The sequence below is a fragment of the Alligator mississippiensis genome, chromosome 2 (genome assembly GCF_030867095.1).
Source record: "Alligator mississippiensis isolate rAllMis1 chromosome 2, rAllMis1, whole genome shotgun sequence".
Taxonomy (NCBI): Eukaryota; Metazoa; Chordata; order Crocodylia; family Alligatoridae; genus Alligator; species Alligator mississippiensis.
This window is the reverse complement of record NC_081825.1, coordinates 130,262,458-130,406,636: the sequence shown is the minus strand read 5'-3', so window position 1 is coordinate 130,406,636 and position 144,179 is coordinate 130,262,458. Positions and strand designations below refer to the sequence as shown.

The following is a 144,179-nucleotide window of genomic DNA, read 5'->3' as shown; positions in this document are numbered from 1 at the left end:
ACCTGGTCAGATGACCATGAATGCTCATACACCTGGGCCAAGGGCTTCACGATGACTCCTGCCAGATCCCTCATCACCCTTGGGTGGAGGGCATCTGGACCTGCAGATTTAAAAATGTCCAGCCCTTCCAGAAGATCCCTAACTACATCTGCGCTGATGCAAGGCCTGACAGAGCTATCTCCAAGATTGTCCCTACCTCTGGCAGGAGGGATGCCCAGTCCCTGTTCAAGAAAACAGAGGCAAAGAAACTGTTAAAAATATTGGCTCTCTCATCTGGCGTAGCCACAAGGTTTCCATTTGAGTCCTGCAGGGGCCCTACATTGCCTAGTGCTCTCTTCTTGCTTCTGATGTACTTGAAAAAAGACTTTTTGTTGTCCTTAATCCTGGATGCTAGCCTGAGTTCCATCTCTGCCTTTGCCTTCCTAATAGCCCTCCTACGCTCACGGGCTGAGGAGGAGTACTCCTCCTTGGTGATAGCTTCCCCCTTCCACTGGTTGTACATCCCCCTTTTAGTCCTTAGGCATTCTTGAATGCCCTTGCTGAGCTAAGGGGGTTTCTAAGCACTCTTACCCTCCTTGCTTCTCTCAGGGACTGTTACCCTTTGGGCCTGGAGGATCGCCCCCTTAAGGTACGACCTTCCCTCATGGACTCCCATCTCCTCTACCTTCTGGGCCCTCAGTGCCTCCTCCACTAATCTCTGAAGCTCACTGAAGTTGGCCCTTCTGAAGTCAAGGCCTTTAGTCTTGCTATAAGCCCTTGACACCCTGCACTGAATAGTGCATTCCAGCAGGTGATGATCGCTATTGTTCATGTGGTCAAGGACCTACAGTCCCCTCACCAGGTCATCCCCAGTGGCCAGGACCAGGTCCAGCAAGGTGTTACCCCTAGTGGGGCTGTGCACCTCCTAGATAAGGTGAAGGTCCTGTAATACAGCCAGGAACCTACGCGAGCGGTCAGACCTGGCTGTCTGCTCCTCCCAGCAAATGTCTGGGTAGTTTAGGTCACCCATGACAAGGACATCCCTTGACCTAACCGCTTCTATAAGCTCCCGGTTCAGCTCTTCCCTCTGGTTGGGTGGTCTGTAGTAGACACCCACCGTAAGGTCCCTTTCACTGTGCCCCCCTTGTAGTTTGACCCACAGTGTCTCCGCCTGACCCTCCTCTAACCTGAAGCTAATCCTTGATGATGTGAGTTGCTCTTTGACATAGAGTGCGATGCCCCCCCCCGCATCCTTTCCTCTCTGTCCTGTCCCTTCTATATAGGGTGTATCCCCGAATGCCCACTGCCCAGTCATGGGTAGGGTCCCACCAGGTTTCTGTGAGCCCTACTAAGTCTGGATTCTTACTCGCAATCAGGAGGCACAGTTCCTCCTGCTTGCTCCCCATACTACAAGCATTGGTGTAGAGGCACTTGAGGCCTCCTGAGGGTGCATGTGCCACCCCGCTACTCCCAGGACTGTTGTGGCCCCCTACTCCCAGGACGTTGTTGCTTACCTGGGTGTCCCTTTCTCTTGTCACCCTGCATGCTGATGAAGCATCCTCTCCACTTGGAGTGGCCCCTTCCCCTGGCGAAGCTAGTTTAAAGCCAGCTATATAAGATAAGCCAACCTAGAAGAAAAAAAAATGTTTTTTGAGTTGGTGAAGGAAGTCAATGGCTGACTTCCTTCAATTCACCAGCCTTTCCCCACCTCCATTTCCTTTCTACCTCCCATTTCATTACCCATCCCCATCCCATTAACTTTCTGTTTCCTAGCTTCAGGTTCCCACCTCTCCCCCCAGCCCATCTCTCTCAATTCTACCTAGGGAGAGAAACTGATAATAAAAGCTAGTACCTTTGGTGCAATTTTGGTTATTTTAAAAGCATATACTTATGTCCTGTTCCTCCTCTAATGACAGGATGAATAAAACAGCAAGAAATATTCACATTGTGCTCAGCCCAAACGTTCTAGATCAATGGTTCTCAGCCTTGGGCCTTGTTACACATTAATTTTAGGTGGTTCTTGGAGCTCTTATTCCCAGGATTGCCCACATATTAACACCTAAAACTAGTTTTAAGTACAGTTTAGCCAGTTTACAGTTACACCACTCCAGGGAAGGTTTATCTCTGATCTGCATTACCCAGCTCATGTTCCATTAATGTGTGGCCACTCCCCACAGATGAGCCATCCATGTTACAGTCCCCCAGCATACCAGGATGCAGTGTCCCCTACCCTACCCTCCTGGCCTGTGTGGATAAACTTTCCACCCCCTGAACTCTACTGCCTTGGGGACAGTTATGGCACCAACCCAACCACCCTCCCAGCCCTGGGAATGTGACTATGACCTCCCTACCCCCAGGGGTGCAACCCCATGCAAAGAGCCTGAAGACCACGTGCCAGCTAGCCGGGTCACAGGGCATGGATATATCCAGGAATGGAGGTCCAGGGTGGGGAGGGGAAAGACAAGGTAGGGGGACAGATCGGGTCTCCATGAGCTGTGGCTTCCTTCCCAAGGCCGGGGCAATAGCTTTCCTCAAAGCACCTTTCCTCACCTCTCCCACCTCCCAGCGATTCTGGGAAACACAACTAACAACCTCCACATCCCAATCCTAAATCCCAATTTATTAAAACATGAGACCTTCTTTAACTCACTTCCTCTTTATTTCTTTTTAAATTCTTTTTTTTAAACTTTTTAATTTATGCTTCAGTGGCTGACTTCCTTCATTTCACCACCCTTCCCCCACCTCCATTTCCTTTCCATCTCCCATTTCATTACCCATCCCCATCCCATTAACTTTCTGTTTCCTAGCTTCATGTTCCCGCCTCTCCCCCAGCCCATCTCTCTCACCCCCACACCTAGATCAGGGATAGAAACCTGCCCTGGCTTACCAGGCCTGTAGCAGCATCTCAACTGTAGCTCCCAGTCAGGCCTCTACTCATCAAGGCTAGGGACAGACTTTCAAAAATCCTTAATTGATTCAATTTTTGCAGGTTAGTCTAACTTGGCTAGGTTAAATTAGTTTTGTAACCAGACAGACATCCCAGAAATGTAGGCACATGCCTGCAGTGGCTCAGGCTAGAAGCCGAGGAGCACTAGAGTAGCCCTCCCTTCCTTCCACAGCATGGAGCTAAGTGGGGTGTGACCAGGCTCCAGCAGAAGCTCTGATTAATCCATCAGGGAACTGATAAGTGTGTTTATCACCCCTAACTCAGTGTTTATCACCTATTTAAGGGAACAACAGAGGGACATTACCAGGTACCTCTTGATTCTGTCTGTTGATTCTATCTGTCAGTTCAGCATGAACTGTAGCCAGCATGTGGTCTGCTAGCTAATGCACAGGCACCTCCTCAGCAAGGCAGAGAGAAGGGAGGAATGAATTCTTAGCAGGGGGTGGTGAGGGGAAGGAGGGGGAGCTGCAGCCAGAGAGCACAGCCAAGTGAAGCTTTGCCTCATGCTTCCTACAGTGCCAGATTGGGAAGGTGTGCCTCCTGATAACAGAAGTTGTGGAGCAGTTTTACCCATGGTGGCAGGACCCCAGGGCAGAAGCTACAACCACCAGGTAGAACTGCCCCACATACCTCCATTTTCAGAAAGCACATTGGAACCAAACCAGGAAGAGCTACAGAAGAATTGGCATACTGGCCTGGGATGCAGGCAGCTATGTCTTTCTCCTGTTGCTGCTTCTTGGTTTGGTTCCAACATGAAAAAGAGGGCAGCTTCACCCTGCAGCAGTGGTAGCAGGAGAAGTGCCAGCATCACAACACCATTGGCAGGTTGTTATTGCACTGTGGGGGTGCCACAGCACCGTAGTTGAGAACCACAGCTCAAGATTCTTTCTAGAGCCACTTGCTTGGCTTGTCCATGTTGCATGTGGAACTTTCTTCTATTTCTATTGTGCTTCCTTCTCTCTCTCTCCCCCCACCTCTATTCAAAATATATTTGTACCCTGTTGAGACCAAGTACTATATAGTAAAAAATGTTGGTATGTGCTTAACAGCTTATATGATTTCATCCTATTTGCACAAAATGTCATGGCAGTTATATGTTAGTAGAGAATGGTCAAGTCATGTATGCTATTTTAAATATATAAATTTTGCTGTATCAAGATGTATGTCAACTGTATTTAATTCTGAAAGATTGGACATCTAGACACAACATTCTCTATTCCACTGTAGCATTGATAATTGTATGACTAAAACAAAGGAGTGTAACTACTTTATCAATTTATTTATTGAAAATTCACTACATCATGAATATTACTTGTATCCTGGAACATATGTTGTTATGAGAGACTTGATAAAGAACAGGCTACCTAATCAGTAAATTAAAGATACTTATTTATAAATGTCAAGTGTTTCAGTTAGTAAATCCACACTGAAAAACATAATGTAATTACCATTTCATAAGAGCAATTGCTTGCACAAACCAAAAAAAGCATGTCGTAGTCTAGAGCTTAACCTGCAAAGTACATTAACTATAAACACTGAATTTAAGGATTATTTTTTACATACACAAACATTAAGTGCTTTTTCTAAGGCATTTTAGAAGAAGATTGAAGATATCAGATAATTAAAGAAAAGAAGGGCTGAAAGGGACCTCAAAAGGTCAAGTCCAGCCCCAGATCAAGGCAGGATCATCCCTGACTGACCCATCCCAGCCAAGAGTCTATCTAACCTCATCTTGAAAACTTTCAAGGATGAAGATTTCACAATTTTTCTAGGCAGCCTGTTTCAATGCTTGTATACCCTCAGAGCCCTGCCATACATTTAGATTAAAACTGGATAGAAACTACCTATAGAATTATTATATATTTGCAATCACTAATCGTGTAGCTGGTTAGCTCTTTTTATAGCTGGAGAGTCATTTTTGTGGTGTGATAATTGTTTGAAAGTGTGGCTGGTCTAAATTTCTTGCATGATTAACCAGTTAATTGTGTGATAATTACTTTGCACTTGTGGTGGGTCTTTCTTTGCGTGCATGGCTGGTGTAAATTAATTGCATGACTAATCAGTTAATTATGCAGTACTTGTAATGTGTACCAGAGCCCTCATAGTCAGATTTTTTCTAAAGTTCTATCTAATCTCTAATTTATATATTCCCTGCTCTAGTTTGAAGCCAACATCTTAGTTAATTTGGGTTACATGGTTTCCATGCATAAGAGGAAGTCCTGTATGTCTGGCTTCTTTATTTATATGAACAAATGACTACTAGTATGCGCACATTCTTAAACATGATCATGCAGGTTAGTGCAAAATTTTTGTAGCCAATATTTAGGAAATATGTCTGGAAAAAAGGCCCCTTTTCCCAGAAGTGAACGAAGACATATTGAGTAATACTGGTGCAAATATTTTGTATGAGTGAATGGGCTATGGTGGGAGACCAGGAAATTGTTTAATATATACCAACTTGTGCATCAATTCTGAGTTTGGTCTATTATGTTTAAAGATTTAGCAAGAAGTGAAGTTAATTCCGTATGAAGTCAAACACATTTTGTAACAAACTGATAGTTTCATTGAATTGTTTCTATGCAAAGTGAGTTTCTCGTCAGTACTGAAACTTCTATTTATTACTATAAAACCTTGTATGAAGGTTTTATAGTGGTATGTAATACTACTCCCTGCAGTATTTACTGTGCACAGTGTTTTATCTTAGATCATTTAAAACACAAATGTTGCATAATTTGCTTAAATTTCAGTTAATCAAAGCAATCTACTCAAAGAGATCATGTTGTTCCTGTCAAGCAGATGATTAAATGTGTGTAATTTAAAAGTTTTAGGCTCTTATGCTGCTTTACTCTTTCCTTTTAATTATCTTTAAACAACATATAGGGTATAATTTCTTTTTTTAAATTGTGAGTTAAACTATATAATCTATACTTATCAAGAATTCAGCATAATCATCAAATATCTATTTAAGAGTATAGATTAAAAACAAAGTATATTAGATTAACAGAAATATATATTATGAAGTAAGATAACTACTGTCTGTATCACTTCTTCTCTTTCCTGCAACCATGTATGCAATTTTTGTGCAGTAACTAATGAGAGTTTATGATGTAACAAAGTTATCACTTCTTCACCATGTCCCTAAAACACCCAACAGAACAGATCTGACCCATGGAGTCATATCTTCTGACCCGGGAAGCTCTTAGGGGGTCCAGAAATTTGTTGGGGGAGTAGAAATGGCAGTGTCATTGCCATTGCCATTCCTCTGCCACCAAACTTCCAGACCCATGGTGTGGGTGTGTGGACCACAAAACGTGGACCCACATAGCAAGTCACACTACTCAGCTAGATCTGGTAGGTGGGTAGAGTGGGGCCAGACTGGGACACTGCAGGGCTGGGTCCAGTAGGCAGGCAGCATGTGGCCAGACTGGTGTGGCTGACAGTGTCAGTGCGGGGCCAGATCAGGGTGGCATGCGACTGGATCAGGGCAGTGAGGGGCCAGATGGGGGTGGTAGGTGGCATGTGGATGGATTGGAGTGGGGCAAAATGTGGCCCATGGACTAACCCCATGCAGGATCCAGCCCAGACACTGACCCAGTATCACTTATCCAGCCCATGGGTCCAGAATACTGGGTGCCACTGCCCTAAAATAACCTTTTTTGTATCTATTTATCATGATAAATCTGTTAATTTTAAATCCTTCAGCTCTGTTGATGGTTCATAATTGAATGTACATAGAAACTGTTCTTTCAAGTCATAAAGTAACTGGCAAAAGAATGGACTTAAGAGTACAGATTATTCATTCAAGTCATAAAGTCAAGCCATCACTGGAGTCAATAGGAGTCTTCCAGTTCACACCAGCTGAAGATCTGATCCATAAGCGCCTGACAGATGTTAATTTAAATGTGCAATGGCATCTAATCCAGCAGTGCCAGGGCTGTTAGAGCCTTCCTGTGGTCCCTGGAGCTGTCATCAGGAGCTCAGGAATGCCCTGGGCAGTCCCAACCAGTCAGTGATCAGTTAATTGGGAGGGTCTCAGGGTTTGAGACCTGGGGCAGTCCCTGCCGCCCATTCAGTTTAAGGCACAGTGTAAACTAGCTGCAAAGTTACTATACACATTTTCTGTATTAACTTGGTAGCAGGCTTCCTGTTTTATTGCACCATTAATCCCCTGAATGCGTGGCCAGTTTACACTTTATCATGCAATTAACTAATCGCATCTTAAGTGCAACATCTGCCTCGGGCCATAGTTCTACTTATTGTGCTGCTGTTTCTACTTAATATATGGAGTGAGGAAATAGAACACCAAAAACTTGCTGTGTGAATTGGGGCAATTTTTTTACTTCTTTCTACTTCAGTATCTGAGTCTATAAAATAGCATTGATGGCATTTATGTATTTTACAAAGGTGTCAAGACTTTGATTATATTTCTATGAGTTGTTACCCTTAAATTACCTAGTGTTACATTGGAATATAGGCATGAGCTGCTACATAATCCATTTTACATTTGAACAATAGATTCAGTTGGCCATGTCTGTGGAAGGCACTTTCTCATGAAAACTGTGCTTCTTGTTAAATTACATCTGAAGCACAGATCACTTCTCCATTGGCCTATGAGCTTGCCTTATATCACAGCATAGAGATCATAAATAATCTTTCTCCTCAGTATTCCAGATAGTTCAGCAATATATATACTTCCCTCATCTGTTGCTGTATTAGAGGGCATTTGCAAATTTAGAACCCAAGAGCCTCTATAGGATTTGGTCCAATCAGATAAAATATTATTCACTGTTACCAAGGCTGAGAGCAAGCCCCAGTTGAACTTATTTTAGCTTTCTCTCATATCATTAGAGGTTTCCAATTCAAAATCTCTGAATTAATATTATTTATGGAGTATTTAAACTAATATCATTTTCTGTTTTGGGATATAGAACTTTGGGGATTGAACGTTTTACTTGTTATTGCTCATTCCAGTATATGTGAGTTTCTCCCCTCCCTCCCAGCTAAATCCCAAAGTTCTTGAAATAATAGTTTTCATTTGCAAATACTTATATCTGTAGCCCTGATCTCTCTTTCCTCATCAGAAGTAAAATAATTACATTTCAGAACAGGTGAACCATGTGACCCTTGCCATATTGCCCTACCAGTTCTGCTTGACTTTACTTCAAAAAATCTAAAAGTTGAACACAATTATGAACAATTGAGCTAGCTGACATGATACTGGCCATCATTTTGTGGACAGCAGAGAGTAGTGGTTCTCACTTCTTTAGACTCAAGGCACCCCTCATTAGACTCATGGAACCCCTTCAAAATGCCAGCCCTTAACTTTCACTTATTTTTTTGACTATGGGAAAAGAATGAAGCATTTCTTCTGTTGCAAATAATTCAGGAAGACCACAACAGGTCAGAACATTTTTGACGCTATGAATTCCTATTTGAAATCTTTGAATTTCTCTCTTATGAATCATTGTGCAGGTGTTTGTACATCTAACAGTGCTAATTCTGAGTGGCACCCCCAGCAGCCTTAAGAGAACCTTACAGAACCCCAGGATGCTGCATCACCCTGGTTGAGAATCACTGGTATAGATGAAAACAAGGTTTGTCCATTCTTTTGCCAGTTATTTTTTATTAAAACCTACAATGACCGAGATTTGATCATAAGCCACTGAGAATATTGAATATCACTTGTTCTTCTCTACACTGTTTTCAAAATAATAGTATATCTGCTAACAACTAGTTTACCTCCCCAGAGGGGTGTTCATTCTATCTTGATATTTTTGTAGTGAAGACAACACTTGCAGGAATGAGTTTATTCTCTGCTCAATTATTGGCTTCTTTATTTCTCTAAGGATGGGGTCATGATTGACCACAAGATGAACATGAGTCACCAATATGATGCCACAGCTGGCAGAGTGAACAAAACTCTGGCTTGCATCTGCCAATGCATCTCAAGCAAGACCCAGGATGTCATCCTCCCACTGTACTTGTTATGCACACAGGGCGTACAGTGTGAATTAAAAATAAGCAGGAATCTTATCAGGGGATAAGGCACAACACTGCATTTATTGGAGCATAAAACATAAAACATGCAACATGAAAAGAATAAAGAACAGTAAGGTTATCTGCTTCACTCATTCCCATTCATACTTATTAATTAATTAATTCATTCATTCATACAAAAGAAACATGTACATACACATAGATAGTTAGACAGTCCTGAAAAGGTTAAGGTGTTACCAAGTTCTAAAGTTGCTCAGATCAGTCTAGTGGCCAGCCAGACGAACCATGAGGGATGGAGTCAGGTCTTGTTAGACATGCTAAAACTCCTTCTTGCCAGTGGAAAGACCCAAAGCCTTGTCTTTGTATTCATTCTTTATAGTGATAGCTGTCCATACAAGCCTATGGATTCCACTGAGTCAGATGTGAAGGTCATCCTCCTTGTCCTGTTGGCAGGCTGGAAGTGGTAGGACATGATCTTCTGGCATTGTGGTCTGCAATCTTCAGGGGGATCTTGCCTGCAGTCTTCAACTGTCAGGGTGAAGTATGATCTAGTATTTGGTAATCCTTAACTGCTGACTCGACGTCGCTGCAGCCTTTAACCATTAAAACACCTGCTGCAAGAGGGCTATCTTCCTTCATGTAGTCACATACATACATCGTTCACTCTTTCTTTACCTTTTTCCATACTGTAAACCTTACACAAGCATTTTCCTTATACTAAATTTAAGTTCTAGAATCATGAGACTAATAGATCAAATATATTATGCTAAGCAAAAGGAAATTTTAAATAGATGGTTAATTCCAGAACACTAATAATGCCTGATCAAAATATTAGAAAAAGTAAATCATAACAAGATTAACTTTAGCTTAATGGTTAAATATTTCATTATATAAAAAGAAAAATAACAATATAGGCAATCAAAGCAATTATAGTTACTGCAATACTACATACTCGGTCTTGGTGAGGCTGTAGCTGGAGTACTGCATCCAATTCTGGGCTTCATAATTCAGGAAGGATGTGGAGAAGCTTGAAAGAGTCCACAGGAAAGCCATGCACATGATCAGAGGGCAAGAGAACAGGCTTTATGAAGACAGGCTAAGAGCCATGGGACTTTTCAGCCTGGAAAAGCGCAGGCTCAGGGGCGACCTGGTGGCAGCCTATAAGTACATAACGGATGTGCATCAGGATATGGGGGAATGTTTGTTCACCAGAGCATCCCCATGACAAGGTCCAGTGGTCACAAACTCCTTCAAGACCATTTTAGGCTGAACATAAGGAAAAACTTCTTTACTGTCCGAGCCCCCAAGGCCTGGAACAGACTCCCCCCAGAGGTGGTGAAAGCTCCTGATCTGGACACTTTTAAGAAACATTTGAATGCTCATCTTGCTGGGATCCTTTGACCCTAACTGATTTTCTGGCCCTTGGGCAGGGGGCTGGACCAGATGATCTTAAGAGGTCCCTTCCATCCCTAATGTCTATGAAATCTATGAAACTGGTGACAACTTGGGTGGTGATTGACTGATTTATATGGATATATGTCCATTGGCATATACACTAAGAACATCCATCTATTTTATTAAAGTCACTACCAATTTTTTATATTTATTAAGCTAAAAGGAAGTATGATAGGTATGCTAGGCATGTAGAGCAGCTATATAAATAACAGTGGGCATGTCTACATGTGCATTAACGTGCCATAATTATAGCACATTCAGTTTTAGTACCTGTATTAACAGGTACTAAGTTAATGTGCTGTAATCAGTGTTACTGTACAGTAGCACTGGAGCGCGACTTTTAGGTGACACTAATATGCAATAGATTAATTCTAATTGACAGCTTTCACCGTGATGCGCTAATGTGCACTAGAATTAGTCTACTGTGCTTTTAGCGTCTCATGTAGACATGCCTAGTGTATAACAAATAAGTAAATTTAGCAAAGTACATTCTCTTGTGACTGTTGATATTTTAACACTTTTTTTCTTGACAACAACACTCTGGAATCATTTTCATTTAACTGAAAAAAATAATTTTAAAAAAGGCTTAATTTTTCAGTTGCCAAAATGAAAATGGCTTTAAATTGATATCTGAAGCAGAAGAAAACCCATAGAGTGGACAACTAGTTGTTATAAGGTATAGAAAGGGGTAAAGCTTACCACTGTTCATTGTTGGTTTGTATTTTCAGAATCCAGATGAAAACTCTTAAACAAGTTAGAAGGAAAACATGGACAATAGGGTTTAATACTGAAATACCATGGATGTTCCATTGGTACTTGGAATAGGCTGTGGACATGCCTATGACACTGATCAATTTTACCTTTTTTTGTAATGGAGGAAAGTCTGGAGCCAGTAATACATCTGAAAAATATTGATAGTACCTCGTATTGATAGTACCTCGCTTAGGATGTTTGAGAATACAAAGGTCTGCATAATATAATTATCTAGAGCTTGGTTTCTATACACCAGTGGATAGCCATAAAAGCTTAAGAAGAAATAAAAAAAAGATGTACTCCTACATTGGATCAGAAGCCCTGGGATGGAAATATCTCATTCAAAAGGAATGAATGATATTTCAGATAGCATTAAATATTTTACATAATTGTTATTGCTAACAGGACAAAGCATATTTCCAGAAATGCAGGTATACTTGTCTTTTATTTTCTTTTTTTTTTCCTTTTTTTTTTAAACTAAATTCAGTCAGTACTCCCCACTTTAGATACCTTATTTCCAAATTTCTTGATCCTAGCCAGGGATGCCAAAAGGTCTACAATTCAAGCATAATCTCTTGCCCACTGTCACACCAAACATTAATCAAGTAGTATGTAATAAACGAGGGGAAAAACCCTCCCAAGCTGCATATATGAGAGGAAAAGAAAACATTTTCTGGTTCATACCATGTTCGGTCATGCAATGCAAAAAGCACAAATCAAAAACCAAGGATGAACTTGGTTAATGTAAGGAAATACACTAAAACTTGGACAATGCAATGTGCTCAGACAAGCCTCGGAAATATAATTTTAGGTTGATTTTACAGTATGCAGATTAACAGAGAAAAATATGACTAGAGTTGGATAGAGATCTTTCCACTGTAATGTTGCCATGCTGTTTAATCCTTTTTATTTAAACAGTGAATGCATTTCACATCACGGCATAATAAATTTATGTTACTATGGAAGCACAAAATAATGTTGTTTCAGTTGTCCTAGGAAACACAGAAACAGTGCTTGATATTGTCACACCATAGCTCAGGACTGATAATCATAGTCCTTTCTATCCTGCAAAGAGTCCTTCTAACTTGAGCATTTGCCCTCCTATCCCTACGTTAGGTGTAGTAGGAGAGAATTATTTATTATGATCTTCATGCATTTTGGTGCCACTCAACATGAGCTAGACTGGGGTGACCAACCTGCAATGCACATGCCACACAGGAAACCTCTGATAATGACTCAGGTCAGCTCATGGAGGCTGTAAGGACAAGGGATGTGGTTGTCATGGGTGACCTAAACTACCCAGACATCTGCAGGGAGGATCAGTCAGCCAGGTCTAAACACTCATGTAGGTTTTTAGCCTGCATATAGGACCTCCACCTAACCCAGGAGGTACATGATTCCACCAGAGGAAATGCCTTGCTGGACTTGGTCCTTGCAACAGGTGATGACCTGGTGAGGGATGTGCGGGTGCTTGACTACCTAGGTGTTAGTGACCATTGTCAGCTGGAATTTACTATCCGGCCCAGGGTGGTTAAAGCAAGCAGTAAGGCAAAAGTCCTTGACTTCAGGAGGGATGACTTCAATGAGCTAAGGAAATTAGTAGGAGAGACATTGGGGACTCTGAGATGGGAGTCCAGGATGGGTGGTTGTTCCTTAAGGAGGTGATCCTCTGAACTCAGAGGGAGTAAGTCCCAACAGGAACCAAAGGGGGCAAGAGTGCTAAAAAGCCCCCTTGGCTCAGTAAAGGCATCCAGGAGGGCCTGAGGGCAAAAAAGTTGGCATACAATCAGTGGAAGCAAGGGGCTATCACCAAGGAGGATTACACCTCCGTTGCTCATGATTGCAGGTAGGTGGTTAGGAAGGCCAAGGCAGAGACCGGACTAGGGCTGGCGACCAGAATTAAGGATAACAAAAGGTCCTTTTTCAAATACATAGGGAGTAAGAAGAAGGCACCAGGTAATGTGCAGCCCCTACAGGACAGGCTTGGCAATCTGCTGATTGCAGCAAAGGAAAACTGATCTCTTCAACGAGTTCTTTGCCTCCATATTTCTGAGCAGGGAAGCAGGACAACTCCCCCAACTATGATTACAGACAGGCTCAGGGGACATGATGCCATGCCTAGGGTCAGGGACAATCTTGTAAGGGAATTTTTGGAGGGGCTGGACATGTTTAAATCAGTAGGTCTGGATGCTCTTCATCTGTGGGTACTGAGGGAATTGGTGGAGGTCATAGCAGGGCCCCTGGCATGACTGTAGGAGTGATCTTTGTGCTCTGGCCAGGTCCCAGAGGACTGGAAAAGGACCAATGTGTTCCTCATTTACAGGAAGGGGAAAAAGGAGGACCTGGGTAACTATAGGCCAGTTAGTCTCACTTCGGTCTTTGGGAAGACCTTTGAGAAAATTATCAAGGAGCACATCTGCGGGGGCCCAGCATGGGAGGTAATGCTCAAGGGCAACCAACATGGGTTCATTGCAAGCAGATCCTCCCTGACTAACCTTGTTTCCTTTTATGACCAGGTCACAAAGTCTTTCGATATGGGCACTGAGGTGGATGTCATCTACCTGGACTTCAAGAAGGCCTTTGACACTGTTTCTCACCCCATTCTCATTAAAAAGCTAGGTGACTGTGGCATTGATGCTTACACAGTCAGATGGGTGGCAAATTGGCTTAATGGTTACACCCAGAGAGTGGTGGTGGACAGGTCATTTTTGACTTGGAGGGATGTGGGCAGTGGAGTTCCCCAGGGCTTGGACCTCGGGCCTGTGCTATTCAACATCTTTATCAGTGACTTGGAGGTGGGCGTGGAAAGCATGCTGTCCAAATTCGCTGATGACACAAAGATATGGAGAGAAGTGGACACACTGGAGGGGAGGGACAGAATCCAACTAGATCTAGACAAGTTACAGATGTGAGCAGATGAGAATAGAATGGAATTCAATGCAGACAAGTGCAAGGTACTACGTCCAGTTCTGGGTGCTGCACTTCAAGAGAGATGTGGCTAACTTTGAGAAGGTCCAGAAGGTGGCCACTCTCATGGTCAGGGGGCAGCAGGCCAGGCCCTATGAAGATAGACTAATGGGCCTGAATCTATTCAGCCTCCATAAGAGAAGATTGAGAGGGGATCTGGTGGCTGTCTATAAACTCACCAGGGGGACCAACGGACAATAGGTGAAGCTCTGTTCCCCAGGCACCACCTGGGATAACAAGGAATAATGGCCACAAATTGATTGAGAGCAGGTTCAGGCTTGATATCAGGAGGCGTTACTTTATGGTTAGGGCTGCCAGGCTCTGGAATGGGCTCCCAAGGGAGGTGGTGCTCTCCCCTACCTTGGGGGTCTTCAAGAGGTGTTTGGATAGATATATGGCTGGGGTATTTTTTTCCCAGCGTTCGTTCCTGCCAAGGGCAGGAGGTTGGACTTGATGATCTGTTCAGGTCCCTTCTGACCCTAGAAACTATGAAACTATGACATTCTTATTAACAGGTGAAGGAAATACGGACTAAATGAAAGTGCTTTAAGGTAGACACATAACTGGTTGAATCATCCTGCTCAATGACCAGCCATCAATGGCTCAATGTCTATTTGGGATGATGTATCAAGCGGGGGGTTCCCAGGTGCCTGTCCAGAGTCCAGTATTGTTTAATGTAGATGCTTGCCTATAGTAAGGGAGGAAAGAAAACTATAGGGCTTCCTGTGGGCCATAACCCCTGACATATGTTCCTGCGGGGACCCAAGATGTACTCCCACTCAAACATAAGGTGGGGCCGCCCTCTGTCTATCGATGCTGGCCTATAGTTAGCCATTAATGATGTAGATGATGGGATTAAATACACACTTAGCAAATTTCTCGATAACACCAAGTTGGGTGGAGTTACAGACACTCTAGACAGTAGGGCTAGGATCCAAAATGACTTGAATAGACTGGAAAAATGGTCCACAATCAGTGAGATCAAATTTAGCGAGGACAAGTGTAAAGTCCTGCACTTGAGACTGAGTAAGTACTTGCCTAAATGCAGACTGGGAGTTTAGTAACTTGCATGCTGCACTGCAGAGAAGAACCTGGAGGTTATAGTGTACCATTGATTTTCAGCCTTATTAGACTTGTGGCCCCCTGGGTAGACTTAAGGTCCCCCTCATAAAATGCCAGCTATTCATTTTCACTTGTTTCTTGTTTGCATACCTAACAGTACTAAAACCATGTGGCAGTCCACACCACCCCTGAAAGGATCTCATGGCACCGTGGGTGCCAGATCACCTTGGTTGAGAATCACTGCAGTACACCATAAACTGAATACAAGCCAACCATGTGTTCATCTTGCAAAATATAGCCAACTGTATATTGGGCTGTATTAACAAGAGTGTCACTTGTGAAACAAGGGAAGTCATTTTTCTGCTGTATTCAGCACTGGTAAGGCCTTATCAGTGTCTAGTTTTGGGCCCCACGCTCGTAGATGGATGTGGGTAGATTGGTAAGAGGCCAACAGAGATCAACAACGATTATTAGAGGCCTGGAAAGTGTGGATTATATGGAAAAGTTGAAAAAGCTAAAGTTATTTAGTTTGGAGAAGAGAAGACTGAGGGGGGATTTGATAACAACCTTCAAATACCAGAAGGGCAATTATAGAGAGGATAGAGATGAGCTTTTTTTCTGTGGCCAAAGGGATCAAGACTAGGAGCAATGGACTTAAGATACAGCAGAGTAAGTCTAGGTTGGAGATTAAGTGGCGCTTTCTGAGTATGAGGGTGGTCAAGCATTGGTACACACTAACTAGAGAACTTGTGGTATCTCTGTCTTTGGAAATTTTCAAGAGCAGTTTGGACAGATACTTGGCTGGGACGGTTTAGTTAGAGGTAATTCTGCCTTGAGCAGGGGCCTGGACTAGATGAATTTGTGAAGTCCCTTCTAGTCCTAAATACATAGGATGCTGTTTGTCTGAGCTGTGTGTCTACATTATGATCCTATGTGTTTGGAATGTGGCAGACTGGGGAGGAGGCCAGGCAGCATAGTGGTAAATAGAGCAGGATGCAGAAAGCAGAACAGCAGATCATCAGCAGGGTTACTAACCCAATAATTTTTTTTTCACTGACAGTCTTCAAACTTTTTCCTGACAGCCAACAATTTTAACTGACAGATATTTTTAATGTCAGTTAAAAATATAAAATTAAGTTGGAGGTCGGCAACCAAGCGTGACTGCAGCAGTGGTTTTGTACCTCACCAGAGGAGTCCTCTCATCACCCCCAGACCCTGACATCACCAACTGTACCTCACATCAGGCTGCCACCCAAGCCTGATCCCAGGCTGACCCCCCAGTCTCCCATCCTGCCATAGACTCTTACCTGCAGGTATGTGACAGCCAGAACTCTCAGTGGCAGCAGCACATAGCTCAAGTGAGGGAGGAAAGAAAACTATAGGGCTTCCTGTGGGCCATAACCCCTGACATACATCCCTGCAGGGAACCAAGCTGCACTCCCACTCAAACATAAGGTGGTGCCGCCCTCTGTCTATCGATGCTTGCATTCCATCTCCTTGCAACATGATTACAGATCTTTAAACAATGGTGTGCACTGTTTCTGGGGTTTTTAATTGACTGCCTTTTTTAATGGAATTTATGAGCAGAAGGTTTTAATGTCTTTTTTCATGGATTGCCCATAAAGTCATGGGCAGTTAGCAATCCTGATCAGCAGGAAGTACAGGGTAGGGGCAGAAAGCAGAGCAGTGAATCAGGCAAAGGTAGGGGATTCAGGGAGGGTAGAAGGCCTAAATTTGTGGCATGCGTGCCAAAAAGTTTGGCCCCCACTGGGCTAGGCACTCTACATATTTTCATTATACAATCTCTACCCTGGGGAGTTTTCACTCTGGCACCAATCTAGCAAATCAATTTAGTGGGTTACTTCACTTTAAACTCATGAGAAGTGCCACTTAAATTAGTAGGATTACTCATGTGCTTAAAGTTAACTATGTGCTTAAATGACTTCAAGACAGTGGCCTGAAGTAAAGGAATGCTGCTGTCAATTCAAAATGTAGATTTGTGAATTTGCTTGAGATAGTTTGTCAGTATCAGCAGAATTTTATAAATGGGAAAAAAGTATGTACCAGCTTTCTGTGATCCTCTCCCTCTCAACAACTCAATCATTGGAGAAGTTTTTATCATTGTAAAAGGGAGAAATAGAAGGAGGAGACCCCACCAGGTAGCAGCACATTGTGGAACTGACTGCCAGACACTGCTGGAGTGTGTGTGTTTCCACAGCTAGGGAAGTTTTCTTCTGGGAGTAGAAGGGAATGCTTGGTTGTTGTCCTGCTTGTGCTGTTTTGTGAAAAGGAAAAAATTCTAGCTAACATTATTGTTATGTTATTTTGTTATTAATGAAGCCCCTGTGTAAATTCTAGCTTTTGGGCCACATGTGCAGTTCTTTATGAACGAAATGTTGATTTTCCCTATGTCTCTATAAAACCTATTTGCACAACATCTGTAGCCAAATGCTAATCATCTTTATTTTGTAAAGCATGTTTTCCAGATTAATTTTATAAACTAGTACCAAAATGTCACATACATAGACTGAATTGCATAATTAAATCAAAGCCCACCTACTGGTATGCATTAGGTTAGAGGATACAGTTGCTAAAAACTGCTTCCTCTCTTTGTCTCTCTCTCTCATTCTCAAATACACACAAGCACCTATGGCAAAATCACAAAACAATCATATTAATATATTTTTATCTAGATATGGACTAATGTACCTAGAAAAAACTGCTGATGATGTAGGTCCAAGTATAGGCCCAGTCCCCTAAGAATTCAAACCTTTACATCTTTAGCCCTTCTGGTGTGAGTAAGTAAATCAGTTTGGAATATCTTAAATCTGAATGCATTTTACTGATGATGTTGATCTAATTGCTCCCAGTATTTTCATTGGCTCCTCCATGTAACTGTTTACAAAATTACTGCTCTCTTAAGGTGAGCAAAGAGTGCATAATTTGGCAGAGGGTGGGAGTGAGGATGGGGCAGAGGGATGAATGCCTTTCTTCTAAAATAAATGGTTTCTTTTTCCATTCAGAAGCCATTTAGCATTTGCAATTATTACTTTAAGATTCCTGTCCCATCAAATTTCATAGATTTCATAGATTTCATAGACATTAGGGCTGGAAGGGACCTCGGAAGATCATCGAGTCCAGCCCCCTGCCCAAAGGGCACGAAGTCAGCCGGGTTCATAGGATCCCAGCAAGATGAGCATCCAGTTTGCTCTTGAAGTTGTTCAATGTGGGCGCTTGAACCACCTCCGGTGGCAGGCTGTTCCAGACCTTGGGGGCTCGGACAGTAAAGAAATTCTTCCTTATGTCCAGCCTGAAATGGTCTTGTAGTAGTTTACGACCATTCGACCTAGTCATCATCCCTTGGGGCGCTCTGGTGAACAAACGTTCCCCCAGATACTGGTGGTCACCCCTGATAAACTTATAGGTGGCCATCAGGTCACCCCTGAGCCTGCGCTTTTCCAGGCTAAAGAGCCCCAGGGCTCTCAGCCTGTCATCATAGGGTCTGCTTCCCTGACCTCTGATCATGCACGTGGCTCTTCTCTGGACTCTCTCAAGCTTCTCCACATCCTTTTTGAATTGTGGAGCCCAAAACTGGACGCAGTACTCCAGCTGTGGCCTCACTAAGGCCGAGTACAAGGGGAGAATGACGTCCCGGGATTTGCTTGAGAAGCATCTATGGATGCAAGCCAGCGTTTTGGTCGCTTTACTAGCCGCAGCATCACACTGCAGGCTCATGTTCATCTTGTGGTCAATGATGACCCCCAAGTCTCTTTCTTGCATAGCGTTGGCCAACATAGCACTGCCGAGCCTATAAGGATGCAGCGGGTTTTTCTTCCCAATGTGGAGAACTTTGCATTTATCAGCGTTGAACACCATCAGATTCTCGTCCACCCACTTGCTGAGCCTGTCCAGGTCAGCCTGGATCATCCGCCTGTCTTCTGGTGTGGATGCTTTTCCCCAAAGTTTGGTGTCATCAGCGAACTTGGCCAGTCCGCTTCTGACTCCAGTGTCCACATCATTAATGAAGATGTTGAACAGTATGGGTCCAAGGACAGAGCCTTGGGGGACCCCACTGGTCACAGGACACCATGATGAGTGACTTCCATCAATTACTACCCTCTGGGTCCGACCCTGGAGCCAGTTTTCCAGCCAGTGGATCGTGGAGGACCCAAGGCGACAATTGGCCAGTTTCTCTAAGAGGTGATTATGGGAAACCAGGTCAAAGGCTTTTTTGAAGTCAAGATATATGACATCAATCTCTTCTCCCTTGTCCAGGTGATAGGTCACCTGGTCGTAGAAGGAAATGAGATTGGTCAAGCAAGACCTACCCACAACAAACCCATGCTGGCTATCCCTTAAGATGTTGGCGTCGGCCAGTCCATTAAGGATGGCCTCTTTGATAAACTTTTCTAAGATCTTCCCCGGGATAGAAGTCAGGCTAATGGGCCTATAGTTAGCCGGATCCACTTTCCTCCCTTTCTTGAAGATAGGCACCACATTGGCCTTCTTCCAGTCTTCGGGCACTACACCAGAGCGCCAAGAGTTTTCAAATTTTTTATTTTGTTTCTTACACAGAGACAAGCAATGTGTCAGTTACCAGATGCAATATGTAGTAAACTAACTAGAGCACTTAACAGTATTAAAAAGTATTTTTTAGAAGGGAGATTTTAAATAAAAAAAGCCCCAGTATTTAAGGATTTTGTCATTGAGGTAAACTGGATGCCCACACAAAAATGGATTAAGCAGTTTTACAATCCATTAAAGTTTTTTTTTGTTTGATGGGGGAAGGGGCACAACTGTTGTCTAATTCTTCAGAGACCTCTCTGGTGTGGTGTAGTTGTCCATGGATTCAGCATTGGGTGTCAACAGCACACAGCACAGCACATCTGTATTTTCTGGCCTTGGTTACTTTATTTCATTACTATATCCATTTTTAGGGAAGAGAGAGAATGAATCTGCTCCTTATGGGAGGAAATCCAATTAAGCTCATGTGCTAAATGTAGTTGTTATGTGTTCGATGCACAACTTGACAACATTCATTAAAGACTGACTTCAGTTTATTTTCATAATAGATATATGTAGTTATGTTATTTCAGTAATATCTTTTAAGTAATATAGTCTGTTAATGATGAGCACTATTTGAAGAAAAGAATATGAGACATTCAATACATTGAAGTTCTAGATGCCACACACCTGTCTTCGTACCCATTTAAGAAAGGCTTGTTTCTGAAGTCAGTGGAGCTATACTATTAAAAAATCAGCATATGTTAAAATTAAGTCAAGTATTTAAAAGTAGTTTGCAATATGGGTTTACGGATTTATATTTATGTATGATTTCATCCAGGGTCCAAATTTCATTCACAGTGTATACATGATTATGTTTTAGGGTGTGCATCAAATCCCATTAAAGTTCATTAATATTTACATTGCCATATAGCTTTTGGTCATAACCTCAAAGAATACTCTCACACCTCTCTCCTAACGGTTTTTTTACCAGACCTGTCACACCTATCACGGTAGCATAGTTAGCAACTATTGTAGCAGTAGCTGCTCTTGTGCCCCTCCAACAAAGATGGTACCCATTGGCTGTCCTCACTTATGCTACTGTTTATCTCTCACTACTCTCTTTTTTTTCTTCAACTTCTCTGGCTTCTGACTTAGCTACTTCCTTGTGCCGCTTCCCATGTTTGGAACCACCTCCCATTTCTCAAGAGCAAAGAGACATTCTTTCCGTCTACAAATCTGTCTTTAAAACACATTTATTTTGTGCAATCTCTTTCAACATAGAGCTTTCTATCTACAGCTGTCTATCTACAGCTTGCACTTCTGCTTTTCTATACTTAGCGTGTATGGCTGTAAATTACATTACAAACTTTTAAGGCTGGAACCTCGTATCTAGTATATTAACAAATTGCTGCATATACCTGCTCCTATCATAATTTTTTCTCTGATTTTACACAACAAAATTTTAAGAGCCATTAGGAAAGAGTCGTGGTTAAAAAGGATATCTTTTCTTTAAAAAAAAAATTAGAGACATGAATTTTACTTTCTAAGGTAAGAGCACATCAAATGCAGTCAAAGGGATTTGCTGTTCTTAGGCATGGAAAAGAATCAAATGAAAGAGTTCTTATATAATCTATGAACTCCATAAATGCAGAATTGCAGTCAAGGGAATATAGAGACAGAGAGGAAGCTTGATTTGATAACTTCTAAATTATCTTTACTGTGTTGTATTTTCTTTCTGGACACTTGATTAACAAACCAATATTAAGTAATGTAACCATGGGGAGGTAACCAGGGTAGACCTGGGAGAGAGTACAGAAAGAGCAGCCTCTTTGTTGCTCATGTGGCTACTACCAGCCCGGCTGCAGCTGCCACCCCTGTGTACCCCTCCTGCTCAGGGTACAAAACTTACCAACTATGCCTCTGTTGATATTGACAAAGAATGGCCACAATGTTTGAGAGGCTAGAAGAAGGTATTTACTGTAAGACTTAGATAGGTATAAATTGATAAAAATTATGAACTGTCATACTAATAGCCTACGTGCATTTGAAGGATGTTGTTACCAAGGACGGAGAAGTCAGTTTTTGAGAATATGAAATTATATAATTGAAAATAACAATAGGCAACTGTTGACATTTTGGATCATGGTGTACACGTAAGAGGTCTAGTCAGGTGCCTGATGAATCTGCTTGTGGCTGACAAGCCCAATTTGAGAGTGACTAAGCTTGTTACAAGTTTCAGTTTCATGTGTTGTCTGAGTTGGAGTCCAGATTTACAGCATGCTGCTTCATTCATTCTGACTTGCTTCCACCCTCTGGATCAAAAATGCTTCATGTTGAGTTGCACCCCGTGCCAGATGTTCCCTCCAGATTGGACAAGATTCTGTGTGCTTCTCCCAGCTTTTTACATTGATATTGAACAATTTCATATCATTTTTGCATGCATTGTGGTATCACCATAAAGGACGACCCTGCTTCCTAGAACTATTTTAAATTTTGCTGTACAAAATGTTCTTGGGGATATGGTCTCATGCCATTCCCCTGACATGGCCGAGCCATTGCAACCTCCCCTGCTTGATAGTGGTTTCTAAGTGTGTCAATCCTGTGCGCTCCAGCAGCTCTGTGTTTGGCATTTTGTCTTCCCACTTTGTTTTCAGGATCTTACACAGATAGATTTCATAGACATTAGGGCTGGAAGGGACCTTGGAAGATCATCGAGTCCAGCCCCCTGCCCAAAGGGCAGGAAGTCAGCTGGGGTCATAGGATCCCAGAAAGATAGCATCCAGTTTGCTCTATGCTCAGATGTCTCAGGTGAAAGCTGTTCAGTCTCCGCATGTGCCTAGCATATGTAGTCCAAGTTTCTGAACCATGAAGCAGGAATAAAAACATGCAAGTCTCGTAGATTCGAATCTTTGCTTTAGTTGATAGTTTTTAGGGGTGTGTGAAGTGGGCTGTATTCAATTTGGATTCGGATTTGGTCCAATTCAGGGAACAGTGATTTGATTAGCTGATTTGGATCACTGTCCTGATTCAATTTGGCCAAATCTGAATCTGAAGATTTGATTCTGATTTGGCGAATCAGTGATTTGGCCATAGACACAGCTTTAAATGTTTTTTCTACATACCTTGAGGTACCAGGCATGGCTTGTGAATGCTGAGATGGTGGGGGGATGGAGTGTCCCACTGGAGTGTGGGGGACCCCAAATCAGGGCCGAATGTCCTCCAAATTGTATCAGAGACCGAAACTTCACACAGCCCTAATAGTTTTTTGTTATTTCATGCACCTTTCTGCAATAGCCTGAAATTCTTAGCTGCTTTTCCAATTCTGTTAGTCAGTTTAGTCTGAAAGTCAGGATTCCGGTTGATCATAGAACCAGAGTAGCAAAAGTTGTCAATGACACCTAGAGATTTACCTTCCGGACTGATGTCAGGCACTAGTTCCTTCACTCCTTGGTATGTGATAATGGCCTTCTTGTGACTAATTGAGAATTTGCAGCAAGGAGTCACTGGGAGCAAGCAAGACCACATCATCCACAAACAGGGAATCTCTCACAACCAGCTCTTACAGAATAACCTGAATAATATTAAGAAAAAGGATGTGTCAGGGAAAGCCCCCCACCCCCCCACTCCCAAGACTGATTAGCTGATGGGCCAGACTGCTAAATAAAGGGGCATTGCATTATGTGAAGCATTTAAATTTTGCTTAACAAGATATTAGTTATATACTGTAAAGAACAACTGAGGGATGAGATGACCTGTACAGTTAATTTCAATCTCAAAATTAATAATGCAGTTTTACTGAAGGAAGTGCATCAACAAGCAATTACTACACACAGGTTTTTTTCATACTTTTAATGGTTTAGTACGTTTGCCTGAACTGCAAGCTACCTGTTGTGCCTTGTCATTTCAATGTGTCACTTTGTCTGTGCCAGTGATGCCCACTATCTTTTGTCATATTATCTAATGGAAATCTCAGTTTGGGAGACAATACGAAAAATGGGGGTGTTAGCAAAGACCATAGCTGCCAGTGGAATAAAGACTTTAGTTTTTAACTGTATAACTATTGTTTATTTTCTAATGATTTTCTTCATAATTTTCAATTTATGTCTGAAATAATCTGATTTCTTTAATGAAACGATATGGGTGCCCCTTAGTGGTCAAATACTACCACTGAAATCTTTTTAACCAAAGGCTATGTAATTTAGCGTGGAAAATCTCTGCCTACTTATTTCAAAGACATATATTGTAAACCCTGTGGGTGAAATTCTGGTCCCATTAAAATCAATGGCAAAACTCCCATTGACTTCAATAGGGTAGAATTTCATCCACTGTTATTTTCCTCTTTTGTTTTCTCTTTCAAGTGGACCACTATGATTTAAATATTTAAACCAATACTCTAAGGTTAATAAAAGTATTTAAAGATCTCTGTTTAGTAAACAAGCTGAGTATCATACATAATGCTGAGCTTCCTTCTTATAACACTTAAAATGAGGGTAGTCTGAGCCTAGTTTCTTGATTACCAAAGTTTCAGTGTATCCACATCATACATAACCACACATCAATATTTTGTTTTGACTTCATGGGTGTTTTATTTCCTTGGTCACTTTACATGTTCTCTTTGCACTAATGGAAATGACTTGTCCCTGTTTGGTATCTCATTTTAGCTTTACAGTTTTCCATGACTTTTGTTGTTGTTGAGTTTTCAGTAAATTTGTGTCAGTGTTTCTCACCCTTTTAGACTCAAGGCACTCCTTAGAAAATGCCAGCTCTTAGCTTCCACTCATTTTTGACTGCAGAAAAATAATAAAGCAATTTTTTTGCTGCAAAGAACCTAGAAGACCACACTGGGTGCATCTACGTGTGCACTTGACTGTGGAACTGACAAATTAGCTCCTCAGTAAAGTGTCACCATCTACACACGTGCTCATATTAAGTTGCAGTAAACTAATTAACTCTGCTGTAGGTTAGTATCATCTGGGACAAATACACATGTAGACAGTGATGAGGGCTGGTTAAGGCATGAGGGTGCTAAAGTGTGGGGGAATGCCTACTGGCTAGCCCAACACGGTAACACCCTCACGCCCCAGACAGCCCCTCCAAATCACGTTGAGTGAGGGCAGAGCAGCCCCAGGCTGGCAGACTGACCCATGGGTTCCCTGCCAGCCTCAGGCTGCTCCACCCCACGCTGCAGTCCCAAGTGCATATGTAAATGCTGCACCCGGGAGCAATAAACTCCAGCACAAACTCCGGACGAGTTTATTGCGTCATTGTGATTGCATGCACAGACGCACCCAGTTAGTTCCAGAATGTTTTTGTCGCCATAGATTCCTATTTGAAATCTCTGCATTTGTTTTGTGAATCATGTGTAACTATTTAAACACCTAACAGTGGTAATATTGTGCAGTATTTTTGGCACCCTTAAAAGGTGTGCCATGGCACCCCAGTGTGCTGCAGCAGCCTGGTTGAAAATCACTGTTCTCTTTCTTTCACCTTTTTCAGATTAGAGGATGTCTTATATTAGTTGCCTTTTCTGTCTTTCTTTCCCATTTCCCCCCTTTTTCCTTTCTGTCTCCTTTCCTTCCATTGAATTTCACCATTTTATCTCTGCTCTTCCTTGTTTTCTTTCTTGGTTGTTCATTAATTTTTGGCACCCCTTGCCTTCCTTTACTCTATAGGTGTGGACAGACATAATGCTTAGAACATTCTAAATACACTTTAAACCCCAAGAGAATAGAAGTGCATACCATTTTAGATGGTTTGAACTTTCTGGAACATTTCAAAAGCACACTGGGAAAAATCAAGTACTATACTGAGCTGCTCCTTGAACCGGTTTAATGTTATGTGCAGACACAGAGCATTCCCTGCTTAGAGTCTGTTCAGCCACCCAGGCATCCCAAACTGCACCACTCCTCATCCCCCAAAACCAGACAGGGCAATCAGCCAGCTCTGGAATATAACCAGAACTCTACTGCCCAAAGATCTATTATCATAGAATCATATAAAATGAGGATTGGAAGGGACCTCAGGAGGTCATCTAGTCCAACCCCCTGCTCAAAGCAGGACCACCCCAACTAGATTATCCCAGCCAGGGCTTTGTCAAACTGGGCCTTAAAAACCTCCAAGGATGGCAATTCCACCAGCTCTTTAGGGAATTTGTTCCAGTGCTTCACCACCCTCCTAGTGAGAGTTTTTTTCCTAATATCCAACCTATTATCTACAGTCTGCAGGGGTGGGGAACCAGAAAACTTCTATGTCAGTTTCTCTTCCCTGGTAGGATCCCTGGGGAGGGGTCCCAAGCTCGTTTGGGGTGATAAGGGGTAGCCAGGTAGGGGGAGGATGGTTTTTGAAGCCCCCACCTTGTGGTGGGTGGGTGGCTGTGCCTGTAACAGTAAATCCCTGTCAGTTGCTCAGTGGTTGGGATGGAAACCAGACCTCTACACAATGGGCACTTAATAGAAAAGAAAGGCTGTCAGTTCCATGCTTAGTGGGTGTGGCTACACAAGACACTTAACTGGGTACTAGCATAATTTACTGAGAAGTAAACATGTGCATTTACTGTAAACCTCCCTAATCCTGCGTAAATTTGCTACCTGCAAATGCAAGTAGCAAATTTACTCAAGTTTAGTAATGGTGCAGTAGCGCTCATGTAGATGCCTGACTAAGAGCAAAATCTGCTCCGGGTCATGGTCAGCAGTCCACCAGGGGGTGGGAGATAGCTCCCTGCCCCTGTGAGCTGCCTGCTGCCAGGGTGGGCTCTGTCACAGGAGTACAGGAGGGGCAGGGAGCTACCTCCTACCCATCAGATAGCTCCAAGCCTCCTGCTCTGAGATCATGACTGGGGAGCAGGGGCTGGGAGATCCTTAAATCCCAGCACCAGTCCTGCAGTCATTGAGCTGGTGCTGGGAGCTCCCTGCTGGTGGGGGCTGAGGAGCCTGTTCCCTGCCCAGCTCCATAAGCACGGAGCTGGGAGAGGAACAGGGTGGGGAGCTTCTTCCCTGCTCAGCTCTGCACTCATGGACCTGGGTGAAAAGAAACCTCCCCGGCCTGTTTCCCTCCCCACCCCCGGCTCCATACTCACTAAACTGGGTGGGGAACAATCTCCCCAGCCTGTTCCCCACACCCCAGCTCTGCAATCACGGAGCTGAGTGCGGAACAAGCTGCCTAGCCTCTGCTGGGTGTGCAGAGTCAGGGCAGGGAACTGTCCTGGTCAGCCCAATTGGGTGATCGAGGCACAGGGCTTGGAAAGAGCTGCAGGGTGAGATAGGTCCCAGCCCCCTGCCCCAATCTGCCCATGTGGCAACTAACAGCAAGCTAGCTGCTAGCTACTCCACTGGCAGATCGGGGCAGGGGGCTGGGACCTGCCCCTTCCCTGCAGCTCTTTCCAAGTCCCCTGTCCCTGATTGGGGACCCAGGGCCAGGAGCTCCCTGCTGCCAGGTCAGGAGGACATTATCCCCACCTCAGCAGCAGGCAGCCCCCAAGGGCCAGCTGTCTGCTGGCCTGGTGCTCCCTACCAGCCCCTAGGCTAGCACCCAGGGGGAGCCTCAGGGCTGCAGGAAACTTGTTACAAAGAACATCATATCTGCTCCCTAATCCCTGCCTGTGTAGATGCCTGCCTGAAAGTGCTTACTCTAGAGTAGCTTGCCTCAGAGTAAATTTAGGGTGGATCAAATGCATGTGTAGACATGTGCAGTGTGAAATGAATTAGTCCATTAACTATTAATTATTCCTCACCCTCTGGGCTGCACTCTTGCAGTCAGCCCTGCTCTTTAGTTTGCACCCTGCACACATATCTCTATGTAATTGCTGGCAATGCAAGGTACATGAATGGTTGGAAAAGCCAAAGAGTTCTTGGAGGGGCCCAGAGCACCTATTCCCCTGGAAACCAAAAGCAGGGGTCCACACAGCCCTCCAGTACCTAGCCACCCCTCCACTCCAGCCCTCTGCTCAGATCTGCATCTTCCTCCTCCTCTAAATGAATCCTGGGGGAACTCTAGGTCAGAGTTGGACAATATCTGGCCCACAGCCCAATCCAGCCTACCAACTGACTGGATCTGGCCCTTGGCTGCCTCCATGGCAACCTACATGGGGCCAAGCCCCACACACGTCTGCCTGTGCCCGCCAGCTGGGGCCCAGACCCCTCCCTGTCCTCACCCTGGGCTGGCTTTTGGGACCTAGCACCCAGGCAGCTCCCCTCCCTACGTGTGCACATGGTCCCCCCGCTCCCCCCCACACACCCTGCAGGGCAGGGCATGCAGGGAGTGGATCGCAGCCAGATTCTACTGTAATGCAGGAGGATGTTTATGGGCCATATTCAACTGGTTTAAGTCTGTGTGGCTTCACAGACATAATTACGCCAGTTGAAGATCTGGTCCCATGTGCTCTCTTACAACAAGGGAAACGCATACTTGTACTAGGTAAGGACATAAATATGAGAGGATGCAACTACACTGGAGTGGAGATGTGTACACGTGTGTGTCTCTGTCTGTAAATATATTAGGTTCAAAGTATTTAAATCTTAACTGAGAGCACAATTCATAGCAGAAAGGGGAATCGCTGTAAATTTTATACAGAGGAAGACAGAGGGAGAAGTTAAAATAAAAGAACACATGTTATGATTTTGTGTATATAAAAGTAATCCTGTGTGATGGACGATCTGAGGATGGGAAGGAAGCTTTAGGAAAGGTCTGCTGCTGAGAGAATGTTAAATAAACAAATAGACCAAGACAACAGTATCTGAAGTCTGCTACTGACAGGAGAGCTATAGATTGGCTTGAAGTTTTCTCTTGCTGTCTTTATGTCTTTTGACTAGCTCAGGTCTTCTTCTATACAACCGAGAAACTGGGAGTTAGTAAGTTAAGTATTATCTCCCCTTAGGGAGAAGAAACTTGAGATAATCTGAAATGAAGAAGGGAAGGGCCCCAGTGAATTAACAGTGATGAGTTGAAGGCACAGTATCTACAGATGAGTTTAACAGTTGGGCTACTCAGCAGTACAGGCCTCATATTTATGGCAGTGCAGCTGGAGGCACAAGAGCTTGGGGACTTCATGGGTTTTACTAATGGAAGTTTGCACTGACAATAAATTGGCCTGGATCAAGCACTTGCCTTACAGCTAATAAGACTGTCATAGGGCTTACGTATTAGAATGACAACAGCCAAGCCTATTAATTGTAAAGGAAGTTCAGAATATGTTTAGAGCTTCATGGCACAAGTTTACCATCCCACCAATCTCAGGATACATTCCTCAAAAGCCATTTTGTGGCAACAGGTCACAGGTCTCTGAATCCCAATCAGCTTTGCTCAGCTTAATAGCCAGGAATGAGCTATTAACTTATCCTCATAACTAAAATTAATATGGGATAAGGATAAACAGGACACTGGGGGACTCATTATCTGTCTTCCAGATGCAGGGGGTGAAGAAAGTATGAGAGTAACTGTACATCTTAAAATATTCATATTCTGATGGCCACAATCCAGGCCCTGACTAATGATTTTGAAATGCTGAGGACAGAAGTTAAACAGGCATCTAGATCCAGGTCCACAAGGGAGCCCTTGATCAGTGTAGAGAGGGCCAAAAGCAAGGGGAGCTCTGAAACTTGAAACCAGGCCAAGAGCATAAAACCCCCTGGGTTTGTGGCTGTTGCAGGTAATAACAAAGGGACTGTGTCCATATGAGGGTAAAAGAGTCAGTCCAAGGAAGGATAAATCAAGAAACAAGAAGACTGAAAACATGAGATTGAATGGACTTACAGAAGAGTGTTCTACTACATGTTTTATTAATGACTTAGGAATAATGGATATGCATTGAGATTTGCTGATATAATCAGAAGCTTGGGTCTCTGCTGCATAGGAAGAATGATGTTCGGTGAAGTGAGAGCCCTGAAAAGCCATAAGTGAGTGCTAAGAAGTCTAATGGGTAAGAACACTTGGAAAACATTGCAAAATTTGGTAAACATGATTGGGAATTTTTTATTAAAAAAAAAAAAAACAATTGAAGGAAGATCCCCTTATTTCCAGAATATTACATACCTTGCGTCCTGGATAATTTTTGCTTATGCATCTTTCTTTAACTTCTACCCAGCTGCTGATGAATCAGAAAACTGAAGAGATCAGTCAAATTTCTGCTGCTCTTTGAATTTAGATCGTATACTTTAAGGATTATGTTATTATTTTAACTTATTTAGCAGACTCACTCTAACCACATTAGTAAAGAGTCTCTAACCCTTCATATAATTCTTGATTACGAAACAAAATGTGGGAAATTGGGGGAACTGGGAGTCTAGACTCTATCTTTTACTTCCCAGGTGGGCCAACAGCTACATATTGCAAATGTACTTTCTGAGTATCTGGGAGAAAGGCAAATCTAGTTCACCCACCAATTAAGGATTGTACTCTGTAGTTAGTAGAGCTTTGTCCAGTCCAGTTTTACAAGGCAGATTAGGTAGAAGATTTTCATCACTGGCATCATGAAACTGTTTTGCTTTTTAATAGATCTCAGCCAAGAGACTGCACTACCTACAGGAAGTCTAAACCGAGGTATCCCTGGGAAGGGAAGTTCCCATGCCTTTCTTCTTTCAAAAGTTCCCTGATTAATTAATTAGCTGTTAATGAATGTAGTTCCTGGGAGTCAACCAATATCAAGGACCAATCCTGCTAGGCACTGTACAGACATAGTAAAAGAGATTCCCTGGTTGAAGTGTATACAATCCAAATAGACAAGATAGAGGTTAGGAGAAAAGGAAAGTACATAGAAGCAGACCTATCAATGTGATGGTAGAAAATTAAATGCTGATTCTGCATTTTTGGGAGGGAAACAGGGAGGAACACAGAAAGACAAGGGAAGGGAAAGAGAGGGGGAGAAAAGGCAAGAGGAAAGGAAGGCAAGAGATTCAGATGTGGGCTGAGATTGAGGTGAAGTCTGGGAGTTGGGTGTGGGATCTAACAGCCAATCAGCACAGGGTACAGAAAGTCCAGTAGACTTTCTGTAGAAAGCATCAGTACCCATCAACTTCTCTGCCAGCTTCAACCTTTGGCTGTTGCCTTCCTGTGGTTTCTGTCCCAAAAGCCATGTGGCTGGAGGCAAAAAAGATATCACATGGGTCATAATTCCCCCAGAGAGAAGGCTAAGCTTCCTAGATCTGGATCCAGAGGAAGCTGCAAGGAACAAGGTAGGGAGCAGGGGAACGGAATTAAAGGGGGTAGCCACAGCTGGGTTTCCTTCTACATCTTCTCTTCCCAGTGTAGTACTCCCTACTTAAACTGTGCTGCCAGCCTGAATACTTTGCTTATAAAATATAGAAACACATTCATATTCCACCTGAACAAAGTGGCATAGAAAATTTATGAGCACAAGATGGTAAAGCTCTGTTAAAGGTGCATGATAAAAGCAATTTATCACATTGTTCGTCAATTAACATTATCTTTCCCTTAATGTATGGTGTTTTGTCACCTGATCTAAAGCCCACTGCAGGCAAGGCAAATACTAGGCAGGCTTTGCATCAGTCCATTTGTTTGTTGCTTTTCTTTTTTTTCCCTTCATCCCCTGCTGGCTGATTGCTTTTGAAAGCCAGAGCAATGTCAATGTGTCATTAACTTTGGCTTGTTTGTTTGTGTATTAATTTTACAAGCAATATTCTAAATTATTCTGATCTTAGCCATCCTAGTAGCCTCATAAGAAAAAAAAAGCATTTTTTAAATTAAATGAGTTGTCTCATTTACTAAGGCATTAGTTTGTCATCATTAAGACTGAAATGCAAAACATTGTTCTAGAAAATATTCCTGTCTTGATGATTACAGCTAATTATAGAGGTATCTCATTTAATGAAAATAGCTGCTCCATCACCATCTTTTTAATGAAATTGCATTCAAACACATTAAAAAGGGAGGGATGGTCTGTTTTGATTATAGGATACTTTGGGGCTAAGGCCTAGCCCTTACAATCTTACATACATTTTCTATTTGAATTGAATTTTGCCGAAGTTTTTATTTTAAAATGACCATGGAAGTGTGGTGTACATGGAATTTTCAACTGTATCCTGTAGAAGATGCCATGGATTTGTAGGCATCTCCTAGATACATTGAGTTATTTCCAAGAAGATGAAAACCATAAATACATTCCTTTCCTGGAAACCAAAAAAGAGTTTCAAAGAACTCTTTTTATTCTATTTGCTATCACCCACATTGCAGATTTCCCCCCCCCCCCCCCCTGCTAGATAAGGCTTCCTTCAAAATAAAACAGATCTCTGATCAAGAACCAGAATTTCTTGGAATCTCTTCTCTGATTTTTCCTACATCAGATACCCTTAAAAAGTCAGCAAACAGGTTTCTACTACAAGTCAAAACTGTTATACAGAAAATGATTACAATGATTCATGATCATATTGTTATACCCACAGTAAAGCAAATAGATATTTTGACTTTATAGAAGAAACTAGGAAAACATGTTAGGGAGTTAATGTTTAAAATCAGCTGAAGCTTTTTGAAAAGCAAAATGAAGAGCATCCTTGAAAATCTATTTTTTAAAAATGATTTGATTTATTAAGGAATTTTATAATGGAAAGGATAATAGAGATGAGGGAATGTTGGCAAAGTTGATTAAAAACAATAGGCAGCATAGTTATGGGCTACAGTAGTAGATAGACAAGCAGACAGACTTTTCCTGAAATGTTTGGCATAAATCAACCCTCCAAGGTAATGCTCTATGTTAGTACTCTTTGTGGGTGTCAAATGGAGACTGCTTTTGGAAATCATGCTCAGCTTATTTCATGTAGTTTAGCAATTTCCCAGGTTACAAGTTTTGTTTGTGCTTATTGCTATTTCTTCCACTGGAATATGAATAGTCCTAGTAAGCATATTAGTCAGTCTCTTCAGCCTGGCATGCAGGGCATGAAATGTGTGAGGTGTTTCAATATAAAAGGACCCAGTGTCAAACCTCTGGGGATTGTGAAGAAATCATATCATGAGCTAGATGATATTATAGCAGTCCCTTTGTCTGTCTGGAAACACACACATGCATTATTTCTAATAAACAGTGCAACAGCTCACTCTTCTCCACATATAAAAAGTCAACAGGTCTGCTGAACTGAATATCTCAGCTTATTCATCACTTCTCCTTGTGGAGTATGTTGTAGTGGCTATAAATGAAATCATTCTGTTTTTTCCCAGTGATAAATGTTGTGATCCTGAAAGCTTGCCTGAGGCTTTGATAAGCTTAGGAATCGGTCCTCTTCCATTCTTAGGTCAAGCACAGAGCAGCTTGCTTTCAGCTTCTTGGTATGCCTTACACAACTGTACCTTACCATTTTACTTGAGTTCAATCCTGTTCCTCTTGAAATCCATGGTAAAACTCTCACTGAACACACTGGGGTATGAATTCACCCATGAGTCCTCGGAGAGTCTACTTGTCAATAGGAAAATAATATGTTCTCTGTGGCTTATTTCCATCTTCAGCTTCATTTTGACAAAACAAAGATTGCAAGTTGAACCAAATTTGATCTGTGCTGGGAAATCTAGCATTCTGGGAAAGAAGCCAAGACCACCAAACTTAGTGTATGCAGAACATTTTACATCACATCATCAGAATAAGTTCCAGTCCCTTTGGTCAAGGCTGAGTTAGAACCAGGGTACTTCAGTGAAAGGTCACACTTAAAATTAATTTGCCAAGGCACCACGTTCCTTCTCTCTTCTTAGCAAATACCTCTGTCTCTACCTCTTTCACCGTTAGCTCCTTCACCTTGCTTAACAAACCTTTCCCATTCATTTGTAACAGACAATTGTTAATTCATAAACTAGTTCATATTCAATAGGTTGGTGTTAGGCTGCTCTTTTCTAAGCAATAGATTTAAAATGAGATTGAAAAGCATCTTGCACATATGAATGCATTGCATCATTTCTTTTAAATAAAATATTGACTGAAACATCCACCTACAACATATTCACCTATTTTGCATGTCTAGGAAATGCAATTTTAATTACTACATCGTTTTAGGAATTTTTTGTGATTTTGTTCCAAAGGCACATGGTTTCAGGGGAGAAGAATGGCAATTTAAAAGAGTTTCTGCAGTTAGCAGTCAATTGAAAAAGCAAAATATGCCTGTTTGTCTATAATTAAAACTGGTATTCAAGCAGCAGAACCTAAGCTTTCATTAAAAAAAATGTTTCTAGAGATTGTGGTGGTGAAGGTAACCTTGAAAATATAAATCTGTTGTCTCTCTAATCTTCATTAATTTTGAAACAATAGTTCTAACTAGAACTGGGTAGAATTTCCTGAATTTAAAGGGTTTTTTAAAATATTTTTGTCCAAAATTAATTAGGTGTTTAACAAAAAAAAAAAATCCTGAGAATTTGTAATGAAAAATATGGTTTTTTTCAATCAGAAGTAGAGCTTGTCAGAATCTTTCTGATAAACAAACAAGTCTATGATATTTTTCAAAATCAGAAAAGTAAAAATTTGAGAAGAATGCTGGTAAATATTTTTCCTGTGTTTTTGAGCAGCTCCAGCTCTGAGTGTACTTTAAACTACAGTATTTATCTCAGTGTTTCCATGGATGATAATTTAAATGTCAATACTGCTGACACAAGTATTTCACTGCTAATCACTTTAACAGCTAATGTGCTTGTCCCAAGTTACCAAACAGTCTCCCAGGTCTCCCAAGAGGCCAAAAGGTCCAAATGTCCCCTATACAGCTGTCAAAACCTCCTGCTGCTCTTCTCCTGCTATTTTTACAATGGACTTATGTGTTTTCAACAAATAGTTCTGTGGCACAATGAAAGCTTCTGTACATATGTGGGGTGAGGAATTGTAAAATAACTAGAATTCAGTGTCAACATGAATAACATTTGACATGTAGTGACTCTATTATTCATTTTCCTTTTAATTCAATGCATTCCCCATTTTTTATTCACCTGAAGACATCATAGAATGTTTGCTTTATTGCCCTAGACTGAAGGAGACACTTGGGGTTTACTAATGCAAAATTTAGATCCAGCTTACTGGAGAATACAAAAAAATAAAAAATAAAAAACAAACCCCAAAAAACCCCATAGGAATTGCCCTATTGGACAGGGTATTAAATCTGGCTAGGCCACTCTCATTTGGCATCAGTGCCCAACACCAGATGCTTCATAGGAAAGTACAAGAAAGCCAGCAAGAAAGATGTATGGATTAGTTTGGTTCATGTAACCTGAAAGAATTAAATATTGGCTGGAACTCTGAAGCATAAATTTTAACAACCTTTCCAAAATGTTTTTTTAGTATTGACTCTTATCCCTCTGGATATTTTGAATCTCAGCGTGATCAGCTATTGATTCCTTTTTTCCTGACTGGAAACCTGTGGTCACTTGCGGTCATATATATGTACATATGCATAGATATAGATAGATATAGATGTATGTATGCATATATATGTATATGTATGTGTGCTTATGTGTGTATGTATGTGTAGGTGTGCATCTATATGGGAAAAAGGGAAAGATACAACAATCAATATAAATGTGTAATAATAAAGTGTAGAAAATTGAGAAAGAAAGCTAAAAACCTCAGGGAAAGTCCTTGACTGATAGAGGTAAGGGTGATGGTACATGTTACTTTTAGACCATACTAAATCTGTGGAATGTTTGGGTAAAGTTATACATTACAGTTAAACTGTAGTAAGGGCTCTTACATGCGAGCATCTACCATTAAAGTTCAGTAACTTGTGCTAAGTGCCTTCTGAACATTGCAAATCACGCCATTTCACGTGAGGGTTAACTCTGGACCATGCAACCTAGTTTGCATTAGAGTAACTTTAGTCTGGTCCACAAAGATGAAAGGAACAACTTGCAGTCATCCATCATTCCAGGATGCACTGTTCCCAGTCCTGCCTGAAAGCAGGAATAAAACCTAGGTATCCTAACTCCTAGCCACATGCCTACTCAACAGCCCTCTAGTGGCAAGTCAGAGCTATCCAAGTACAAAACAGTATTAACCCTAACTTTCAACTGCTGACAGCACATTCTAATTTTAACAGTGCTTAACATGCCACGTACTTAGTATGGTGTAAGGGTAATGTGTAACTTCACCCTTAAGCAATGTTAAAGTTAAAACAGGCTGTGGGCAGTTGCACTTTAGGGACAGATAGTCAAAAATCCCAAGGCTGAATTGATTCAATCTGCTCAAGTTAGTCTTAACTGCATAGACTGAACTGATAAGCAAGTGAACAGATATTCACTATTGATGATTCTCGAAATGCAGCCACATGCCTGCAGTGGTCCAAGCCAGAAGCTGGGCGGGGGGGAAGCAGGGCATTAGACAAAACCTCCCTGCTCAGCTGGAGCAGACAGCTTGGGCCAAGGCTAGCCTACCTAGGACAGAAGTGTAATAAACTGATTTAAGCTAAATCAATTAAATCCAATACTACATCCATCCAGGTTTATCTTATACCCATTTCCGGCATTTTGAAAGCAGTTTATGTGCACTGAACTTCTGTTGTGTTACAGATTTAACCTGGTTTCTGATCACTTATATCAGTTTGTGTAATCTCTGTCCCTAGCCTAAGTATTAATGCCATGTCTTCTCTGCACAGCTGTGATTTGTCACTAGGTAGCACAACCCCAAGTTAACCCTCTCCTGAAGTGGTGTGATATTGATATGTTCAGAAGGCACTTAGCACAAATTAACAAACTTGAATGTGTGGACACCCTCATTTCAGTGCCATTAGTCTAAGCATAACATGTAATTTTACCCTTAGACAAGTAAGAAGGATTTTCTAAGTATATAAGGAATACAAAATCATACTTATAGCACTACGAGGTGAAGATAGTAAAATTAATAACATTTTATTAAAAGGCAGAAGTTTTCAGTAAATATTTCTGTTCTGTCTTTAAACTACACAATGATGAAGTTGTACAAGCTGGATGTAAACATGTGAATAACAAAGTAGTTTCTACATTAATCATAAAGGAGGACAATTTTGTGTATTCTGTATTTTGTATATGTATTGTTTATTGTGCTTTGTGTAAAAAATATCTACTGGGGTAAACATTTTAAATTAGCAACCCTACAAAACTTGCACCTAAGTGTTGTAAAAGAGTTGGCTGAGGAGATTTAAAAAAAAAAATTAGACTGTGCTGTCAGCAGTTGCAAGTTAGTTTTTTAAAATCTTGGAATAACAAGGAAATTCCAGAAGGCTGCCATAGTGCTAATGTCACATCAAAATCCAGATGGGCAAGTGGGTAGCTTCTGTATTTATAGGCCAATTAACCTCCTATCAGTGCCTAATGGGGGAAAACTGATATAAAACTTAAAGAGTTGACATATAGGAATGTGTTTCATAAAGTAACGGTAATTTTAAAATAAAAACATTTTGTGTACAGTGATCATTTACTGGACCACATCATTTCTTTACGTAGTCATAAAAGATGGGTTCATTCAACAATGCTGCCACTAATGTCCCCACTGCTGTGAAATTTCCCATTCATTGCACACTAAATGGTTTGATTTTAAAATTTCCATTACTTTCTGAAACAGCCTTGTATTAATGCTAGCCAACATGTTTTAGAGAAATGAGATCTTTTAAAACAAACCTGATTTCTTTCCTTAATGATGCTACAAATTTCACTGCTAGAAACAATGGTGTGGATGCAAATAACTTACTTTCATACAGGGGCGATGAGTAGGGGGCGCATGCGGGTGCAAATGTACCCCCTGAGTGTGGCGGTGCACCACCTGCAAAAAGGTGCTGCTGACAGTGTTGGTAACACCTGTGGGCAGTCGCCATTCACCACCCCGCTGCTGACACTGCCGGCGATGCCTGAGGGTGGTTGCCGACCCTTGGTTGGCATTCACCACCCTGCCACCGACAGTGTCACTGGTGGCTGTGGGAGCTCTCCGCTCACCACCACTGAGCTCCCACCACTGTACTTCTGCCACCACCAGTGCAGCTGTGCCCCCCCCCCCCCCAGCTGCTGGGGGCACATGCCGTTCATGCTTTCGTTAGATGTTTGACTCAGTATCACATGCCATTCTGATTAGAACATTGGTATTGTACAATGTCAATAAAACCCTTTTAAAATAGATTAACAGTGTAAACTTGTAGTAACAATGTAAACTTGTAGTTACAATGTAGTTACAACTACATTGAAGTAGTTATGGAGTGATGTTGGGGTTGCAGGGTGGGAGGTATTATCAATCAGCAGCATTTTATATAGGTTACTTCAGGGATTGGCATAGGCCAAACTTTATTCAACATTTTTAGCAGTGATCTTCAAGCAAATAAAAAGTGATGACATTTTTGAAAGACATACAGATTGGCAGAGCGCTACATAATGAGAGCAGAGCTGTCAGAAATCTGGGTTACTTCATAAACTGAGTCCTTTCAAACAGAATGAACTTGAATACCATCAATGGAAAGTTATATATCTATTGGCAAAGAACACATGCCGGAATGGAGCTATATCCTATGAAGCATTGGCTCTGGAAAGAATTTAGGGGTCATAAGTAACAAGCACCTGAACATTAGCTTCCAGTGTGATGACCTGGCCAAAAGGATTAATGCTGTCCTTGATTGCATAAACAAAGGGATAATAAGGAAGCATAAGGAGGTGATTTTACTGTGGTATGAAGCATGGGTGAAACCATTACTGGACACATGTAGTTGTAGTGCCCAGACTTTAAAAAAGATATTGAAAACTGGACAGAGTGCCAAAACAGTCACAGAAATAATTTTGAAGAGCAGAGAAAATATTCTTATAACTAGGAACATGCATAGTTCATTCCGCTTGGTTTAGCAGAAAACATTTGAAAATGACTTGACTGTATTGTATCCTGCTTTGACCCAGCCAGTCTCAGCTTTAAAAAGTTGTCTCAGCATTTTAATAGAATTTTTTAAATTTGGGATTTCATCCGGTGTTAAAATTTATACCCCAAGAAAACAGTACATACTTCCCCTGTATGGTACCAGCCACTGCTATAGCACAACAGGCCCTACCCGTCTGCGTGCACCATTTGCCAAACTGGAAATAGTATAGCTATGTTAGTGAGGTATTTTGTATGATCCAACAGGCTCCTATGCAGGGCAGAGCCTACTGGTAAACACATAATGTCAGAATAAAGGTGAATATATAACGCCAGAATAAATCAGTTGATATATTAGGGGACTGGAAGTTTATTTAATGTTAATTTTTTTATTTGATAAGTTGGATTTGTTCATAAACAAAGTTAAAAAAAAATCAGGTACAGGAAGGCAGTCAAGATTCTTTTGATTCATGAGGGAGCACATAGCACGCACATCTAAATGTAAAATTAATGCAGATAAATAAACTCCAGCAGAGTTTGCACTGGAGTTTATTGCTCCCAGGCATCATGTTTGCATGCACATCTGGGACTGCAGCATGTTGAGCCAGGGCAGCACAGCCCCAGTTGGCAGGGGGTTCTGGGGGTCAGCCTGCCAGCCCAGGGCTGCTCCAACCCAGCTCAACGTGCTGCGAAGGGACTGGCTGGGGCATGAGGGTGCTTTACCATGGGTCCAGCTGGCAGGCAGCCCCTGCACTGAAGCACTCTCATTCCCCAGCCAGCCCTATCAGCTGGCTGGGGCACGCTCCACATATGAGTTTGTAAATACCTCCACAGTAGGATAGCACTTGTGTCTGGCATTACTATCCTATGCCAGAAATAATAGTTTACTCCATCCTAATAGCATTGCATGCGTATATGGTTATGTTTTACTGTGGAGCTAATTAGTGGGGATCCTGGTTTTCTCTGATTTAAATGATCCAAAATTCTCTGATTACAACCCCCCCCCCCTCATTTTTCCATGATTAAAATAAAACGCCACTATATGTTATTTGGATTGATATAGCATTTTGTTTTAATCACAGAAAAATATGGATTTTGGGGGGAAGAGGTTTAAAGCAGAGAATTTTGGATTTTTTTATCAGAGAAAACCAGGATCCTTGCTAATTAGTCAACTGCAGTAAATGTCTCATGTAGATGTGCCCACAGCGTGGGCTCCCAAACTGGAAGCAGTGTAACTGTCCCAGTGTAGACCTGCACATTCACAAATGTTGATGCTGTACTGGGAGCATTTTGTTCCAGTTTAAGTTTCCATAATTTGTGTACCTTTAACTACAGTAGGAAATAGTGGCTCCATTGTCTCCTGGTGGCAAGACTGGATGTCTTTCCTGAAGAAATCCTTTATGCAAGGCATCAGCAAAATGCCTACTGTTGTGCTCAGTGCAGAGCTAACTGGGTGAACTGTAATAGCCTATTATACACAGGAGGTCAGACCAGATGCTTTAATAATTGCTTCTGACTTTACAGTTTTTAATTTCATTGAATGTCCTTCAGTGAAATGGGCAAGAGTGAAGAGACAGAGAGAAGAGAAGCTCCTGATCTACCTTCACTGCACCATTCAGCATAATTTCCTCATAACGCTTCTTAGTAACTCGTTTCCTGAAGAAAACAATTCCAGTCTTTTCAATCTCTCCCATTCAAGATATTTTTCCATGCCTCTAACAGTTCTCATGAGCTTGCTCTGAATTCTTAATTCTGCTTTATTTATTTTTTTCTTTGACATGAGGTAACCAGTGCTGCAGGTGGAGTCAGGAACTTTGAAAATACAGATTTGATTTTTAGAAGTGCTAAAATGCCAACAACCCTATTGGCTTCAGCAGAACTTGCTGCAGATCAGGCCCTATGTGTCCAAACCGTGTGTCTGTATCTATAAGCAAAGCTCTTTTAGACTGGCACCATGGACAAAATCCTGAACTTGATGAAATTAATAGATGTTTTACCCTGATTTCAATAGGGTCAGACTACCACTCTATAATACCTTGTATGTTTTTCTAAAACTACCTGAACTGCCAGTGCTAGATACTGACAACAACTAATCAACAACACTTCCTATCGTATTTTGTACAATATTTATGATTTGATTTCTCTATGATTTGACAGTTAGTTTGCAGATAAGCTATTCCTGAAAGGTGCCACAATCATTGGGAATGTCTAATAAAACAGAAGACAAAACAAGTGACTTGGGATGCAAAAATGTGGATTAAATTGGAACCCTTGCATGGAAACCTCTTTCCTGTGCTGTTTCCATGACAAGTAACATTATCATGATGACATTTGCATTCTCCAGCCCAGGACCTCAGTAAACCACAAGATTAACCAGATGTGAACTAACTTATTGACACAGTGAAAAATAGAAAAAATTACATACCTAAAGCAAGGGAAGATGACCATTATTAAAAGTAAGCAGAGAATTCTAACTGATTAACATCAACTAATAATTTATTAAATTCTTTGTGTAAAGAAAACATTCTTTTCCTTTCCTGTTTGCTTTTTCAAAGAACTTACTTCACTAGCAGTGTTAACAAAATCATTCCCAGCACAGAAGTTTTGCCACTACAGACTTTAAACTGGAGTAATTGCTTATTTGCAAACATTCATCTTCAAAAAAATGTTACCACATGCCTAAAAGGTGTGCCCCATTAGATGTAAATGATAAATGGTATGCGACAAGGCAGAATGCATACAGCTGATGTAGCATGTAGTTGTCAAGTGAAAACTTGTAATATTAGTGTTTACACTAGGGCTGAATTTTTACTCAGTGTGAAAACAATACAGGCTTCTGTTGCCAAATGATTGTATCTACTCAGTTATAACTGCATTAAGTCTTTGGGTAAAATTTGTGCTTTGTTTTACTTCCAGTTTCTGGAAGTGCACTATGAGCATATTATACAATACAGCAGCTAATCCTAACTGCATAACAATGCATTACTTTGACAGGTTTTAGTGACAGGGGAAGCTCAGGAGGTTTGAAAGTTGGAGTTTGATTTGGAAAAACACCCTGAAGTATGGCTGCTTCTCTGAAGTATCTGAATCTTCCTAGTACAAATTTTGAACTGGAAATCTCATGAAAACAGCCTCCCAAATGGGAATTAGTTTTCTAAGATTCTACTTCCTCTCAGGCTAGCAATACTGTGAGAACAGTATTTTGGCACTCCTACTTCCAACTATGCCAGAATTAAAAGTCCTGAGCTGTACAGGCATGAAAAATAATCTGACAGATCCATAGGTCAAGATTGTCTTTATGATATATGCTGTGGCCACTCAGGACTTCATGGCAACAGGGGGCCAAAACTCAGATATTCCTGCAACAGAGACACAATCTGCAGGAACATACATGCATAGCTACACTTTGGTCTCTACAAGCATGAAACTAATTTAAATTCTTAACTTCAATGACATTAAAGCAGAGATGAATTTGACTTGTCTTTTCAATCCCTTATTATGGGAGCACGCATCTTTATCCAGTTTAGAAGGTCCATTTTTTCTGTAGTAATGGTTTGCAATACTAAATTTTGAACAATTTTAACTTTTAAATTCTTTAAGCAAGTAGTTTTTAGACCAAGTACAGCACTGCCAATAATTAGCCCTATGCTGCACTCAAAATGATAATGTTTTTGAAGAAAGGCATTAGGGCGATATCTTTTATTAGACCAACTATGTAGTTGGGATAAAGTTAGATAAGCTTTTGAAGGCAAGGCATTCTTTGTTAGGCCTCTGATCACAGGAAGCCAAGAAGCATTTTATTAATACATCACAACAAACTGCTTGTTTGGGGGTTTTTTTCTCAATATCTCTATTCCTACAATAGCTAATACTGCTTAAATGTTTATATGTTTTAATTATTTAAAAAGCATAACTTCACTTGTTCACCTTCACTAAAAGAAGTATTCCTCTGCTTCGAGAAGCTGGCATGCAGCAAACCATTTCTAAATAATCAGGCAGCAAGCTGGTACCATATAAAGCAGACTTTATTCATAACAGACATTTGTAAATAAGTAATTGACATTTGTGCAATAACAATAGCAGCTCCAAAAATAACAAAAAACTGCCAGAACAAACAAGTATTCCGTGAGCTCGGTTTTAGGCTGCAGATCCATCAGAGTCAGTGACAGCAGCGGTACTCAAAATAATAGCTCTGGGATCAGAGGGAATTCTGCAGCACAGCAAAAACCTCCTGCTTTCTTCTCTTCCTTCCCTCTCAGCTATCTTTCAGTGGATGGAAGTAGACTGGGAATCCTAGGTCACCTGAGAGCTGTGGTCTTAGGTTACATGGCCCACGCTGGATTTCTGAAGGGTTTTGACAACAACCAAAATCTCTGAAAACACTAGAGTTTGGCTAAGGAGGGAAGGCATATATGGTACACATTGGCATGGAGCAAAGCCTATGTGGCAATTTTGCAGGGATGGAACTCTTTGTTTTTACAAATCCCATCCTAACGCTCATTGTGCCCTTTCTGTCCTACCAGCCCTTTTAGCTTTCCCTATGCCATGGAGGAGTGGAGGTAAGATTGGGTTATCACATTAGTAGCTCCCTTCCCCACTCTTCCCCCTAATCTTAGGATTTGGGGCAGGGAGTTTAAATTGTAAAGCCTACGTCTTCCATACCGCACACACTTGGTTAGCTCTTTGCTTCTCTCCTCCCTTCAGCCACTTGGTATGCCTTTCTTCTACTGTGCTGTCTTGAGTAGTGATACAGCACAGTGGTAGAGTACTGAGATGGGAAAGGGAAAATGAAAGGCAAGGCGCTGTTATTCAGTAGCATGGGGAACTGGCCTTTAATAGAAAGAAGGGAAAACTCTTGATGAAAAACCCAAGGTAGGTATGGAGACAGGCCACGTCATTTATCTGGAGGTGCTGTTTTTAGCAATGGACTTTTTAAATACAGTCTTGTATCCATCACTGTATTAAACTACAATAAAGAAGGTCCATCGACCGAACAGTTCTGCTAATCAGATCAGTACAATAGTTCACACTGGCATTTAAAATCCTGACATTTGCTTTTTGGCATTAACACACTCTGAATTAAACAGGACAGTTCATGTCTCTCTTGGAGCTTTTATTTCAGCCTGTCTGTCTGGAAACTTAGAAAGACAACACTGCTTCTCTTCAGCCTGCTCACCCTAGAAGGTTTTACCAGTAGAATTATTTTGATTAGAGGTGTGATTATTTAATTTCTTTATATTTTAATACAAAATAGTGTTAACAGTAAAGCCCTAGTATAGCTGAAATGATATCTGCCTGGAGTTATACCACCATAAAGATTTTAAGCAATATAACTGCATCCACAGTGGCCTGGAATGGGGTTGGGATTGTGCCATTTTACCTATACTGGGACACAACTGTGTACTATAGACAAGGTGCTTATATTCAGAAGATCTGTAAGCATCAAAGAGTATGTCTAAATGATGCCTATGGTAAGTTCCAGCTGGATGCCCCAGGAAGACACTACCCACCCAATTCAAAAGCTACTCTTCAAATCCTGAAATATACTACTGAGGCTCTCTCGAACATGCTTCTGTAGCCACTCTCAAGATCTGAGTCTCCAGGGTGCTTGAAAGCAGTTGGGATGACCCTGGTGTGTTTTCAATACTGTACTTCCGATTTGGAGGTGTGTGTGTGTGGCAGGGAGTGTCTGATAGTGTGCCAGCAAAAGTCTGCTGCCACTTCATTGCAGAGGTCTCCCCAGATCAGCCAACCTTTGGACATAGCTTGGAGTTTCTGTTTCATGAGTTTTTCCTGGTAATGAACTGAAACTTCTTCTATTGATGAAAAATGACTTTTTTTTTTTTTTTTTTGCTAGTAAATCTCCTTTTCCAGGTTTTCCTCAAAGAATATTGAATACCAGAAAGAAACAATTTTGTGGGCCATGCAGTTGTGATGAGGTACAAGGAAGGAAGGGAGAAAACAAAGAGGACTGAAAGGGTCAAAAGAAGCAAGACTAAAATCTAGTCATTATTTGTAGTGTGTGTGTGTGTGTGTGTGTGTGTGTGTGTTTGACTCTGTCAACTACTTCTGCTGCTTGACTACAGGATTAGTTTTATTTTCAAAGGTGCTGAGCAATCCAAATCCCCACTAAGGATAAGGGGAGGTGCAGGTGCTCACAACTTAAAATTAAGACAGGAATTTTTCTAAATAATAGAATGGTTAGGGCCTAAATAATGAACAACAAATAGCAAATGAGGATACCAAAACCACTTGGTTTTATACCATTATGATTGCATTCTACAAACTTTTATGTAAAAATTCATTCAAACAAATGCTTTCAAATGACAAATTCAAAAAGCTGTAGGCACGGTAGAAATGACTAGTTGCCCATAACTTGAAAAAAATGTTCACAGGTACTGCCTTTGATATACCAGCTCTGCATGGATTCCACCAAGACCAACATTTAGCAGATTATTAGTAAAACTTAAGTGGAAATATATTCCACTGCGTCATAGTTAGTGTTTCTTTATGTTAGGTACTTATCTTTCTTTTCACACTTTTGTAACTACATATCTGATAACCTGAATTTACGTGATGTAACTAATATTAGTGTGATGCACTTTGAGGACAATATAGCCTGGCTATTTATCATCTGCATTGTCTTGCTTCACAGGTCAATGTATACTGAGTGTCTGGTCTTTTGTTTTATTCTCAATTTGATATACATGTAGAAAAGTTACACAGTTCATATATAAATTAGTTTTATAGTAAATGACACCAAAGATATTTGAGAGACTAACTAGTATAAATTTCACCGAATGTAAAAATAAATATTCAATGAATTCAAAAGTAGAAGCCTGATGTTTATTTCATGATCAGCTAAATATGGGAGGTTTAGATCTGTGCATTAAAGTGAAAAGCAAAACTTTTATTGACTTAGGTATCAGACGATACAGAAAAAACTGTTTCCAAGTGTTATTATATTTAGAGGTTTGTTTCCAGCTGCTGGAATCAAGAGGTTGCATGAAAACTCCAGGTTTAATTTAAAAAAAAATGATGGCCTTACACCTTGTGCTTGCCAAAAAAGCTTGAAACCCTGAACCAAATGCACCTTAAAACTCAAAAACTAGAAGGCCAAAATCCTCAGACGTCTTACTTTAAAAGCTTTATTTTGATTTTTTTTTTAAATCAGCCTTATAATCTGTGGGAACCTAACTCATGATTTTCAAATATTCAGGGTTTGCAATGCTGAGCACGTGTCTCAATGCATCTCTCTTTAAAAAAACCTACTCTTAAACAGCCGGCAAGGAACATGGATAGAATATTTGGGGAAAAACCATGATATTTAATATACTTAATCTTATTATACATTTTTTTTCTAAATTACAAAGTCAATAGGCTGCAAATATATTCTGCTACAAAGCCTTATGTAAGAAATATTTCTATTAGAAAATACATCTTATTAAACATTTCCGGTAAATAAATTATTCCAAATAGTAAAATTGTGAGGGGTAAATGGAAACATGTAAAAACCAGCGCTGGCACCCAATACTACAATCACTTACTGACACTGAGTAATAACACTTATACATTCCAGTAGCCTCACCATAGTCATCAATAAGACTATTTTTGTGTATGCGATGCTTCAATCTAAGTAATGGTCAAAGAATTGTACCTCTATATTTTGAATCTAGGTCCAAATTATGTAATTTTCTGGCCTAATTTCTGTTTTCTCTTGCAGTGCAGAGAAGTAAATATATAAAATGTAGAACTAGTGGCAGTGAGAGCAGAATCAGACCTTCACTTTTGGGGGAATACAAGAATCTTTCTCTAGAGACAATTCCTTTAAGATCAATAAAAATATTGACTGGAAAATTTTAAAATATCCTAATAAATCAATTTTCTTAATCTGATATATGTTGGAGTTTAAGTCCTTATCAGCGGTACAGGAAGTGTAATTCAGATTTGATCTCTGGTAAAGGCCTTGTTACAAGTGCACTTGCAATGGTTGCCAATCACTGGAATGTTGTAATGTATTAAAGTGAATATATGTTAGGGTGGTGTCACAGGTTCACTTGCAACGGTTGCAAATCCTTGGAATACAGTGACCTACTAAAGTTAGTGCTGTTAGGAGATAGACCTTGCCTGAAAACGAACAACTTTGCAACATCAGGAGGGTACTTAATGTGCTCAATTGCTCAAAGTGCATCTGCCTGCATTTTAATGTCACTTAAAAAGTGTTAAATTGACACCACCCTGTGTCAGGAGTAAATGAACCACTATTTTTAAATTAACCACCAATGTAGAGATATAAAGGGGAGCAGAAAGGTACCTTAAAGATAGAAACAAATCCCAAAGTTGGTTTTATGATTCAACTACCTACTGGTGTACCCAAATTGAATGAAACATTAACAAAAGCAGAGAGACATTGCTTTACAAAATGTAGAAATAGACATTTCAGTAGGTTAATTATATAATCAGATTCTGAAATAGGAACCCCAATCTTTAGTTATGTTTACTTACATTATCGCTCTTGCAAATATATGAGTAACACAAGAGGAGGTGAAATGATTAAACATCAGAGGGTTGAGGATATCTTTTAGCTAGTTCATGAACACAGTAGAGAAGTCAGCAGATTCCTTTAGCCAACACAATCAGTATGATTCCTTTAGTTGTGCCAGTATTCAAACCCATAGCGTGCATTCGACCAGAATTTGTTCTTGTTTCAGTCTCAGTTGTTGTGTCAAATCCCATGATGGTTCTCAGCATGTCACGTGTCAATATACCTTTATGATGGAGAGCTGATGAAATACTTGCAAAAGCCAACTCTTTTTTGTTGTTGTTGCTTTTGCTGTCCATACAAAGGAAATCCATTCTAGCATCTCCAAACCAAAGATGAAACAGACTTATGATAAAAACTTATTTCTACTAGTATAGCATAAAAACTTTGACTTAGTAGCAATCCAGTCAAATAACAGCAGGTGCTGGAAAAATCTATTATCATTACAAAAATGTTTTTGCAATTCATTGCAACAGAGCTTGAAAAGCAAAGTTTGCTATAACTCTCCACACACAGATGCTTGTAACTTTCCAAAAAAAAAAAGATGGAAAAAAATGACCAGCTTTATGAATTTATCCATAATGTAAGAATTCTGGCAAGAAAAATAATATTTACTAAGACTAATGAGAAAATGAACTCATATTACTCTGGACTCGTCAAGTATATATATATGCTTTAAGTGTTCAGCCCAAAGTATGCTAGCAGTAAACCAAGACAAATACAAATGACTAATTATGGTAAATGAAGATGAACTGAATAAAGCATTTCAGTTTATATAGATAGGCATATATATATTAAACAAAACCCTGTTTAAATGCCTCTGATTAGAGGAACTGCCACTTCTTGTGCTGCCTTGAAATCCTACATGATGAGATTTTGCCATTTGCACAGGAGCCTGCAAAATCCAGCACTCTTGCCCTGTAGGAGTACTTTCCTTCTGTCAGAAGACAGCCCTGAACAGCAAGGTGTATGGACATTCACAGTAACTATTATTATCATCTCTTACAGCTGCAGCTTATCGCTATGATTTTAGTAGCCCATAATGAGTTGACAGACAAGTCTTTCTGTAAATCACTGGTTTCTGTTGGAATATGCATAAAATTTATTTAGCAGTCATTACCGTGGAGGACACTTACCCCATTCCTAACACTGAGTTGGTGTGTTAGGAACCCTTCAAAAGGCATGGGACCATGCAGCATTGCAAATGTCAATAATTTCCATTGTGCTTGTATAATAGCATTTCCCACAAACTGTCGTCATTATTTACACAAAAAAAGTTGCACAATGGAAAACTCCAGCTGCTATCACATTTACCACCAACTCAAAACAAGTGCAGTTTGGGGTGATTTCTATTCCTACCACAATTGTTACTTTAGCCATTCTGTTTTTATTTACAATCTTCATTTCCCACCAGGCTGTAATGCATTAAATACACAGATTCACAGTCTGTTAGTAATATTTTCCCAATCCTCGTTCAGATATTCTGACACACGTGAAGTCTTGATTTAGAAGAAGAGGTGGCATCTTTCCATACTTTGCAAGAGAGCCCTTTATCACAGTCACATCGCTGGAAAATCTCCAGGCTGTGGGAGCCCTTCTTGCGTTGCTTGGTGCATACCTCCCCCTGCTGTAACACAGGTTTGCAAATTTTGGTCCAGAAATGGCGAGCACAGCAGTGCCCCTCAATGCAGTCAGATGAGCGTAAGCAGGGGTCCCCTTCATGTCCTAAAAAACAACCAAGGTATTTCAGTGCCTGAGAAAAACTGAAAAACAGCTTCAGTGGAGTTTAGTTCAATGGCAACTAAGAAAGAAGGGATATGATGCTCATCTAGAGGTATTTGAAGGCCATAAAAATCAAGGCAAGGGAGGAATTACAATAGTTAGAAAAGTTCAAGGAGGTGATCAGTATGGCCTATTCTCATGTCTGAGAAGGAAGAAATCTCATTGAGCACTATGACCACAAAAGCATGCATTTCTGTTGCAAGACCATTAAAAGAAGTCAGACTGCCCACTTCCTCAGCTACAAACAAAATCTTACCTTTTAGGTGTGAAAGCTTAGACTGCGGCCTTCCCAGATTCTGCCATTCAAAGTCCTTGCTAGAATAATGGCCATTTTTCTTGTTGTGTGGCCCTTCCAGAGCAGGGATGTGAGGAGTTAGGATGCTTTCCGTAACTGGTATGCAAATACCTGTGAGAAGGAGAAAGAAAAGTCAGAGGCTTTAGAGATGGGGGTTTGCCTTAATGTAGCCTTCTCTGCATGTGGAAGATAGGGCTGAAATGCCCCATCCACCTGAGCATGTTGACGTGTTCCTGATTGGAAATTCTGCCTGTGAGGCAACTTTGTGCTCATCCCAGTGATTGCTCTCAGACCTGCTAGAGACAAATGACAAATCCTGGGGCTGAGTCTACAGCGGGGGTGGGCAATTATTTCAGCTGGAGGGACAATTAATGAGTTTTGGAGACCTGTCAAGGGCCACATCCATCTTTGTCTGTCTGTCTCTCTGTCTCTTACTGTCTGTCCATCTCCTCTTCTCTTCTCCTCTCCTTTCTCTGCCCCTTCTCTGTCTATCTTCACTCTGTCTTCTCTCTCTCTCTCTCTCCTCTCCTTTCCTTTTTCCATCTCTTTTTCTGTCTTCTCTTATCTCTCTCCTCTCTCTCTTCTCTTCTTTCTCTCTCCTCTGTCTCTTCTCTGTATCCCCTTCTCTCTCTCCCCTTTCTCTCTCTCTTCTCCCCCACCCTCTCTCCAGAACGTGGCTGAAGCTGTAGTTTGCCAGGAGCCCTGACGCTCAGCTGTGGACACAGACATGGACTTCCATATAGATCCACAGCTGAGTTTTGGGGCTCCTGGAAAACTACAATTTCAGCAAGGTTCTGGAGGGAGCGGGAGGTGGAAAAGGAGGGAAGGGTTGGGAGGGAGACTGAGAGAAAAGAAGAGATAGAGAGTGTAGCAGAAAGCCCCCTTTTCCTCTAATGTAGCAGAAAGCCCCCTTTTCCTCTTGCCTGCATTTGCTCTCCCCTCTTTGGATATGTTTCTCTTTTTCTACCTTTTCTTCCTTCCTCTCTCTTTCACTTTAAGATAAGGAATTGTATTTTAAAATTTGTATGTGTGCATTTTGTATCTCCCCTTGTAGTTTGGTATTTTTATCTATTTGTGTGCCATGGCATTTGTAGCTTATATTTTATACTCCTCACCTTTCAACTTTCAACTAAATGTGTTTTAGTAAGTTATACATTGTAACATTGTTAACAAAGGCAGGAATCAAACTGCTCTTCCCTGTATCAGGCTGGCCTCTGAAAGAATGAGTGAATCAGTGATTGAATGTGTAACATGGAAGCAGGCAGCAATTATCACCTGGAAGCTGAACTCAATAGAAGACTGTGTAACAACCGGGAAATCTCTATACCTCACTGATCAAGGGCTAGAAGCCCTGGCCTGACTTAATCAACACCAGAGACCAACTTTTGGGCTGAATATCTCCAGATCGACCACTCCCAGAGCCCTATTCTAAATTCATCAACGGACTCCCAAACCTGCACGTACATGCGGACAACCCCTGGGGCTGACAGATGCTGTCCAGTAGCCACCAAGGGGGGGGAAGTCCCACGAGGGTCAATGACCCCTGGATTGGGCAAACCAGAAAATTGGGGAGTCACCAAAGTCTGCCAGGGACAGATAAAAGGCAGTGAAAAGTGACCCTCAGTGGCGCTCTCTTGATCTCCAACTCGACCAGACCTGTCCAGCCAGAAGGACCAGCCGGCGACCCCCTTCTGGAAGATAACACCACACTGAAAGAAGCCTCAACGACAGACTCCAGTGCTTGTAGGATAGGTATACCTGACTCTGTAGCCTGCTACTGTGTGTGTGTATGTGTGTGCATGTGTGCATGTGTGTGTGTGGACCAGCCCCAAGGTTTATGATTACAGTGTTTCAATCTGCCTAATAAACTAGAATTTTAAGGATCCCGAGTTGGACATTTGTAGCCAACATTATTTGGTGGAGAACGCAGGTATTATTCTAGGATTATTAGCGGATTGGTAATTGGGGAGACTGTGTCTCCAGATAGAACCCACGTCCACGGAGGTGGGTGGGCAATAGTCACCCAAGGGGCTGGGCAAACTCAAGGAGGGTCTGGATTTAGTTGTCACCCAAGGGGGTGGATTAGGATTTAGACTCACCCAAGGGGGTGGGCAGACTCAAGGAGGGGTCTGGATTTAGTTGTCACCCAAGGGGGTGAGCATATCTCAAGGAAGGGATTTGGTTATAGAACTGCAGGGGCAGAGTTGGTTAGGAGCGTGAGGACTCAAGGAAACTGAGAGGCTTGAGGCATGTTGAGGAAAATGTCTTTGTTTAGGAAAAAAGCCCCTAAGGTTGGAGCAGGAGGCCAAGAAGATAAGTGGGCACGGAGGGAGGAAATTCCCCCTCTCCATAGGGAGATTCTGAAGGGTGGACCCAGCCCATGGAGGGAGGATGTGTGCATCCCAGGCTTTTCCATAGGGGACATTGAATCTCAATTTGAAAGATTTTGCCTTTGTGAAAAACCCTCAGTTCAAAGGCAACACAGTGCCTTGGTCTGGCTGCTGTGGCATGCTGTAAAAACAGCAGTTGAGGAAAAAGCTCAGCGAGCCTCTGAAATTGAGGAAAAGGAGGAGCTAATCCAAATTCTAAAAGATAGATGTATTCAGTTGGAAACTAGTAATCAGACTCTAAAGGGGTTGTCTCGAAATCTGGAAAATGAAAATGAGCAATTGAGAAAAATAAATCAAGACAGTGCCCAAAAATTGGAATTATTGGACCAAGAAAAGGCTAGCCGAGAAGCCTTGCAAAAATTGGTAAAAATAATGGCTAAAGACCAAGCTGAGAAGGGAGCCAAGGTCAACCATGGCCCCTGTCTAAATACCATTAACTGTTTAAAAAAGGAACTCCAGGAGCGCAGCCTGCAAGTAGCAGCTGTCATCCGGGGAGACCAAGCCAGGGATCCAGACATCCCCTTCAATCCAGGAGAGATTTGGGGTGGGGAGATATGGGGAGATCCAGAGGATGCAGGGGAGCCCTCTCCTGAAGACCCTAAGTCTGATCAGGAAAGGACCCTGGTGCCTGAGGTGAGCGCAATCACGCAGACCTCAGTCACTCGGGATGCTCAGGGAAAACCCACAGAAACCACACAGGTAACAGTCCCCCTCAGCGGAGCTGATCTAGCAGCCCTGGGCAAAACCCTGGGATCTGCTAACATTAGGAATTTGGGACAGTGGTTGCAGAAATCCCTGAATGTAGTGGAGTGTGAAACTCTGAGTGTCCGGGAATGGCACCGCTTACTAAGGGCTTGTGCCACCCCAGAGATTCAGGCAGCTATGAATCAGGAGGACAGCTTTGGGGGAGACAATATTCCCAGAGCATAGTGGGTTTGGGGATCAGTTTGGGAAGAAAGACATTTAAGGGACAGTTTGGGGCTAGCCACCAGACACCTGGGGAACCTGTTAGAGACTATGTGATCTGGTGTGTTATGCTGGGATTGTTGTCAGGGACGGTTCTGCCCCTAGACAAGGAGAACAAAAGGACTTCAGACATAAGAAGTATAGATTACCCTCCTGGGTTTTGGAAGGAGGTACAGGAGGGGATGCATCAGCCCGTAATTGGACTGATGGGGCCGCTCCGAGAGACTGGGAGATATGTGCTGGGAGAAGTCCTAGCCCGGGCTCAGTATGCAGAGAGGTTAATTGGACGTCAAGGGGGGGGGCGATTGCAGCCACCCAGTTCAAAGAAAAGCTTAATGACACACCAGATTATATGGTTACCTATTCTAATGAAAGTGCCTACCCCAAACCTGATAGGGGGGTTGGGGGTCCAAATTATTGCCCCAGCCCACACTGGGTTAACCCCAGGGTATCAAAGGAAAGAGAGGGGGAAAATGGGATTCGGTCAGCAGTTTGGAAGTTTTTAATGCAGCATGGGGAACCAAAAGGGAGATGGCATGGAAAGCTTGTAGCCGAGCTGCTTATCAGAATGGCAGAGCTGACTGGGGAAGGAGCAGCACCTCCCCTTTCTAACAGGGTAGCAGCCTCAGCCCCGGTCTCCGAAGAGCACTGATGGAGCCCCTGTAATGGGACCCCTGAGCAAAGCCCTGGCTCATGGGAGAAATTGGGGACCCTCATTTGGGATCCAGGAGGGAGACCCCAAATACCTGTTACGGTGGGAACTCAAGGGTATACCAGTGCACTCCTGAACACCGGAGCTGCACTAAATGTATATGGGAGGAAATGGGACCTAAATCAGGAAAATGGGTACATGTGTCCCAAGAAACTGTTTAAGGGGGCAAAATAGATCTAACCCTGAATCTAGCCTTGTTAATAGGATTCTTTGTGTCATGAGGAGAGCATCCCAGTAACCCAGCTTGAAGAAAAGAAAAAAAAAAAAAAAGAGCCACCAACCACCTAACCCTCGAGGAACAATCTCTTAACCCTGCCGGCCACCCTTCTTGGCTAGCAGGAAGGAACAGCTCTGAGCCGTTGGAAAATACGCATCAGAAGGGCTGATCAGTGCCCACCTCGATGTTGAGGCAGGAAAAGGCCAGAGAAGTCTTTGACTTGTGACGGCCACCCTCCTGTAGGTAACTGCTCCACTTTTTCACTATAAAAGAAAAGTACCCCCCAAAAAAAAAAATGGAAAATGCTGTGTGCACTGCCACTGCACATGTCAGCATTGCACTTTGTAAATATGAATAATCAGCCACTGCAAGGAGATTTCCTTGGCAGGTGTGTGTGTTTGATTTCTTTTGCAGAAACCACAGTATAGTCAAAGGTGACTGACAAACCATGAGGCCTCACTACTATCAGCAGCATCTTCCTCATCACAGCCATGGCAAAAATTGTCTTGTCTGTTTGTGTTGTCTTGTTATATGTTTTATGTTTGTTTGTTTGGTTCGTTTTAAGTTGTCAGTTTAAATAGATATGATATCATAAAGATATAATAAGGGTAATTGGTAATACCTCATCTAAAAATTGGACCTGTCTGTGGATCCCAGACCAGAACAATTCTGTCCGGTTGGACTGGAAAGTTGTTCTGATATTTGAAACAAGGGCAGCAATTCTCAAAAGGTTTTATATTCCACTTGGTTAGCAAAAGGATATTTATTAAGGGTCATGTGTACTTTGGTTTTTTGGGTTTTTTTGCTTTTGTTTTTTCTCTGTACTTCTCTTAAGGATTTAAATGCTATTTAGAATATCAGTATAATAAAATGTGTGTAAAAAAAAACAAAAAACTGCATTCAAAGTCATATTTTAATAAGCAAAGAGACAACTATACCATTATAACTGTTCAAATCAACCTCGTTATGTTATTTTCTCTCTCCCACCCTCCAAGGCTTTTCTCTGTCAATATCTTTTAACTGCCTAAGTTTTGTTTTAACTTCAAACCAGCTGAAGATGACACACCTCCTGTCTATATAGCTGAACAATGGTGTTCAAACAATATAGTGACATCACCCTTGTGTAAGGCCGATGTCAAGGGGGGGAATAATGTAGCAGAAAGCCCCCTTTTCCTCTAATGTAGCAGAAAGCCCCCTTTTCCTCTTGCCTGCATTTGCTCTCCCCTCTTTGGATATGTTTCTCTTTTTCTACCTTTTCTTCCTTCCTCTCTCTTTCACTTTAAGATAAGGAATTGTATTTTAAAATTTGTATGTGTGCATTTTGTATCTCCCCTTGTAGTTTGGTATTTTTATCTATTTGTGTGCCATGGCATTTGTAGCTTATATTTTATACTCCTCACCTTTCAACTTTCAACTAAATGTGTTTTAGTAAGTTATACATTGTAACATTGTTAACAAAGGCAGGAATCAAACTGCTCTTCCCTGTATCAGGCTGGCCTCTGAAAGAATGAGTGAATCAGTGATTGAATGTGTAACATGGAAGCAGGCAGCAATTATCACCTGGAAGCTGAACTCAATAGAAGACTGTGTAACAACCGGGAAATCTCTATACCTCACTGATCAAGGGCTAGAAGCCCTGGCCTGACTTAATCAACACCAGAGACCAACTTTTGGGCTGAATATCTCCAGATCGACCACTCCCAGAGCCCTATTCTAAATTCATCAATGGACTCCCAAACCTGCACGTACATGTGGACGACCCCTGGGGCTGACAGATGCTGTCCAGTAGCCACCGAGGGGGGGGAAGTCCCACGAGGGTCAATGACCCCTGGATTGGGCAAACCAGAAAACTGGGGAGTCACCAAAGTCTGCCAGGGACAGATAAAAGGCAGTGAAAAGTGACCCTCAGTGGCGCTCTCTTGATCTCCAACTCGACCAGACCTGTCCAGCCAGAAGGACCAGCCGGCGACCCCCTTCTGGAAGATAACACCACACTGAAAGAAGCCTCAACGACAGACTCCAGCGCTTGTAGGATAGGTATACCTGACTCTGTAGCCTGCTACTGTGTGTGTGTATGTGTGTGCATGTGTGCATGTGTGTGTGTGGACCAGCCCCAAGGTTTATGATTACAGTGTTTCAATCCGCCTAATAAACTAGAATTGTAAGGATCCCGAGTTGGACATTTGTAGCCAACAAGAGGGAGATGCCTGGCATGGCAGCAGCAGATCCTGCCTGGGTCCATGGCTGATGCTGCTGGAGCTTCCACTAAGAGGGGAAGGTGGCAGGTCAGCTGTGGATGTGCCTGCAGATTCTGTCTGGGCTCCTGCACCTGCCTACAGCATCCACAGCTGATACTGCTGCCACCACCCAGTGTGGCAGAAGCCCAAACCAAGTCCACAGATAGTGCCTGATGCTGTTGGGTGCGTGTTGTTTTCAAAAGACCAAGGAGTTAAACTTATAGAACAATAAAGCTTGTTTATGCAGACAGCCTTCTTAGCCTGCTGATCTACTGTTCCCTGTGTTTCCCTACCCCCCTTCCTGGGCAAATATAACAATTTATACATAACATTCTTAAAGGTATCCACACATCTTCCCCCTTTACATGTAACATATCCCCGTGTAATACTAACATTGGAAATTTAGTTCAACCCATTGTTAAAGCACATTTTAACAGGTCTCTATTAGTCTTTGTGTTGGCTTTTTAGCTCTAAATGATCTTCTCAGATTCTCTGCATTCTTAATCCTTATCGGTAGGGACCTACTGGATTCACTATGGAAGTAAGAGTATGCAGCAGCTCCTTTAATCTTGCATGTTCCCCTGTGCACACCTTGCCACTTGTCTCCCTCACCTTGCCGCTGATTCGTGAAGACCCCCACCACTCCCTCCTGATCAGCAGGGTAGCTAAAACCAGGGTTTTAAACATGACACCATATTTGCCTCCCTGCCAGTCAGCAGCAAACAGCAGGTCTGTCCAGGGCCTCTCAGCCAATCAGTGGCAGGAGGCAAAAATGGTGCCTTATTTAAAGCTGCAGTATTCACCTCCTCACTGATCATGAGCAAGCCGCAAGCATGGACCCTCCACCAATCAATGGTGGGAAGGGGTGTGTGAGAGAGCCTACAAAATTAAGGGAACCACAGTGCACCCCATTTCCACCATGAATTTTGTAGGTCCCTACTTATTGGTTCAGGTCTTGTTTGGTTTCCTTGTTCAAATGTGTCTACTTTGCCATTTTCAATCTCCCCGGTCATTTCTTGTTGCTTTGTTGTTAGCTCTGTTTCCTTTGGTGAATCTTGTAATGCAGCTTATTTTCTCCCCTTTATGAGCTACAAGTGTAGTCTATTCCTTCTTAACACCTGTCCTTCTGGTGTGACTACATTATAGGATCTTGGAGCTACTTGTTGGGAAACTAGTGCTTTTTTGTTTCCACATTTGTCCATGTGAAATAAGCACCATATCTTTGTTGTGCAGTTGTGGTAACTCCCTGAAACCTCTGTCATAATACCATTTTTGTTTGAGTTTGTTGAAATTTTTAAATGTTTTCACATCTTGCTTTCATTCTGCTGAGCATCATACACAAAATTTGGCAGCCTGATTTTGAGTTTCCTGTGAAACAGCATTTCTGCTGAGGACAATCAATGTTTCGTGAGTGTTGCCCTGTAATTTAAAAGTGACAGGTAAACATTGGTGTGTGAATCTGTAGCTTTTTTCAACATTTTCTTCACTATTTGTACTGCATTTTCCACCAGACCATTGGATTGTGGGTATTTAGGACTTGAAGTGTTGTGATGGAATCCATATTTATTTGCAAACTCTTTAAAATCAAGACAATTGCATTAAGACCCATTGTCTGTTCTCCTAATTTGTGGAATCCCATCTCTAGCAAAAAATGATTTGATGAGAGTTATGACATGAATTGCTGTTGTGCTTTTGAGCAATGAAATGTCATGGTAGTGAGAATAATAATCCAACTAAAACATATTTTTTCCTGCATGCATGAATAAGTCAATGCCTACTTGATACCATGGAACAACAGGCTCCTCCATTATCATCATGGACTCTTTTCTTTGCTTTGATCTGTACTTTTGGCACATTGTACAACCCTTTACAGCATCTTGTATGTCATTATTTATGTTGGGCCAATACAGAGCACCCCTTGCACTCCTTTTACATTTTTCAATGCCTAGATGCCTCTCATGTATTCTTTTTAACATGTCTTTCCTTAGCACTGCTGGAACAATAAGTCATGAGCATTTGAACAAAATGCCATCCAGTATTGACAGCTCTTCCTTAAACTGAAAGTAGGGGCTAGGTATATGTTTTCTAGGCCAACCAGCACAAATAGCTGCTATCACTTTTTGCAGTGTGGTGCCCTGAGTACTAGCTTCTGCAATTAGTGCCCACATTTTATCTGTGATAGAAATCACTTTTTAAATTAGATTAACATGTATTATGTCTGAGTCTGGAATTCTGTCATTTCTCATTGTGTCATATGCTCCAGATAACGTATCTGCCATAAATGTTCATCTGTAATAAATGTTTTATCTGCAATAGATGTTTTCCTGGTGTGTGTTGTATGTCTCGATCATACATTTGCAGTTGCAAGAAAAGGCTCTGTAATCTGGGTGGCATGTCTAATAACCTTTTCTTTGCTATAGTTACCAAAGTTTTGTGATCAATTTCAGCTATCACAAGCTTCCCATAGATGAATATATGAAATATCTTACAGCCATATACCACAGCTAAACTTTTTTTCTCAATTTTTGCATATAGGCACTCTGACTTAGAGAGTGCCCTAGTTACATGTGCTACTGGTCTCCAACTATCCCCCTGTTTTTGAAGCAAAGCTGCTCCATTACCTTCTTTAGAATTATCTGTTGATAATTTAATGGGTCTTTTAGGATCATGTTATTTTAGTACCGGAGCTCTCATTATTTTTTCCTTCATGTTCATGTTCCCATATCCACTGAGCATTCTTTTGTAGAAGTGATCTAAGGTGTTTGGTCTGCTCTGCTAATTTAGGTAGATATTTCCCTACAAAATTGATGATTTCTAGTAATCTTTGCATTCCTTCCTTATTTGTAGGTGGTGGCATGTTTGTAATGCCTTTAACCCTTGCAGGATCAATTTGTACCCCTTTCTCAGAAAGTTTTTCTCCCAGATATGTTATTTCTGTGACCCTGAATTTGCATTTTTATTTGATCAGTTTCAAACCTGCTCTTTGACTTCTTTCTAGTGCATTTCTTAGCCTCAAGTCATGTTCTTCCATCATATTTCCCCAAATTAATACATCATCAATATAAACCATAGTTCCATCAAAACTTTCAAAAACATGTTGCACCTTTCAGTGAAATACTTCAGATGCAAAATACGGTCCAAAAGGAAGCCTACAAAAGCAATACCTTCCAAAGGGTGTCTTGAAGGTACATAATCTAGTGCTATTCTTTTCTAGGGGAACTTGGCAAAACCCAGAAGAAGCATCCAGAGTGGAGAAATATTTAGCTCAGGGATGGGCAAAATGTGGCCCATGGGCCAGATCTAGCCCAACAGGCCATACTGTGTGGCCTGCAGGGCCCCTAAAAAGTTTAGAAAATTAATATGTAACTGTCCCTGGCTGCCTGTCAAAGATGAAAGGAGATGGGGCAGTAGGACCCAAGGGAAGCCATGGCAGAACCCAGCAGCAGCAAGGCCTGCCCAGCCATTCCCCCCCCCCCCCAACTGGAAGCCCCTGCCTAGCAGTGGGATGGCAGGAGAGTGGGGTGTGGGCTGGCAGGGGTCTATGGAGATGGGCTGGGCTGCCCTAGCTCTATAGAGTCCCTGATGGCTGGGACTCCACGCTCCTGCTATCCTGCTCTGTGCCCTGCCAGTGCTGGCCCCGGGACACCAGCATGGACCCTGTGCTCCCACGCAGCTGTCATTGTGCTCCTGCACACCTGCTCACTCCCAGTGCCCCCTGCCCCAGCCCCATGGTACAAGCTGGAACCAGCACATGCAGCCTGAACCCTGCATGCCCTGTGCTCACCCGTCTGAGCTGAGCAGAGACAGCATAGGACAAACTGCTGCTCAGCATGGGGAGAAAGTGGTCCCTCTCCCTCCTCCTCACTGGCACTTCCTGGTGCAGCCGCCTGAAGCCCATGCAGGGTTTCCCTACATCTCTACTGTGTCACTCCCACCTCTAGGCTGCCCTGCAGAGCAGCAGTGGCAATGCAGAGCAGATGCAGGGCAGCCCCATGCAGGCTCTGAGCAGCTGCACTAGGAAGTGCTGGCAACGGGAGGGGGGGGTGGTACTTTTCCCCCACACTGAGCAGCAGAGCAGCAGTTTCTCTCCTGTGCCACCACTGCTAAGCCTGGACCCCAGCACCAGCTCTGGGTTTACTGCTGCTCAGCATGGGGGAAAGTGGCCCCATGCCCTTGCCACCATGGGGCAGTTTTTGGTGCAGCTGCCCAGAGCCCACGCTGTGCTGAGCTGTCCTATGACTCCATCATTGCTGCCTCTTGACTGGACAGTGCCGCAGTGGTGACAGTGTGAAGCAGCTGCAGGGCAGCTCAAAGATGGGAGTGAAGGAGCCACAGGGCAGCCCAGTGCAGCGCAGGCTCTGGGCAGCCACACCAAAAACAGCCCAGTGGTGGTGAGGGGGAGGGACAGCTTTTCCCCACACCAAGCAGCAGTTTCTGTCCAGCTGCTGCTGCCACTGCTGCTGCCATTCAGCTTGGATGGGCAAGCCTTGAACCTTCCTGCAAACCCTCAAACCCCTCCTGCACACCCTTCTCCCCACACATCCCCACAAACCCCCCATACCCACCCACCCACATTCACACACACACACCCACAAACCCCACACCAACCCACCCATACCCCCTGACAGCCCTGCACACCCCACACAGTATCCCAGAGTAAGACTGCATTTTGAGCTATCATGCAATCACTTCTACATGTACAGCACAAATACACACAAGTCAGGACAAAAATACATATTTATAATTAAATGAAAATATATTATTATGGGTGTTTGATTTTTAGTATACAATTTGTTTTTTCCCCCCAGTTGAGATATCAAACCCTCTTTCCAAAAGGAGTACTTCTAGGGGCAAAGAGAGGGACTTCCTATGGCAAAGATCAGAGGTTAGGAGCGGGACTTCCAGTCCCAAGGTGGTGACCAGGGAGCGGGGCACCTGTCCAGAGGCAAGGCTAATTACGCAGCTCTCGAAAGCTTGCCAAAACTCGGTAAGCAATCCTCCACCCAAAATAATTGCCCACCCCTAATTTAGCTGCTGCCACATTGCCAAAAACCTCTTCCCTGGTGGAAATGGGAAAATGCTCCTTTTTGATGTACCTGTTCATTTGCTTAGGATCCATACACAATTTCAAGGATCCATCTTTTTTTCCTGTTATGATCAGTGAATGAACCCAAGCAGTTGGTTGTTCTACTTTTTCTATTATGCTCATGTTAACTAATCTATCTAATTCCTTTTTCAGTTTCTCCCTTAATACAAAGGAAAAATCTCTTGGAGCATGTATGTTCAGAGTTTTTGGTTCTCTTAATCCTATCTTGTACTCAGTTGACAGTTTCCCTATGCCTTGAAACACATCATAAAACTCTTCTTCTATGTTCTTACTTTCTAGTCCCTCAGTGGCATACATTCTCGTAATCAAACCTAGAGTTTTACACATTTGCAACCGAATAATTGGTACCAACTTTCCTGGGACTGTTACAAACTGAACTTTTACTATATTACCCATATGTCTAACATGCAGTGAACAAACACCCTTGGTTGCAATCATGTTCCCATTATATGCTCTAAGTTTCACTGTCTTATTCTCATAGTACACAGGTTTAGTTATCATTTTTTGAATAATGTATTCTGGAATTACATTGACATGTGCCCCTGTATCTAATTTAAAAGTTACCATTAGTTCATTGGTGTCTAGGGTGATTGTCCAACACTCGGAAGAATGAACTTCTTCTTGCATTGTGCCAATGAGGAATTCTTCCTCTTCCTCATTGCGTAGAGCATGCACCTGCTGTTCCTGATGTGATGTATCCTACTCCTTTCTGCAAACTCTTGTAAAGTGATTGAATCTTTTGCATTTGTTGCAGTGCTTACCAACTGCAGTGCATTGCATGGGTTTGTGCTAACCCCCACAGCATCTGCAGCTGACCATTGTTTCTTCAAGCAATTCTCTTTGGCCTCCACTTGCCTGCTTCATAGTGAAGTCCTCTTTTCTGTATCATTTGTATGTTGCCTTAGGTTTTTGCAGTCTTGTAATCCTGTCTAGTTCAACTTGTTCTGTTTTTTTTTCTCTAGCTTCTGCAGCCTGGCATTTGGTATCTCAGCCACTTGGCACATTCTAACTGCCTTTTCCAAATTAAGCTCAGGATCCTCCAGCAGTCTTTTCCTGAGGCTTGTATCCCTTACATCTAATACTATTTGGTCTCTGATCATGGACTCTTTTAGTTCTCCAAAGTTGCACATCTGGCTCAGCAGTCTGGGATCTTTGACAGACTCCTCTATTGTCTCTCATTCTTTCTGCTGTCTCATGTAGAAATTGTACCATTCAAAGGTTTCATTTTGTTTAGGTATACAATATTCCTCAAACTTTTTTACTACTGTGCCATAGCTTTTCTGTGCTGTTTCTGACAGTTGTAGGCTAGTATAAAGAGAGAAATCTTCTGTGCCTCCTATATTTAAAAAATAGCTACCTTGAATGAACCTTCCTTCTCTGTAACTCCACTGACTGTCATATATATGGTGAAGCTCTGCTTAAATTTCTTCCAGTTTTCTGCTGAATTGCTAGACAGCTTTAACTCCTCTGGAATTCTGAGATGCTCCATTTTTCTATCTTTCTCATACCCCACTCTTGGTACCATGTGTTGTTCTCAAAAGACCAAGGACTTAAAGGTGGGGGGGGGAAGGGGCCAGTGTTAGAGGGTGAAGCAGGGGTGAAGGGTCAGGCATGGGCATGGGCACAGGCATGGGGGGAAGGGGAAAAGGGGAAGTCTGCAGGTTCCTGCCCCTACCCTGCAATCTCTCCTATGTTCCCCCCCCAGCTTTGAACCCCCTCCCCTGGCAGAAAAGCCATTCCAGCCTGTACCAGGAAGCAGCTCAGCTCTGGTTTCAGCCCCAAGCCTAGGGTTAAAGCCAGAGCTGAGCTGTCACCTGCCCTGGGCTGATACTTAAATCCAAGATGAGGCTATTTTTCCTAATGCTGTTTGGGCAAAAAAACTAATCATGGATTTGAGTAAATACAGTAATTAAAGAAAATTCAGTCATTAAAAAAGTCATTAGGCACTTCCCTACTCTGTTTGATGCTAGAAGAGTGCAAACTATCTCAACAGTGTATTAATAAAGCAGTCATAAATCTGATCAATCTCATTTTACTCTAAAGGCCTGATGATATTGCTACATGGTTAGTTATGTATACAACCTCTATTTTTCACATGAAAGTACAATTTGAGCATGGAGTCACAATACTTATGCTTACAAATTAGACATGCCATTGCCTGTTCAATTTTAGGAATCAGCTCATGTACTTCTTATTAGGAGAGCTAAGCATGGAACATCTTAGTACAAAGGAAAAGGCATATGACTCAATCATACAAGTCCTGTCTGATTATATCAGTTTTTGAGAGATTTCTTACTGGCTTGCAGAAAAAATTAGTCACTCAAACAGAAATATTTCTTAGTTTCCATATATCCTTGATTCATGCTATTAAATGAGTCATTATTAAAGAAAAATAAGAATCATAGCTCAGGTACCATTATTACAGCGGTTCCCAGGGCAGCACATGCCATCTCTGTGGCAACGTTTCTTTTTCCTCCTGCAGATCAAACAGGCAGAAGTAGCTTGATGAGGACTATGGCAGTATCTCCCAACTTCACATTCTTTATCATTGGTGCAAGGGTAGACCTGGTCATGGAAGAAGGAGAATGGTAAAAATTAAGGTATCCATAGATTTCACACCACTTCAGAGACAGAGAAGGAAGAAAACCCAATGTGTAAGTATGACAGGGAAGGGAAATCATTTATCAGAGCTAAGGAGGGGTAGTGAGTGAAGGGCTGGAGTAGAGGTTTGCTTCTCTACAATTATTTGGAACTGGTATATGGGAAGCATGGCCAGATTTGTAAGATAGAGCAACCCTAAAGTTTTGTAATCTGCTCTTGGAGCTGTGGTGGTTTAAGAGCTCCCTGACTTTCCCACTCATTTCTGCATCAAACCTACCTTGGTGCAAGAGAAAATCTGACCTACTTTTTATACATACATTGGATCTTTGTTGTGTTCTGAGTTACTCATATGAATCAATATACTTTATATATAGTTAACTAATACACAAAAGTGCAGTAGTCCAAACTAAAGAGGGAACAGTTTTGTCTTTGCTGGAAACCCATCCAGATGTAGGTAAAGCTCCCAGAATGTCCTCTGTATTGTAAGGACATTATCCTTATGTAAAATCTGAGCTACATTGTAAAAGGACCTCTTCAATTTCATGGTTCCAAACTTGTGGTGAGTATATGGACAGGATGATCTTTCTCATAAGCTTGCTATCTTTATATTGACTATTCACCTCTTAGTACTAGTTTTTCCTTTGAATTTATATTACTCTCATTGATATCTACCAGTAAGATTCTTTGAAAGTAAACATCATCTGCACTCATTTTCACATGGATGCCTTCCTTTTATCTCACTGCCCTCCTTATAATATTCAGTCCTTAAATACTTCATCCCACACAATAAAATCTCCATTACCCTTAACAGTGAATGTTATATGGCATAAATGCTAGATTGAAAGGGGTCTCAAGGCTTATTTAGTCTAACCTTTAATACACATGCAGGATTCTTAAGCCATCCTAGACCGATACAGAAGCCTATACAACATCTTCTTGGCAACCTCCAATGCAAAGCAAAAAAAAAATGGATGTTTTCTTTAACTTCCTCTACCTCTTCTCTCTCTCTCTGCATAGCTATCCCACCTGCTACTAAGAAGGGTTCCTCATTGAGTAGTCCCTTATGCATCACAGCCATAATTATCTTTTAGTAGGACTTACTCTTTGACATCTTTTTATGTGGTAATAGCAGAAAATGGTTCTAAGGAGAGAAACAGAGTGGTTTCTTTTTTTCCAGAAAAAACATAATGCTTCAATGAGATCTACTTAATGACATCATCACATTCCAGGAACTCTGTTGACTCCCAGTAGGTTGTAATTATACATCATTGCTGTATCTGATTACTCCCCTTTAAATTAATTAAATTATTATTAAATTATCCTTTCTATTAAACTAGAAAATAGGTATTGTTGTTGCATGTTACATTAATTAACACAAGACTCTCTGTATGTGTACTTAAAATAGTATTAGAAGTTTAATTCAGTTTCTATTTTTATTTTTTGGGAGAGGTGTGGATTTGAGATATTAATATGCCTTTCAATGCTTGGACTTGGAAGGAAAAAATGTGAAACTATTGTTAAGATAGTTCCACCTTCTGAAGGGGTTTCTTTGAGGAGTGACTTCATGGTGCAGCTGTGTGGAGTGGCTGATGGCACAAAGGTATTTTAGAGGTACTCACTAAGTAATAAATGTTTACCATCAGATTCATCCTTAGCACAAATACTGTCTCCTGTTTCAGCCATTCTTCCTGTTACTATAAGTTGTGCAGTATCATTATGGTAGCACCTAACATAATTGGGATTGGGGCCCCATTGTACTGGGCCCAAACACAGGAAAGGAGATTTTATCCAGACACTTCCTGATTATAATGAGTTTGGATAATTCTAATGCTACTACTAGCAGAGACACAGATAAATATAAACCAGATGAACCAGGTTTTCTCAGAGAAAGCATTTTGGACCCTGAGCTATTTGCCAGCTCCCCATGACCATATTTTTTTACTACAGGCATGTGGTATACACCTGTGATTTGTTCACAAGAAGCCTGGTTGCAGTTTTCCTTTAATCCCTTGAATAACTTAAATAAATAAATAAAGTCCCTGCTCCTGCAGAGAACTGATAAACGTCCTACCATTCACATGTAACCTCAATTTCTGTTATTTAAAATCTGCTTGCTAAATCAACTGAGCTATACACATAGATGAGGGCATCTTACAGACATTACAATGATCAAATAAAGAGATTTTAGCCTCAAAATCCCCTGTGAAATCTAGCTAGGTTTGCTGTGACAAAATTTAGTCTTCGGATGGTTACTCAGTAGTTTATGGAAAATGACTGCTTACCATATCATCTATATAACACCCTACGCATCAATCACACCAGGAAAGCCCATGACTGAACATACATAATGCTCACTCCAGAAAGAGATAGTTATGCTGCTCAGAGGACATAGAGGGAGGTTTCAATAAAAAGGCTGGCCAGCTGCCCTTGTCTCTTTCTCTCTTGACCCCTCTTATGACCTTGTAAGTTATGCCTGCTTCCTGTAGCCAATACTTTGGTCTCTTGCAATATGTTGAGTTCTGCATTCTGTGATCCTGTCCACATCGGGGGGGCTGACCTTGTTTAGATGAACCAATCCAGGATTCAAATTTCCTGGCATTTTGAAGGAAAAATGAGACTTATTGGTTACAATAGTTTCTATTCATGTAACTGTCTTCTAATCAAGTGACTCCTTGACCCACCAAAGCCTGTTTCCCAATTAAATAAATAGCTCCCCACATAACCTGTATTAAAAAGGCCATTTTAATACAGCATATTAACATGCTGTAATAATCATGTGGCTTTTTTGATCAACTTAATTCACCCGCTGTTTTGATTCCTAATTCCTAGTAGCTGCCCCATAAATTGACACTGCTGTTTTGTGGGGAATGGAGGAGGTGCTTTGGTTGACTGGAATTTTTTTGTAATTTAAAGGTTGGTATGTATTCCATCAGGAATCAAGTTCAGCTCCTGCTAATTTCAATAGATTTGGCTCATGGTTTCTGAGCACTAGAACTGTAATTGCCCACAAGTCTTCTATGAGGATAGCAGAGAAAGATAGAAAGATCCTTTATGTCCACTGTCCTACTCAGGGACAAGGAAGAATCTATCCCTTGGTATTTACCTGCTTCAGTATCTGTAGACAGTTTTAATAATTGCTTAGTCTAGCTATAAACACTTTTAAAATTCCTCTCTAAATCAATCTCTCTATTAAGGAGTGTCATAATTCTGTTTGGCAAAACACCATGAAATGTAAGCACTCTTCAGTAGTTACTCCAGTCCCTTTGATCTACAGTTTCTCTAAAATGCCCTTGGGAACTAACAGATTTTCTTGTGAGATTTCTGTTTTGGTGCTCCTTGTTTCAGTTAACATGAAAACACCACTAACAGATGAAAAATGTACTCAAAAATGCATTTTCATTAAGAAATTAACAAAAATATTTGTATCTTAATAAGTTTTCACGTTTTGTTTGAATCAAGTTCCAAGCAAAATCTTTTATTTTTGTGTTTCTTTTTTTTGTTTCTTTAAAATAATGGAAAATACCGGGGGGGGGGGGGGGGGAGGGAGAGGGGGAGGAAAGAATACAGCCTCTACTTCAGCTTTCAGTTTCCTGGCTTTTGTTGATTTGTGTGAATTCATGACCTTAACAATTTTTATGGACAGAGGTTTGTCTTTATCATAACAATCTGCCTGTGGATCCTGGTTTTAAGTAAGCCAGCTGTTTTCCAGTGGTGTGTAAGCCCAGTGGGAATAATTTAACTTCTGAGCTACAGTTTTTTACCATGCTTTGATATATCCCACTCTCAGCAGTGCCTGAATCTGTTTAGGAATAAAGCTTTAAAATACCAAAATAAAACTGTAGAAAAATACTTGCTTTTACATAATAATAAATGAATGGATCTGCTGTAGTATCATGCAAGAGGCAAGTAATGTGGTGGGTGATGTCTTTTATTGAACCAACTGCATAGCAGGGATAGACTTAGACAAGTTTTTGAATGCAACATATTTCACTTCAGGTCTGAGGAAAAGGTTGGCACAGCAAAAGATTAAAAACAGTGGAAGATATAAAGATTGAACCTGATTTAAGCATTTAAATGTACTGAGTGTAACTAATATTTACAATATTGGTACCTGGGGCTAATTTACTGAGGGCCTTGTTACATCCAACACTGTGAGCTGCACAGATGTTGATGGGTGTCAGTGGTAGCTCATTTGGAGCAGTTGCACTTCAGGACAGAAGAGGCCTGGAGGACTGAAAGGCCCCTTGAACCTTGGGCTTTCCCTGCTCTGCTGTCTTGTGGCTTTCTACACTGTCTGTCCCAGGGAAGAAGGAAAGGAAGGGCTGGCCTGCCTTCCCAGCTGCTGTTCCTGCTCTTCTTTGGGCTGAGCCCAGCTAGAGAACAGCAGTAGCGGTGGCAGCCAGGCAAGCTGGTTAAACCCTTCCCTGACTGCTCTCCCAGGACAAACAGAATGGGCATCCACAAGTAAGCAGGGCAGGGGGCAGTGAGTGGGGTCTTGGGAAGGGTGGGGGGAGGGCAGTGGGCCCAATGTGGGCCAGCGAGGCAGGGGGATGGGTGAGGTGTTTGAACTAAGGTATAATGTAGAGTGTTAAGACAATCCAGATATCAAGAGCTCCAGGAGCCACCCAAAATTACCATGTCACAAGGCTCCATCTAATACCATCTAATGAACTAATAGTAAAGAGATGATCTGTCTTTATTAGCCCTTGTATGAGTGTGCAACAGGCAGGATTTCAGGAGCCATCCACCCTAGACAAGGTAAAGGCACTTGGGGAACTTGCACTTGGGGAACTGCAGAGACAATGTGATCCAGGCATCACAAGGGTATGAAGTAAACAAAATTTACATGGAAGAAGCCAGGCTATAATTCACTCTTCAAGCCATGCCCCCAGACTCCACCCAGCAGGAATGGCCAGTTGTAACACTCACTACAGTACATGTGGATAAACTTAACTGATGTTCTCAGTTCAGATCCGATACGGTGTGTGTATCTACACATGCATTAGTGCAGTATAGTTACAGTGCATTAAGATTAGTACCTGTAATAACAGGTATTAACTCAATCTTCAGTAACTGGCACTACTGCACAGTAGTGCTGTGGTGCACACCTTGTTAGTGATGCTAATGTGCAGTAGACTAATTCTATTGATCACTAGCATGGCTTTTGCCATCATGCGCTAATGGTCAGTAGAATTAGTCTACTGTGCATTTAGCATTTAGCATCTTGTGTCAATGCACCCAGCATGTTCATTAGGTCTAACAGAAATCTGATTTGTCAAAGTTGAATGTTTAAGTTGTACTGTTAAATCTACCAATAGCAACTTTGTTTTCACACTGTTTGCTGTCCCATGTCCTTCCCAAGGCAAGTGTGAACCTGTTGATAATAGAGACTATTAAATTTGGTACTTAGAAAACATTCTTCAAAGATTTATGTGGAATATCTGCACGGAATACAGCTTGATGAAGGCATAAATGATGGTGAATGAGCTTATTGTTGCTTTTGCTCCTGCTAAGTGCATTCAGACACACAGTTGTTCATCCACTGAGGAAGTCATGATCTGCACTCTGATATTTTGAAGTTGACTATAAGTCTACTCCCTTGAAGTGAATTATCAGCTGGGAATTATTTGTTCAGATCTAGATTCCTGTAGCAATAACCCCCTTAACTTTTCAACTTGTCACCTCTGAAGCTGTATGAAGAGTTCTAAAGCTGACAGTGTAGCAAACTCACATAGGACTAGGTTGTCCACAGGCTCCTCTACCTTATAACTAGGCACTGTACCTCACAGATTCCCTCTGAGTCACTGTTCATTCCCTACCCCAGAAAATTCCAAGATTCCTGTTCCTGGTACCAGATGAGTTCTGCTCATCAGTGTGCTGAGAGTTGGTGCGAAGTCTCCTCTTACTCCTCTCTTTCCCCACCGACTGTCTGCCCATCTTCTCTGCATAAGAAGAAAGTACACCAGCTGATAACTCCAGGCCGCCCTTGGAGGAGCATAAGGGAATTCTTACCTTTCCTTTATTCTCCACTTCATAGGCATGTAGCCAAAGCCACAGTGGGTGCATTTACATGTGTGCTTTACATTAGAGTAGGCTAATTAGCTCCACAATAAAGTGTCACTGTCTACACATGCAGCAGTATTAGGGTGCAGTGAAATAACTCTGCCATAAGTTAGTACTATTGGGGATAATACTATCTTACAGTGGAGTAATTAACTGTGCTAAAATGCACATGTAGCTGGTGGCTAAGTGGAGACCAGACGCCTTACTGCCACCTATCCATACAGCTCTGAAGGTTTTGCACCCTCATACCCCAAACAGCCTCTCCGCTGCCCGACACCACCACCCAGAGCCCAAGGCTGACCCCCTGCATCTCTTGCCAGTCCAGGCTCACTCCACCCTGGCTCAAATTGTGGCTGTCCCAGGTGCATGTGTAGACGCTGCTCCTGGGAACAGTTTACTGCAACTCAAACAGCTCTGAAGTTTATTGCTTCACCTTATTTTCATGTGTAGATGCACCCACTGTAACCCAACACTGACTACCAGCTTGGGCATGTCTACACATTACCCTATGTTGCTGTACAATGTGCTACAGCAAAGTAGTGATCACATGAATCTACATGTGACCAGCAGCTACTTCACCATAGCAGCATGCTCCCTCATTTTAGCGAGCTGCTATGGCAAAGTAGCAGCTAAAACTATGTGTGGTGCACATGGCACAGCATGGAAAGTTACTGTGCCATGCTTTAATGCTTCCAAAAGGAAGTTTCAATTTTACTTCCAAAAGAAAGTACTAAAGCACAGTGCAGTAACTTTCTGTACTGTGCGTGCACGGTTAGTTTGGGCTGCTATTTTGCTGTAGCACATTGTACAACAATGTAGAGTGACATGTAGACATGCCCAAGGTGCCAGTCAGTGTTGGGTTACAGTGGGTGCATCTACACATGAAATTAAGGTGAGGCAATAAATTTCAGAGTTGTTTGTGGAAGTACTTCCAAAAGGAAGTACTAAAGCATGGCACAGTAACAACATTGCTGTGTAGATATGCCCCTTCAGTAATCTCTCCCTCAATTAGTAACAAAGGCACCACGGGTGCCTATACACATCATGGGTTTTAGTCCTCATTAAATTAAATAGGTTTATAAAATGTAAACTTGTTTATTTTGAAGCGTTGCATCAGTTTTTGCGCACACTAGGTTTTACATGAATTAACCTCTGGAGTGTTGCATCTGTGTTTGCATGAATAAGGCTTTCAAACAAATTAAGCCCTGCCTCTGGCTGGCAATACAGGAGAGCAGAACAGTCCAGAACTGCCCCCCACCTCCCACCCACTGCCTGGGGCTCCCTACCCACCCCTTGCCTGTGCTCTATCATGCAGCTATGGAAACAGAGAGCCGGCAAACTGCACAAGAAAAAAAAACACCAGAAACAATTTGAAAGTGAAAGCCATTTCAAAGAGTGAACTACAAAAAGTCACAGCACCATCTGGTGGACAAACAGTCTCATTATACATCTTTGAGTGTCTTTGTGTTTGCACACAACATATCCATGGATGCGATGCTTTAATTCCCGGCAAGCCAAACTAAGCTATGTCTGAGGAGTTTTAGTTTAATGCATCAGAAAGACTCTTTTAGTTAAGCTTTGTTTAGTTTAATACACCAGAAAGTTTCTGGAAAACCCACTTGTGCAAACAGTCACACAGTTGCAGCACAAGAAAGGGCAAAAAATATAGTGTGTACAAAGGCCCCATATCTGCAGGCAAGCCTGTTTTAAGACAGGAGGGTTGTAGAGATGCTCCCTTTCCTCATCCTTCTACTTTTCAGACCCATGCTTTTTATCCTTTACTCTTAGCTGTTAACTGATTCATTTGTTAACAAATATGTGGGCATATGTGGACAGCACATTGCATGTACCATCTTGGCTGCTTTAAGGAAGAGAGAGAGAATGTAATCAACATATCATAATGAAAAAATCTGCTCTTTTCATAGCATTTAATGAAGTGGGCTACAACTCATGAAAGTTTGTGATACACACACACACACACACACACACACACACAAGCTTTCTCTACTAATTGAGGGAGAGATTGCTGAATATGGAATTTGATGGGTACCACAGAGTACCATAATGTTTAATGCTCCCTGCAACTTGTGCATAATCATCTTTTAAATAAGGTATTGTTATCTTAAAAGAAAGCTGTTAACACACTCCTGGCATGTTGGTTCTCAAGGGGCACATCAACATGGTGCCCTATGGTGATGTTGTTACTGCATCATGCTTTAGTATTTCCTTTTGGAAGTATTGTGCCATGTCTATGGTGAACAGTTAGTTTTAGCCACTACTTTGCTGGAGCAGTGCACTAAAATAGGGGAGCATGCCACTATGGCAAAGTAGCTGCCAGTCGCATGTAAATTCATATGATTGCTACATTGCCATAGTGTGTTGTACTGCGACTTAGCGAGATGTGTAGATGCACCCAAGCTGGCAGTCAGTGTTTGGTTACAGTGGGTGCATCTACACATGAAATTAAAGTGAAGCAATACACTTTGGAGCTGTCTGAGCTGGAGTAAACTGCTCCCAGGCACAGTGTCTACACATGTGCCTGGGACAGCAACAATTTGAGCCAGAGTGAAGCAGACCTGGGCTGGTAGGAGGTGCAGGGATCAGCCCTGGGCTCTTGATGTTGATGTTGGGTACTGGAGAGGCTGGTTGGGGCACTAGGGTGTGAAACCTGAAAACCTGTAAGGTTAAGTGGCAGTGACGAGTCTGGCCCCCCGCCTGGGGGGTGTGTGTGTGTGTGTGTGTGTGTGTTGTGTACACACACCCACAAACTTATATGTGCATGTTGTATACATACAAACAGACACACACACATAAGTGCATGTAAGTTTGTATGTGTTTGTGTATATACATACATAAATACACACACACACACACACACAGATAAGTGTATGTATATCTATAAAAAGTGTGTCATACATATAAGTATATATGTGTATATACATAGACACATACTTTGGTTAGTCTCTAAGGCAAACCTACCCTGTCTTCTACTTAACTTCACACTAGCATAGCTAAACTACATCTCAAATCTGTTCCTACAGATTGGGCATTTTTATCTCCCTTCTTTTTCATTTTTCTGCTTTAGATTTGTTCATTCCCTTGAATTTGTCTAAGATGGGTTGGAAAGGGATGATCCTGCCTTCAGACAGGGGGTTGGACTAGATGATCTAGGGAGGTCCCTTCCAGCCTTACTTCTCTATAATTCTATGATTCTATAATTAGGGTTGAATACAACCCCAAAAGACAACATGAATGAACTATGTGTGTGACTGCTGCAAGAGCCCAAGCCTTTTGTAACTTAGTGAGTTAGATTGCTGTTTAGGCTCAAATCTTCTATCTGGGCTAGTTCAAACTTCATTCAAACTGTGTTCTAATATTCCTGGAAAAGGAATGCTAAAATGCTAACCATTTCTGTTTGTTTGTTTTTTTCCATTCTAGTTACTGCATTGTCATACTGATTTCAAGGGATATATCACAGCATCTCCATACTGGAGTTCTAATGGGTAGTAGCAACAGCAGCTAGTTCTTTTGTGGATACAAGCTTTACACGTACAAAATAGCTATAAGTTGGGAGGGGCTTGTTTTGGTTCCTGAAGTAGAAACTGCCACATATCAGTAACTCACTGATTACACAGAATCTAGGTTACCCTTCTTCATGTCTGTTATTTGTGTATGGTTTAGTTAAAGTATGGCAATCCTACTCTGTAAAATTAGCTATGTTATTGTCCTTGAAGAAATCTTCATTAAAGATGATTATAGTTGAGCAAATGTACTGGAGTTTAAGGTTTTTCAAACTTTTTAAATTATTCTTTGGATTCACAAAATTAGTTCAACATCTATAAACCAGACTTTACTTACAATCTAAACTCTTAGGGCTAGAGCTGGCCTTGAGTAGGGAACTGTGCATTACTTGCTCTGACTCAAAAATAGCTCTGAAAAGTGTTGAGCCTCAGAGGCAGCCAGCTTGCCTTGCTTTCCGCTTGCACCAAGAAGCAGTAATTTATTTTTCCTACTCTGAAAATAACTGATGGGATCCCCCTGTGCTGAATGGAAGTATGATGGAGTCACAGAGTCAAATCTATATTAACCCCATCTTGCCTCTGATCAGCTCCTGGGGAGAGCTATGCACTAGGGCTGTGCAAAACAGCAGTTTTATTTTGACTTCCATTTCAACAGGACAATGTTTTGTTTCAAGTTTTATTTAATTTCAAAACCACTGTTTCATTTCGTCGTGTCAAAACTGTTTCACTGTTTCAACGCTGTTTCAACATTTTGTCCATAGGCTATACTGGGGAAGCATGAAACTGTAATTTCTTGCCTGATTCACATGAAACTTGCAGGGATAGTATCCCCTTCTGAGGCCATAAAGTCTGCTGTGTTTCAAGGAGATAGGTGCAGGGGTTTCTGGGAAACTACACCTCAAAGTCTTGAAAGCAAAACTCATATCACGTGTCTATATTAAGGCACAGCAGGGTGAAAACTGCAAGAATGGTAGCCCCTGATGAGTCCACAAAGCCTGCCATGTTTCAAGGAGATAGGTGCAGGGGTTTCTGGGAAACTGCACCTCAGGTTGCTGACAAGCAAAACTCATGACATGGATGACATTGTGTGTGTGTGTTAAAGGTGCACCCTCACTGATGCTGGGGCCTCTACATGACGTGGTAGTGTGCCGTAGTGTGCCCCAATGAATTCTCCTCTTCCCCTACAGCCTCATCCTGGTCCACCGCTTTAAATGACAACAGGTAATAACATAGTAAGCTGCACAGTAGCACCAGCAGCGTCTCAGACAGTCAAACTGTCACAGAGCCTTTCGTTCCTCTCCTGCAGGAGCTTCTTCTCCAGCAGCTGCCACAGACCCTGCCAGTCACCTTCCTGAATTTGGAAATGAGCTGGCTGATGAAACTGGTGCTGTCACTGGCAGCCCTGTCCCCCTTCAAGACATCTCTGACAATGAGGTGCAACTTGTGTGCCACACAGCGGATACCAACAAAATTGGCATCACAGACCACCTTAACCATATTGGCCCCATTGTCAGTAACCATGAACCCATGGGTGAGCTCATCCTGCCCAATGAGCCACCCCTACACCAAGCAGTTCATGGCCCCCATGATCTCTGGTGCCGTGTGGGACTCATCCATCACCTCAGCTTGAAGGAGAGCTCACCGATGGCCTGACTGATCGCACCAGTGCCCTGTGAGGGAGAGGTAGGTGTGATCTCCACCCCGGCTGCTCCAGATGTCCGAGGTGAAGTGTAAGGCCACCTGCAGACCTTCCTTGTGCAGCTTCTCCCTCAAGTACTCCCTGTATGCTTCATACTGGGAGGGCACCACCGTCTTGCTGAAGGTGGTGCATTTGGGCACTTGGTAGGATGGGGCCACGAGTGCCATAAGTCAGCTGAACCCTGGCCATTCAACTAAGGCTGGCCATCAACAGCAATCATCTCCCGAATGCTCCGGGTGATCTCACTCGCCTTTGCAACACGTTCCCCTTTCTGTCCTCCTTTCCCCCACTGTTCCAGCATCAGCATCCCTGTGATGCTCATGTGTTTTGTTCCCTTGCCCTGGCTGGTTTTGGCTCGGCAATGAAGGCAGATAGCATATGTGGGATCATCTGCCAGCTCAGAATGATCCCAGACCACACTACCCACTCACTTCTGGGGTGCGGGTGCATGTGTGGACACTGCAATTTCCCTCTCCTCAGCAGGCAGAGGCACAGCAACAGGAGTGCACTCAGCTGAGCCACTTGCCTCTGCACCCTCTACCTCAGCCTCCTCTGAAGTGCCTTCTGGGGAAGAAGACCTGGCTCTAGGGAAAACTTGAGAGGTGTGGAGCACAAACTCAGCTGACTCCCCATCCTTCCCCAAAATTTCCCTTCCTAGGGCACTCAGATCCAGATCCAGCTCTAGCTTTTCCTCTGGCACTGGAAGCCTCAGCATGGGAAGTGAAAAGGGAATGGAGGAGACTGTCATGCTGGTGCCGCTGACTGTTGTCATGGTGGTGGTGGGCAGGGGTTATGGCTGGTGCTCTTGGAGGTGTTGCAGTCTCAGGCACAGACAGTGACACTGGCACTGCTCCCCTCTCCTTGCTGCTTCTGGAAGCCTCATCCCTGCTAGTTGTAGGAAAGAGGCTGCGTCTGTTTTTGGGGGGAGGGGGAACTTACGCTTCTTCTGCCCCTCTCTGAAGGCTTGCCAGCTGCCTTTCCACCATGCTTCATGATGTGTTTCATAGTGTCTTGTTTTTATAAAACTATATAAATATATCTGCATTCCTATATAGATTCTGAAATGTATGCAATATACTGAGAGGTATAAATGTATAAAAATAAATTATAGATGTATCTCCCTTCCTATATACATTCTATAAGGTGTGTAATATGCCACAAGGTATAAATGTATAGAAATAAAATGTAAATGTATCTTCCTTCCTATATAAATGCTATAGTGTAATAGTCAATATAATTATAAAATTGAAAAGAATAAATCAATGAATATAATAATAAAACAAAAGGATCTAGAAGAAAGCAAAAGGTATTGTCGAATCCCACTTGCTAGGCTAGCAAGTAGGAAATCATTCAAATAAATGGTAGTAGTAGCCTTTGTTGTCTAACGCTCATGAGCTGCTGGAAGACACAGCTCAGTAACTGTCAGACCCCAAGGCAGAAAGCAGGCCAGTTCAAACAATGCTGCCTTTTATGCTGTTTTCCATCCCTCCCACAGAGCACTGGGATTGGAAGGGACCTCAGGGAAGTATCACAGTCACTGGCCAACTACATAGCCAATATGAGAGCAGTCCTTCCCCCCTCTTCCCCCTCTCTCTCCTTACTTTCTGTTTCCCCATAGGCAAGCCCAACTTGAGCTTCGAAACTCGAAACGTTTTGAAACTTTTGAAACGTTTTGACTGCCCTTGTTTTGTTTTGAGGCTGTTTCAAAGCCCTTTGTTTCATTTCAATTTTGCCATTTTGAGCTTGAAACAAGTCAAAACAGTGTCAAAATGAAACAGCCGGTGAAATTTCGCATAGCCCTACTATGCACCTGCTTACGACTATAGTGTGGGATGCAGTGATTGAGTAGTCCAAAAGTGTATTATTACTCCCCTGCAGGTGACAAATCCAATCATATTCTAACTGTTATTTTTCATGGCCAATTAAAACCAATCCACCAAAAAAATGAACATATGGTGGGCTCTGGATAGAGAGAAGCCTGTGCAATTCAGTGGATTAGCCGTACAAGTTTCTTTACAAAATATTCTCCTACCCATTTTTCTGCTTGTTTTCCACTGCCTTTGCTAAACAAAAAATGAGCACATAGAAATGTTCAGCTTTGAGTTGAACTTTCAAAAAGCACAAATTTGCCCATCCCTGAAGATAATCATGACAAACAAATAAATGGAATGCTATGCATAGACAGAACTGCCTGCAGGTGCTGCACTAGGGTTTCATCTCTAGAGGCTGGGGTTAAAATTCTGATTAGGTCACAAGTGAGAATGAATTTGGTGATCTCAACTTAATCTCCAGTGGACATTTGTCCGTATCACAAGACACCAGAGTATCTGATAAACTACAGTTATTTCCTGTTGTAAGTACAGGGGAAAATCACAGTCCTGCTGTACTAGGTAACTTTTGGTGAGCAGAAACTGCTCTAGTGGTTTAACTAGAATTTGCATTATAGAGAAATTACATGCATAAAGGCATGCACTGCTGTAACACAGCAGAAGTTCAATACATATAAATCACTTTCACAATGGCTGAAACCAGTTTAAGATAAACCAGGATGGATGTAATATCAGACTTAACTGATTTAGGTTAAATTGGTTTATTGAACTTCTGCCCCAGATCCCCTCCAGATTCAAGTTAACTCACAGTCCCCCAACATCCCAGGATGCTTTGCACTTCCCCTGCAAAACTTCTTCCCTCATAGGGTGGAGGGTGGGCTAGCCTTGGACCAAACTCTTTGCTTGAGCCAAGCAGGGAGGTGTGCTCTAGCACCCCTGGTTCCTGGCCTGGGCCATTGCAGGCAAGTGGCATTTCTGGAATCAAAAGGGAATGTCTGTACACTTGCTTATCAGTTCAATCTACACAGTTTAGACTAACCTGCAAAGATGAATTCAGTCAGCCTCAGGCTTTTTGTAAATGTGCTTAACCCTAAAGGTATAGTTAAGGATCATGATGAATAAAGTGCTTTAATTAGAGATGGAAGAACGCAAAAGGAACTGTAGTTACAAGAAACTTCTAGAACTCTTTGCGAAAAGTTTGGGGTTTCTTGAAACTTTTTCATAAAACATGTTTCCCTTTAATTTAAAGCACAGTTTGTCCAAGGGACATTTAATGTTTAAAACCATGCTTTTCTAATTAAATGAAACCCAGTATTATGCATATTCATATTCAATACATATTCATTTTTAAAGTAATTCTCAGCATGCTCCTAGGACTACCAGGGGAATAGAAGCTTTAAGCCACACAGCAGCCCAGATCTTGAGTTTTACTGAGTCAACTAAAGTTCATTTCTAAATAAAGGGCCCATAACTATTCCATGGGTTGGCAAATAAGGTGTCCTCATCCCTCACTAAGATGCTGTGGAAAAAACTATATATGCATGGGTGTATAGACAAGGGCAGTCCAAAACTGTATCATCCAGGGGAGCTACTGTAGTCATTGGGTTTAACAGGGTCTTAAGATAAAGAAGGGATGGATGATTCCAATTACAGTTTCAAAAATAAGTGTTGTGTGGTCCCACCAGGCACAGGGTGAGCCATTGTGATCAGACCCTATGTTGTTTTGATAGGACAGTATCATGATTTCTCCCTTTGCATGCCCATGCACCTTCTGACCTTGTTTTTGGATGCGCAGAAGCTAGTGCCCACTTAGGAGCCATCTACAAGCACATGCCCATAAAAGTTATTCCTAATGAATGAAAGAGGTGAATTTAAAGTGGCTTCATTCATTCATTTCATTAAAACCTTGTGAAGATTTAGCTTATTTCACTTCTATAATGAATAGGGAATGCTGTTTATTGTAGGGGTTAATACAACTTAACTCAGTCACTTTAAAAGTTAATTCAGATTAATTTCCACAAGTTTCTCCATGTAAACAAACCTGACTCGTGTCCTGGAGAAAGGTTGTGAGTGGTGACTGAAAGGAGCCAAGGAATGTATGAAGCTTCAGGTCTACCTCCAAAGGACATAGAGGCCAGCACATCTAGCATGTGGAGCTGGGAGTAATTTACTATTGATACCATAGGCTAGTGTAAATGCTACTGTCATGGAGAAAGGCAGAAAGCAGAAGAGTCGCTGGGGTTCTCATAGCAACACTGGTACAGGTCTTGCCTTTCTATGCAATGTGCCCATGTGACAAACTCTAGCCTTCAGACTATAGACAAATTACTCTTCCTTCTTTTACCAATCCTGTACATTTTTATGATACTTCCAAGGGAAAGAAGACACTTTGTTAAAAGTATTGATAGCTAAGTATAGCACCATATATCATAGAATCATAGATGTAGAGTTGGAAGGGACATTGTAGATCTTCAAGTCCGACCCCCTGCCTGGGCAGGAGAGAAACTGGGCTCAAGTGACCCCAGCCAGGTAGGCATTAAGCTGCTTCTTAAAGACCCCCCAGGGTAGGAGCCAGCACCACTTTCCTTGGAAGTTGGTTCCAGATCCTAGCTGCCCTAAGTGTGAAGTAGTTCCTATGGATGTCTAATCTAAACCTACTCTCCAACAACTTGTGGCCGTTATTCCTTGTTATCCTGAGGGGCGCTAGGGGAAACAAGGTCTCCCCCGAACCCTTCTGGTCCCCCCTAGTGAGTTTATAGACGGTCACAAGGTCCCCCCTCAGCCTTCTCTTGTGAAGGCCGAACAGGTTCAGGTCCCATATCCAGTGGACTCCAGATCCAGTCCAGTAAGTAGGTCCCTACCACAGACGCACTCATGTCACTCTTGGCTCCCTGCTTCATTCCAGCATTACATGGAAATATGTCTCTTCTAAAGTTAGGATAAATTTAGTGACTCTGTGGGTGATGTGCTAAGCTCTTGCCAGGGCTCCATGATCATGGATCTAGGCTTAAAATATACCTACCAGTTTTAAATAAGAACTTCCTCTTCCATTTTAATACATCAAGTAGGAAAATTGGTTCTAGCACTTTTTAAAAATGATCATTTAGATGAAACTGCATAAATGATGTTCAGATTTGGTGTTAAGCTTATATAATTTTTGGCTTTGGCTCAACCCAAGTGACTCAGCAGCATCATTATAGTGAACTACCAGCATCATCAAAGCAACACTAGGTATTCTTTGAAACCAGCAATACAGAACTAAATCAGCTGAGATCAGAAGCTTTAATGTCCTGATTTTATGTCATGTTTGAATGCCTCACCAAGGATATTTTGAAGATGAGGATTTTTTTAATATGCTCTTTGTTCCACGTCTAGCCTTTTCAACTGACTATTTGTCCTTTTATCTCTGCCTTATATATTGGTTTTCTTTTTAGTTTTGTCAGTTGACTATTTGTCATCTGTTCCAAAGTAAGATGATTCTGTAATCAGTGTGTTTACTGCTATGGATGAATAGCAGGTTGCCAAAAACAATTTTCCTACTTGATGTATTAATTCTGAAGTATGTGTTTTTTATTAATTTAAGGCAATTATCCAGCTGAAAATAAATCCTATGCTTTGTAGAGCACCAGACAATACACTTCAAGAAACTATGGGAAATGGTTGTTCATGTAGTTTTAAGAATTATTTGACAATCACTTGTATAGGATGGTTTTGATTATCCCCCTTGATCAGGGAGTTGGACTAGACCTCCTGAGGTCCCTTCCAGCCCTGCTTTTCTCAGATTCTATGATCCTAAGTACATACATAAAAATTATGGGCAGGGGTGCAAGGTTTCCCAGTAACTTGAGGAAAAATTGGTGTTATACCACTTTACATATTTCTTTTAATCCAATCTCCAGCCTTCCAAAGTTCTGTGTTCCATCTTTAGAAATAAGAATGTATATTCGTTTATAGAAAAACCTTCCTCCAACACAGAACAGTTAAAAAATTAGAAAAAAAACCTGTTACATCTTTTGCCAAAACAAAACAAACTTTTCCATTTTTTGATGAAAATTTTGAAATCTGCAAAAAAAATGTTGACCAATTCTGTCTCTTGTAAATGTACCACCCATGGAATTCAACATGAAATCATTTTTCTATATGGTTTTCTAGAAGCTTTGTGTCCACAATTCTGAGTTCCATCAGATGCAATCAACAACAGCAACTTCAGACCTAAATCAACAGCAACCTTGTTATACCCATCTATGGCATCCTTTGGCAAACAATTAAAAATATAAAAGTACTGAAATCAGCTCCACATGTATCTGTCCATTTTTTGTGGTGTTTCCTTTACCCTTGCTGAACAGGATATATCACGTTGGTAAAAGCTTGGATCCAGATCTAAACTGTCTTGGAGCATATGTTTTTAAATAGGTTTTGGTTTGGACCCACCTCTGTAAAAAAGTCTTTTGTAGTCATAGCTAAGAGAAATCATAAATACAGCAAAACTCAGAAAGCAAAAAAGGTTTATAGTTCTTCCCCTGTGAAATGGGCCCAAACTGCCATTCAGGAAATAAAATTACTTTGCTCTAAAGTATTCACAAAATGTATATAGAGAAAGCAAATTAAGAAGGTAAAAATCTGGTCCCATTCTAATCAATGGCATTAACTTCAGCATAGCGTGGATTTCACTCTTAGAGAATGTGGTAGGGCTATAAAAATACTGCAGAGGCTCAAAAATTCAGAAATACTATGTCTATGGACCTGTCCCTGGAAGCCACTCGTTGCCTTCTTTATTACAGAGCGTATCTCCAACATCTAAGATTTCATGCACACAAAACGAAAATATTTCTAGCTCTCACATTTACAAGGACAGCCGTGAAAATATGAACTGAGTGTTGTCCTGAAATAATACCTCTAAAGGAGGATGAGCTGCACTATTCATTTCTAAGAACTGTTGTTAACTCTAAAATGTAAAAATGTACAGACTATCAACACATATGTTTACTTAATATGTTTCCCTCCTAAACCCAGACTGCTTTCCAGGTGCCAAAAGCCAAAAGCCATAAGCCATGACTCCCACCTACCCAAGTTTTAAAAACCTTCAGATTCCCTCTATCATTTTCTATTTTACAATGCATGACATATGACATGGTATCTGCAGTGATTCCCATTTGTACAGACTATATATTTAGACTAAATTATCACAAGATATTAAGTCTGATGCATCAGAGCCTGACTGAATCCTAGAACCTAACCGAGAGCATATGGGAACTTGAAAATGTATGAATAACCTACTTCTTCAGTTTTCCTATTTGAGGCAGCACTGGGTTAGGTAAGTGAGGGTTGCAGAACAGGACTTAAAATTAAATGATAGAACATAACCCTGAACTTTCCCTATTAGAACAATGATGAGAAGTATAATGCTAGGACCCAATCCTGTCATCCATCCCATTACAAGAGTTACTTTCTCGTGTAAATAAGTCTACTGATTGCAAATTGACTGTCAAATGGAGTACGATCTTGTGGTGCACCAAATAAATGGTACAAGGACACCTTAAAGGTGTCCCTAAAGAGTTTCAGAATTGACCTGGAGTTGTGGGAGCAAATCGCTCGTGACCATCCATCTTGGAGGTCAGCAATCCAGAAGAGAGCACTGGCCTTTGAACATCAACACACAGCCGAAGCAATGAAGAAACATGTGGCCAAGAAAAGGAAAACCTCTCGTACCCAGTCCTCATCATTTTACCACCCTTGCTGCAGCAGATTGTTCAAGGCAAAGATCAGGCTTATAAGTTACCTACGTACTCACATGACCTAGCCTCCACCCCCCATCCTTTCTCTTTCCTCTTCTCCTTTTTCCTTTTTTCTTCTTTTCTATTTTCTCCTGTTTCTTTCCCACTTCTTTTCTCTCTTCTCTCTCCTCCTCCCCACTGGATGCAGTCATCTTTGCCACAAAGGATGAATCTCTATATGTTATCATATAGATCAGGTCCACATAAACTTATTTAACATGCCAGGCAGTGGTATCCTCAGACATACTGTGGTGTTCACCACAAGTTACCTCCTGACCAGAAGCAATGTAGTCAAACTTGACCAGTACAGTACGTCAGTATGGCTTACTAGCACTGCTGAGAAGCCAGGGTTAATTATCCTACCCATATGTGTGCAATACCCACAATGTAGCTACATTGCTTCCAGTTTAAGAGGAAGCCTGCACAATGAAGTGCAGCATGGTGTGGATGGTAAATTTACCATGTAGACATGAAGTAAGAGGTCACGGACTGCTGGGAAGGGATGGCTTCCACCTCACCTGGAAAGTGAAAAAGCTCTTCTTGGCCAGAATGGCTAACCTACTTGACAGGGCTTTAATCTGAGATCGCTGGGGGACAGGGGGTCAATCAACAGTTCTAGCCCCAGTCATGCCAATCACAGTAATAACAGCCTGAGTAGCCCAAGGGAACCCACTCTAATGAGAGGTCAAGGAAAGGTCACATCACATCACATAAGGAAGCCTAGGGCTTCCCATGGCAGACTCAACTGCCTGTACACAAATGCCAGGAGCTTGGGTAACAAGCAGAAGGAGCTGGCCCTTCTCCTGACCAATAAAGAATATGACCTCGTAGGGATAACAGAGACCTGGTGGGACTTCTCCTATGACTGGTCGGTAAGTGTAGAAGGCTATACCCTCTACAGGAGAGATCTTGTTGGGAAGAGAGGTGGGGGTATAGCTGTCTATGTCACGGAGCAGTACACTTCCCTTCAAACTGAGTTCACTAACTATGGAGGGGGTCTTGAGACCCTCTGGGTTAAAATATGGTGGGGAACATGGGGAAGGGGATATACTCCTAGGAGTATACTACAGACCTCCAAACCAAGAAGAAGAACTGGATCTCAACTTCAATAGGGAACTGGCCAAGGCTGCACATTCCTTATGTATGATCATAATGGGAGACTTCAACCTCCCAAACATCTTGTGGGAAGAGCACACGGCCAAGTCTGACTGGTCGCATAACTTTCTCATCTGCACTGACGACCTGTACCTGATGCAAGAGGTCTATGGACTGACTAAGAGACAGGCACTGCTGGATCTGATTTTGGCCAAAGGGAATGATCTGGTGAGTGATCTGAAGATTGAGGGCAAACTTGGTGACAGTGACCATGATCTGATTACTTTCTCTGTCCAATGCAGGGTGGGCAAATCCCTTAATAAAACAGAAATCCTCAACTTTGGGAAGGCTGACTTTCATGGACCCAGGAGACTGTTTAGTCAGTCACTAAGGGACCATGGCCCCCTGGAAAGTGGAGTCCATGAAGAATGGTTGTTCCTAAAGAACTCAATCCTCAATGTGCAAGGGAAGTCCATCCTGTCCCACAGGAAATGCACCCAGAGGGCAGGGAAGCCCCCTTGGCTCAACAGGGTACTTCTGGGTCTCCTGAAATTTAAAAGAGAAGTCTACACCATATGGAAAACTGGAATCATCACCAAAGAGGACTACTCAGCACTAGCCTGTACCTGTAGGAAGTGGTACAGCAAAAAGCCAAGTTGGTTCAGAAAAGCCAAAGCAGTAACTGAACTCAGGCTAGCTACTGGAATCAAGGATAACAAACAGTCATTCTTCAGATATGTGGGAAGTCGGAGGAAGAACAAAAGCAACATTAGCCTCCTGTGAGATCAGATGGCGCAGCTGATATCTGACACCCTAGAAAAGGCCAATCTCCCAAACAATTACTTTGTGTCAATCTTCCACCCACCCAAGGGGGTCACATCATCAGACAGGATGCAAAGCATCCAGGGATCAGGAGATGGGCCCACAATTGATGTAGATCAAGTGAGAGAATACCTCAAAAGGCATGACATCCATAAGTCCGCGGGCTCAGATGGATTGCACCTGAGAATCTTAAAAGAGCTGGTGGACATCATAGCATGCCCTCTGGCCAAGATATTTGAAAGGTTGTGGCACATGGGTGATGTACCAGAACACTGTAAAAGAGCCAACATGGTCCCAGTCTTCAAGTAAGGGAGGAAGAAAGATCCAAGGAATTACAGACCTATCAATCTGATATCCATCCCTGGAAAAATCTTGGAGAAAATTATCAAGGGATCCATCTGCAACAGGCTTATGGAAGGCAACCTACTGAATGCCAGCCAACATGATTTTATTACTGGAAGATCTTGCCTAACCAAACTCATCTCCTTCTATGACCAGGTGATGTATTGCCTGGACAAAGGAGATGAGGTTGATGTCATTTATCTGGATATTAAGAAGGTCTTTGACTTGGTCTCCCATGATGTCCTCATGACCAAGCTGGGGAACTGTGGTCTCAACCACCTCACAGTCCAATGACTGGGAACTAGCTCTGGGGTCAGACCCAAAGGGTACTACTTGATGGGAACAAATCAACATGGCACAAAGTTACCAGTGGATCCCCTCAGGGCTCAATGCTCAGGTCAGTACTCTTCAATATCTTCATTAATGATCTGAATTCGGGCGTCAGGTGCAGACTAGCAAAGTTCACGGATGACACTAAACTACGGGGGAAGGTGGTCACACTGGAGGACAGGCTGGGGACACAGGCCAACCTGGACATGCTTGCAAAGTGGGCAGACCAAAACCTGATGGCATTCAACATAGAGAAATGCAGGGTACTTCACCTCAGGAGAAAAACACAACATCATATTTATGGGCTTGGAGGTGCTACACTCGTTAGCACCATGACCAAAAGAGACTTGGAGGTCTTGATTGACCACAAGATGAACATGAGCCCCCAATGCAATGCCGTGGCCATCAGAGCAAACCAAACTCTTGCATGCATCCACTGATGCATGTCAAGCAAAACCAGGGATATCATCCTACTGCTTTACTCAGCTTTAGTGAGGCCACACCTGGAGTACTGCATCCAGTTTTGGGCCCCACATTTCAGGAGGGATGTGGATAAGCTTGAGAGAGTCCAGAGGAGAGCCACCTGCATGATCGAAGGCCAAGAGAGCAAGCCTTACAAGGAGAGACTGAGGGACATGGAACTCTCTAGCTTGGCGAAGAGAAGCCTCAGGGGGGACTTGGTGGCTGCCTATAAGTATATAATGGAGGTGCATCAGGACCTGGGAGAACACTTGTTCACCAGGGCTCCTCAAGGGATAACTAGGTCTAATGGCCACAACCTTCTAGAAGGCTGATTCAGACTGAATATAAGGAAAACTTCTTTACAGTCTAAGTGTCCAAGGTCTGGAACAAGCTCTTCCCAGAGGTGGTGTAAGCACCTACTCTGGATTCATTCAAAAGGCATTTGGATGTTTATCTTGCTGAGATCATTTGATCCCTGCATACTTCCTGCCTCTGGCAGCAGGGCTGGACTCAATGATCTCACGAGCCAGCTCCTAGTGTCTAGGAAATCTATGAAATAAGAAATGAAGTTATGGGCCAACCAAGCGCAGCATAGTAGATTCACCCTGGTCTCTGACTGATTCATTACTAATAACAGTGAATTCAAAGTCACAGTAGTATTACATGAATCAAAAAGATCAGATTCTTCTTTGGGGGAAGACAAAGGTGACAGAAAGGGACTGAGTCAAACTGGACACCAGCACCCACACCCATCAAGCTCACGTTTAACTCAGTTAGAGCTGCCTCCAGTCTTTTACCCTGTGATAAAATAGCAATTAATGTTTCATCAGTGTATAAGATTCTTCCCCCTTTAATTTGTTTTCATTTAGTTTTGCACACACAAGAAAACACAAATAATGCAATCGGGCAAGGTTAAATGATGAGCAAAAACAGATAAACAGTAGGGCTGTGTGAAACAGCACCATTTTGTTTCAACTTCCATTTTGATGTTTCGACCGAACAGTGTTTTGTTTTGAGTTTCGTTTTGTTTCAAAACCAATGTTCTGTTCTGTTTCATCGAAACTGTTTTGCTGTTTCAACACTGTTTTGACGTTTAGCCCATAGGCTATAATGGGGAACCATGAAGCTGCCTATAACTTTGTCAGTTCTTGCCTGATTCAGATGGAACTTGCAGGGATGGTAGCCCCTTCTGAGGCCACAAAGCTTGCCCAGTTTCAAGAACATAGTTGCAGGGGTTTCTGTGAAACTGCACCTCAAATTCTTGAAAGCAAAACTAGTGTCACGTGTGTGCGTTAAGGCACAGCAGAGCGAAAACTGCAGAAATGGTAGCCCCTGCTGAGGCCACAAAGCCTGCCAAGTTTCAAGGAGAGAGGTCCAGGGGTTTCTGGGAAAGTGCACCTCAGGCTGCTGGCAAGCAAAACTTGTGACACGGGTGACAGAAAGCAGGCCAGTTCAAACAATGCTGCCTTTTATGCAGTTTTTCCATCCCTCCCTCAGAGAACTGAGATTGAAAGGGACCTCAGGGAAGGACCACAGTCACTGGCCAGCTACACAGTTGAGAGCAGTCCTTCCCCCCTCTTTCCTCTCTCTCTTCTTATTTTTGTTTCCCTGCAGGCAAACCCTGCTTGAATTTTGAAATTCGAAACATTTCGACACTTTTGAAACATTTAAACTACCCTTGTTTCATTTCAAGGCTGTTTCGAGGCCATTTGTTTCATTTTGATTTCACTGTTTTGAGCTCAAAATGAGTCAAAACAGTACCAAAATAAAACAGCTGGCAAAATTTTGCACAGCCCTAATGAACACTAACATATTTCCATAGCACAATGTACTCACTGTCAATTCAGATAACCCTGGGCCCTGAGTCTAAGCCATACCTTTCAGAATTGGGAACTCAGCATATGCAGCAAAGTAGGTTGGAGTAGGATAATGTCATGAGGACAAGAACCATTGCAACAGACCAAAAAGGATGATCCTTCATCCCTGAACAGCCATAGCACACTGTATTCTGAGCACGTCTTTTTCCCAGGCTTACATGCTTGGACATCCCCTCTACATTAGCATCTAAGGTGGTAGGGAGAGTCCTATACTGCCAGGCAGAGAGGCTTATCTCCTTAAATGCTTTGCAGATGGTGAAAAGGGATGAGGGAGCATCAGGCCCTGAAAGATTTTATTGCCTGTTCCATACAGGTTACCTCCTGATCAGAAGCAATGTAATCTAGCTGTGCAGTACAGGACTTCAGTAAGGTTCATTAGCACTGCTGAGATCCAGGGTTGATTGTCTTGCTACTCATACATGTGTAATACCCAAAACATAGCTATATTGCTTCCAATTTAGGAGGCAGCCTGTACAAAAAGAGTGAGGTATGCTACTGCTGCAGATGATAGATTTACCATGTGTGCAATAGTGGTGAATATACCAACAAGATATGTTGGAAAGAAGAGAGGAAACCATGCGTAGCTGAAGAGTCAAGCAAGTGCTGCATTGTCTCCATCACTGTCAATGTTCCAATACATTGAATGCTGGCTTTTAGCAGAAAAATAACATTGCTGTTCTTATAGTATTTATTTATGATTAACTCATAATATCAAGTGCTGTTGCTGCTACTTCTATTTACCCTCTCCCATGCTTCATTTTACAATATCCTTCTGACTCATTTTTGTAACCCTCTCCTTGTCTGAAAATAATATTCTTTATGTGTTTGGTTCAGGAATCTCTTTTTTGTTCCTTTATGTCTTGGATGCTAATCAACAGAAGTCATTAAAAAGTTTAATCCCCTATGCTTGGCACAACATCAGTCTGTGAGCAGTTTCTTTGTAGCATCCTTTGGAATAAATATCCATTAAAGTTTTGGGGTGTTTTTTCATGCTGGTCACCCACAAGTTATTGTGGGTGGTCCTGTTGTCTTTCCCATTATTATATTTTCTACTCCTGAAACTAAGCCAGATAGAGCAACCTGATACTTTTTCTTTTTAGTTCGTGAAAATCTGTTGCAATGAAACCCTGATTCATATCTGATACTATTGAGGAAGTACAAGAAAACTGGACCTATGGAAATTCTATAACACCTTCTTGACAACTGTTATTTTTCAAGTGCCAGATTCTCTAGCAAACCTTGTGCTTTTGTAAATATTTTGCAGAACTTTGTTTTCAAACCCAGGTACCCAGATGTAGGCATTTGCAGACAACCCAAATTTTAACTGCTGTTATTATTGTTAACAGATTGCATGACAGCAGTGCTAAGAAGCCCCAGTGTGCTAGTTGCAGTGCACATGCATATGCCCACAGTAGTTTAAAATTCAATAGACAAGGCAGACAAAGACCAGGGGAGAAGAAATACTCTTCTATTTAGTTTACAGACAGAGAATTGAGACACAGACAGGTAATGTCATATAGGAAGTTCACAACAGACCTAGTTCTCCTGAGTTACAGTCCTGTCCCTTAAGCATAAGACTCTAATTCCTCTCTTGATATTCAGCTGCATTAAATGTACTAATTGTGGACACACAAAATCTCTTAAAATCAGGACACCTGTTTAAGCAACCACAACTTTCAGGCACCAAGTTTAGAAACCTAGCAAGGGAAAATATCCTGCAGCATGTTTTATTCACTTGAATACCAGTCTGTCTAAAAATAATTTTTAGTAGACAAGGAGGCATTTAGGCTTTCATACAGAGTTAGACTTAAATTCTTCTAGATAACCATGTTGAAAAACAGCTGTTGACAACTCACCCATGGCTTATGCATGACAATATTCCTATATTCTTGGTGCTAGAATAGTGGCAGCATGGCTTATATTACAGATGTGGCTTGGATTTCACAATCCTTTAGGATAAAACTGTGCTCTGGAATATCGTTATGTTCTGACACAATTCAGTAACGTCAGTTGTCCCCAAACCATGGTAAAATTATTTGTCCCCAAACCATGTTTACCATCGGTAAAATTTGGGTAAATATAAACCCTAAAATTGACAAATCATTTTATAAGAAATATTTTTCCATATGTGCAAAAAAAGTATTTTTTTTAATATGGCACGCTTCATCAAACAGATAAAAAAAGTATGCAACATTAAGCACATGAGCAGCAATTGCAATGGGCATATTCATATGTTTAAGGTTACTATAATAGTTCATAGTTTAAAGTTCATAATCATTTATAATCATAATCACACTCGAAGTGTGATCTGCCTCTTAAAGAAGTGGCTTATTTCCACAAGTTTATACTGTAGGGCTACAAAGGGACACTAGACTGATATCAGCCTATCAATGAGGAGCAGTGCTGAAGCAATAGATGCCTTTCTTCAGTTACAAAAATAATACTTTCTATCTTAACCAGTTTTTTTTTTCTTATCAAACAGTCCATAAATACTGAAACACAGGTTAATTAACAAAAAACATAACACAAAAAGAAAGATGCAATAAAAATCTTGTAAGAACCCAACACAGTAAGTGTCACACAGCAGGTATAACATGTGCTCTTTTCAACATGCCTCCACCTCACTATGTAGAAGACTCTTCCATTCAGTGATTTATCTAGACCAGCATGGAAGACTCACTGAAATTAATGGGTTTAGACACCTTACCTGCTTACATACTTCTGGAAATCCACTAGATGCTTACCTGAATATTTAAACATGAAGTGTCTTGGAAACCCTCATTACAAATGCCAATGAAAAATGCAGAGAATGTCCCCTGGATAGAGCACTCAGGTTTGACATGGGCAAAATTCTGGTTGACTTCAAGAGAACATTCCTGAGTAAGTCCCTAGGATTCTGTATGCAACTTTATGTTCTACAGATGGCATAGTTAATACATTAGATAATTATTACTAAAAGCAAGTGTAGTGATTAAATGAATTTAGATAGTGACCACTATTGTCTGCTCCTTGCTCTTAGAGTTGAATAAGAACACAAATTGAAGAAGCCTGCAGTGCCATTCTTTAAATAAATGAGGAACTTTAGCTTTCCAAAGGTTCATAAAAAAGCTCACCAGAATAAAGTTAATATAGTCTAAGTGATAGTCTTCACCGTTATTCCATAGCCCAGTCCTAATAGCACTATCATATGACTTATCTTTGTTATAGGGTATGGAGAAGTTACAAGGGTTCTGAAGTGCCTTGCTGCAACAGCTGTGTTGAATTGTGTCCATATGGGTATGACTGGAAATCCTGGAAATGGAAGAATACATTACAGTCTGTGGTAAAGTTCCTGGATAGGCCTCATCAGCCATCTTCAGGCACACAAATAAGACAATCATGGAAGACAATCATCCTCTACTGCAAGGGATTGCCAAAGAAGATTGGAGCTCAGTATCATAACTAGATTCAATTTTAAAATCTTTTCCTTTTGCTTATTCACAGGGAGAAACTCTTTTATTGGTCAAACCCTTGGAATGATCTTGAAATCTAGGTGAATGTAAAAAAAATGTACAAATGAAAGAACAACAGAAAGTATGTAAGAATTAAAGAAAATTGTGCGGGGAGCGGCTTCACTTGGTAAGAAATATCAGAGAATGACTACACCAGTGTTTAAGAATATTAACATGAGTATAGCGGCATATAGTATAGTGTGAAATGCTAAAGCAAAAACTTTAGATGCTTCAATATGTGAATGTTTTCAGAATTGTACCACGGGACATAAATTTTCTGCTCCAAAATATCCTACTTCAGTATTTATTTTCTTTCTTCTATTAAAATACATTTTTCAACACGACCCCTTTTGTGAGAATGAAGCTAGAATAATTTAAGTGTGATATCGATCTAAGTGTAAGATCATAGATATAGGCAGTCCTCATCCCCTTTTACTTCCCAGTAGGCGCACTTACAAATGCATTAATGCACTATAGTTACTGCACATTAAGTTTATTACCTGTGGGCATTTGTATACATGCATGTGACTAATGCTGAGTTGCATGCATTTGTATAATTGTGAAATGCGCGTCAGCACTGAGAAAATGGCAGTGGTGTGCTTTTAAACTAAAACACATTGAAGGTGTTTTAGTTCAAAAGTGTACCGCCACCATTTTCTTAGCACTGAGGCGCAATTCGCCACTTGTAGAAATGCATGCGATGCAGTGCTGGGTGCAGCAGTTTGCATAAGTTCATATGCTCCACAGACTTGATTAATTGACTCTGCTCCAATGTGCTGGATTTCCGGCATGTCAGAGCAGACGAAGGTACATGTATAAATGCCCTGTAATAACAGGTACTAACTCGATGCTCAGTAACTAGTGTTACCGTGCAATAGTACCAGCGCATGCCTTTTTAGTAATACCTTACTCCATCGGAAGTATCTTTGAAACCTTGATTTAGGATACTACAATGTAAATAAGAATATCAGAAACTGGGCATAATTAAAATAAAATTAGTTTTTCTTCAGAAATACTAATGTATTTATAGACTGATAGTAGATGTCATAAAAACTCTAGTTTAAATAAAATGATACACTCAAAACCTGCATAATAATTTACACAAACATTATTTCCTTGGTGGTTGGATTTTTTAGGTCCAAAGTATAACACCTTGTAAACAGTGACACCTCCACAGTGTAAGTGCTGACAACTGGTGGTATGAACAACAGTGCTATATCACACCAAAGTGTACTGACTTACTTAGCAGAGCCATGAGACTAATAATAGATGATCTGACAGCAAAACAGAAATGAATAGATGCATACCTATGCTTCTTTCTGTGTTTTGCACACATCTTTTTGAACTCCTAGCCTCACTGCAATCAAATGGACCTTACCATTGACTTCAAACATGTCAGGATGTCAAACCATGTTTTCCTGTTATGGCATTTTATCTATTCACTCTTATACCAAACTCATGTTTTGTTTTGTTTTTATTTTCTATATCAGCATTTTTTGCGTATGGCTAAATTATAGCATTTGAAATAACAATAGAGATGAGCCTGAACAACAAAATTTAGTCCTAGTCCATTTATGTCAAATACTCCATTATTCAGGAGCTTCAGAACTGGGGTTTTGGTGTAGAGCCATCTGTAATTTGTATACACACACACACACAAACTAGATACAATTGTATGTTATAGATTTGTTGAGGAATGTGCAGTAGTGCCTTTATCACTTTTATCAAATGTAACTCAAGAAAGGCTTCTGAGAAGTTCAAAAGAAAAGCAACAAACTGTTGTTTTAATGAGAATCCATTAGAGTTAAGCTTTCTTCATCAGCCTTCCAAATCATTGTTTTGATTAGTGTGTTTCATGAATAATACTAAAGTTATTCAATGCTCAATGGTTGGATAAATGCAGAAACTCTTGAGAAAATGGTTTATTTATATGTTCTATCCAGCAGAGCCGTTATCTGCCCTGTTGAGGAAAAACTGATGCAAATTAATGGAAATGTTGTGGCTGACCAACAAAGAAATTTCCCTGGCCAAAAATCAGAAAAAAGATATTAAAATATTTTGTAAATAACAAGGTCATAGGCATAATCTTTCGATCCCTTATTAACCTGAGTACATCTTACTGATGCATATATAGACTTATACGGTCCTACAGGATTCTTAGTGGATTTACTCACAAAAAGCTGCAAACATTGAGCAAAGCGTGCAAGGCAGACCCTAAATGGGTGGCAACTTATGAACATCACATTGTGTAAACTTATCTACTATTGGGATAGCTATGTTCTAAAAAATTATTTTAGAAAAGTTTGACTCCTGGAAAACATTTTGTTTAGAAGTAATTTTGCTTGTATATAGGAAAACTTGGTTGCACTTTGTCAATTGTTCTGAAAGAGTATATTCAGTAACTGTGCAATACACTGAAGAATATTTGGCATTGAGCAGGGATAAAAGCTGTTATTCATGACTAAACCCTCAATCACAGTAAGACCATTTCCCCCATCTTGTATTAAATTTTCCAAAGATAAAAAAAGCACCTGCTTTCATACCTTCACTGAATTTATATATATTTACAAGCTGATAGTTCAGGCCCTTGAAATGTTTTTTGAAAATATGATTGCATTCAGAAAACAAATTGCTGAAAGAAAGGCACATTTATTTTCAGTCGATCTGCACCTTCTATGTACTCAGAATCATATCTGCTTTGACTTCAGGCAGAAAGATGTTTTGCTATTTTTTCCTCTATTAATTATTGTGGAACAAATACGACTGAGACAATGAGCTGGATTTTTTCCTGATTCCTGAATCTTTTACTGTTGGTGATTGTGGCCAAGATTATAAGAATGGGTGCTTAAAGTTAGGCTCCAAATCCGTATTTAGACCCTGTAATCTAGTCCAACAAAGCACTCAAGTACATATTTACCATTAAATATGTGAATTGTCCCACTGATTTCTGTGGGACTATTCATGTGCTTAAGTGCTTTGCTGGGTCAAGACCCTAGATGAGAAATGCTGGGAGCTCAGCATTTTTTAAAAGTCAGGTCACATGTATAAGTTAGCAAAAACTTGGTTTCTCCTTCAGATCCCAGGCTAAGCTTGGAAAGTTAGTATAATATCTTGTGGAGGGGAACCCAATGCAAGTTATGGTATAAAGGTGTAATCAGGAGGACTCCAGTGGCACACTCCAAACCTCAACCATTTATGGAAGTACTTGTCCATCCAGGGAAGTTAGGGTAAGCTACAATGTGAATTTATAAGGCACTAGTTACTTCTTACTGTCTAAGTGCATGCTCCTAGTTTGCATTAAATGCAATATCCCCATTCTCATAATATATGATCACAATTATAATTCAATACAAATTATTTTTCAGTCTTAGTTGGAGCATCTACATGTGTAATTGTAACTGAATAAACTCCAGAGCAATTTGAGCTGGAGTAAACTAAGCTGGACATCACAATCTGCATGTGCATTTTAAGCATGGTAATGTATTCTGCTGTCGGATAGTACTTAGGTCTGACAGGACTATCTGATGGCTCAGTAATCTACACTGGACTAATTGCTGCACACATGTAGACAGAGTCATGTTTTAATGTACAGAAAATTAGTCTACTGAGTAGTAAAGCACATGTATACATATGCTCAGTGTAGTGAAATAGGGGAGTTAATAGGGAAAGGGTATATGAGAAACTATTGTCTTAATATTTGGGGATAAGGATTTTAATACATATCTTAGTGAGCACCAATAGTTTTATTTTATTATATTACAGGTATTTTTGGACCAACTCCCTTTTTGTTCTGGGAATCAAAAAATATCAACGGTAGTTGGAGTTCTTATATCCTATATGTGATGAATAAACAGCACTAACAAGATCCTACCAAAGCATCTGAGAAGGAATCTCTTAGAGGAACTCTGTAACAGCAGGGTCAGAAATCTTCAAATAAAGGTCTTATTTTTATGCGACCAGTCTTTCTAGCAAGATAACAAGGAAAGTAAAAAAAAAACCAAACCAAACAAACAAACCAGGAAATACATAAAGATTAATGTTTGATACTTTGCGATGGAATGGTTTAGTGGCATTCTAATCCATGAGTAAACTCATTGACTTCAGTGGACTTACACTTCAATAAGAGTGAGGTTATCACAGTCCACTCCTATGTAAGAATTATAATAACATTTTTCTTTGGATGTATCCAGTCCCCATTCTTGAAAATTTAACTCATACAGTTTGTGCCTACAGGGAACATGCACCAGAAAAAAATACAGACTCACATCACTGATTTTACTAAAAAAATACCTTCACCTATCTAGCTACCATTGTTTTATATTACTTGCATATAACATATAAACCTGTATCAGTCTATTATAATAACAAAAATAAAATAATGCAAATATCATAGAGGCATAATGGCTTTTAAATACGATTATTATTCATTTTTATAGAGGTACGTAGAGTCCCAGTCATGTATGAGGACCAGCCACATTGTACAAATACATATTTCATTTTTTTCATAAAAATGGCTAAATGGATTGAATGCATCCCTAATAGTGATCCACTGACTACTTTCACAGAGATAACATGGCTCAAGGTCTCGGATATATCATGGAATAAAAATGAAAAACCAACTATTTCAGCAGAGGATCAATATATACTTACTAGCGAATTGCCAGTCAAGAATGACGGGAGATGTGGAGGTGGAAGCTTGCTAACCCAAACCCTACCCCCCACCCCCATGCTGCCACCACCTCCCAGGAGCAGGGGGAGGGGAGCTTGCCGCACCATCCCCTCCTGTCCCCTCTGGCAGCACCCTGTGCTGCCGCCGCTGCTGCCTCCAAGGAGCAGAGCCAGGGAGGCGGGGGGGTGAGGGCAGCAGCACTCCATCCCTGAAGTCATGGAGGTGCTCTACCACCTCCAGGGAGTGGGGGGTGGGGAGATCAGCAGCTTTGGCCTCACACCCCTGCTCCATCCCCGTTGTCCCTGCCATCATGGCAGCACTCCACTATGCTGCTACTGCCTCCTGTCTGTAATGCTCTTGGAGCACTCTGATTGGTTGTTTCAGTAACCAATCAGAGTGATCCAAGAGCATTACAGACAGACAGACAGAAGGGCTAAGCCCTTTACTGTATTAGAATGCACTATGTATCTGTGCATCCTACAAATGTGACATGGTTTGACCTAATGTGTTTACTTAGGAAACCTCATTTTGGTTTCATTTGCTTCTCTCCTTTGAAAACAGTTCACTATTTTTTTTCTTTTATGGCCCACCAAATTATACATGACCAAATGTACCAATTTAGTGAAAATGGGTTCCATTAGTATGTAATCTTATCCATGCATTGTTTTCTTCTGAAGGAAAGTAATGGAGAACAGGTGGGGATGCTTAATATCAGGCTCCTGTTTCTAGAATTACAATCTACTGGGAGCCACCACCAATCTCTGAAAGCTGTCAAAAGTGCTCAAGAACAAGAGTGATCCAGAGCATACTCAATACATTAAAAAGCCTTTTTGAAAATTTAAGTAGGTGCGACAAGAGAAAACTAGCTGAATGGAGGAAGGATTTTAAGGTGTCCCTGTAAAAGGTCATGATTTCCTTCTGCGCCCCACAATAACTCAAGCTGGCCTTCATTTCCATAGAAGAAAATAGGCATTTTTTTTTTCAATTCAGATATGCACCATCTGCCCTATAAACCATTCTGTTTTCATTTTCAAATATAGCAGCATTCACACTGCTGGAACCATGGTTCAGTTTCTCTTAGAGGAATATTAAAGAACTATTCCTCACATTTGTTTATCAAATTGCCAAATGTGTTACTATCTTTTTTAATTATTTTAAAAAATCTGCATGTGTCATGTTGCATGAATAGATTTAGTTATTTGGTTACATTTGTGTATTGTTATGAATGGCCATAAGGAACAGTAGAAAAGTGTAGACATAGAGACTTCTATGCAACTGTGGCCTATAGCTGCCCTTCGCTTAACGAATAGGAAACTTATGAAGAATCATGAGACTGTAACTGACAGACACATTTTCAAACCTGGGGCAACTAGACATACAAATTAATGAACTGTAGAGAGAATCAGCTGCTTATGCCCAGATATAAAAATGTGGTTTTATTGGCATATAGTCATTATATCCATGTTTAATATTTGGCTCTAAAATGTATGTGGAGGTAGGTGTGTTTGGCAAACATCAAGAGATGTACACATCCAGTTTTATTTAAAAAGTCACCAGAAGCTGGGTGGATACGTGTGGCAGTGCACCTTTGGGTGCTTGCCACTTTAAGGCTTGAGGCAGGCAGCTGGCAGGTGCCTGATTAGGCTGACCATTTTGGAACCCTTATTATATAGGGGGAGGCAGCAGAAATGTCAGCTGGCTGAGCTGCATCTCAGGAACATCCTGGAGGTAAGGGCCGGAGCTAGGGGAACAGCTTGGAGGCTCCTGGTCCTGGACATGACCTAAAACTGCACCCTGCCAGGGAAGGGAGGCCTGGAACTGCCTGTGGTGGGGCAGTCTCAACAAAATGCCATGACTGCTAACCTCCCTGTTGAAAGGCAGGTAGGGGTGCCTTAACCCTGTCCCCTACCATCTGGTGGGTAATCATGAGAACTGTTGGAGTAGTGGGGCCAGGTGTCCCCATTAGTAGACACCTGAGCCCAGCAGAGCAAAGGGTCCCGGAGGCCCTGGAGGGAGTAGTGGTGTTAGAAAAAGTTATGGTGAAGGCCTGCTCAGAGTAGGGTGCAATAAGGGGCACCTGAAGAACTGAGCATGTGGGGGTGCAGAGTAGGGCTGCTGAGGGTGGCCTGAAGGGCTGCACCAGGGGGTGTACTAAGTAGGGCTGCTTGTGTGGCTTGAAGGGTGGTACATGGGCCAACCCCTAGTGTGTGTTGGTGAAATTAGTTGCCTGGTGAGGAGCTTGGGGCAGATACAGCCCAGTGTTGGTCTAAGGCTATGCCACGTAGAGTAGGGGAGTTCACGGGAACCAAATTTTCTGTGTGTTGGTACCATTGAGAGAGTAGGTAAGCCCAAAAGCCCATGAGGGGTTGCTCAAGAGGAGCTTGGGCAATGGAGTGTGGCCTAGGATGGGTGGTATGCCAGAGGCCCCTGTGAGAGGGGGGCAGATTACAAGAGGTCCCCTGTGAGAAGGGAGGCAGAGTGAGTGTAAGAGTGAATGGAGCCCAATTATGGACTGAATTTGCTCCAGAGTCAGGCCGGGGGAAGTAATCCTAATCTGGATGCCATCTGCAAGACACAGGCTGCAGTGTAGGGGAGGTTCAAAGCCATGGATAGCACTGCCTGGCATCAGGGCAATGCCTCCCACTTAATAAATCAAGTTAACAACCAAGTCATGGCAGGAAAGTCAAGGCAAACTACCCTAGGCAGGTGGGTGGGCCGCTTTGGGATCTGGCCACGAAGGTGCCCCCTTTTACAATATGACCTGTAATTGTACGTCATATTTATCTGTCCATATATCTAAGGCCTATGCAGACTTTACACTTAAGAATGATTAACCAGTTAAATGTGTTTTAAAGTGCAACTCAGCCACGCGTTCAAGTGATTAATAGTACAATAAAACAGGAACCAGCCACAAAGTTATTACACAAAATATGTGTAATAACTTTATGGATGGTTTCCATCATATCATAAACAGAATGTGTAGCCATTGGGGTCCCCACTGGCAACAATCACCTGATCATCCTCATGATCAGGATCACACTAAGCAGCCCCAGTGTGGTCCCAGTTCTGCTGAGTGTTCTGGGGCTCAAGACTTGGGGTGCCCATCTGCCAGTCGTCAGCTGATTGTTGGCCAAATCTGGAGATCAAACATGGGCTTACATGGCCCCATGGGTCCCCAGAGCCATCCGACAAACAGCTGATTGTCGGGCACCTTGCCAGTGCAGAGAGAATCCAGGAAAATGATTCCACGGCTCCCCCTGCACTGCCAAGTATGGTGTGATTAGGATCTGATCTCCAATTCCAAAATCACATTTTCTACCATGCACATGTGGCATGGGGGGAGGCATGATTGTTGAAATCATGGGTTAGATTCCATCACCTCTTCAGACAAACATCTGTCAGCAGCCTAATTGTATGGCCATAATATCTGAGAGAACTATGTTGTTTTAGAAAAGTAGGTATTACAGTGAGTTTTAAATTTCAAAGAGCTAAGATAGTCTTATGTTGTGATGTTGTAATTCATTTTTAGTTTAAATGTGCAGAGAAGGCAACAGCATAGAGAGAAGTTAAAGTTCTGGATTTAAGGTTTGATTCTGGAAGGCTCCAAAAAATGGGCAAGGCTTCATTGGCTCCATTGACTTCAGTAGGATTATGCCAGTTTACACCAGAGTTACCATGTTTGCCCTCAAAAGTGCAAAATAATAATAATAATAATAATAATAATGTTGTTGTTATTAATAATTGGAGGTCTAATGCAAATTTTACTGAAGCCAGTGAAAAATCCCCCTGGACTTCAATGGTTTTGGATCAAACCTTTTTTATACATCTGTAGTCACTTCTGTCTTACATGTGCTAATTTTGCTCCTGAGAAGTAGAAAACCTTCTGAGTTGTAGAGGCTTTAGCAGGAAAATTCTGGTTCAATGGTAGCAGAGGATCTTCTGTTGTTCTGACCTTTGAAAATGCTGGCGTAAGTAGCATTTCATTTGGAACCCTGTTTTGTTGCAAAGAAAATCACTGACTGCCTCATAGCTTTGAAGATGCCAAAAGGTAAGTTGACTCTAGCACAGATAGGGTGGAAGCAGAAACAAGAGAGAAAAGTATTTGCAGAAATGAGATGAGAGAGAGACTTCTGTTTTCTATTTCAAAAAAGGGAACATATTAACAGACAGTTTTTAGTTTAAAGGAAAAACTCCTCTCTCACAAGCTAAAAAGTGGTGGCTATCATTGTTTTTCAGCCTATGTACAAATAATTTTCCGCTACACAGCATCCAGTCCTATTCAGTCTGAAACTGAATTCAATCTGAAACTGTGGGTAGCTGAGGAAAGTGATTATGAAAAAATATTAGCTCCATACCCACTAGATCATCTTCCAGCCTGTATCTCTAGATTCATAGATTGTAGAGTCAGAAGGGACCACAATGGATCATCGTGTCCAACCCCCTGCCCCTGACAGGAAAGAGGACCGAGGTCAGATGACTCCAGCCAGGTGACTATCTAGCCTCCTCTTGAAGACCTCCAAGCTAGGTGATAGCACCACCTCTCTTGGAAGCCCATTCCAGATCCTGGCCACCCTTACTGTGAAAAATTTCTTCCTAATATCTAACCTAAATCCACTCTCAACTAGTCTACACCCATTATTCCTAGTCACTCCCTGGGGCACCTTAGTAAACAGCGCTTCCCCTATTCCCTGTTGACCTCCCCTAATAAATTTATAGGCAGCCACAAGATCTCCCTTCAGCCGTCTCTTGTGAAGGCTGAAAAGATTCAGCTCTCTCAACCTCCCCCCGTAGGGTCTATCACGAAGGCCACTAATCATGCGAGTGGCCCTCCTCTGGACCCTCTCGAGATTCCCCACATCCCTCTTGAAGTGCGGCGCCCAAAACTGGACACAGTACTCCAACTGCGGCCTGACCCAATTGGAGCTGCCTGGCAGGATTGCTGCTACTGCAGTGTGGCATAGAGGGGGAGCATCACCTCCTTTGTTCTGTTAGTCATGCACCTGCTAATACACGACAAGGTGCGATTGGCCTTGTTGATGGTCTCGTTACACTGCTGGCTCATGTTCATCTTGGAGTCAATTATGACTCCAAGATCCCTCTCTGCCTCCGAGCTGCTGAGAAGGACGCTCCCCAACCTATAGGTGTGCTGGGGGTTCCTCCTTCCCAGGTGGAGTACCTTACATTTATCTTTATTAAATTGCATCCTATTTCTCTCTGCCCATTGATCCAACCTGTCCAGGTCAGCCTGAATCTGCTCCCTGCCCTCCAGTGTACTAACTTTGCCCCATAACTTGGTATCATCAGCGAACTTGGAGAGGGTGCTCTCCACGACATCATCCATATCACTGATATTGAATAATATCGGTCTGAGGACCGAACCCTGCGGAACCCCACTGCCCACCTCCCTCCAGGCCGAGAAGGAACCATCCACCACCACTCTCTGGGTGCGGTCCCTAAGCCAGTTGGCCACCCACCTGACCATGTAGGCATCCACTCCACAGTCTGCTAGCTTCCCAATGAGGATAGAGTGCGAAAGTTCAGATTCTGAACTTCTTTTGACTGAAATGTATTACTACTTTTTACTTCTGCTAGCTCTACAGTAAGAATACAGCTGGATACATACAGAGTAAACTGGGCTCTCTGCTGACTTACATATCATCAACAGAATGCTTGACCAAATTCCAATTATGAATCCTTATTACTGGTGATGATGTGCAATTCAAAAAAGAGCACATGCTTGATTTTCTGCTCCCAGGGTGAGGTTGTAACTCTAGCAGTTAAATTTACCATCTTTTTATTTGTGAACTGAGCAAATTTATATATACGGTTGTCTGGAGACCATAAACACAGAAGTCCACAAGGCCATTTTTAAGGCACTGTAACTCAAAATATAATTAGTCTTTAAACATTAAATGTTTGGACAAACTTTGAAATTAAAAAATGCCACAGGAATGTAAGATATTAATTCTTTCCACCTCAGTTACATTCTTAATAATTCTCTCATTTAAAAAAATGAAGTAGACCTTGGACCTGCAATCTCATTTAAACTAAATTCTCATTTGGTTTACTGGAAGCTTTGCCCTGAGAAGCCAGATATATTAGTTAAGGATGAGCACTGCTTTCAGTGTTTAACCTAGCTCAGCTTTCACTACATTGTCTTTGTAGACAAACCCAGAAACAATTGTAAATTTAGACCCACTATTATGAACCTACAACAATATGTCCTTTTGTGAGGGATTCTTCTTTGCTGGTGGTAGAAATTACAGAACCACAGTTCTAACAATGTTTGAGCACTGATAACAACCAAAGATTAAATTTCAGCCCATATGTTTAATCCACTGACCGTATATCATTAGTTTTAATTATGGATAAAAATGTATACATATTATAGATGCTTATAGATTTCCAAGCAAGATAAAATATATTTTTTTAGCTGAAATTATAGTCTATGTGACATTATTAATATAAAGAGAACTTGGGTTCAAAAAAAGGTTGAGTTTTTGTAGTGGGGAAGCTAGGGAAATTTTCATACTGCATTTTTTATGTTACTTGTTTCCTTTGTGTAAACAGTGAGCACATGTACACATGCATTTGATCTGGGATCAGTTTACTGATTGGGTAAACTACTTGTGAGTAAACACTCCCTGGCAGGCATCTACACATCCAGGGAAGCAGGAGCAGATTTGCTGCTAATGGCAGTAAACTGCTTCCAGTTCTTAGGGCCTTTCAATGGGCCCCTGCCACCACCAGGGGAAGCTCTACGTTTCCCCTGAGTGCTACCCCAGGGGCTGGCAGGGAGCACCAGGCCAAGAGACAGCTGTCTCCTGGCTGGGACTGGGACATTTCACCCTGCCCCTGGGGGCTGCCTGCTGCCAGGGTGGGGACAATGACCCCTGCCCCAGCAGGAAGCTCCTGGCCCTGGCTCTCCAATCAGGGCCAGGGGACTTGGAAAAAAGCTGCAGGGGGGTTCCTAGTGTCCTTCAGCTCCCTGCCAGCCCCTGGGGTTGCATCCAGGGAAACCTAAATCTTCCCCTGGTGGTGGCAAGGGCCCATTGCAGGGCCCTAGGAAGCAGGTGTAGTTTGCTGCCATTAGTAGCAAATCTGCTTCTGCTTCCCTGCATGTGTAGATGCCTGCCAGGAAGTGTTTAATTGCAAGTAAACTGATCCCAGATCAAATGTATGTGTAGACACGCCCACTGAGTAGCAGAGTTCTTGTAGCTTTGATGGTCCAGGAAATATGTAAGGAGTTTTTGGGTGATAACTTTTATTGGACCAACTGTGTACCTGGGAGAGATGTGAGAAAAACTTTTGAACACAAACCACCCTTCTTTGCAATTTTAATGCATTAGTCCTCTCCTGTAACTCTCTTTTTGTTGTTTGAAAGAGAGTTAGAAGAGATCATTGCTACGCATTTTTCAACATATAATTCACTTTGGTTTGTAACATTTAGACTTCAGTTCAGGTCCTAGGACTTTTGCAAATATTTTAAAAATTAAAATATGCTTGCTCAAATTCAACAATTTTTTACTTATGGGGCATAAAGGAAAAATTACTTCCAATTCCATGGACTTGGTGTAGTACAGGAGTAAGTCAGAAGAAATCAGTATTTTCACTTGCTTAATTTTATTTTTTTCAGCATAGAATCGTGGATGCTTAATTTTATTTATATATGTATGGAAAATAATGGTCCATCCTTTTGAGGAAGACTCTTTAGATATAGATGTGTATGCATATATATATATATATATATATATATATATATATATCTATATTGGGTGCACCGATAAAGATGTTTTAGGCCAATACTGATGGTTGATTATTAACCAGCCATATTGACTGATACCGATCTGAGAGATGATATGCAACCCTGCAGCTTGGAGAGCAGCATCAGGCTGGTAAGTCTGTGGGGAGAAGGGGCATGGGGGAGAGAAGGGGTGTGGGGGGCAGATTGAGGACCCCATGTTGAGGGAGAGAGTGGGGCTGGGGCAGGGGCAGGGTGGGGTGCAGGACAAAGTCACGTGTGGCTCATCTGAGGGGTGCGGGAGGGCAGGGAGGAGGGCCGACTCCTGCTGCTATGTGTACCCCTGGGAGAGGCATAGCACCCAGATTTGTGCATGGGGTGAGGGTAGGCTTTCCACTGTGAGCTCAGGGACAGGGGGTGCACTGGTCTCTTCCCAGTAGGGGGGCTTGGCCAGGGCTGTGCTTAGAGCAGGTGGGGTCAGGGTGGGCAATGGCAGTGCTGGGAGGAGGGCCTATAGGGGAGCTACGGCAAATTTTGGGGTGCCTATAGGCCACCCTATAGCCTCCCCTCCTAGTACCACTACCACACACCCCACCCTGGCCCTCCCTGCCCCAAGCACAGCCCTGGCTCAGCTCCACCTGCCGGGAAAAGGCCAGCACATCCCTTGGCCCCAAGCTCACAGTGGGCAGCCTGCCCTCACCCCACATACAAATCCAGGGGGCACATAGCCCCTATGCTTCCCCCAGGGGTGCTTACAGTAGCAGAGAAATGCACCCCACTCTCTTCCCCCCCCCACACCCTCCGGATGAGCCACCTGCTTTTCCATCCTGTGCCATGCCCTGTCCTGGATGGGCAGTGCCTGCCCCAGCCCCACTCCCTCCCTCACTGGGGTGGCCTTGATCTGTCCCTCCTATGTCCCTTCTCTCCCCCATGCCCCTTCCCCACCATAGATTTACCAGCTGGACGCTGCTTTCCAAGCTGCCAGGATGCATTCCTGGCTGCGTGCATGCTTCGGCTGTGCACATGTATGTGGCATTTATCAGTGACATTGGCTACACTGGCCAAAGAAAGCAGATTGCCAATAATGTCAATTTCCTTTTATCGGTGTTCCGATATAGACCGATATATATCAGCATAGAACTGTGGATGCTTAATTTTATTTATATATGTTTGGAAAATAATGGTATATCCTATATTATATATATCTATATATGTATAGATATAGAGATAGATATATACTTAAAGGCTGCGTCCAGATGAGCATGGATGTTTGGTTCCCCAGGGACAACTAGCGGTGGTACACCTTGTGCTCCTGCTAGTTGTCCCTGGGAATGCTCATGGTACATACTCTCTGGCACACGGCAGGTTACTCTGGGTGGGGTAGGGGAGATTTGAGCCAGCACTGGGCTCCAGCAGGCTTACCTGAGATTCTGGAGGATTTGGCGGGCTGCAGTAGCAGCAATCCTGCCAGGCAGCTCCAATTGGGTCAGGCTCTGGTTTTGAGTGGTGGGTGCTGCTCCACTTTTTTTTGCCTGGGTTTTTTTTGACCTTTGGATATCAGGGGTTGGTCAGCATGCTGCTCTGTTGCAGTGCAGAGAACAGCTGAATGTGCGGTAGGTGGCACTGCAGATGTGACTGAGTCACTGCATACTGCACAGTTGTGTTCATCTGGATGCAGCCAAAGGTTCTTTCCGCACATGATATACTAGTATTTTTAATGGTTTAATTATCTACTGCATTTGGTTTTACAGTTGTAAAACAATATGCTACTTTTCTTTTCTTTCCCTGACATGCTAAAATGCCAGGAATAATGATTTGCATAAAGGAAATTAGAATCATACTAGAAACAAATATTTTCTATAAGGAAAATGAACTCATAAGAAATATAGTAATGAATTTAATGAAGTAAACATGATATTAGAAAAACTGATACATTCAGGGAACAGAACATAGGATTTCAAGCACATCTCATGGTGTGCTAAATTTTTTATACTTGGTGCATAATGACTTTTCCATCTTCCTTCAAAGAAAAGAAATCTTCAATTTCAAAAGCATATGTTGCCAAATAAATCTGTGCTGAATTATATCATTCTGAACTAGCTGGAAGACACTTTTTTTTGTTCATAATGCCATGATTCCAGCAGTGCAATGATATACAAACAAATTGTTTAATTTTTCTCAGGACCATGTTTCTGCATGTGCACACACTAAATATCACCTTGTGGCAACCTTGCTTGCAGACCTACAGTGCTGCCATACATTTGACACTGTTGCTTACCCCCTTCAATATGTAAAATCTGGTTCCAATTTTCAGATGAAAAATCCCTTTGCTGAGCATTTATTTTTACTGTGGAATGGCTTTACCAATGTTTGGTGTATAGGCTTTTTTCAACCTTGGAGGTTATTTATTTAGATTTGTTTTCTCTTCAAAATGTTGATGGAAAATGTTTGTCTGCTAGAGGGGGATCACATGGATCTGATTTAAAGGTTGACTGATTTCTACTGCCAAAAGAGCAACTGGTCACCAAGCTGTGTGTCTTTATGGATGTTAAGTTGAGAAGGAGGTTAAAATGTTCTATAAAGCACTTAACTGAATTAGAAGCCTGAAATCCATTTTCAAAAGTGATTTGGGAGCTTCAAGGAGACAAGGAGAAAAGACTCAAAGCAGTACCTAATACCTTATATTTCAATGGCCAAGTGTTAGGCTGCTCATTCTGGATGGAGATTCAGCTTCACCAGTTTAGGCACCTGTATATAGACATGGTCGAATCAAGCAAAATCAATGAGAGGGATTTCATATTACCAGTAAAAGTGCAAGGAACAACCATTTCTTTAGATTAGACTCTGGAGCTCAGGATAATATTTTACCAAAGCATGAATATAGATGATTAAAATTGAGACCAAAAAGTGAATCCAACAAACAGAAAAGTAACTGGTTATTCAGAAACAAACATAGTCGTGAAAGGGAAACATCACTACCATCCAGTATCAAAACAGAGCATACAAGCTCCCTTCACTGTGGTACCTAGGGAGGTGACACCAATTTTGGGTCTGGCAGCTTGTGAGAAACTGAATCTAGTTCAGTGTGTGCCTGCAGTACAAAAAGACATAACATTCATGCCTCCTAATAATCCTCTTGGCCCCTACGACCCAAATATTGACAATCTTAGGAAGAAACCAATTGTTCCAAAATACAAGAAGGAACTATGTCCTTATAGGAAGAAATGCATCTACAGACACAAATGCTAATATTAAGTTGCAGAAAGAGGAATTCGGCCTCAGCACTGTAGTCAATGAACTTTGTGCTATGTACAATATTGCAGCTGCCAAAAATGCAAGTCTATTAGATCCCAAGTATAAGGACTCCAGTCTCTCCAGTGTTGGGGGATTCCCTGCCTACTCACCAATGACCTAGACACTGCAGGAGCTTTCTAGCAGCTACGAATTCCAACTACCTGCCCTGGGCAAGGAGTGGGAAATAACCATGAAGCAGAGGAGTGGGGAAGAGACAAGTGGAGCCAGGTCTGAGCTCAGCCCCAGCATAGCAGAGAGTATGGGGTGAGGGGGGAATTCACCCCTCACCCTTTGCTTTACTCTGCCTGGGGAATACAACCATGGCACAGTTAAGGGCTCAGTTCTGTGATGGGGCAAGAGTTTTCTCAATTGCCTGGATCCTTGTATGGAGATGACTGTCACCTGCCTCAGACACCCATACCTCCTGCACTTTACTCAGCACCATGGTCTTCCTTTTCCTTGGTGGGAGGAGAGGAGAATTACCAGCATGCCTGGGTCAATGCAGGACAGGGATTTCTCCCCCAACTAACTCCGTTGCTTGGTTGGGTTCTGGGGGTTGTTTTCTTAGTAGATGCATGCAATTCCTAATGTAGTGCTGTTGACTAGTGTTGAGCTCATACTACTCCCCCAGCTGATCAACAACAACAGTCAAACTGTCATTTCCACATCCTGACAGCCTGCCCTATGCAATTCTAGCCATGCACATTACACGGTGTTTTCATAACACGAGAAAAGCCATGCTGTTATTGCAATAACATCTGCAGGGGCCTTTAGAGAGAAATCAAGGGTCTGTAGAGGTTGCCTACTGCTCCACAACGAGGTCCATTGTTCTTAGTTCTTCTCATTCAGCGTATATATGTGTTTACTGAACCCAGTGATCACTACAGTCCATGCTTTTTCCAATAACCCAGTTGTTAAATTACTCAATCCAGAAACAGTTTACCTGGGTTTTAGGCTCTTCTCAATCTGAGCAGACTTGAACCAACACCTTTTTTACTTCCTAAAGGGGAGGATCCTAACCACTGTGCTACAGAAAAGAGTAGGACCTACAATCCTGTCCTGGAGCCAGGACTGTTTATGTATTTAATATTTCACAGTCACTGGTCAAAATCAGAAATAAACCTGGTAACAGAGAGTGCCAACTCCCTGTCCCCCCTGCTGCTGCCCCAGGGGAAGGCTATAGAGGTAGGCTGGACTATAGAGCTGGCTCATTTTTACCTGTTGTTCTTGTAGTTTCATGACCCTTGCACTCTTAGCTGCCAAGTGGCTCAGCTTCAATGAGATTTTGAAGTGACCTAGCCAATTTTATACTTTGGGAGCACTTTAGCAGACTAAGTGACAGGGGACACATCTACACATGCCATTAACAAGCAGCAATAGACTGCGAAGCTTATTGCTCCTGGGAAGCTGGAGTGCAGCGCATTGATCCAGGTTGCAGCAGCCCCTGCTGGTAGGGGGGGGCCAGGGGGTCAGCCTGCCAGCCTGGGGCTGCTCCAACCCAGATCAGTATGCTGCAGAGGGGCTGGCTGGACATGAAGGAGGTGGCAGCAAGCAGGCAGGAAGGCAGCCTCTGCACTGAAGCATGCTTGTGCCCAAGCCAGCTGGTTTAGCACCTAAACTCTCCAAAAAGGTAGGACTTGTATTTACAAGTTCTACCCTGATGTGGGATTTATTAATTTCATGAGCCTTAATAGGGACACACATATAGATGCTAAAACATTTACTGCACAGTTAATTAGGCAACTGTGCAGTAAACATCTCATGTAGATGCGCCCAGGGACAATTAGCCTGTCATCAACCTAATTAGCTCACTGGTAAATGAGCATTTTCACAGGATGCAAAGGATAGCCTGTTAAGCCGGGTGCTGTATTATAATAGGGAATGTACCAAGATGCAGAAGTGGCATTAAGATTACACAGCAATCACATCTTTACCTCAGAGAAAGGAAAAAAATAATCTCCTGGTTTGCTTGTTAGATCAGGTATCATATATGGCATTCTTAAAGAGAAATATTGGCAATAACAAGTAAAATAAATAATGCCCATTTATCCTAATATATATTAATCAAAGCACTGTGGCACTCTCACAATGGCATGTTTTTCAATGGAATTTTATGTAAAGAACAGAGCTGTCTTTCATATAATAAAATTGTATATGGGTTGATAACACTGCTGAAGTTGAAACTACCCTGCCCTTTAACAAACATTTTTTTCAAGAGCTCTAATACCCACACACTTAGTCAAACTGACATGAAAATCAATGCACCTCATGGGGCTTGTGTTGTAGTGAGTGGTCCAAATTAGAAATCACCGAAAACCAAGGTCCCTGAGCTATAGCCCCATATTAAAAAAATTCAGATGAATTTCATGGCTCTCAAAACTGTTCCTTTTTTGCACATACCCCCAGGTACAATCCCCAAACTGATATCTCCCAGTTGAGATGCTTCTCAGCTAGGTAATGCCAAAGTTAACCACACTAAAAAAAAAAAGTTCCCTATTATGATCCAGCTTTGCAGCGGGGGGGAGAGGAGGGGTCCACTTGCACAGGGATAACGGGATATGGCCCATCTCTGGCCTGGCCATGCAGGAAAAAGGGGGCATGATCCAGCTTCAGCCTTGTCACAGGGCTTGGGAAATTGTGGGGGGGTGCGGGGAGAGGGTGGTGGGAAACAGTATTAATTGCTATTGTTCTCCTGCTACCAAATTTTCCAAACCATGGAGAGTCCCACAGACTGGATGCAATGGCTCTGCAGGCTGCAAGCTGGAGGTTGAACACCCTTGCTTTAGTACATATTGGAGAATATAGTGTCTCCCTAAATGGATCCACATAATTGTTGGGATCAATTCCATAATATCTACCCAAGAGGCCAGCACACATTAGCTGCCTAATAAAAATGGTCTTTAGCTTATTGTCAAACAAACTGATAACTTTAAAACTTTTAAAATAAGGTAGTTGTCTACCTTTGTGCAAGTGAAGGGAATTTATTTTTAAAAAGTACAATTAGTTCTTTTTATATGTGGCTATTTTTTGAAGGGGAGGAGGGCAAGGTTCACATTACAGTTGTAATCATGTCCTTGTCCTAGTTCTGGTTTCCCTGTCTTTTTTTTCCAAGCTCCTACTTTTGCTACTGCTGGGCAAGCTGAACTGGTGGCAAAAACAATGGAAAACTTTTGAGCCAAAAAAGCCTTTTGTGCATGTTTCCTTATATTAAGGATAGGCTTGAGCTGCAAACTGCAGTTCATTTTTAGGATCACCACAAAGCTGTGGGATATGTGGATGCATGTATTTTGAATATGGTGGACATTAACATAATTCCAATTGAGGTTTTGGTTCAGATTTTGAAGCCCCTCCCCCCCCAAGAAAGGCTGTTTAAACCGCTCCCTGATTCAGATAAAAGCCTGAAAATTCAACCTAGGGCATTAAGCAAAAAGAATCGTCTTTGAGTTCTCATGTATGCTTCAATTTATAAGAACATAAACCAGGGACTAAGCACAGGCTTGTCACAAGTCCTGCTTTCTTGAATGCTTTTCTGTGACTTTTGGTCAGTGAAAATAGCCAACAGTCTAATTTTGTACTATATTTGGCAGCAATTCTTCATTTTTGAAAAAGTTGTGCCTGATTCATCCCAGTGTAACAGCATTGCAGTTGGTGGAGTTACATGAGGGATCAAATTGTGTTGCTGTTCTTATTGGCATTTTACACTAAATAAAAATCTAATAGAAAACAAGAACAAAACTCCATGAAAATGTGAAATGATCCATGAAGCTAATCAGGGTGGATTAAGGTTAAATGGAGCCTGAAACCACCAGAATTTTGAGCCCCAACCCAGACAGACTGTCCCAGCTCCCTCCTCATCTCAGAGATGTGTCTTGCCTTCCTCCCACTTCTGAGTGATTGATCTCTCTCCCAGGCAGTCACACAGGCAAATGGCCAGTAGCAAATAGCTCTGGACTGAACTACTGCCTGCCACACTGAACTACTCTTCCTCTGACTCACTGTTCCATCTGGACCGCGTCTGATTTCCAGCCTTTTACCTAATAGCATCATTCCCACTCAACAATACCTTTTTTCAAGAGGTAATTAGAAGCAATTAGGATTTCAGTGTTTTTACTCTCACCCCCCCCCCCCCCCCGAGCTTTTCTTTAGCTTCCTCCAATATCCCTCACCCAAGAGCTTAGTGGATGTTGATGAATGCTGCTATGTGGCCACAATTTTTAAAAATTAGACTTCTAAGTCTATATCTAGCTACCTAAATAAACAGCTTGATTTTCCAAAGTGCTGAACATCTTTTACCTACCAGCTGATGTCCCTGGGAGCTGCAGGGAGCTCAGGCCTCTTGTATAGTTTCCTACATATGATGCTTGGGAATCCTAAATTTAGACACTTGGCCTGTGTCAATTCTATATGGCATGGCAGTGAAAAGGAAGGGTAGAAGAGAAAGTTAAGCCCTGATAACCAATACTCCGTATAAAAAACAAAAAAACAAACAAACCAAAAACAGCAGAACTTACACTCATACATGTCATTTGTTGGTTTTTGAGCACATACTAAAATTAAATCTGCTAAGAGCAATTCAACAGAAAGTCCATCTTTGAAAAGCAATCTCCTTTAAATCCTTGCTAAGAGGAGGAAATATATTTGATAGACTCTTTATAGCCAGTGGTCTTGCAACTGCCAGATCTATCACCCTATCATGGGGTGCTCAATGCGCTCTGGAGGAGAGCCCCTACAAGCTGACTGACTAGCTGGTCTGCTTTGCCAGCTGGCATGCTCTTCACTAAGCCTGGGGTGTAAGGAACCCAGAGCTTAAAGGCTTCAAAGCAAACTAGATGAGGGTGACACATACCATGAATTCTGATCAAACGGCCTAAAAGTCATGGATTTCATCACATTTGTCACAGACAAAAATGCAGCCTGACTCATGAGGGGATAGCTTTTCAGTTTTCCTAGGACAATTGTACCCCTTTGCACTGCTCTCTCGGGTTCCATTTGTTCTCATCATTTTACATGGAGAGCTCTGGGCTGGCTCCTTTTGGAAGCATTTTAGAAGTACTGAGGCAGGCAGCTTGGGAGAAGCCTTGGGAGGGTCTGTATTTCTCAATGAACTCTTTCTGAAAGCTACTAGCTGAAAAACCACCATGGGGCTGGAATTTGCAGCTGGGATGGGGGGGGGGGGAAGAGATTTTTTTTTGTAATATTTTAAACGTGTATTAATCATGGCCCCAACAAGGTGGGAGTTTGCAGCTGGAAGGGGAGGGCAAAAGGGAGAAATTATGTTTTATTATTAAATATATTTATTAAATCACAACTTGTAACAGGAAACTGCAGCTGAGAGAGGGGGTGAAGGAAATGCAGTGTATTTCAGACCATATGCAAACTCCCTTTTTTACCCATTGTTGGAAGAAGAGCTATTTGGGTCAACATCAAAGTGGGTAAAGACCCCTTTTAAATTTTAAGAAAAACAACCTTTTATTAGGGTTCTTAAACTCCTTAGTCAAGAGGATTTAACAAGAAACTGGAAGCAATGAACTCTGGAGTTCTAAGCCCAACTGTGATACTGAATTGTTCTTTGGCCTCAGTTTTCTGTGTTTTCTTCTTCTGTGTGCATGGGTGGATCCAGGATTTTGTAAAAGGGGTGGGTCCAGAAATAGTGACTGGCACAGCAGGGGTGGCTATACCCCGACTCCCATCCTTCTCTTATCCCTGGGTGAGTAGACCACACCATGGGACAGCAGCCAGGGAATATTTTTAAGTCCTTAAATCAGATAAGGACTCCTGATTCATCCCTGCTCTCTGTTCCTCTCTGTGCTGAGCATCACTTAGCCTACCCCTACCCCCATCCCCAGCCCAGCCCACCTTCTCTGTCACCACTGCCACTGTCCCCAACTGACCTGGGGATAGGGGAGCTCCTGAGTTTCTCCTGTCCACTATCCCCAGGCTGCACAGGAGACTGGCTCAGACAGGGGCAGGCAGGGTTGAGACAGGCAGGTTTAATCATAGAATCATAGAAAATTAGGGTTGGAAGGGACCTCAGGAGGTCATCTAGTCCAACCCTTGCTCAAAGCAGGACCATCCCCAACTAGATCACCCCACCCAAGGCTTTGTCTACCCAGGTCTTGAAAACCTCCAAGGATGGAGATTCCACAACCTCTCTGGAAAAGCTGTTCTGGTTACAGTTTCCCCTCCCCTATTCCCAGGCTGGCAAGGTACCCAAGGGGACTGGCCCGGGGGTGGGGTGGAACTGCCCAACAGCACTGTTGCTTCTGTCCTCAGCTGAGCCCAGCTCCCCAAAAATGGAGAAGGGAAGGAGTGACTCTGGAGCTTCCTCTGCCCCTGACTCAACTGAGGGCAGCAGCAGCAGTAAGTGGGGAAGGGGAAAAATGGAAAGGAAGAAGTGGAGACTTACCACTAAGCACAGACGGGAAAGGGGTGGGGGGATTTTTTACCTACTTTGATACTTTAAAAAGGACCCTGGCTGCTGTTTCTACGATCTAAAAGGATAGGGTGTGACCATGGCACTATGCCCCCTCTGGATCCACTCTTGTCTATGTGCAAAATAGACATAGAATCATCAAAAAGTAGGGTTGGACAGGACCTCCATAGGTCATTTAGTATAACCCCCTGCTCAAGGAAAGATCATCTCTATCTGAACCATCCTAGATAAGTGTTTGTCTAACCTGTTCTTAAAAGCTTCAGGCATAACTACCAGCCACAATGCCCAAAACATCAAAACTCTCTAAAATGACATAGGTAATGCAAGGGGATGAGGGCATTGCCAATGTCCTGCTGCTGCAACAATGGGAAGAAGTTGTTAAAATGCACACAAGAGATCCAAGGAAGAGGACCATGGCCTCTACTACAGCAAAAGGCAAAAAAAACAATCTAACTGTGGGGTAAAATTCCTTCCTGGTACCAAATGTGGTGCTAGGTCTTGGTTTGATCCTCAGCAGGGGAGCAAGTTCCTCTAGCCAGGAATCTGTGGGTTTTATAAGTCCAGATAATGATAGTGAACCAGATTTTAAGATAATGAACCAAATTCATCCGTGGCATAAGTAAGTGCAATGTCCATAAACATGGCTATGTGAAGTTAAGTAATAACTAAAAAGGGTACAAACTGGTTGTAATGTAGAAATAATAAAGACATGTAAGTACACTAAGACAGCATTCAATGAAGGGATAGATGAAACAGAATATTTTTAAGAAAAAGTTCTCAACTTGTTTTTCAAGTTATAGAACTAGAGCTGTTTGGGAAAAATTCCATTTAAAATGTTAACAATGCTGACCACATCTAGTGTTTTCTTATGAGTAAGATATGCTTATTCTACTGTAAGGCCTGATTTTGCAGCCTTTATCCATGGAAAACTCTGATTGATTTAAAGGGGTATTATGCACTTAGAAGGGCTGCAGGATCTAGGCAGGAAAAAAAATCCCATTATTTTCTGGAAGCCAAAAAAATAAACCTACCCAAAAGAAAAGAAAAGGGTGAAATCATTCCAGCTTAGAACAGAAAACAATTTATTCTGCCGTCTTGCTTATGAAATGACAGAGTCTGTATAGCAAGTCAGGGACCCAGGGGTGGCCATGATGCCCCCTGGTGGCTCCATGACCATGCCCTGCTCCACTCCTAGAGCACCTTCCCTTCTTGCCTGACATGCCTTGACATAATACTAGTAGTACTGGGGAAGCTGCTTATGGGCCTTTGTGTGGCCCCAGTCCTACTGGACCCCCACTGGGATTCCCAGGCCCCTTGCTCAGTCTCTGTAGTTGACTGTGCCCTACTGGGCCTCTCTAGTCAACCGTGGCCTTCTGGGTGCATAAAGCCTTAGGAGCTAATTGCGTGGCTTCAATCCTCCCCTACACCACACCCCAAGCCTTTCCCTCATCTCCCAGCTGGCATATTTCCAGCCCTGGGCTCCTTGTGAGCTCCCTGAGCCTCACTGTTCCCACAGGCAGCATAACAGTTGGCCTAGCATCCCCAGGTAGCTCTCCTGAGCAGGAGCTCCTTCCCTTGTGGCTACCAGGGAGAGACTAGACAGCTAGCCCAAGCCTCAGGCTTATATCCTCCCAGGGCTCTGCCTCCTTCCCATCAGCAGACTACCTGGGCAGCCTGCAGGTGTCTGCTAATTGGCTTAATTGCCCTTAAGCTATGGCAACCTGCAACTGCTGCACCCTGCCTGGCCTGCAGTGCCCCTCACTGAGCTGCTTCTTCCTTAAAGGCACAGAGTGCCCTAGGCTCTCTGTTATACCTGTCTGTGATCATTTTGGGTGCATTGTCATAGCAATGCCCTATAGTGACATAGCATCCACAGGCCTCTACATGTGATCAGCAGCTACTTTGCCGTTCGACGCACTCGTCTGGTATAGCGTGCCGCTATGGCAAAGTAGCTGCTAAAAAAACCCGTGCGCCGGGTATACGGCACAATATGGGCTGTTACTGAACCATGATTTAGTATTTCCAAAAGGGTGACTCTGTGGCCTTACACTCTGCCCACTCTGGGCTCAACAGTTGCTCAAGGTGACCGCATGCCCATGGGACCTCCATATACCGCCCCTGAAGAAGAACCAAGGAGAGCAAACAGCCAAATAGTGGTTGCCTTTTGGGTACATTCATAGAGGAAAGGAAGTACTAAATCATGGCACATGGCACAGTAACATGTCACCATAAGGATATGTGTAGACACGCCCTTTATTTTGCAAAGGTATAGCACCATCTGTCATTGCAACTGATAAAGGGAAGTTTGGGGAAAATAACTTCATTAATGTTCATGAACAACCCAGGGGATTTCAGGGAAAGATTTTTGGGGGAGGGCTTCCAATCTCATTGCATAACTAAGGAGAAGTGATCAAGGCAGCAGCCCCTGGATGCTGGCTTAGGGGTGGAGCACAAAAATAATAGCTTCCACTGCTGCTGGCCAGCTGTCCCACTGCTGCCAGCAGCTGGGAACTGCTACTACCCCATGCACTGCTGCTGCCCAGGGTTATGCCTCTGTTCCACTCTGTCAAATGATTTATAAACTGGAGGACTTTTGAAAATCTAATCAATAATGGAATGGAAAGGAAGAGGGAGGGATAGAAGAAGGAAAAAAGGTAGTGTGCAAAGAGTAATAATTTGGTCACCAAAGTATTCTAAGAGATCTTTCCAAATTGTAACAAACTTGTTGGAGCAGCTAAGCCTGGTAAACATGATTCTCTCCATAAATGGCAGTTGCACTCAGCATACCAAGTTTTGACCTTTGGAGATGTTGTATTTTTCAGTTTGTACTCCTTAAAAACCCAAGAATGCACATATTTTTTCCAAAGATATCAGTCCTGTATTCAAAACCATATTAATTCTAGTTATAATTTCTTTCCAAAAAGGATTGATAATAGGATATGACCAAAATATATGACCAAGTGTTGGCTGTAATGCAGTGCATCTCCAACATGTATCTACTGCATATTTAATTTTTTAAGTTTAGGAGGATCTTTTGCTGTATAAGATGCAGTCTGAGATCAACTGTAGATGTTTGAATATTCAGTTGATTGCAAATGAGTTTGTCATCTGAACACCTAAGTCTTCCTCCCACTTGTGTCTTTAAAAAAAACTGCATCAGGTCTGTTATGTGATGACAAAGAATGAGGACAAGAATCAGATTTCAAGGCAAAGTTAGTATATCAAGAGCATTTGTTAGATCTAAAGCCTCCGGTCCAAATTTCCCTAATTATTCAAGATGAAGCATACTGTGAAAATCAACTGTAATCAGTGTGACTATTTAGAAGAACTCTTCACTAATTTCCTGCCTTTTATGATAATGAGGTGGGGAAATCACAGGGTAAACCCACTGTGAAACTGTACAAGCACAGGATTAAAGTTTTCTTGTTTTACAAACACAAAGATACCCAAAGTCACTGATGACACACTGTAGTGAAGAACAACAGGGCATCCTATCATCATGACAACCCAGAAGTGTATTATGCCAAACACTCTCAAAGACCTATTTACATCTTTGTCTTATCTGTTCATGCATGCATTCTAAGTATTTCAGCCTTGCAGGGAAGGGTCCATCCCACCAGCCCAGAGAGTAAGACTCCTTGTTGTTTGCTTTTTTTCTGGCTCTTTCACTCTTAGTTTGCCCAGTGGTAACCCAGTGGTAGACAGTGCTCTCAGCCCGCTTAGTGACACCATTCTTTTGGGAAGTGCAAGCTGTGGGTTCACACCTCCTAAGACTGGGGGTGAAGGTGGCCTACAACCCCAGTCTTTCACTTCCTACACAAATGCCTTAAACATTATAATATGTACCAGTTTTGCTACAGCACCTGTAGAATGCATCATGTGTCAAGTGAGTGACATAGGGTGGTTCCACAAAGGATTCATTAAAGGTAATTTCCCCCCCCCAGTTTTATACAGAAAAAGTTAAATCATTTTTACAGAAAGAGGTTTAAGGTTTCTCTTTGAGGGATGTTGAAAATAGTGCTGGATATATTGTATCTGGATACAGTGGCCCTCTATCTTGGCACATTTTCATTCTTGTTCTGCTGCCTGCCAAATAATATACTTAACCCAAAGGATTAAACTTCTGATTTCCCTACATGAGGGGGAAGAAGGAGGGAGGGTAAAGAAGGGCTAGGTGCAAACATTAAAAAAGCCTGAGGTGGAATCAATCTAAATTACATAATTTTTTTTAACTAACATAGTTTAGATTGGTAGAAATCAGGTTCTGCCATTTTTAAGTCAGTCTGCGTGTGTCAAACTCCTGTTATGGGTATAGACCGATTTCCAGTCACTTATATCAGTAAAAGTGTAACGTCTTTACCTGCCCAAAGAATCCTTTCTATTTCCTCCATGTGTGCACCCAAAAGGCAATCACTATTTGACTGTTTGCTCTCCATGGGTCTCCTTCAGTCCTGTGCAGAATGACTCTGACTTAGATCCTCCAAGGTATTTATTTACTGCACCCAGATTTAGGTGCCTAACTCTTCTTGACATCTATCAGTGGGCGTTCAACACTTACAGGCCTTTAAGAATGACAACCTGACAACTTAAGTAAGACTTGAACAGTCCATAGTCTGTTCTGGTCTTTAGCAAACAGGTGAATTCCACCCCTGGTACAGACAGGGGACTCAAAAGCACTGTTTTCAGGCTTGGGAAACAAGCAAGTATGTGCCTGGGTAGCAGGAGGTGTGTCTGCATCCTAGGCATCTTCTCTAGTGCATTGGCTGTGAAGAAGTATTGGAGCATGTAAACCACATCCCTTTGGGAGAGGGTACAGTTGTCCAAGGTAAGCATGCTCCACTCAGTAATCCTGAAAGCCTTTCTATGATTCTAGGATCACTGGAAAGTAGGGAAAGAAGGGACCTCTAGACGTCCAACCCCCTGCTTTATTTAATAACTGTATCAACTGTCATATAGGGAAATGTACCAATCCCTTCTTTCTATTATTCACTTTCTTTCTGAGGGACTTAGTGGATACCCCAGTGTCCAGTACTAGCTAAACTATTTTGGCCCAGCTCTAGTACTTGCCTCTTTAGAACAATGACGAATTTTCTTAATGACAGTTGCTGTTACATGGACAATCTGCATCCCATTCGCTATTCTCTTTTGGCTTCATTTTTAATAGGCCCTTAAAACATATTTTCCCTTAAAACAACAACATTCTTTTCTGCCCTCTTTGTTCATAGGACTTGTGTGCTTGTTAACAGTTTGAGCATTCCCTTCACACCTGCACAGCACATGTCTGCTTGAGATAGACTCTCCTCTCCAGCCCTCACCAATACAAAAAGAGCATACAAAGGCAGTCCTCACTGCACTATCATAAAATCACTACTTTTAAACTAGCAAGTTGCAAGTAGAAGTGGGTCTGAGTCAGGACATGTGGATACAGAGATGTACAAACATCTCCCGCAGCTTGTGGGGCATCACTAGTTTTGAACTACAGTGTGTAAGCAGCATTCAATAAAGTATGTTGATAATACAAATTGCCTTCAGATTTTAAACTAACAAGATGTGCCGTTTAAGAGGTCTCTTTCACATAAGGCTCAAAAAGCATTTTATAAATGTTATCAAATGAATGAAGCTCTCCTTAATCCCTGAAAAAGCTAAATTGAGGCAAGGCAAATTCTCTTGGTTTTCCTAGGGCCATAAAATGGAGGGAAATCCCCCACACTGTTGGTACAGATTCATCCACTAACCACTGAACAGCTGCCTCTTCCTCAGCAGCCCATGACAGTTTATTTCTCTTTTTCCTGAAATTGAATTGCATTCATAAGGAACATTCTTGCCAACTGTCCCACTTGTAATGATATTGTTGCTTCATTTGGGATTTTTCAGTTGTAGTTAACATAGCTCACTTGAGGTTGGGTTAAGCATATGGCGTTTTAGACCTTCATTGTGCAGCTCTGCCAATGTCCCTGCAAGACCTCTGCTGTGATTCTTGGTTTTATTCCTGCCTCTGTCACTGCTGTCTGATGACACTTAGGGTGCAAACAAGCATTCAAAAGACCCAGCTCAGGTTAGGTGGTTTATTTTGACGTGCTTAAACCTGAGTCAGGTTCTTCTGTGTGCAAGTGTTCACCTGGACAGCCAGAGATGAGTAAGTCTGGGAGGGGAGAGGGCTGGCAGCATTGTTGTGGGGGGGGAGGAGATGGTCCAGTATGGAGTTGTGCTGATTTAGGGAGGGGTGTAAAAATAGACTGGTCAGGGTCAGAGAATGGTGGGGGTGGGAACAGCACAACCCCAGGGCTATGGAGAGTGGCTGCGCTTTCCCAACCCTGGGGCTATGCTGGGGATGTGTGCAAGCATTCACTAGGCTCGGTTAACCCATTTTAGGTCAGGTTAACCCATGGTGATTTAAAGTTAGTTCTCATCAGATTTTAGATTGGGCAGACTAAGGCCTGTGAACACCTGTACACGTATTCATTTAAATTGTCCTAAATTTGGTTACAGCCATCTAAATGTAATGCTTGCACGCACCCTTAGACTAATTTGAGTGCCTAACACAGTTATTTCCTCAGCCCCTATACATGTAAATTGCTCCAAAATTGCAATTTGGGGGACAAGACCGGAGAGGAAATAACCATTATAACTGGCCCTATAACATCCAATCAGTTTGGCTGAGAACACTGCAGGAACAGCCTGCATCCTTCTGAGCTTTTATAAAAGAATTCAATTTGAGCCAAAGTATACTAATCCTGATGTCATCATCTACATGTGAGTTTAAGCGCAATAATTTACTGCACTGCTGGATACCAGTTGTGTGTGACAGGACCATCCAGCAGCTCAGTAAATTATTCTACTGCACCCTAATTGCCATACACATGTAGACAGTGATGCTTTACTGCACAGCAAATTAGTCTGCTGCACAGTAAAGCATCTCATGTAGATGTGCCCAGAGAGACTAAGGGTTTGTTAATCTGTATGATGGAAAAAATTCTGCTTACTTCCAACCGCCACAAACTTCTGGAAGACTGTTTTAGACTGGACATAAGGAAAAACTTCTTTACGGTACAAGTCTCTAGAGTCTGGAATAGACTCCCCACAGAAGTGGTGCAAGCACCTATACTGGACACATTCAAGTTATGTTTGGAGCGTATCTTGCTGGGGTCATCTACCGCCAGCTGACTTCCTGCCCTTTGGACAGGGGGCAGGACTCGATGATCTCATTAGGTCCCTTCCAGTCTTAATGTCTATGAAATCTATGAAATCCACTTCCCTCCCAAGGCTTAGTTAATTAATGATTACAGTGTTTACTTAGATACTCTAACGGAAGACAAGTGCCATGTAAGTAAGCACTACTGCAAATGAGTGATGTGAAAAGAAGGCTTGAAGTTTTTAATGTGGGTCCTGGAAAAATGTTCTGAAAATGCTTCCTATTTAACAAAATGTATCCCAAAAGGCAAAAATATTTTCTCTTCAAAGCACCTTGATCATAAAATGATCCCTGGCAGGAACAGTTTAACAGTGGGGAGATGAATGATAGGTATTAGCTGTTTAATTTCTTTACTCTAGGACTTATGGTTTCTTCTGCAGAGCAGTCCCATACTTCTCAGACAGCTCTGCTAACAGAAATACTATGCAAGTAAGTAATATGCTAAATCAATATGAGTAATGGTATCAGAATCTAGGTTTCTGAAAGGTACACGTGTGCTCCTGTGCTCCCCAGTGGTCCTAAATCAAATACAGAATAGTTTGGAATCCAGAATGTTGCTTTTGTGCAGAAAGTTTAATTTTCTGGTTAGACAATTCCACATATTGTAATCTGAGACTTAATAAATTGTCAGCCTATAATGCAAATACTTATTTGGTCACTTATTCTTTTAACCATAAGAACCAATTGAAACTAATGCTCAGTTGCAATTTTTTGCCAATACTGTGGGAGGGACCCCCTCAGAAATGCAATTTCAAAAGGATTTCTCTTATTAAAAAGCTATTCCCTTGTAACGGGGTTTCTGGAAGATAGCAATGAGGATGAAAAAAAAAGCACAGAAATTTATAAGCATTCCTGAAAAGCATTTTGAAGGCACTGTATTAATGTAAACAATTACAGAAGTATTTTCCCAGAGTTAAGCAGTTTAGCCCTTCCACCAAAACTGTCAATATGAGTTGGATTTTAAACATAACTTTTGACAGACACTTTGTCTCAGTGAGCATATTCTCTTTAACAAGTTACACATGAGGCAGTGTACAACACTGGGCTCTTCTTTGGAGATGTTTGAAGAGGAGACGGCCAACTTCATTTTTGCCTAGACTTTTCCATTATTCCCATTCAGATACAATTCTTTTGTGTTGCCCAGTTCTTGCTGTTCCTCATTAAGAATTGGTTGATTTACTTCATGAATCATGTTTATTGCAAATATAACCCCCAACATCATTCTTTTTCTTCATTTGGTATTTCTTAGTATTCCTGAAGCAGCCTGCCTGAAAAAATTTCAACCCCGTTAGCTGACTGCATGGTATTATTTCACTACTTCTGGCATGTACTTCATTAGCTAAGTTACATACTATCATTTCTGCTCCCTGACTAGATGATGCAGGAAGGAAAGGAGGAAAGCAGGAAGGCAGGCAGGTAGGTTTTCCCTTAAATTTTTCAAATTGATTTTGTAAAGTGTGCATAATGTCTTGGAGTTAAACTTATTTTGTATACATTTGGTGGATATCTATATACTCCCAAATTCATAATATGACCCCAGGAATTAAGTCACCTATTTCTGGATATATTCATAACTTTATCATTATTTATCTATCTCTAGCAAAGCCAGTTTCTCTTTTCTGCAAAATGTCTGCCTTCCATCTCTGTGTAACTATGCACCAGAAACAAATCACCTTAATGATGTATGCCCCAGACTATTGCACAGGTCTGTTCGTCTGGTGAAAGGAAACTTTCTGGATTACCTCTTTAGCAACTTGTAGCTTTCTCTCCTCTCTGAAAGGTATACTTCTGTGTGCCACTCTTCCTTGTATGAGACAGTCTTCCTTGCAAGCTCTTCTCCAAAAAACAAGTCTTTCCCTAATCCCATCATGAGATAATTAACTGTGTGAGTCTGAAGTCAGGCAGAAGGTAGGGCAGGGTGGCACCACAGAGACTCATTCAGAGGCATGACTTTTTGTAGGCAACAACCTACTTCACCAGATGTTATGAAGAGGTCTTTCTCTTGTATGTAAGGTCCTGACACAGTAGGTTGTTCCCTACAGAAACTCATGTCTCTGAACCAGTTAGTCTCCAAGGTATCACCCTACCCTATTTTCTCCTACTCTCATAAGCTCTCATCCTTCCTATGACATATAAATAAGGGACCATCTATTTCACCTGATTTCTCCTAATGAGAGTAAATGAAGGAGACTTCTTTAAACCCAACCCCTTCTATCACTGTAAAGGAGATGGCAAAAGCCTCCATCTGATCTAATCAGATAACTTGACTTTAGCAAAGTTTTTGACACCATCTCCCATGACCTTCTTATTAACCAGGTAAGGAAATACAGATTTGAAAGTACTGTAACATGGACACATTACTGATTGGATCATTGTGTTCAAAAAGTAGTCATCAATAGCTCAATGTCTAGTTTGGCGAAAGTATTAAGAGGGGTTCCCCAGGAGCCTGTTTTGGGTCCCGTATTGTTAAACATCTTCATTAATGATTTAGATAATGGGATGAATGCATGCTTAGCAAATTTGCAGATGACATCGAGTTGGGTGGAGTTTTAAACACTCTGGGGGTTAGGGCTAGGATTCAGAATAACCTGGACAGACTAGAAAAATGGTCTGCAATCAATCAGATGAAATTCAACAAAGACAACTGCAAAGTCCTGCACTTGGGAAAGAATAATTGCATGCACAAATACAGACTGGGGAATGACAGGCTAGACTGCAGTGCTGCAGAGAAAGACCTGGGGGTTTCAGTAAGTAAGCTTAATATGAGTCTACAGTGTGCTCTGTTGAAAAAAAAAAAGCCAGCTTACTGGGTAATATCATCAGGAATGTCATTTGCAAATCCACTCTATTCAGCACTGGTGAGGCTTCACTTGGAGTACTATGTCCAGTTTTGGGCCCCAAACTTCAAGAAGGATGTGGGCAGTTTGGAAAAAGTCCAGTGTAGCGCAACAAAATGACTAGCAGTCTGGGAAGCAAGGCTTATGAGGAAAAACTGAAAAAATTAGAGTGGTTTAGCCTGGAGAAGAGAAGACTGAGGGGGTATTTGGTAAGAATCTTCAAATACCTGAAGGTCAACTACAAAGAAGCTGAAGAGAACATTTAGGGGGAACATCTCTTACGTTCATCTCATGCTTCTTTTTGTTGTAGGAAATAGAACACTTTTTTTTGCTATTGCTTGGTAAATCTTCTTTTAAACTCAGTTCAGATAACACCCCCAAACCTACCTTATTGCCATATTTCCAAAAAGTACAATCATGACACATAGAGCTTATTTTTAACTTGGCATGTAGGAATTTAAGCCTCATTGAAAGTCATCTGAAAACGGGAATTGAGCTTCTAAGTCACTCTTGTGCATCTCAATTTTTTCCCATATAGCTATCTTCATTACACCCACCTAGATTAGCTTTGGCAGAATTTCAGTATAGATATATTTTGCTTATTTATATGTTGTTTTAACATACTGTTCTATTTCACTTCTTCCTGATAAATTTTGCTTTGCTCCAAACCGTGAAGTTTTAGGCTCTTTACAGACTGTCTTAAAGAGATAGAAAACTTCCTTTGTTATGACCCAGTGAAAGAAGAATGTCTGGAAACGACCTGCCCTTTTATTCATTCTAAGAGAGCATTGACTATAGAAGACTTTCCCAATAGATATGTCACTGTCAGGGCTGTGATCTTCATAATATACAAAAATGGTTGTAGTTAAGAAATAGCCATCAGGGATATATAGACTGGCTATTACAGTGCAAAGTAAATATTCCCTATCTGCAATTTAATTTTTTTAAAAACCCCAGAAAGTGTTAGAGTCACAATTCAGTAATCAGATGTCCTGGAGATCACTGCCTCATTCAATGCAAACTGCCAAAGTGCATGGGACTAAAGTTTAGACTTTCATTCACTAGACTGACTTGTATACTTTTAAAAATATGCAGACCCTGATTCACACTTACATGATATGGAGAGAATGAGGCAAAGTTCCTAGAAATTGAGCAACACCTCATATCCTGAGCATGTGTAGAACAGCCCACCTTCACTCATTGCTAAAAACTCCTAAACATTGTACCATTTGCACTGCATATGTGCAAAGTGCAGTTTTCAAAGATTCATAACTCTCTTATGAAAACTCTATCATATTAAAGCAATACTAGAAGCTATTCCCAGAGGACAGAAGCACTTGCTTAAGTGCTTTGTTGAGAACAGCTTCAAACAATGCTTTCTCCCTGTTTTGTGTTGTCTTTTCTATCATCTTTCTTTAAAGAAAGTCCCCAAAAAGTTGTGTGTAAGCTCCCTGTTTACACTAGTGATTATAGAGATGCTCGTTTCATTATTAATGATATTCATTTCTGTATGGACCAAGACACTCATGTGTCAGTGTGGGGTAGGCCACAAGAAAGGTGATTGTGAGAACCATAACTGTCATAGAGAAAATTAAAAACTGTATTTGAAAACTATTTTTATTTGTGCTTTTGCCATTTGGTCTAGTAGTATATGTGTAGTAATGGCACCTATTTCTCCACAATGCAATATAAAGTCACGTGCATGCATGTGTAGCATTCATTTTGTAGCTAGTTCTAAAGCTGTAAGAAATTTTCAGAAAAGTTGAAAAGACCTGAAATTCAATTGTTTTCACATTTCATTGTGAAGAAAACTGCCTTGTTTTCATTACATTTTCAATGAAACTTTGAATGAAAAAAAACTCACTTGAGACAAAAAAAAGGCAAAACTCCACCCAGAGCAGGTGACATTACCGAGGAAAATTATACCCATTTTTGCTTAATGGTGGATCTGAAATCAAGATATGATTCTCCATCGTTTCACTGCAAAAATGAATGTCAAATTTTGCAGGCAGTAGATCACATGAAACACTGTTATGAAAAAAATCCTCCTAGGGACTTCCACACTGATAGAACTGCACTCAAAATAGTTCCTTCATTCTTTCAAATTTATATTGTGCTTAAAGATTCTTGCATAAGATCTATGTACTTAATATTACTGAAATGCAGCCGTCGACACAAAGTACCTATCAAGCATAACTGATCCTTCTAAAAATCGCATGCACATTCTATCTGGGAAGGTGGAGGGAAATGATTGATGGAGCCAAAGCCTACTTTTTCAAGTGTGTAAGATTTTGGCTCTGAAGTTCTAATGTACATGCAGGCTGGTCAAGATGTCTGCTCCTAAGGTTTTATCCAACAGAAGATTTTTTTAATACCTGACATGGCAAAGCTCAGACCAAAAAGATAAATCAGGAACGGCCTTGACAGAGCTCCTTTTGTGCAGCAGTAGGTTAAGGCTGGACTACGTCTTAGGATATGTAGCCATAAAACGGTCAGTGTAAAAACCCAGGTTGCTTAATCAACAGAATATGATAGACTTATATCAAGTTTCCAAGAAATGCATATCCAAGTTTTATATAAAATTAAAAATGTGCATCCTGTACATATACAAAATATCAGCTTAATCAGTCTCTGGTTGGGAAACAAGACTACCACTGTCAGGGGGAAAATGGCATCGCACTCTTTCAACTCTCCTCTGTCTGTGTTCTCCTTGATATTGTTAGATATTTAAGGCAGAGGCTCTCTCTTCCTGTATATTGGTACAGAGTGTAGTGCAGTTGAGTCCCGGTTATAATTGATGACCTTCTAAGTGCTTCTGTCACTTTAACTATAAATACAGCAATTGTAATAAACCTGCTTTATGGGAGGTTTTCTCCAAACAAATTAAACAATAAAAACAAACTAAAGGAGACTCAAAGTGAAACACTGAAACTGGGTAATAAGTGGTGCTTATTTTTCTAATAGAGAAGGAAACCTTGCATGGCCACTTACCAAGACTGCTGCCAGGCAAGCCAGTGTCTGAGATTACAGACAGAAAAAGACAAGAGAAAAGAATAAATTCCTTGGTGGCTGTTAGGGATGCTAGTAACTCTAGTTTTTTATATAAAATTATAATTCCTGGATGTAATTTCTGGGTACTATAGTTAAATTATTCTTGATCTTGTGGTTAAATAATTGGTACTGTCTTGGTTGCTAGCTATTCAAGATAGTGTGGTTACATTTCTGGTGTCTGTGGTGCCTTTCATTGCTTTGTTTTCAGGATACTGTGGTCAATTACTGAATCTCGTGCTGCTTTACTTGCCTGCTACTATGAAACCTCATTTTAGCATTTTCTAACATATTTATCCTGAGGAGTATGTCCTGAGTAGTCTGTTCAGAAAGCACTCATGTGGAAGTGGTGAGTATTAGAACTGTGGCAAATATGGCCATTTTGATGTAGCCTAGGTAAAACTTAATCTCTTGTTTTGGTCTGAGCAGGCTCAAGGTTCCTGGCCCAAATTTGATTCAATGCTCAGAGTTAAAAATAAAAACAGGTAAATTAATCAAATAAACAAAATTCTTCTGAACCCACAAAGGCTTGAGTGGTTTCAACTGGTCTTGTCTTTCTACTTTCGTTACTCCTCCTATCTTTTCACTCAACTCCCTTCTTCCAAATTTAGTATCTTCTTTGCCCAGAAAATTGCTCCTTTGCTCTCTTCTCTAGTTTTTTAACCCCATCTCAGTCTTTTGTCACTTTTTCACTACCTGCTTAGAGCCCCCATCCATACCCTCACCAACAAGGATGTCCCACCCATGGCCCACTCATGGAAGGGGGAGATGGAGTTAGGAGCAGAGAAACAGCCAAGAGCTATTCGGCATCCAATGCAAGCGCCAGCAACAGTTGGAAAAGTGGCAGCTTGGAGAGAGATAGAATCATGCGGAAGGAAAGAAGAATCAAGAGACGGGCTCTATAGCGGCGGCTAGGGAAGGATGAGGGCCACTGGGACCTATGGATTAATAAAGAGACATAAAATGTAGCTTGAGGTGGATCCAAGACAGCAAAGGATTTGAACGAGATGGAAAGACAAATATGTAGTTAGTGTAGGTGGAAACTGAAGGGGAGGGAATGAAGAATCACTAGGACCCAGAAAGAAGCATACACTTGGTAGTTTGGTGAAGCAGGAGAAGGAAAGTTTATTGTTTTCAGCCATGAATAAGGGTAAGAGGACTTTTGCCCTTTAAAAGTGAACCTCCCAGATCACTGAGAGACAGCACAAGAAAGGTAGTTTTGCCAGTGTTACCTGATACACAGTTGAGAAAATTCAAATGCCAGTACTTCTAATTAGGCATACTTCACCCACCATTCAAATTAGCATTGTAAAGGTTATAAATTCACTATCATTTCTAAAGGATGCAAAACTATTAGAATGTTAGCTGTGCAATGAATTAATTCATCTGAAGCAGAATTGAAAAGGAAAGTGAGGGAAGTAGATGACATATCATAGGTCTCTTAAAAATGGAGTGTTCTAACACTAAGCATTTTGGTCCTGATCCTGAACACTTTACATGTACAGGAAGTTCAGTTGATTTCATTGACCCCTAAAGATCAGCAATAAATTTGATTCTGCTACCTTCATTTACGCTGTAAGATTTTTTACGTGAACAAGGAAGACAGAATCAGGTCCTTACTGACGAGCACACGACCACCCTATTTGCACGTTTTTCTGTAGTGGGAATGCTGTGAACATTTTACACAGCTTTGAGAAGGTGGTAAACAACAAATAATTTGTGTGGAGTTAAGATGACAAGTGACAGAGATTGAGGAAGAGCTTATTTAGCGACTCTGCATTCTCTCATCTCTACTGTTGCAAGGCAGTAAAAGTATGGCTATTTTTAAAGTGAGTAAGGATAGAACTGAAATAATGCTTATCATATAGGCATACTTTTTAAAATTTATTCAAATTTTCTTTTACCCTAATTGCTCCTGTATAAAGCCAAATCCTTGCTCATATGAATATCCCCAAAAATTTTGATCAGAGTTTTGCCAGAAAAAAAGAGGTGTACTGGATAATTCCTTTCTAAGCAGAAGCATTATGAAGCATTAACCACTGGTGAAAATGTATCAACATTCCAAAGAAACCATGGGTTATTACAGCCATTTCTTTAACTGATGAAAGGCTCTGGAGTCAACCCTGATGTTTCATTAAATAAATGCACATATAAAATACTCCAGGAGCATATTGATCTAATCAATAACCCTCCCCTCTCCCCCCATCTTATCCCTAATTATCAGCTATTGTTCCCTGGGACAAATCACTAGTAGAGAATGGTGGAGACTCCTCTGCTGGTGAAGACTGGCAGAATTTTGTGCAACTGATATCTGCCAGTGTCCATCAGCAGAGAATTAACCTCACGCTCTATCTCTGTCATAATACCAAAGGCAGAGCTTCATTAATTGTGTTGTGCTTTGTACCTTATACCCTACTTCCATACCAAAGCTATGTATATACAAGTTATGAAGTTCAATCATACTAAGAAAATAAAAGATGCTGCAATTTTTATCTCAATATAAATCTCATTAAGGCAGAAAATGTTGGAGAGAAAAAAACTAGGGAGCTCTGTTCTTTTAAGAAACAACATGCTGTGTTTCTTATACATTGTCTTATAGTCTAAACAAATCAAAGAACGGTACTAATCTAATAAGGCTTGATTTAAATACAATTGTTAAAATATCATGTCGTAATTGGTTGTGATATACAAAACCATTGTCTGGAAATGTAGCAGCTTACTAGTTCTGAAACTACAAATGCCAACAAAAATGAACTACCATCGCAAAGTTAATTTTTTACTGCTTTAATTATCTGGCTTCAGTAGGAAAGAAAAAAATAATGTCTAAGGATTTTTTGTTGTAAATCTCAGATATTATCATAGCTATCCACTGCTACACCAAGTGGTGAAGCCACAAATGTGCAGGAGACCCCGCTGAGAGAAACTAAATGTATGCATTACCCCAGCACACAATCTGGTCCTTTATTCCTCACTTGGGCAAAAATATTGTGGCTTCTCATGGGAGTTTTGCCTGAGTAGAGTGCAGAAATGGGTACCACTGGGTTAAATTTTATTCAGCTTTCTCACACAAGTAGCCCCACTGAACTTAATGAGACCCCATACAGATGCGTGGATTTTGGCCAAGGTGATATGATTTCAGTTCATGTTCTTTAAGAAAAAAGCCCATAAACTAAGTAGCATTTTCTTTAATGGATATTATAAATGCATGTCTGAGTAAGCATTGTAGTAGATTTTTTCTAATTCATGCCAAAAATAAGAGAGATCCATTGTGAATGAATGCATAATTCAGATTAGCAAGTTATAGTCTAGTCTTGCTACTCCTACTCATGTGTGCAGTCCCATTGATTTCAGTGGGACCTGTTGTTTTATAGTTGCCTTTATCACTATAAACATGGTTAATGAAGATGCACATGAGAGTTAGCCCAAAGGCAAGACTCCCTCTTTTTTACTCCCACTGTATAGTTTATTACTCCACAGAGTCACACTGAAAGTAAAGGGACTGGTCAAAGAGCAGGATAGTATTCAGTGGGAGTGCAGGTGGCAGAATATTAATAGTGAAAAAACGAAGGTACATCACAAAGTGTACGATGGTCCTTTATTTTCACCATAGCAATTATGTTTAGGAATTATTCTCATATTCTCTTATTTCCTGATAAATTCAAAGTAGCTAAGAGTGAAATTATTTCACTGTGGACTTCTCTATGGCATAAGTTACTAAACTTTTGCTTGGAGGTAAGAAAAGCCACCAAATTCTGCATGAAATATAAAGGCAAGGAGGGGATAAAGAAAGGAGCCACAAATAAACAAATGTAGCTAAAAAACCAAACACACTGATAGTTTTGTATGCACTCAACAAATAGCAACATCTAATTATTTGAAAGACAATCTGAAATACTTAACGAATTAAACTAATTGCTTGTATTTGTGGCTTCGCTCTTGCTTTCAAGGGAAACATGTAAAGGACAAAGACATTTCAGGCATTCAGCCTTTTCAGTGCTGAATGTTGCTCCCTTGCCACAGCTCTGTCTATTCATTATGAAAAGCAGCTGTATTTGGAATTGATAATAGTGCCTCATAGCATGAACATCAATATATTCCATAGCAAAGTAAGGCATACTCTAGCTCTTCCACTTTTACCATCACTCTGCTGTACAGCATTTGTACCTCTTAAGTTGAGATCTGAAGGGGCTGAAAAAGGGCTGATGACTTACACTATTACTTTATAGTTTATCACACAGGAGAAATGAAAACAGACCTGGTTTTGTTGGACTTCTGAGTATCCAAGCAGAAGGGAGGAGAGAGAAAGATGAATTTACAACCAAATCAGGCTTCCATCTTATTTCCGTAACCTTTTTCCCCCTTCTATTCAAATTCCAGTCCCCACCAGTCTCTAAGGATGTTTTTCTCTTCCCCAGTCCCCAACCTGAATATAACCAGAGAAAAGTACCATTCTGGACTGCCCCAGACTACAGTGTGGGAACTCTCTTTTGGATACCAGATAATTATGCCCAAGCATTTTACTAAAGTATTGGTATACAGCAAACCTTCTGATCCTTGTTCTTACACTTTCACCCAAGATTATTTCAGCTGTGTTTTTATGAGGGATTTTGCTTCATCGTCATATTAACAAAAATATTTCCAATTTGTGTCTGATTTGCATCATCTAATCCAACACACTTTACTTACTGTGCCAAACAAAGAGCCAGCAACATAATCCTTTGTGGCTTAGTATTATTTATTTGTTGCTTTATTTCCAACAGTCTTTCTGATAGGTTCCAGCAAAGAAATGCTCAAAATAATAATGACCAATAATTACTGCATTCCTTAGTCAATTTTGGATACTTTTAAGAGAAACAAAAGGTTCAAAATCTTACCAACTTGATTTCTTTACCTATTCCTTTGGAAATAGCATGCAGTCTCAGAGAACTTCCAATGAAGTGAATTAATTTCATTTTGAAAGAAAAACTCTATAAAGAGGAGAGTTTAAAGTCTCACTCTTTTTATACAGTAAAGATGAACATTAGACAAAAGGGAAGCAGATGTGATAGACAGATAGACAGACAGACAGATATATGTATGTGAATTGTGTCCTACCTCTCCTTGCCGGTGATAGTGCTTTGGAGGTTTTCCCATCTGCTCTAGGATTTTTCCTTTCTTAGTGCTACCAAGTGTCAGTCCCCGGTGGATGCCTGCAGATCTGTTGGTTGCCTGTGTTGGAGCCTCCCCCATCAGGGTGGATTTGATGGAGTTCACCTTAGAGCTGGAGCTGTCTAGCTGGGAGCTCTCCACCATCAGGACCGCGGCTAGTAAGAGGAGACAGCAGGAGCACTTATTCCACATCAGCACGATCATCTCCCCCCACCCCAAAAAGGGATTTTTTAAAATAAAAAAATCAAACAAAATAAAGCAACAAGATAAAAAAAAGGAAAAAAAAATGTTTATCCTACAGTTGTTAACAAAACAATTCAATAGATTTCAATGCCACACGCTCAAGAAACTGCTGTGGTAGGAGAGACCAGGAAAAACGAATCCCCTGAAAAAATGGTATAAAGTCTCTAGGCAACAAGCAACTATCAGATCATGTGAAGTGATGGCTTTTTCCTTCAGATTCTTGAGAAGTGCAGGAAATTCTTTAGTGACTGGGAGCAATAAACTATGAAGCAACTGCACCCAGGGAAGCTTCCCACTAGTGGAATCACCCAGCAGGTTTGCTTAAGCTTCAGAGGAAGAGTCAGTTACTTATTTCCCTCCACTCCTCTCTTGCTACACAAGTCAGCAGGGAGAAAACTCAAACCAGATCCAATCCAGGCAGCACCGACAAGGGCTGGGCTTAGTTGTGTTTCTCTCTCTCTCTCTACTTTTTATTCCCCTCCTTCTTTTTTCTTTCTTAAGCCTCAGCCTCTGTAGCCAGTGTTTGTGAAAGAACACGTTCGCCTTCTCCTCCTCCAAACTAGTTGGTGCTGGGGTGAGGGGCTCCAGGCGTTCAGCTCTATATCTGGAGTCAGGATCACACAGGCTGGAACAGACAGATAGACATCTAGGCAATCTCACAGTGTTCTTTAGCACAGATCTACACACCCACTCGCACGCGCGCACACACACACATACACACACTGCTCTCTGACAGTCTCTTGCCTGCTCTGGTCTCTCTCTGCTCCCTTTACTTTTTATAGCTTTCCACAATGGATTTCTCTTTCCTCCGCCCCCAATTCAGAGGAGTGACAAAGAGTGAAACTGACTCTCTTCTCCCCCACCCCCTCTACCCTACACCCACCTCTCCAGTTGCGGCTCTTTCTTCCCTCTTAGGCTAGGAGACAGGAGTTGGAGCCCCTGTGTTTTGTAGCATAGGAGACTGTGTTTTTTGTGTCTGTTCAAGCTCCCCTGAGCAATCAGAACACCTCTTAGGCACAGAAACATCCTTAGGTTTGAAAGAGTCAGCATACTTTAGGCATACACCCTTACTCATTAGTGTATTATCTGGGTTGTGCCTAAAAACTGGATCTTGAGAGAAAGGTACAAATCCTGCTTGATCCTGCCAGTCTTTGTGCACAAGCCGCCCTTCCCCACAAATCCTACTACCTAAAATAGGAAATGGCCAACCCCTACTAGTGCACCAAAAATTCCTAAATATGCAATGCCTTGGCAACGCAGATCTGCAAAAATATAAATCTGGAACACAAATCCTCCCGTGTCCTGCCAATTTTTGTCCTTGAGCATCTTAACTCCTGTCTAAATAAACAACATACCCCATTGGTAACAGTGTGCCAAAAAGTATAGCAACCTCTGTGCCACAACGCCACACACAGCTGGATACAAGAACATGGATCATGGTTACTTTTTGCACCCAGCTCCCTAAATTTCACAGCACAGAGTACATCCATCTGTTACAAGCATGACAAAGGATTCCAGAACATGGCACAGCTCAGGACCACAGCAGCACAAACAACTAGATCCATGCAATAGGCAGTAAAATACAGGGGAGACAAAATTAGTTAGTTAAACCCAGCTGTTACCTTTTTCCTTTTTTCTGAAACGATTCACTACCCCAGGCATTGCACTGGGGCATGCTTGTGGAACAATGGACTACTTACTCTCTCTCTTGTCTCTCCTAGATGAGTGTGTAGGGGAAGGGAGGGGAAGAGAGACTGCTGCAGTTGTGGTGGGGGGGCAGCATTTCTTGAAAGTTCCTATACAGTAAAAGCAATAAAACTTTTTGAGAGTTGAGATGTTCAGTAATTGAATTGTCATGGGGTTCTTTTCCCTTCACAGAGCTTCTCATCTGCACTAGAATTGATACTTTTCACTTTACTCTCTTTACCTGGAGAGACTCAAGAGGAGGGAATTAATGAAACTTCATTTCCCTTCTGACTGTTAAATTAGCAGTTGTATGAGAGGAAGTTGCTAAGGCAGAGAAGGGGAGGGAGGGGGAGAGCCCCCTGAGCCAGCATCATTTATTTTTGCACTTCCTTGAGCTTTCTTGCCTGGTTGCAGGGCAGGAGCTAGGTCTTTTTTAAGGAGATAAGGAGCTGTCTCCAGGAGTCACTTTACCTAAAACAATGTCATTTAAAAAGATTGGGGTGGGGGCAATCTTGCTGCCAACATGGCTCAATTTATGATTTACAGAAAGAGCTTCTCGTTATAGAGAAATAAACCTACAAAAACCTCAGGTCTTGGATGCTGTTTTGTGTAAATCTCTTTATTTTCCCTATATCTAAAGAGCTTAGTGGCTCTAATACTCATTTTTAATATGAATAGATTTGAAATTGTTTTCATTTCTCAGAAACAACTGAGCAGAATAACGATAAAAACTGGATCTTACATTTTTTAGGTCCTTAAATAAATAGTTTTCCTTCCTCAAGCCTTTGAGTGGGGAGGAATGACAGGAAAATGAAACTTTATTGACAATCTGAATCAGTTTTCCTTGGTAACAGTATTTGCCATTCAGCCCCCTTATTCAGCCTTGGTTAGGAAAATGAAAAGTGATTATTGCACTTACATCTGCTTATAATTTTGGGAAGTATTTATATAGGAAAGTTCTTAGCTGTCAAGAAGGGAAGTGCTTTGTGATTTTTATTGAGAGGATCAGATCAATCTTTGTTTGTTTGTTCATTTGTTTTTATTTTGTTTGCACACCTTTCCCTCATGTGATCTCATTTATCAAAAACCTGAAGCAAAAGCTCCTGCAGTGAGTGATCACAGCCACAGCAAAACTCTTCTCACCAGCAGGAAACTCATTAGATTAACATGCACATGAGGCGTTTGCCTATAACATGAGAGGACTGGAAGTTGTCTGGTGATTCTTTAAGTTGTTTAAATATTCCTTCTCTATTAAAGAAAGGACTTTAAAGATTGATACCACTCACAGAGAGAAAACCTTAAAATCTGAGCCATGGAGCATACTGTCACGTCTACCATATACAAACCACATGCATACAGGTAATCACAAAGAAACCCAAAAAATTATACACATTCACTACCTAAGCATAATCACTCTGAGATGAGACACAGAAATACATCCTTGCACCCAAAAGCATCTCCTTGTTTTATCATCACAATGGAGGAATTCTGCTTTTCTTTTTTGCAGTCAGAAGCGTTCTCAAAGGCTTTTGTTACTTGGGCAGTGGTTAAAGGGATGGCAGAAAACAAGTATAATTTAAGTCAGACTTCTTTCCAGTGTCCTCCATGCAGCCTACCCTCCTTAGCCTTGATTAGATGGAGACAAAGTGACAAAGCCATAAAGTGGCTGTAAAGTTTGAGAAGTGTTGTGCTTAAATGGGTTACCATCCCACCATAAGGCAGTGCAGTGTAGCATCTTATAGACTGACTCTTTCAGAGAAGCAGGAGCTTTCAGAGGCTGCAGTTTACTTTGTCAGATGCTATGAAAGGGTTAGGGGTAATAAATAGAAAGTAATTAAGTCATTTAAATACAAAGGATAGAGAAAGAAGGAGAAAAAGGAAGGGATGCTGCTAAGAGAGGAAAAGGTAAGTTGAAAGGATCCAAGAGGACAGAGTAGTTAACCCACTGATGGACACAGAGGTCTAAAAATCTAGTCCAGGTAATGGGATAGGAATCCATTTGCAAAGTACCTTCTCTGTTTAAGAACTCATCAACAGGAACAGACATGGGGCAGATCCAAACTGATTTTGTAGTAAACTAAACACAGAAGCAGATTTAGACTTTTTAGGGCCCAGGACAAGAAGATGATTGGGGAACTTTTTTTTTTTTTTTTAATTTTCCATATTCCAAGCCACATTAGCCAAAACAAATTCCAAATCCGAGAGTCAGTCCAAAACCATAAGTGGCCCTACTACTAGCAAACATCCTCCAGCCCCATCTGGGGCTTCAGCTGTTTCCAAAACCTTTGGCAGACATCCTACTTGCAGGCCCAGGCCCAGAGGCTTGGGGTTTGAATGACCCCAAGTTTTGCTTGCCTTCAGCCGTAAGGTCCTAGGGGCAAACCAGGGAGAGGTCTCCCATTTTCAGAAAGTGGGCATGAAATCAAGGCTTTCCCACTCTAGCATCTAAGTAGGAGGTTTATTGTACATTACCTTGGCAGGTACTATCCCCATGCCAGGAGAGTAGTCTTCCCCAGGAGCAACTAAGAAGACTGCCTCAGTGGTCACAGTGTTTCTCTTGCCAGACAAGCATAGGACTACATTTGATCTGAGCCAACAAGAGAAGATGATTGGGGAACTTAAACTACAATAGAAAAAAGAACCACTTCTCTTCCAGGTACTGGTGCTGCAGGGGTATGAGACCCAGTGCTCGCTTACTCGCTGGTGAGTTACAGTGAGCAATATACAGGCAGTCCTTGACTTACAACGTTTCAAGTTACAATGAATGGCACTTACAACGTTTCTAAACTGACACCCTGTCTTGACTTTCTGACATCAGTTTCAACTTCATGTTTGATCCAATGCCACACCATGCCATGTGAGCAAACAAGTTCGCTGTATTGCCCATCTTCCTGGAGAATTTCTGTCCAAACTTCCTTGGACACTTTCTTTAAGAAAGCAGATAAGTCTCCAGAAAAACCTGCAGCCAAGACTCCTGAGAAGACTCTAGCCAAGAACCCTTTAAAAAGTTCAACCAAGAGCCCATAAAAAGTCCAGCAAAGTCACCTCAAATAAGTTCTTCCAAATCAATATGATTGCTATTTACAATATAAATGCATTATATAGCTATATTACTCATCTATAATTAATTGAGTACAAAATTCTGGGGGGGGGGGTTGGTGGAAATAGGGTATCAGGCCTTGGTTCAGGAACCATTTCCCCATTTATAACATTGTTTCCTATGGGAAAATCAGTTCCGAGTTATGACATTTTGACTTAAGACCTGGTTTTCAGGAACCAATTGTGTCATAAGTCCAAGGACTGCCTGTAAAGTAAACAACAAGAGGATTTATTTGCATGCTTGTTCATATATCTCCCAGAGTGCAAATAAGCATGCAAATAAGTCTTTTTATTTGCTTTATATTGCTCACTCTAACAGAGCAGTAAGTGAATGAGAACTGGGTCAACATTGAAAAATAATTACCATATACTTGTCAAAACTGAGCCCAAGCATATTTACCTAGCAGGTGAAATACTATAGAGCCTGTTGGCCTGCTTCAGTCAGTTCATGTTGTGCTTTAGGAATGCCCTGTGGAAATCCAGGATCTTCCTGATATACAGATACACAAACCTCAACCTATATATATATATATATATATATGTATATATATATATATATATCTCCATTTCCAGTGGAAGATCTTGGCTTTACACCCACTTTATGGAAATCAGAGACTCCTCCCTAGCATGCTCCTGCAGCCATACGGCTGAGGGCAAGTGAAACTCAGGGGCATCCAAACCCCAAGCCTCCGGGCTTGGGCCTGCATTTAGGATGCCCACCAAATGATTTGGAAGCATCTGAAGCCCCAGGAGTGGGTAGAGGATGTTTGCCGGTAGTAAGGCCACATATGGTTCTTGAATGATTCATGGATTGGGAATTGATTTGGCTGATTTGGCTTGGAAGATGAAACATTTTCCTTAAAAAGAAAAAAACGTAAGTATTTGGCGGCCTCCCCATTTGCCCATGTGTTAAACTGCCTATGCAGGATTTAAATATAATGAAGTACTTAAATCATATAGAAAAATCCAAGTAAATAGTTCTGGCAGCAGGGACCAGAAACCAGGATTTCCCTTCCCAAGGAAGTACCCTAATCATTATGCATCACAGTCACACACTTCCTGGATGGTGTTTTCTTTTACTTTAGGGAATCACCAGTTAAAATCAGAAGTAACCCAAGAAGCAAGGACCAGAATCCAGAACTCCCCTCTCCTTGTAGGAGTGTCATAAACCCAAGGTGAGAGAAACACACTTCCTCATGCTTGCTCTACTTCTGGCCCATTGAATTTCATATTCTTGACAGCCCAGTGGGCTACCTGCACCAGGAAGGTTGGAGAGGGCCACTCCCCCCACCCCCCAGCCCCAACCTAAGTCCACAGTCAGCCAGTTTGGGAAGCAAGTGCTTTAGACTTGAATCCCCTCAATGTAAGTTGGACCTAAAACCCAGATCCAAAGTCAGGCAGAAGGCAGGGCAAGGTGGCACTTTAAGGACAAGCTTCTTCAGAGACATGAGTTTTCATAGGTGACAGCCTACTAGCATCTAATCAAGTTGGCTGTTGCCTACAAAAGCTTAAGCCTCTCTGAACAAGTTGGTCTTTATGCATGCATACATACAAAATACTACTTTTCAACTGGTGAAATTAGTTGAAATGCACTGCAAACAAGTGCACACAGCCCTTCAGCCATTTAAAAAAAATGGCAGATATGGAAATCTGCAGTGCATCTGACAAAATTGAAACTCCCAAATCAACTGGGGACCTAGGGGTGCCCTTCGGCATCCCAGTGTGCCCTGTTTTTTGCAGATGCTCCGTGACTCAGGCTGTGCTCCACTGCTGCTGCCCAAGTGACAGAGGAGAGACCCTCTTCCTGACAGCTCAGGGGCTGTGAAGCCCAGCTCTGCTACACAGCTCAGAGGCTATGGAGTTGTCAAGCTCCCACATGGTGCTGGTTGGAAAAGTCACCCTTCAGTACAGCACCCTGGCTCCACAGGCTCAAAACTTGGCCAAATTTAGGTCAGTATTCTCATGGGCAGCAAAAGACATGTCCTGATGCAAAACCCAGGCAACTATTAATTTCAAGACCCTGCGCCAAACCATGGAAATGGTAGAGTTTCTCAACAAGACAGCTGTATGAATATTTAATATGGGATAAAACAATGTCTTTTCTTCTGAATTACATTCTGAGAAATGGATTAATTTGTTTAGCTGAAACACATTAAAAACTATATTAAATAGATGTCATATGAAACAATCCAGTCCAAATGGCAAAAGTTTTGCCAATCTGTTAAACAGGTCAGAATAAGCTCTAAAAATGAGAAGTGTCAGAGGATCTTAGGCATAAGCAGTGCCACCAGTTTTGTCTATACCAGTAGGAACCAAACTTTTTGGCAGGTATGCCACGAATTAGCCCCGTGCCCTCCTCAACTGCCACTCCAGTCCTTTTCCCCTGCCCAATCTGCTGCTCTGCTTCTGTTTCCCACCATGTCCGATCTCTGTTTTCTGCTTCCTGCCCTGTGCATCCTGCCTGATCTACTGCACTTGTTTCTGCTCCCTGCTGCTATGCTGTCTATCCCTTCCCTGATTTGCTGTGTGCCACAAAGAGAAGCTGCCCTTGCCATTTCTGACAACTGTGCCTCAGGTTGGCCAACCCTGAGCTATATTAAGAATATTGTATCCTCTGCAGGAACAGCTGAAAGTTGTCAGATAGACTGAGGCTGCTGACAGATGTGGAAAAAAACAAACAATCAGTGCTTTACTGGAAGTGCATTAGTTTGACCTAGCTCCCCATTGTCTGTATAGATCAGGCACTTCAGTGGGACTTTTTGGCACTTTTTTCTAAAAGTGGATTCAATCAGCTGTTAAATAAAAACACAAAAAAGCCCCACTGAAGTGCATGAGGTGTACAGATGTTGGGCAAGCCAGGCAAAACCTCTTCTGGGCAAACCAGGCAATGCCTCTTCTGGGCATCCGCTGCCCTCAGTGTGGGGCAAGCCAAACTTAAAGTGCTGGGGTTGGTTTTTTTCACATCTGTAGCATCCTGAGAGATAAAACAGTAACATTTTCATGAAATAATGTTTTCTATGACAAACTTTTAAAAATCAAATAATTATTTCTCTTTACAAAAAATTTCTGCTCTTCATTAAAAATTTAGATTTTCTTATTGAAAAAAAAGCCCCCAAATAAAATATTTCAGTTAACTTATTCCATCATGATACCTTTTAGGAATTGTGGTTCAATTGCTGTATATCTACATTATCTTCAGCTAGCCTTTGTCTTCTCTGAGGTACAGTAGTTATATGACCCCCATGGCACCCTGCATCTGTTGGGGATATTGTGGTATACCATAAGCAATATGATTTAGCTTTGGAACCCAGCCTTAAGAAGAGAATGAAATACTACTGTGGTATAGTAAAATCAAAATATTTTGGATTTTGGAATAAATATTTCAGCTTTTAATCCTTTCCCAGAGATCATGAGAAACTTTATAAAACAATGAAAAGAAACATTTTTAGGGAAACCATTCTCAGTGATTAATGCCAAGCTTTTAGTGCATGTGATGTAGAATTATAGATAGACACAACCTACTGCTGCTAAGTGCAACACAAACAATGAAAGATGCCCACAGCATCTATGAATCCTCATGTAATCACCAAGACAAGAGGCATCAATTTGCTCACCTGCCGGGTGATATAACTTTACTTTATCAGCACATAGGTTATCAGTAAGTGATAAAGAAACATTAACAAGACTGCTGCTTCTAAATTCTGTCTCTAATTCCAGCTGTAACGTTAAGCTACACAAGCAGTAAGCACAAAAAACATGAATATGGCCTATTGCCTTATAATACAAATTCATGGGATTTCGTCCAAATATAGAAGTTTGGCTTGCTCATAATAGGTGCTTCTTTAAGAAAAATGCAATTTATTTGGTGACCTCAGTGTCTGGTTTAAACTGACAATTCTTCATGCAGCACCAGGGAATTAAACACAACACACTGGTTTTTCCTAGTTTTATATTGATCAGCCAGAGTGTCAGAACTCGCTAAATGAATGAGGCTTAAATGGTCTGTAGTGTCAAAAATTAACAAAACTCAAGAGTGTCACATCCTGCCTTGAGAAATATTTTGAAAGCCGTGAGGCTGGGCTGGTGTGAATACTTCTTTGATTCTTAAAACAGCTGCAAGTCTCATCAAGATGTCTTGAGAATACAGTTAGCTGTCGGATGGAAAATGATGGTTTACATGATTCAAAGCATAGAATTCAGTGTACAAGCAAAGATCAGTTTTATCAAGCAGGTAATATGGGATGGATATTAACAGTAGGATGTTCATCTATAACTGGATAGTCAGGAGACAGAACCTTCACTAAAAATTGATCGGACCTTTAGCATTAGGTAACTGGGAGCCTCACATAATAGGTTTTTATTACTGAAAGATGAAAATGTATTTTTAAACAAATGGATACACTTACGTCTATTTATTTTGTGCACTCAATTATCTTGCAGAAAGTAAGGTTTCACTTTCCCTTGATTCCTTTCACACAAAATGGCCACAGCAGTGGGCATAAGACAAACTTCCAATTGTTTATATACACTTATACAGACATCTTTTCTATGAATTTATCCCTTGACTTCATCTTATTTTCAGCTTAACTGAACTTCTCTCTAGTTTCCTGGGTCCCAGAAAACTATTTTAGCTATTGTACATCTCATATACATTGTTACATAAAACAGAAGTATTTTATTGAATACCATTTTTTCCAGCAAGAATCTATGCTGATGTCGCAGAGCACTTAGGTGCCCTGCTCCTTTAAAGAGCAGAAACTGCTAGGGAGAGAGCCCTAGCAGTGAGTGGGGAGCCCCAGCAGCTGTTTACCAGGGTAGTCAGAATGAGTCAGTTGGCCCACACCTGCCAGCGGTCAGCTGACTGGAAGGGGCGGGGCCTGGCCCATATATAAACCCCAGGGCTGAGGCCAGGTAGGCAGTTCTTCACTAGCAGCCAGAGAGGAAAGAGCCTCCAGGGAAGAAGTGCCCAGTGATGCTGCAACTGCCTAATATGCTGCATCTAGGGCTAAGGGGGCTCCATGAGCTCCACAGATACCCTTGCCTACTAAACACTTAGTGCCAGGGATGAAATCTGATCCTTTTAAAAGGTCAGAGCACACCCTGATCTCTTATGTTATACCCAGGGGCTTATGCTTTTATTTGCTGTTTATTACACCGGTGGTTTGGGTGAGGCTATTCGGGGAAGGAGGAGGCCTCATTGGAGGCCCACTGCAGTGTGGGGACGCCAGAGAGGGCATGGCATTTGGGCTGCGGAGAGCCCAGGTGCCAGTGAGGTGCAGAGACAGGGCTGCGGAGAGCCCAGAAAGACAAGGGGGCCAATTCATACCCAGGCCCAGACCGAACAATGTCAATGCCATCTGTGAGGCTTGGGGCATGGTAAAGGGGCGGTTGGTGCCACGCATATAGCCCATAAGGCTAGGGTGCCCCCAAAACACCCACTGTGAAAGGGGACCCACAAGGATGCAGGAACCCACAGGCTTCAGAGAGTCCATCAGACCATGTCCAAGAGGACTTAAAGGCAGCCTCCCTATTTTTATATTTCCACCAAACACGTGGCAGGTGAGAACTAAGGGTGCCCATTGGCATGGTCAAGGGGCCTTAGGAGAACACGGCCACCCTTGAGGACCCCATCCCATGACAGCTGAAACAAACCCTTGCAAGTTAAGTGTGTTTTATGAAATATTCTTATCAAATTTTAGAATTTGGAAAAGTGATATTCAAAAAGCATTTTTAAATTTCTTATATGTTTTACAATGTCAAATGACATATGTTGTCATCTTGAAATTTCTTCTGTTTTCTTCTTTCTCATTTTTCCTCTCTCTTCTTTTTGACACTGGGCATGTCTACACAAGAAGTTACATCACCGCAGTGGCGAGCTATGACAACGTAGCACCGGCGGGCACTAAACATGATGCCACCACTTATGCACAGTAGGGTCGAAACCGACCCATGTGCTGCCGGGACTGCGCAGTACCAGCGGGTACTGTGCACTTATTTAATACTTGCTTTAGCAAATACTAAACGACTGTGCAGCACCAACTGTGCAGTAAGGGGCACATGTAGATGTGCCTACTGAATATAATCAAATATGTCATGTCCAGGGTTTTAATTTTTATGAGTATTTTTACATACTTTTATTTCTTTTGTCATTTTTATTTTTGCAACTTAGAAGCTTATTAAAAGATTAACATGTTTGGAAAAGAGAGAGAGAGAAAGGAAGGATCCTTGAACTCATATCACATTCATTGGCAAAAGACTGAGCAATAAAAGAATCAAATTAGAAAAGGAAAGTAAAACAAACAAAGTAAAAGCTCTAACATTTGAAATCTGAAGTTTCAAAAAGGTACAAAAATTTCAATGAAAATTTTGAAAAACAAATATTTCTTGTTTTGAAATAAAAATTACTTACATAATAATTCCTGAAAGGGAAAACATTGTAACCCTTTTGCAACATCAGGTTTTGGTGAAATTGCATTTCCTTGTTTACTACAGGCTGTGTTTAACAGCTAGAAGTTTTGAACTTTGCATTTTTACTGGGTAAAAAGTCTCTCAATTTTGACAATTGACCTAGTCCTTTTTTAGGTATGAAATTCAAAAGACAGTCCTCTTTCAAAGGGTGTGGTAGACTTTTGAATAAATACCTCTAAAAGAATCATTACCTGACCTCCTAATGGCCAAAGGGACAACATATAAATGAAATACATTATGGGCCAGATTCTCACATATTTTATAGTATTTACATTGTAACTCAATTAACTTCAATTGAGCTGTTCTTGATTTATACCAGCTTGAGTTCAGTCCTAAATTCTAATGTTTTTGCTCCCCTTAAAGAAACAAAATTACCTGTTCTATGATTAAATCTGTTTTTAATTCTGTGTAAAGCACTTTAAAATTCATATTGAATGAAAAATAAAATAAAACTGTATTGTTGTGTGTCATTATTTTTTAAGTTCTCCAGCTGTGCTAAATTTCTATCACCCCATGGAACAACCCTTACAGATCAGATAAGGCCACAGAGTCCCTGAGCAGTCTCCCTGGGTCCTATTCAACAGTTGTGGAGAGTTGTATTTTTTCACTAGAAAACACAATCGGGATCATAAAGCAGTTACCAACTTTGTTTATACATGAATACTCTTCACTGTGCCTATGCCCAACTATATTATGGGGAAGGGGATCCTTAGATACTGGAGAAACAGATAAATACAATTTGACTTCAGAATACCCCTGCTGTCACCATAACTTGATTGCCTCTGTGTCTTCATGATGCATCATTCCAGGTGTGTTCTTTCACCAGCTGTATTAACATAACTAGGATTACTTATTACACTTCAGCAAAAAGTGTGGGGGGGAGGGAGGGGGGAACCACAATGAAGTCTCATCAAAAGACTGTCACAGACTTTGTAATAAGCCCTCAGTATTAACAGGAATAAAGCCTTACATAGGAGTATTAGGTAATCCAGTTTTCACATTAAGTTTGACCTTGTGCCAGGAAAGAAAAGGAAAAAGAGGTGGACATAGGATGTATCCTGCCCCAAAGAAATGTAATAAAGACAACGAGCAGGAAAACAGTCTATGCGTCATCATCTAAACACTGGTTCAGTGGGTTATAAAGTCTTTAAGGAGCATCAAAAAGCTGAGGGAAAATTGCCTTTGGTGCAAGGTCACTCTTCCCCTGGTAAATATAATCAAGCCAGGGGCCTAACTATAGCAGAATAAGATCTAGAGAGGCATGCTCACAATACTTAGCCTTATAGTGATGCTAGTTTGGAATGATGTGGTAGCATTAACAAAGTGCAAGATAGTGCCAGTAGGTTAGCCAATTGTGATTCATGATTCATATTGTTCAGCTGTTAAGACTATTAAACCTTCAGGGCTGGGAAGCAGATTTTCCTGACGGACAAACAAACTGCCCAGTCAGAAAGGGTCAGTTAATTTCCACCCTATGGCTATCATTGATATTCCCCAGGACAAGTAATACTTATACATAGAAACTATTTAATATTTGGCATTTTGATTTAAATAGTCATTTGGGCTAGGGACAGAAATTACACATAAACTGGTAAAAGTGATCAGAAACCAGTTCAAATCTGTGATACAATAGAAGCTCAGTGGACATAAACTGCTTTCAAAATGGCTGAAACCAGTTTAAGATAATCTTGGATGGATGTAGTATCAGACTTAACTGATTTAGGTTATATCA

The 144,179-nt window shown here is 41.7% G+C and overlaps 1 protein-coding gene across 1 annotated transcript; it reads right to left on the bottom strand.

Annotated features, from left to right (window-relative positions):
- Positions 1–42,442: 42,442 nt before the first annotated feature.
- On the bottom strand, positions 42,443–131,945 carry DKK2 (dickkopf WNT signaling pathway inhibitor 2). The gene is made up of 4 exons (XM_019500124.2): positions 130,898–131,945; positions 63,098–63,248; positions 49,016–49,165; positions 42,443–48,702 (listed from the first exon to the last, which is right to left on the bottom strand). The coding sequence occupies exons 1-4, from the start codon at positions 131,153–131,155 to the stop codon at positions 48,452–48,454; spliced, it is 810 nt and encodes a 269-aa protein (XP_019355669.1). The 5' UTR covers positions 131,156–131,945; the 3' UTR covers positions 42,443–48,451.
- Between the last annotated feature and the right edge of the window lie 12,234 nt (positions 131,946–144,179).

Coding starts and splice junctions, on each gene's coding strand:
- DKK2 (XM_019500124.2), bottom strand. CDS start 131,155: ATGATCGTGCTGATGTGGAATAAGTGCTCCTGCTGTCTCCTCTTACTA. Junction 63,249..130,897: donor ACTATCACCGGCAAGGAGAG/GTAGGACACAAT, acceptor TTCCATGACCAG/GTCTACCCTTGCACCAATGA. Junction 48,703..49,015: donor TAAGCTTTCACACCTAAAAG/GTAAGATTTTGT, acceptor GTTGTTTTTTAG/GACATGAAGGGGACCCCTGC.